Here is a 109,061-nt window from a genome sequence, read left to right as displayed (position 1 = left end):
CCACAGAGAGTTATGAAAGAAAAATGAAATTGTAATATGCATATAATAAAAGATGGTATGCATCATCTAAGAAAGAAAATATAAATGAAAATAATCGAAAGTTACCCATGCCACGTTGAATGCTTTGTTTGTAACACCTGCGAATTTTGTTTTAACTTTTAAATTCGAGTTAAAATCAGGTTAAATTTATACCAAATTTAAGAGTTTAAATTGAACTAGGACTCTTGTTAGGTTCGTTGTGAGCCGTAGATCTTGTAGGAGATTAGATTAAAAAAAATATAATTTTGAGAATTAATCAGTCTTTATTTTAGGTTTTCCAACTTTGATAAGGTTTAATTTAGTTTAAAATTAATCAGACTATATTTTGGATCCAAACCCGATTAGGTTGGATAGATATCATGACATTTGGATCAATTTAGGGATGGGTTTGATTGGATATAACTTAGGATATTTTGGATTCAATCTCATTGGATTGGACCCATGGGGTGGGACGCTTCAAACAACGTCATTATTATTTTGACAAGAATTTTGGTCAATCATTAGTACACCTATTAAATAAAAATCAACCTTTATGTTTCTTATTTTAAGGGCATCAAAATCGACTATTTATACATCCAAATTGGTGTTGATTTGAGCATTTTATCATCAATTGAAGTTCATGACTAATTGTAGGTAAAAAATCAATGTTCTTCAGTGTCGACTAAATTTTCTTGTCAGTCTGTATGCGAATGATTAAATCTAAGACCACTACGATGATCCATATTTTGAGGGCTATCAAATTAACTATTTAAATGTCAAATTTTGTTTAGTCTTTCAGAAGGTTTTCATGTCACTGGAGCCCAAGCCATGGTAAGAAGACCCCACTTTTCTTCTCTAGCTTAATCAATTTCAAAATTTAATAAGTTAAGACCCATAATTTATTTACTTATTTTATTAATAAAAATTTTAATAGATACTAATCTCTTATATTAGAGAAGGGATTCTTGCCCAGGCTCATCTATAAATAGAAGTCCTCATGATAGTGATGTGTATATCTTTCTCTCTTCTTCCTCACATCTCCTTCTTCCTCCAAGCCATTAAGGTAGTTCAAACCTCCATTAAAGACCTACAACCACCTTGGTGAATGTCTAATTCAGCCCATAATGAGGTGCAAGTGGAAGAAAAAGTGATGGTATCATTGCGGAAAGCACTTTTCGGTAGGGAATCTCTACTTTCATGGTGTTCGGTTTTGGGATGCATTAGCATACCCTCTTTTTGATGAAGGGCTTGGATCTTCATGTAATATATTCCTAGAACATTCATGGCTATTAGATCTACATGAAAAATATTTTTGAAAACCCAAAACGGTGTTGTGGAAGATCGATTTTGAGAAAATGATTTGGAAATTACTAGTTTCAAAACCCTAAAAAGCAAAAATCATGTGAATAGATATATTTGTATTTTATTTGATTGTTCAACATAAATAATGAATATAGAAACATATTTTTGAGTATTTTTTCATAGATCTTGATGCTATAAATATGTCTCTTGCATAGATTTTGGTTAAAAACACGCAAAAAAAATTTGAAGAAGATTTTTGTCAAAAACGTTTTAGGATTTTGATGTTTTATGATAAAGAAAGTCAATCTCATCATATATGGTAGATTAGTACATGTATAGCATGATTAAACAACATGTTTTTACATAAATAATCCATGATTCCATATTATTTTTATGTCTCTTGTGATTCTTGCATAGATGAAATCGTATTTGAGATATTCCATAAAGGTTTTGTAATTTTTAGATTATGTTTAATAATATTTTAACAAGATTAGCCTAAATATGATCAAAGATGTGTTGTATGATATTGTAAATGTGTTTAGAGCATTAAAAAATAGTAATTGTATGAGTTTCATCATATATTTTGTTCTTGCTTAATAGATCTTGCATGAATTTGTATCTTGGTTATTCTGTCCTTATTTTTTGTTCAGACCAGTCTAGAAAAAAGATATTTCTATAACAACGAGGTCAATAAATAAAAATAAAAATATTAGAGTTTTCTACACATTTAGGGCTTGAATTTAGAATCTTGTTTCGTCCTGTTTGGTTTTGTTTTGAGGCTGAAACGTCCATTGCAACATAGCACATATTTTATACCCTATCAGCAGAATTGTTTTGACCAAAGATTTTGAAATCTCTAAAACCCTAATCAAAACTGATCAAAATAAATTATAAAAATTCTAGATGAAAGGTAACATGTATAACAAGATTCTGTAAAAAAAAATTATCAAAATCTTTTTTTGTAAATCTTGAGAAATTCCTCAAACCGGATTAAATTTCTACAGTTAACATGATCCGTCTGATATTTTTTCTGAACAAGGTTTAGTCCCAATTTTTTTTTATTTGATTTCAACAAATTTTGCAATTCTGTTTCTTGGACTGTGTTTCTAAGATAATGGGGCAATCTCAATAAAATTGTGAGAGTAAAATTTGGAATCTGTGATTTTTGGTGGGTTTTTCAAAATGTGGTGAACAAGGATTTGAACTGTATAGTATGACATGCGTTGATGTCGAGTTGTATTTTATTTTGTGCAGCATGTTTATTTATGCTTAAATGGGATATTGGACGGATATTCATGTTAATTTAATGTATTTTATTATTTATTATATTGGGAATCCCTAAATAATAATAGTTAGCCTACCTTGACTGTGTAAATGCATAATTATTGTATTATTATATTGATTTTATGGTAGAGACCAATCAAAAACATGCATAGAGTGCCATGAATGTTGTTGAATTTGACCCCTTAATGTGGTTGCATGTTTGCATTGTCACTATTAACAAGTGAGTTAATTAAAAAATCAAAATAAAATTAATTTTCTTGGGGTTTATTGATAGAGTAAGCATGGTACTAACGATTTTGTGAGATATTTGGTTTAGTACGAAAGGTTTCTTTTTGTTTTCCATCCACAGAACCAATAACCGGAAGAACTATCATGATTTGTCCGTGGTGTTGTAGGTAAGACTCATGAGAAAATTCTGATATATCGGGATTGCATAAAATTGTAACTCTTTCTATAAAATTATATTCTCCCTCTAGAGTATGCAAAATTGAGGTGTCACATAGGTTAATACAATATAATTGTTTGAAAATATAAACCTAGGTCATACCTCCATCTGAAAGAGTCTGTGTTATACCCACAGACAGATATTGGCAAGTGAAACAAGATTTTGAATTACATATAGATAGAAGATGACATATATCATTTAAGCAAGAAAACAATAAGTAAAGATAAGAAGTTATTAATGCATTAAAGACTCTTAACACTAGAATGGTAAGTTCATGCATATTGTATATGTTCATGCATTTTGTAAATGTTTGTGCATGTGCATAATTTATTGTATTGATGCAAATCTCAACATGCATGAATGAATGTACTTTAAATTGACCTGTTACTTTGTTGTTCACATGATTCTATGTTAGTAGCTGCTAAGATATGTGTTACATGATTGATATATAAGGGTGTGCTTGAATGTATTATGATATTGTGCATTTATTGCAAGTATGTTATTTTCTACCAAACTTTCACGAGTTTGACCTGTTTTATGGGGTTTCAGGTAGATTATGATATACAACTGTGGAGCAGATGCGGAATGCTTAGGCAGCTCGAGAGCCACTCTTTTCCTTTCTCAGTGATAGTTTTAGAAAAATCATTATTGTTATCAAAATACTTTGATATATATATTTTAAATTATTGAAACTAAATTAAATCTTAATGTTCATATTTTAATTCAGTTATGATGATTGATTGTACTGTAACTCACCCAAAATGTTTAACCTAAAGAAAAATGTTGTTTTTGCTGTTTAAAAAAATAAAGTTTGCTTTGAAATTTTAGAGTTAAAAATTTTTAGGCGTTACATCATCTGTATTGGTAAATTATGCATAGATGAAATGTTCATGCATAAGTAATATTGATTGTTAAAATACTTATACATTGATTACTGAAAAGCATGTTATATGTCTGCCTATTTCTATGCATCTATGCTTAGTTTTTATATTCTTGTTGGGGGGGTTGTTCTAACTCTCCTACTAAAAATATTTTAGATAATGAATAGCTGAGCTGGAGCATTGCGGGAAGCTGAGGAGGCATCAAGGGACCAACCACCTTCTTTTCCTGGCACTGAATTATGGACTCATATCATTAAATGTTTTGGGAAAACAATATTGTTATTTCAAAATTTGTAATTATCATGTCTTATAGAATGGAATCATTTTGGGAAAATATTATCCACCTTAAATTCAGTATTATTATGATTGATCAATCTGTAACCCGCCTAAGATTTTGAATCAAAAGTTAAAAAGGTTTTCGCTGATAATTTATAAAAAAAAGTTTAATTTTTACATGTTTTCTGGGTTAAAATCTTGGGGTGTTATATACACACAATGGAGAAAAGTATCTGGATAAGCATCAGACCTTGTTTTCCATTGCAACCTCCTCCTCAAAGAATGCACTACTTTCAATCTCTTGGGCGAAGGAACCTCTTGTGCATTTTGTAGCCCAACCTCGCTCTCCACTTCCTGTTGACCCTTCACAACTGCCTCAAGTTTTGGGTCATCACTATCCTCAACTTCTTGCTGACCCTCTACAACCTCCTCAAGTTTCGGGCCCTCACTCCACTTCATTTCCTGCTGACCCTCCACAACTGCCTCAAGTTTCAGGCTCTCATTCTCCTCCACTTTCGGGCCCTTGCTCTCCTCTACTCTCCTACCACCCTTGCATCCTCCTCTTGCTTATCATCATCTTCTATCTTACCGTTGCCACTATAGGTTGTTGCGTCTCCTACTTAATGTAGGTGAGGATTAAGGTTAGCAACAACTTTAGGATAGGGATGGCAGTGAACTGGGGAAAAACGGGGCCCCGCCTCGCCCCGTTTGGATCAGGGATAAAGGGCATGAAACAGGGATGGAGGCGGGGATGAAGGTTAAAATCCATTCCTGTGCGAGGATGGAGGCGGGGATGGACTTACGCTTTCCCCCACCCCGCCCCATCCCCGTCCCAATCCCTGCCCCACCCCATCCCCAATCCTTCTAAAGGATGACAATAGACCGAGGGAAAACGGGGCCCCGGCCTGCCTCGCCCCCGTTTGGACCGAGGATGGAGGCAAGGGTGGAGGTTAAAATTCATCCCCGTGCGGGGATGGAGGTTTGAGTTTTGAGTCGGGGCGGGGGTGGAGACCTTGTCCCCCTCCCCAACCCTGATCCATTGCCATCCCTACTTTAGGATGAACCAATGACCAAACTTTTTTACAGATTGGACCCTATCTTTATCCTTTGATGCTTTCGGGATGGGAGATAATATTTTGACCGCAATCTCGTTAGCCTTTTTTGCAACTGCTAATTGCTATTTTTTTAGAAGTGCTAGCAACTGCTGGGTTGAGCAAAGATTTCTATGCTTCAGCTTGGTGTGGTTGCATTTTTTATGCAATATATCTGACACCCAGATATAAGGCCACAAAGCAACTCTCTCTCTACCCAGACGACAAACTTATCATATGTTTCTTAATAGAAACTATGACCTACTGCGAACAAATCATCACATACTTCAGCCTATGTGTTTAAAGTACTTTTACTTTTTTGGGGATGCTTATTGTAGGTTGTGTTTTTTTTCTTTTCTTGGGTGCCATATTGCAATACTCAAAAGAAGAAATTTCTACAGTAACAAAAATAAAGAATAGTCAGATTACTTTGCATAGGCAGAATAAGAGTATTCACAGGCAGTAATGTGATGACTTTAGTGATTCATTTCCATCACCAAGCATCCATACATATTAGATCAAACAACAAACAATTATAAGCCTAAACAACAAGCTTAAGTAGTAAAAAGGAATGCATTTAGACCAAAAATAGATCTCCAACAAAAAAATGATTCATTGAAAAATGACCTTACTGAAAAATCTAGAATGATTGGCTGAAACAGTCGCCAATGTGTGAGTCACCGAAAAGAGTTGTCGGTAATAGCCGCCGAAAATAGTTGCTAAAAAATTTGTTGAAGAGGAAGAGCTTTGGGAACCACTGGTTGAGGACCACAAGAAACCCTAGGTTAGGCGAAAATAGCGTTTGAGGACCACCGGTTGGGGACTACACGAAACCCTAGGTTATGCAAAAATAGGGTTTGGGGACCATCGGTTTGCACAAAAACAGGGTTAAGAAACGAAGTGACTTCATTAAATGCTTGCAAAATTCTAACGATGAAAAGAAATTTTGCATCAACTCAAGCGAAACTTTGCAATTTTCGCAAACATTCAGCGACTTTCGCAAACCTTCCAAGAATTTCGCAAGGTAAAACGGAATCTCGCATCTCTTAAAGTTGACATTGTGTGAAATTTTGTGAATTCCGTAACTTTTCATGATTTTTACATCAAAAGTTGAGTTTTACAACTATCACATGTGAAAATCTTGACAAATTTTGCATGTAAAGGGAGCAGCGAATGTCGCAGGTGTAGTGTATGAAATTCATGATTTTTACATAAATATCATATGAAATTCATTTTTAGTGATATTTAATGGGATCAGGAGAGCGTCAAGACGTAATGCACGAAACTCAAAAGATCTGCATGTACTAAGGGTAAAACTATCTTTAAAAAGTAGGGAACCTGCGACAATTGCTCATTTGCTGAATTTTAAATAACTTCATAAAAGAAAAAGAAGAAGAAACAATTGGATCTAGAGCATATTTTTTGCTAAGCAAACCACGAAAACTTGTTACAGGAGTTGACTGAGAGTGTAAGTAAAATCCACCCCCGTAGATTTATAAAATTTGAATGCACAACTGAACTTTATTAAAAAGATTACTTATCTTAGAAAGAGAAAAACTCGCGACATGATTGTGATTTTTGTTCCTTAACCTATGTCAAGAAGAGCAGTTATAGCTTCTTCTTTTTTTTAATTTGAGGAATATAAAAAGCTAAATCATCCTATATATTGCAATAGCACTATACACCTAAAAACATTCTAAGTACTTGACAAACCATAAAAAAAATGCAGAAACAGATTGTCATTTTTGGATTTCTCAAAAGCAAATCTGTTTGACAAGACCAGCCTCATTTCAGCTTTAATAGGTGTTATGGAGACTGGGTAATGCTTATACTTGAACCAGAGACATGAAAGTCTCTTAGTCAGCCAGCATGGTGAATCACAGAATAAAAAGACTTATTGAAGTGGGTTCAAGTGTAGCCTTCAAGCTAAAAATATACAGCCTTTCTGAACTCTTTAGACGACCAATTAAGCCTAGTCAAACGAGGTATTGGAGATACCTACATGTGTATTAGAGCAGATCAGGTCATATTGAATATAGCCTATTCAGAGTTTGTAATCAATCTCTAAAACGCATCACTTGAGTGAGATGTGCATGGGCCTTACTCTCACAGTTCCAAAGTGAGATGTGTGGTGAAGATTGAATATAACCACTGGTCCATTATATACAATATGACGTGATCTGCTGTCCCTGCATATTCATTGGAATGGTATTTGAGAAAAAGCCTATCCTGTTCATAGTCAGATGTATTTCCTGTACAGCCACACTTGAAGGCGATGGTGCAGGCGTTGACAGAACTAAAATGGTATTATAGGTAGGCACTGAAGAAATAGAATAACACAGACTACAATTCTACAATAACTCGCGTGCTGCACAATTCAAACACAGACTAAAAGGCTGTTCCTGGATTCAACAATGGGGCTTGAGGTAGGGTCACCCAATTTACAAATCAAGCACCAACAAGAGAAAGAACTATTAAATTTTCTTGTCACCAACCAAGTCCCTCCCACAATCCACCTTTGTAGAGAAATGATCGTTAACTTGGACAACCTAAGGTTTTCCCTGATAATGCGCTCGTCAAAAACAAGTTCAAAATATCTCAACCTTTCAGAACAGGTCAAGTCAAATAGCAAACGTAATCAAGCAAAAGTGGAAGTTTTTATAGCACTTTCATGTGCATGTATCCAATATCAATCAGTAAAGAAAAGATCATTAGACCCTCTGAGGCACATTAACGGACATGTTCACCAGGCCTAACATGTATTAATGATCCAAATTGCACGGTTGGGAAAGAATGAGCAGGAAATAACACATGCTCAGGCAAACATATGGCTACCAATGCACATAAACAAAGATGCACACGTTCACATGTCACTTTGAGAAGATCTCATTTTCCTGATTCTGCTTGGTGTACACAATTTTAATTTGAAAAGGAGCAGATGAAGATATAAAACACGTCTTTTTGGTTGTGCAGATGGGAATTGTACTCAAAGGCCACTTGCTTTCAGACTTGAGAGCTAGTTTCTACTCTGTCCAAAATAATTACATCATAATGAGTAGGAGAGATGACAAACAGATTATTGCATGTATTGCCACTGGACTGTGCACGTAAACAATGTATAAATTACCTCTATTGGAGCTTCTCATTCTCGGAAGGATAACAAAGTTTTTCAAAATGACTCTAGAGTTCATCATGTGACTGCTCTAATGGAAGTTCCTCCCCTCTTGGCTGTGGACTCAAACCATCATTTGTTCTCGGTGGTGCAATCTCTAAATTTGTTGATTCATGACCTGAACCCTTCATCATAGCGGATGAAAGTTTCCTCTGTAACTTCAACAGTCCAATGCGCTTCGTGAAAATGTAGAACACAACAGAGGCGAAGAATAGAAAACCAACAACCAATATTATCCTGTTCAGAAAAGCTTATCAAGTGAGCACCTCTAGAACTGTTACAGGAGGTGTTTAAAGACCTGATACATGAGAAAAAGGCCAGATTGAATCTTAGACAATTCAGTCCGAGTCTCACATTTATGAACGGTGTCCCATCATAAACATAGATGCAATAACCTGAAGTCCTGGTTCAGACATGTGATTTTTAAACTTTACAGCATGAAGCTCATTGAAACTGTTTCAGCTTACCTGTCAATGATATCTTGACGGTACATCATGGAAAGGAGGTTTCGAGTTCGCATCAGCAAGGATCGATGACCCTTATACTCAGTTTCTGCCTTCCTCAATACACTGGTTGAATTTTCTAGAGGAGAAAAAAAAACTGATAAAATAAACACCATATTACCCTTTCACTATTTCTAGAAATTGTTTACATATGCATCTATGTACTTGTGAATGCACCTATGTATGTACTATTGTCTCCCTGAATGTTGTTATCCAGCAAATTTACAGATGTAAATCATACATTTTGTGTCTTACAATATACTTAAATATGCTTTCATCATAGACAAAAAATGTTAGCAGAAAGCTTTTCTCCCTTTTACAAAAGAATGGACAAAAGGCTTTTGATATAGAAACATTTAGTTTTCATTCTCTTTCTGTCTTTTGGTGCCTTTTAGCAGGTGCATGTCTGTGCATTTGCAAATGCCTGTTCATGGTTGCTGTATGTGCATGTGCACACAGGCATGCATGTGGTTGGAGGGAGGGGAGGGGGTGTTTGTGGTATTGAAAGGGGACAACTTTCTTAGAAACACTGCATGACATGGTAATCTCAATGTTACACGGTTTTACAAAGGTTTCCAACAGTAACATCATCTTTTGCCTTCCATTTTCTTAAAATTTTGATAACAAAGCTGGAGATTAAGGTCATATGAATAAGTAAAGAAGATATCCCAGCCAGGTGTCTTATCTTTCCAATATATCTCATCTTGCTAAATTGATGTTAGAAACAGATCACTTGCTGTTGCACTAACTAGATATACCAACCTGACAGGTCAATAAAAATATAACAAAACTTTTTCAGAAGGCCCAGATCAAGTGAAAAAATATTTACAATTGATAGTGTGATGGAATGAGATTTTTCAGGTTTTAACACAGACCAAAATGAGAGAAAGTTACATTTTCAGCAATAAATATAACCTACCAGATGTCATTAGTGTGTTTGCATTTCTCTCCACCTCCTGTTAACAATAAAAAAGTTGACTTGTGATAGGAACACCACAGAGACCACAAAGACAAAATTATGAAGCCACAAAGTACATCAATGATAAACTAAATGACCTGAACCATCAGTTGCCGGGTGCGGCGAAGACTTTCAGTTATGCTTTCTGCAGCAGCGGTCATTCCAGCCTTTGTCCTGGCAAATAACATAAATTACCAGGGCCTTCATAAACAAAAACCAAAAAACTCACATATCCATGATATTTAATCATGTTCCACCACAGCAGACAGTAAAACATGAAATGTATAAACAATATGAACCCATCAATTTGTCCATATGATCCTATGCACCAGGTATGTAGGAGGTCAATCTAACAATAAGTTTCAGGCCATGGCTAGAAAACAGTCATTTCTTCTAAGCCTGGCAAGATAATTTCCCTTCTTCCAACATGTTTGTCTTTCTATGGTCAAAAGCTGGCATATGGTACCCCTAAACACAAATAGATGGGTGCCGGTTGCTGACGATGGAAGCTCAGGATGGAGCCGTAAAATGCGGAAGTCTCGCATATGGTTCCCTGAGAAGGGAGTTCAAGTGGAGCCTTCAGAACATCAACCTTGCAGGGCCTCCTACTCCTTTCCATTTTACTTAAACGTCCAGAAGCTGGGTATTCAATAGAGGTATTAAACTTAATTTTGAGCAAAAAAATAGTCTTCTTTACTAAACTTGCCTGGTCAAAACTGATGAGCCAGCACTATCATTGCTGATGATGTCTACTCATGGATTTTTAACCAAGCCGATGATGAAGAAACACTTGGAGAGCATCTTTAGTACGTGATATACTCAATTATGCATGCATAAGCACATATACATATGCATAATACACACACAAGCACATTGCACTTGGGTCCTTGGATTCCTAGCTATCCATATGCCACAATTATGTGAACTGCAACCCATGATTGATGAACTTGATAACCATTCTTTACAGAGTTAAAAGCATAGTCACAAATATCAGTCTCAGCTATATCTCGGCAAGGCGTTTTTTCACTATAATATAGGTTCAATAGATAAAATCTAAGGGAAAAACTCGGTGCTTAAAATATTTTAAAAATATAAAAATAATAGAAATGAGCTATGTCACACATATACTCCATTTTCACTCCTGTTCAGTATCCCCTTCTGTACAAGTCATATTGGAAACTTCCTAAAAATGGATGTATCCCCTATCCGCAGCCGTATCCATGTGACATAGGAAATGAATAAGAAAAATGACATGTTTAGATAATAAAATACACATATAGTTAAAGAAATAAGAAAAATGTAGTTAAGATATAGCAATGTTGTAAAAAGCGTTGAGGCGTAGCGAGGCGCTCCACCAAAAACCGAAGTGAGGCGTAAAGCGTAAGCCTCAGTATTCTTTTTTAAACTTAAAAAATATTTAAAAAATACATCTAAAAATACAAATAAATAGAAGAGATGCTTTATTGATGAAGCAACAACCAATAAGTTTCCAGATTATTTCCAAACTGACTTGTGTTCTATCAGACATTAAAATTCAAAGACATAACATAAGCATCATAAGTTGGACTGCAATTTCTAGAAGCCAAGACAGAAAAAAGCTTCAAAGATATAATATAAGAATCACAAGCTGGGTAAAAATTGTTTTCCTCAGAAGAAAATCAGTAATTATAGCATACAGAAAATAATCTTAACTTAATACATGTTCACTAACTTAATACATGTTTAAAGAATAGCATACAGAAAAAATCCATATTCACTAAGTTACAGGATTGAAAATCTTAACCTAATACATGTCTATGGTCCCAGTTTATGAAAATCTTAAAAACACTAAACCAAATCCAGTTTATTGATGGCCCTATTGACAATACAATTCAGTTTCTGTGTTATAATATCACAAACAGGCACAATTTAAAGGCACCATCAGATCCAGATTTAAATTGAAAAAAGGTGAAAAGTGAAAAAAGTCAATAGAACATTCGTGAATAGGAGCAGGACACACAATCTTTACAAAAATCAACACATACACAGTCAATTACATGTACATACATAATCACATGCACAGTCAATTAATTGCAAAGAGGAAAAAAAAGAACAGAAGAAGAAGAAGAAGAAGAAGAAAAGAAAAAGAGGAGGGAAGAAAAAGAAGAAAAAGAGGAAGAAAGGAGGAAAGAAGAAGAAGAAGCGAAAGCAGAGGAAGGGAAGAAAAAAAGAAGGGAAGAAGAAGAAGAAAAAGAGAAAGGAAGAAGAACAGAGGAAGAGGAAGAGGAAGAGGAAGAAGAAGAAGAAAAAGAAAAAAAAAGGGAGGAGGAAAGAAGAAGTGGCATCAGAGAAAGGGAAGAAAAAAAAAGAGGAGGGAAGAAAAAAGGACAAAGGAAGAAGCGGAAGCAGAGGACGGGAAGAAAAGGGAGGGAAGAAGAAGAAGAGGAAGGAAAGAAAATGTTAGAAAGTATGCAGAAATGAATTACAAGAATGCATAATGCATTCATAAGGTCCAACATTGGACAAACACAACCCCATAATGGGGAATAACACAATGGTCCACTAAGGGACACCACAAGAAGCCTACGAAGATGCATAAGTTACATAAACTTTATTGCATGAGGGCCTAAAAGGCCATACCTTACATGGGGGAATACCCCTCTATTTATACACAAAGGAGTGAGAGAAAGAGTGAAAAAAGAGTGTGAGAGAGAGAACATTGGGAGGCCCAAAAGGGGACTCGTTGGGCCCCCAACGGTCACATTTGTGACCGTTGGGGGTCCAACGACTCCTTTGGTTGGGACCCCCAATGCAATGCATTAAATGCATTTTACAATAAATGAAAAATAAAAAGGAAAAAGAAAATGTAAAATAAAATACATGTAAAAGATGTAAAAAAAGACTAAAATGCCCCTAATGGGCAGAATTACAAAAATACCCTTTATCGGGTATGATGAGAAAAATACATATATATGTATATATATACATATATATGTATATATGATTACATATATTTTAACAGAAAAAAGAAGAGAAGAGAAGAGAAGAAGAAGAGACGAAGAAGAAGAGGGAGAGAAAGTACATACCCGGTGGTGGCTGCCTCTGGTGGTAGCTTCCGCCAGTGGTGAGGAAGGTGGGGGTTGGGGAGAAAAAGGGAGGATAAACGAAAGGGGGAGGGGTGCCCTAACATCGGGCTTCCCTCCCCCATTTTCTTTTTATTTTTTTTTTTTATTGAGCCTCACCTTGAGGTGTGCCTCGCTATGAGGCGTGTGCCTCAAGGCGTACGAGGGGCATGCCTCATACATATTTGCGCCTTAGCCTTGCACTTCAAGGCAAAAAAACCCTTGCCTTGAAGCAAGGCATGCTTTTTGCGCTTTGAAGAGCGTTTTTCACAACACTGAGATATAGAAAAGAAGTAAAAAGGTAACTCATAATATCGTGATATTATCGCGATATATATAAATTTCTGAGATTTTCAAAATATTGTGATATTTTACCTTTAATATTGTTTTATGAATTTACAGCTACATTATCACTAGGGGTGTCAATGGGTTGAGTTTGGTTTGGACACAGGTGGAACCAGACTTGGACTTGATTTTCGAGTATGGTATCCGGTCCAGACTCGAGTATAATCGGGTCCACTATAAGAGAAATCATAACCGAACTTGATAAGAACTACATGAACCAAACCCGATAAACTAATATTTTTTATCATTTTTATATTGAAAAATTGCGGATCTTAATCGAAACTCGGGTAGGGCCCGAGTCTGGTATAAAATTTCACAAACTATACTCGGACCCATGTATTAATCGGACCTTCGGGTCTGGACCCAGGTCTTAATCGGGTTTTCTTATTTATCACGATACCCGGACCCTATAGGGTTTGGTCCAGCTCAGGTCCGAGTAAACCCTTCGTTGACAACCTTAATTATCACCATATTTTCAAAATATTGCGTATATTTGTGACTATGGTTAAAAGGGATGCATTTTAAGTTGTGTCGATGCACCAAGAGAACTGCAGTACAAGAAACTCTAAGGCCCAGTTTGGATGACAGAGGGTAAAACCTAGGTTTTAGAAACACAAGTTTACCTTATCACTAGGCTTTTGGCAAAGCCAGTTTGCCAAATAGCCAGTTTTCTCTCTGTTTAGATTTGCCAAAAAGTCAAAAAGGTAAAAAAGAAAAGAGGGATTGGCAATTTATAATTAATAAACTACTTTATTTTAGTAGTTGTAGATTTTTTTAAAATATTTTTTCAGTTTAAACCTTACAAATAGGGAGGCTTATGCCTCATTTATATTTTTGGAAAAACCTTATTAAGACTCATGCCTTTGAAAACATTGATAACAATACATATACAGCAAATTAGTAGAAGAGAGTCACTATGTGAAAAGTTGCATTTTCACAAAGGAGCTGAGGCTTCTTTAGGATGTTGAAGGTTTCAATATTTCATGCTTCTTTTATTAGATCCACTGCTACTAAGATTAAAAAAAAAATCTGATTTACTAGGGAATTACCAAACATAAGTTGCCACTTTTTCTTAAAAGATGACATGCAGGGTCAATTATTTCCTCAAAGAATTACAAGTTTATAACCTTTTCGGAGATAACCAGCAGTCACACTATAATCTACACTTATCAAAAAAGAAATAATTGTCTCATAATTTTAAAGTTCAAAATTACAACTCTAAATGAGTAGCAGGACATTTTACATCAACATTATAGATACATATTTTCTTTTAATACAAACTTAAGGCTACCAATTTGATGAGGACCTCTATTAGACCCCTGACTTTTCAATTTACAAAAATGAAGAGATGTCATCTTTTGGGGAAAATTATTATGGTGTTTGTCTTAAAGTTTTGTACAGTGTGGTAGTTGAAGTGAACCCTTTTATTCAATACAGTTTCAAAATTCACTACCAGGGGTGAAATCCTTTCTAAACCAGTGAAAACAATACTTGGAGCATTACAGCTATCAGGACAGTTAGAATCACTTTTTCAGTAATGAGAATCCTCAAAAAGGGAAAAAAATACATCAAAAGTTCTCAGCAAGAACAAACGAGTAGATTAACTGGTAGCAAAAAGCAACAGAAAGCATTTCATGTGATGGAGTCTATATTACTTAGTAGAAAGTATTTCACATGATGCACAAGGCATGATAATCAATATCAATGCGTTACTAAAGAAAATTTCTCATTGAAAAGACTACGCATGATGCGTACTGCAAATTGCGTCTGTGAATGGTAGATTCCTCTCCACCTCCCAATAAAAGTTCTCTCTGTAGCCAAAAGATGACCCTTCAGCAGAATGAAAATAGAATAAAACTGTAAAAAGCACCGCAAGACTAGAAGTTACTAAGTTATCAAGTTCCAAGTATAACCATGCATTTTCTGTTGTTTTTTAAAGACTAGGAATCAAGCATGAATTCAAATTGCAACGAAATGATATTTTCCATCACTGATACAATACTTGTAACTAAGGATTATGGTGTGCTTGTTGTTGGCAAAAAAAAAAAACATCCTACTTAATGAGGCTTCCTAGAAAATCTAGGAAATAAGAAATTTAAGGTACTGAGAGCCCCACTATTTCCCAAGAAATCCATCTATTGCTTTTGTAGGTGGTAATGCTGTGTACTGCTGAAAAGCCTATATCCGTTCAGCTTTTGAGAAATTAATGGAACTCTGACAACATTCCCAATATTTTCAATTTCCATCCAAACAATTAAAATGTTTTCATTCAAAAGAATTCCCACATCGGGTATCCAAATGCATCCTAAATTACACATTAAACATATTAGAAGAAAAATAGGTTAGAAAATGATGCCAACCAAGAAAACATTTAGTATTTCCTTCGAAAAACAAAAAGAAAACCTACTAGTTATGAGCTTGAAACTTTAAGGCCCTGTCTGGATGAGCCTGAAAGCCAGGTTAAAAACATGATTTTCAACATTAACCAGGTTTTGAACAAAAAACTGGGATGGGGGCATGGTTTGGATGACGTGCAAAACCTCACCAAAACCTGGTTCTACAAATCTGCTGAAAGTGGATTTTTTCACTAAGGCCCTGTTTGGATGACAGGGCAAAACCTGGTTATGAGAAATCCAGTTTTTGCCCCAGAACCTGGTCAGGTTAACCTGTTTGGGTGACCAAAACCTGAAATTCAGTTTTTTTGGTCCTTAAAAATGTAAAAAACAAAAAATCAAAAAAATAATACTGGCCAGCCACCGGCTGGGAAATGACCGGGATGGTGCCTCCCATGCTAGGAGGCACCGTCCCGGCCGGTGGCTGGCCAGAAAATGGTCAGAATGTTAAAAATAAAAATAAAAAAAATAAAAAATAAAAGTCCAGCAATTTTCCAGCATTCCATCGGCCTGGAAATGGCCGGATGGTGTCCCCTTCAATGAGTGACACCATCCAGCCATTTTCCAGCCGCGGGATGTCTTAAAACGAAAAAAAGGAAAAAAAACTCACTGGCCATTTTCCGGCTGGTGGCTAGCCATAAAATGGCCGGACAGCCATGGATTTAGAAAAAGAAAAAGAAAAATTTCTAGCCGTTTTCCAGCCACCTGATGGCCGAAAAATGGCCGGGACGGTACCGTCCAACTAGTTTCCGACCACCGCATGGCCAGACCATGGTTGCTTGTGTCAAAGAGCAAGGGGAGGGTGGTGGGTGACGGTGGAGAGAGGACAGCCACCCCCCCTCCCCCCACCCCTGATAAACTCAGTTGGGTAAATGAAAAAATGGGGGTGGGGGTTTTTGCACAAGCTGAGTTTTCTTTGAAAACCTAGCTTGTTTTTGTGGCATCCTAACTGTCCAGACTCCAAACTGTTTGAAAACCTGGTTAACGCTCGTCATTCAAACGGTACCCAAGTTGATCCCTCCTCTCCCCACCCCCACTCCCTTCGACCACCACTGGACCCTTTCACCACTGAAGAAGTCCAGACACAGCCTGACACAGGCCGAAAATGGCTGAACTGGTATCATCCATACTAGACAAAAAACGGCCACAATTCTTTATCTTATTTCTTATTTTTCTGGTACATCCGACCATTTTCTAGCCAGTGGTAGCCAGAAATTTATCTATTTGTTTTATTTGTTTTTTCCATCCATTTTTTAATCAATGGGTGGCTCAAAAATGGCACCTTTTTTTTTTTAGTTTTTGGCTACCAAAAACTTTGTTTCTAGGATTTTGGTCATCTAAACAAGGACAAATCCATGGTTAATAAAAACCCAGGTTTTGCCCTAGCCATTCAAATGGGCCCTGATTTTTAGCATGAATGTTTCAATCAGTAGGAAGAAGAAGAAATGACAGAAATGAGAAGGAAAGAGAGTTGTTCTTCTCACCTCTTCTTGAGCAGCTTTTCGCAAGTTGGCCTTAGCTTCCAAATTTGCATTCCTTAAGCTCAAATGCAAACTGAAAACAATATAAATATAAGATGTATTTATCTTCTAAATAAACATATGTGTGTGTGCGCGAACACAAGCATGTGCATGTGTGTGCATGTATTGTGCGTGCATGTGTGCATACACATGCGCACATGTGAAGAGCACCATAACAAGTAAAATAAGACAATCACTAAGAGTTTATGCATTTTCTAGGTAATTCTTTTAAAGAAAAGAATAAAATGATAAGAAGAGACCTATTGTACTGATCCTTCCAAGTCTTTAACATGATTTTTGCTGAATGTGTTTGTTCTTCAGTTGGAAGTTGCTCAGCAAGAAGATCAAGCCTAAACTGCATAGATCTTAGGAGTGCCAACCCATCTTGAACTGCAGCATTCAAGCGTGGAAGAGTATTCACATTCTCTATTCCTGGTTTTCCATATTCCTCTATTTCTCTCACATGTTTAAGAGCCTCATTCAATGTGTCATTCCACTCTTTCGTTAACTTTTCAACTGCCTCAGTGACCTCGACCACCTTTTCATCCACCATATTTAGTGGCAATCTATTGCAACCAAGCCATCGATTTTAGTGACCATGATACTAAAATCAACAAACTAAAGTATTAAAAATCAAATATACTGGAGCAACAAAAGCATGAGAACAATGCAGTGATCACAAAATAGAAGTAAAACAAATTATGGCTGCTGAACAGGGATGCTGAACAAAGCATAGTTGCCAGAACGAGAAGCAGTCAATCCATATTTTTGGAGGATTCGGGAAGCGGGAAGTGAATAGGAAGCAGTAAGGGGAATCGTTCAGGAAGCGGTATAAGAAATTATGAGAAATAATGATAAAATGATTGATGTAAGAAGACAACTTTTAAAGAATGAAGTTCTTTGAAGAAAAAAGAAGCATGTCAAAATGAATAATTAAGAAATGGCGTCCACAATTGACAATTATATCATCTTATTAGAAATACTACCTAATATCATTTAATAGGATAAGTAAATAACACATACAATCAATAAAAATGCAAAACCTTTAAAAACTACAAGTTCATAAGTTTATTTTGGAGTTTGGATACAAAACATTGATATAATACAAAAATTGTGCAACAACTGATGTGTAATTCATCACACATTATAATTCTAAGAAACTTCAACTAAGCCTAACAATATAATCAACTGTTATATGATAGATTTAAACAAAATCTACAAGAGTGGACAGCCTAACAATATAATCAACTGTTATATGATAGATTTAAACAAAATCCACAAGAGTGGACAATGATATATACACATATATATATTTATATTTATATATATATATATATGTGTGTGTGTGTATGTGTGTGCATGAGTGTCTTAACAAAACAAACATCCAACAACATATAGCTAATTATGTATTGCTAATGATCTCATATTAATATAGGTATGAATATAGTAATTGTAATATAATAAAGCTGCATATAAGAGAGTTGTGCAAAAAGTAATACAAATTAGGCTGATAAGCTATATAATTTCAGCAATTTGAAGTTTTGTACAAATGTAGCTATATTATGAAACAACGAACAAACAGCTGCAATTAAGAGAGAGAACAACAGTCCAACATGCATATAGAAAAACATATCAAACTAGATATGAAAAGGATTTTTTTTGCACTCAAAACAATAAGATTAAGTCAAAAGTCATGTGCATTTATATTCTATATACTATGTAAATTTGTGCATTTATTTGAGACGAACAATAGAAAAAGAGGGGCCTATGGCTGAACTAGACAAAATCACAATACAAATAGTCCGAAACTAGAATTCCTATATACGAGGAATTGCATTCCTCAAATTGGGAATTATAATTCCAATGAAAAAAACTCAGCCATGAAAATCATGATTCCCATGGGTGGGAATCGGGATTCCCATGCATAGGAAGCATGATTCCGCACCGCTTCCGGTTCCCACTTCCTGGGAATGGCGATTTTCACCTTATAGTATTGCTTCCGGTAACTATGGAACAAAGCAGCTAAAAAATTTCAAGATTGGTAATGGCAGGACGTTTTTGGGATATATCGGGATCCGAGTTAGTCCTTGTCAGATATTATGTTGCCAAACTAACAGAGATTCATTCCAAATAGGGGAGCTATGAATGATTAGTGTGGATCCTCCGGGCAAGTCGGTAGCTATGTCACACGGACTCTTCTAAAAGGGCACCACACCCGCGTCGCACCCGCACCCAGGCGGGTGTGACACTTGGACACAGCTTCCTTTATGTTAGGTGAAGTCAACCACACTGAGGTCCATTTTTATCCCAAAGTAGATTCCGTTAACCCTAATCAAGTCCATTTTTAAGATAGTTCAACACTACCCACCTAGATTTCTTATTAATGTATCCCCATCACAACCCAACATATTTTTTCCAATAGTACCTGGAACACCCCAAAATGCTAGTTGTCTACAGGAATTTGGGAGTTCATCTTTTGTGGTAGAAATCTGGTTTTTCAATCTCTGAACTTTATTTTGGAAGGAATGCATGAAAATGCACACATTATTCAATAAAATTGCTTGAGAAATATGAGACGAGTCTTATATCAATGAATTATCAACCAGAAATAGCATCTAATCGTTCGATGAGCATCAACGATGATCGAAACCCTAAAAATCCAAAACAGCAAGTATTTTTCTTCAATAAGAACATTGTAGACTAGATTAGATGGATATAAATGCAGCAAAACCCTAGGAACGCAAACAGATGGTAAGACAATCAAAACTTTGAGAACCAATAGCAGAACAGATGAAATTAAACTGAAACCCCAAAAACATTCTTAACGGAACAGAATTAAAGGTCATGATTTCTCTGAAACTGTCAAGATGCAGAAAAAGGATGGGAAAGATGGGGAGCATACCAGGGATGGAACGATAGGAATACAACCGAAATCCGAGAGGGAAGCGCAATGTCGATGACGATTGGAGCCCGAGTGCTGGAGCAGAAGAGCGTCGATGGCGATCGAACTCAAAAACAGTCGTAGATCACGATGCCATCCGAGGCTGAGAATCTCACCTGAGAAGATCCACTGAGTGAGGTAAAGAGGACGCCGAGCAGTTGACCCAAGCCAGAAAATTGGCCCTTTCTTATTCAAAAGACTTGACCCATGAAAGAAGGATTCATCCTTGATTCCCCATAAGAAGGGGGTTGGCTCTCTACCTGCTCAAAGCAAGGTGGTTACATTTTCAATTATTTGAGCACTGAAAGTGGCAATCTGGTGGATTCAGAGAATTAGGAAATGAAATTGATTATCCAAACTCCTAGAAATGGCACAATCTGGAAGATTTGAAGCAAGAGACCATGCCTTCGTTAATAAGCGACAATTACATGTATTCTGAATGCTCTTTAGCGGAAAAAGCTATGACTGATAAATATTCAGTTGAACGTTGAATCTTTTATATATATATATATATATATATATATATATATATATATATATATCATAGTCACAAATACTGGTATCGGTTATATCTTTGCGAGACTATTTCTCACGATATTACAGGTTTAGTGACAAATCTTGAAAAAATCTTGGGGCTAAAAAAAAATAAAAATAACAAAAATAAGTAAGAAAATATCATGTTTAGATAATAAAATACATATATAATAAAAGAAATAAAGAAAAAACACATTTAACATATAGAAAATAAATAAACACAATATCAATAATTGATAATATGGCAACATTATCACTAGAATATCCAGATATTCTCATGATAATATCCCAATATTCTCGTGATAATATCACAATATTATCAAATTTTGGTGATATTTTCAAAATATCATGATATTTTACCTATAATATTGTGACATTTTTAAAATATCGCTGATATTTGTGACTATGATACATATAGATACGTGTGTGTATTGTAAGTTTCTGTTCACTCATGGGAGTAGCTAACCGGCCGGGAGGGTAAGCATATGAATAGTCATCACACAAACATGGGCTTAGGTTCTCAATTGGGGAACTGGAGCACCTTATAACATATCTTCATAGACCAAGAACTGCAAGAATCATGTAGAGGAGGAATTGAGGAAAAATTGAACATAGAATCTGTAACTTGAAACAAAGGTAGAATTCATGAAATTCAAAAGATAAGTCTGGGAAAGCTTTTATATATATGATAGTTTTGTAATGTCAAAATCTTGACAACGAGATTAGAAACATTTTGGATGTACAAATATACAAAAATATAAATGTGAGTACTACATTTTTAAAATGCTAATTGAAATCTCCACTTTAATTTCTTATGTTTTGTCATCCTCTATCTTTTGTGATTTATGGTGTGTTCATATCAAACAATTTCAAAGGAAAACTTGAAATTGAGGTAAGAAAATAGACTTATATACACGTACACACACACACGTGTGTGCCCATAGAACAGGCCTCGGGCTGATCAACAAGACCAGCCCCATGTCGCATCAATGAGCTGACTAGCCTGGTCAAATATAGACCCAGGATGGTCAGCCTGATCTGGCCTGTGACCTGGCGTTTCTAAAAGGTGGGCAGATAGTGCTGCAGGTACATACATAAGCCATTAGCTGTCATTTATCATGTTAAGTAGCCATTCTGCTAAGGATGCCTGATGATATATTTCTTGTTTTTTTAACTCAAGAGCTGCTTAAAAAAAAATCTTATTTTTCTTCTACTTATGTTGTATTGTTCTTTCTACATATTGTGGCTTAGTTTCTTATGAATGAAATGCTGAAAGCCAATTGTTTGCCATTTGTAGCTAGCACGTTTGACAGGCTTCTTGGCAGCCAGGATTTTGTTTTGCTAGATGAATTTGATGACAATTCTATCTTAATGATTCTAGCTGCTGTGCAACATGATAGTTTGTAGCCTTCGACTGTCTTTCAGTGTATTGGATTGATAAATAGTCAAACACAACCATCACTGGTTCACCTACATGTCTCCTAGGGGTGGCAAAACCTGACACGACCCGCCAACCCGACTCTTAGGCGGGTTCGGGTTTGGCTTAAACTAACCCGTTTAATAAACGGGTCGACCCGCCTAACCCATTTATTAAACGGGTCAGGTTCGTGTTAGGGGTATGCCAACCCGGCTGACCTGTTTAATAAACGGGTTAGGCAGGCGGGTCAACATGTTTACCCGAACCCGACCCACCATCCTGACCCGTCAACCCGTTTACCCGACCCAACCCGTTTATTAAACGGGTTAACCGGGTCGTGTCGGGTTACCCATTTAATAAATGGGCCGGGTTCGTGTTTGCCACAGCCGACCCGTTTAATAAACGGGTCGGGTTCGTGTTGAGGTATGCTGACCCGCCGACCCGACCCGATTGACACCCCTAATGTCTCCACCATAACTACCAGTGGTTCAGATTTGAATCCCATATAAGACATTGATGAACCACAAACTGTTGTATCATTCTTGGATGGTAATCAAGGACCACCTTTGCCATCTCACCAATGCTGATCATATGCTTTCAACATGCGCTATACCTTGTCAGCCAAATGACACGTATGAATGCATGTTTTTTTTTTCTGTGGAGATTTCCCGTTCATAGAAAAGAAAAAAAAGTAAGATTCAGGGAGGGTTTGGCATCATATGCAGAAATGTAGTTTTGTATAAATTGAAAATCATAAGATTGATTTCATTGCTTTCAATCATAGTCACAGATATCGACGATATTTTCAAAATATCATAATATTATCGCTGTAAATCCAGCAAACGATAATATAGGTAAAATTTCATGATATTTTGATAATATCGCGATATTATCATAATAATATCAATTAGTTTTACTGTTTTTATTTATTTTTTGTATTTTAAATATGTTTTCTTCTTTCTTTTATATTTTTTAATTCTTTTATTATTTATGTATTTTTTATCTAAACATTTCTTACTTATTTTTGTTATTTTTATACTTTTTTAAGCCCAGAGATTTTCCCGAGATTTATCACCAAACCTATAATATCGCGAGAAATAGCCTCACTGAGATATAGTCGATACCGATATTTGTGAGTATGCTTTTCAATTGGTAGATCCTTTTCTTTGCATTGAGTTGGTAGATCCTTTGGCCTTGTGTTATTCTGAGAGTGGCTCATTAGCTTCTATATTTTTGTCTACTACTGTAATATGATGTCAGTTCTCCCTTTGCAAGATTCTTGTTTCATGTATTATTATGTGTTTTTGATAGAACTTTTTTGAGCTGTCATGTTTTAGTTATTGGTGTTGGAAGCATGTTAATCCTTTAATCCTCCCCCTATATACATGTTAGCTCCATGTGTGAATGAGGGCGTGTAATCTGGTTTTTACGTGTGAATTAGGAATGGGCTTGGTAACTATATCATAATACATGTATATGTAAGTGACGTAATTTTGAATTTAGCTCTGTACTATAAATTTTTTTCTCTATCACAGTTTAATGTTGTGCATTTTTTACATTGAAATGAAAAATATATAGGTAGATGGCAAGATGGTGAGACAGCTGTTTGTGTTTGGGTACTTGGGAGAACAGTAAGTTGATATTTCTAATACTTTCTATGACATTTAGAGTATGTTTGGTTGCAGCTCATGTGATTTGGAATCACATGAGATGGGAAATCAAATGTGATTTGAAGTCATAATTTCAAATCACATATTCCACTGTGTGATTTGGAACCACATGAGATTCACTTCAAATGTGATTTCAAATCACATTCTGTTTCTTATTTGCAAACGTTTCTATCTGTTTGCCATTGCTTTTGGCATTGCCATTACTTTTGCAGTTTTATACATGTAATTATATCATCTTATAGGTTAAGGTTCAGTTCCTTAAGGCTCTTGCAAGTGTAATACTTTGGTGCTTGTGATAAGGTGAATGTTTTATCTTCATTGTGTTTTTATAACTTCACTTATCATTTAGAACTTTATCCACCAATAGTACATTTTGCATGTGTTATGGCTGTTTCCTTTCACAGATTTTGTCTATTTCTTGTTTTCTTTTTTTCTTTTGTGCTTCATGTGATTCACAACTTCTTGGTGCATACCCTTTTGCTTATACTTCTACAGTTCTACCATGATGAGAACCATCCAGAATTTCGTATGAGTTATTGTTAGATTGACATTTTAAGCAAGTTTTTTTATTTTTGTGTTCTATTTTTATTCCTCTATTGAACCTTCGGCTGGTAATTTAGGGTTTTTTGGAGCACATTTTGCTGATTCGATGTTTGAGCAAATCTTTTGTGCTAGGTAACTTATGTTGTTTCAAACTATTATAGGTTATGATTGCTAATATTGGAGATGCAAAAGCAGTCTTAGCTCGCTCCTCTGTTGGGGATGAATCACAAAATGGACAGGCTGGAACAATTAAACTACCTTTTAAAAGCAATTGTTATTACAAGAGAGCATAAAGCCATTTATCCACAAGAACGTGCCCGGATTCAGAAAGTAAGACCTAGACTTGCCATTTCTTTTGTGGTTTGGTTGATGCACCTCTATGAGCTTCAAGATTCTTTGTAGAGGCAAAATAAACTACAGATGTAAATCACATGAAGCTGCATAAATAGCAGAAATTTCTATAGATACACCAATTGGATGTTTGGAGATATATCTATATATGAAGAAGCTGCATTATTGGATTGGCTGCCTCACGAGGAAACATTGAGTAGCTGTCTCTTGCTTTCTTGGAAATAAGTTTTAACAGAGAACATCTTCAACCTGCCTCCTTATATGGTTTCTTTGTTACGATCTATAACATACAGAGTGTTTGGTGGATGCTTTTCTTTATGGGCTGGAAAATATTTGTTTATTTAGCTTCTTGCTATAATATAGGTAGCTATGACAACAATGAATGGACTGCCCAATATTTATTTTGTTGAACAACTCTGTATGTTTGTAAAAAAAAAGGTTGCCTTATGGCAGCAAGCAAAAATTTGATAAATGCTACTTGAGTGTTTGTTTTGTTTTAGTTTCTTAAGATTTCTCTTGTTATTGATTGTGTGTTTTTTTTTACAGGCTGGTGGTTCTATGGGTTCCAATGGCCGATTGCAAGGCCCTCTTGAGATCTCTAGAGCATTTGGAGATCGTCAGTTCAAAAAGGTTCCTAGCAAATGATCAAGCTTCAAGTACTCGTTCTATCAGTGCCTTATTTCATTATTGGCATGACAAATATTATATCCTTTTTGATAGAGTATCTTTTTTTTTTGTAAACAGAGATAGATTATTGTCATAGCCCAGTATAGATTTTGTGTTTTGATGTTAAATGCATTATGCATCTTCCCATGCCTTCCTGGTAACGACTTGAAGTTGGTTTCAACAAGACAAAGTTGCATTGCTTCTGGAGGCTCAGTTTGGTTTTTGGGATGTACAAGTTGGTGTTAGTTGGTTTGTGATCTGGAAAATAGATACCAGCTGTAGCTTTAAACAGTTTTCCTTGTTTTCCAAATTAACTCTTAGGCCTTGTTTGGAAACTAGTAGCTGGGATGGGAAGTGGCAGCTATCAATTCCATGCTTTAGCGTAAATACAATGCAGCTTCCCATCCCAAATGCATCAACTCCCATCTCAGCTACCAGATTCCAAACAGCCACCAGGTGGTAGTTTGACCAACTTTTTGCCAAATGCATTTACTCCTACCCTAGTAACTAGATTCCAAACAAACCCTTAATCTTTCAAGTCCTGTGTGATTAGACTTGGATATTAGGTACATCAGGTTGAATTGCTTACTTCTGGGGTGCAGCCCCTATATCTTCATACTATGGACGATGATTAAAGTCATTACAATGACTTGGATCATGTATGACCGTATATTTGGAGTTTTACATAATTTTATGACTTTTTAATCTGCTTATCAGATATTGTTAGATTTACATCATATTTTCACTGGTAACAACAAATAAGAAAAGCCTTTTGGAAGTTAAACTTGCCAACTCTACCATGAAGATGTAATGCATCAGCAATCAAGTGATGTGAAGAAAACTGAAGCATAGTTGGAAGAATAATAACTAGCACAACTGTACAGACTTGCCAAACTAAACATAAATTGATGGATGGTTTGATGTTAAAAGATGTTGCTATTTTAAAGTTCTGGAGAAATGAAAGGCAAAAAAGGCCTATAACCTACATGCCTTTAATATGCCCTGAATATATATGATGAAAACTTTATATAAGTACATTGTTTGCCTTAATGATTTTAATGGCTGTGAATGACAGTGATCCTTGAATATGAAGTCAGGTCAGAAAGTTACTGTATTTTTGTGCTGTCACCTGTAAAGTCTATTTTTTTCATTAGTCATCCACATTTTCTGTAGATTCCCTCACTTACCCTAGTTTTGCTCACATGGCAGAACTATGATGTTTGCATTGGCGTAGTGGGAGGGGGCCTTGGCTGCTAGTCAGGCGGTCAGAGTTCCATTCTCATGGGGGTCTGCCCTTTGCATATAAGAAAGTGCAAGGGCCTTATGCCCCTTGCTCCTTGCTGAAGCAAGGCGATTCCCTGGGGGCAAGGGGTGACACGGGTTTACACTGTTGGGAGCGCGACCGTAAGCACAGCATGCATAGCCAGCATGACTAGGTCTCTGATCCGTAAGCGCGGCGTGCATAGCCAGCGTGACTAGGTCTCTGATCCCGGGTATGGTTTCCTCAATCCTCATGGAACACAGGTCATATAACTAAATGGCTATATAGTTTAATCATGGAGAATTACTAAAAAGTTCTATCCTTTGCCACTTGATGGCGTGAAATAGATAATTCTTAGGAATATTCTTTGCTCATTTGCTTTTTCCCTTACCTTTTGTAGCTTTGGTGCCTTTCCTATGGAATGGGAGTTATTAGTGAGTGATTGTGATTAGGTCAAGTATTCTTTTCAATTTGTTAACTTTATTGTCAAGTGAGAAAAACTTTGAAGCTAGATAGCACTATTGCTTTTAGAGGCTCTAGCCTTTTCATGATCTCTCTCTTTTTCTCTCTATGCCTACCAAAGAGGCTAGGCCTGTAAGACAGGTAAAACCGTGAGGCACTACAGATGCACCTATAAAACCTCAACTGTCACCTTTTAAAATAGTGATTCAAATTCTAGTTGGATCTCTATGGGTGCGTTAAATCCTTAGGATATCAGATCTGAAGATCTGCACCCTGTGGCTCTCTAGTCCTACACTAAAATTTGAATCTCAAATCCACATTTTAGAGGGATCTGAGTTTTGGCATTTGATTATCTTTCATATTATCATGGGCTTATATTGTATGGGTTCTTAAATCTGGGTCCAAGTAGGAATGTGAATGGGCCAGACATGGTTTAGATCTACGAATCATTGAGTCTGACCTAATTGGATCTAGCATAATCAGATCTGTGTTCGGATTTAGAGTGTGATGGAGATCAGTTAAAACTGAATCTGTATCACTTTTTAAAATCCATCCTTAGGATCAGTTAAAACTGAATCCTTATGTCACTATTTTAAAATCCTATATTTACATGTATTTGGGCTTGTATAGTAATCATATTTGGGTTTTCCTTGGTCTCGCATTTGGATGCAAAACTCATTGAGTCAATCCAATTTTGGTTATTGAATCTGACTAAGGATTCAGATTTGGTTAGATATCCCACCTGAAGCTGAACCGTTTACATCCTAGATGCAAGGTAACGTTACTGAACCACTACAAGAAAAATGCTACTTAGCGACGGAAATTTGTGACGGATTTTTTTCGTCGCCAATTTGCGACGGATTAGCAAGCGAAAACTATTTGTCGCTAACGTTTGAAATATTTGCAAAATTAGCGACGGAAATGTCTCTGTCGCTAAAGCCGTTGCTAATTAGCGAGGAATTAGCGACAATATTTTTTCGTCGCCAAAAACACTATAAAAAATGCTAATTAGCGACGGAATTTGCGAGAGAATTTTTCCGTCCCTAATCCGTCGCTAATTAGCGACGGAAAAATTCCCTCGCTAATTTCGTCGCTAATTTTCGTCCCACTTGAGGCGCGAAATTTCCCTCCCTTCGTTCAAAAATTTTCTGCCCTTTGTCCCCCCCCCCCTCCGTTCAATTTAAACCATCCCCGCTTGAGGCGCTTCTGAGGATGCCAAAAGCTCTGTTGACGACGCGCACAAAGAGTCGATCCCCACGAGAAGTCGCAGATGGAGCTGAGACGTCAAGGGGGCGACGAAGAGGAGGCTGCTGTTGGGGAGCCACTGCAGCCTGCCAGAGTCGAAGAGGTGGCTGTTGTTGGGGAGCCACTGGAGCCTGCCGGAGTCGCGAAGATCCGCGCGGAGTCACGAAGAGCCTGCCGGAGTTGCGAAGATCCTGCCAGAGTCGCGAAGATGCCGTACTCGTTGCTCCTCCCCCTGCAGCTCGCGAAGATCCACGCGAAGTCGCAGCTAAAGCTGAGTGCCCCCGCCGTGAAGCTCTTCGGCTGGTTCTCGTGGCAGACCTGGAACTTGAAGAGAGGAGCTCCCCCCGGAACGCGCCCCTGCCGTGAAGCTCTTCGGCTGGTTCTCGTGGTAGACCTGGAACTTGAAGAGGAGCTCCCCCCAGTTCCGCATGGAGTCGCAGTCTGCCGAAACGCGCCGGTTCTGTGCAAAAAAAATTGCTCCTTGCCGGAGAACGCGTCGGCAACGAGCAAATTTTTTTTATTTTTTTATTTAAATTTAACGACGGATTAGCGACAGATATTATCCATCGCTAATTTAAAATAGCGAAGGACTCGCGATGGATCATATCCGTCACAAATTAGCGGCGGATAAGTTCTGGCACTACTTAGCGTCGAAAAATTCATGATGAAAGTTTTCAGTCGCTAATTCGATGTTAATCCATCACTAAATAGTTTAGCGACGAATTTAGGTCGTCGCTAATCCACACGTTTCTTGTAGTGAACCCGATGGGGTCCGACTTTGGTGATAAAGAAGGAGGTTCAGTTATAATCCGAAGTGTACCCAAAAGATCCAGTTAGTATATTGAGTTGGGTATGGCTTGTGAATTTTCAGATTAGACCTTGGTGCAACCTGAGTTCGAATTAAGATATGCAATTTTCAATATAGAAAACATAAGAAATATTACTTTACTCGGTATTAATGAGATCTGGTTCATGTAATCCTTTGTAACACCCCGATCTGTGACCTTAAGAGTCTGAGTTCGGTTGATATTACTTCTCAGAGGAAAAGCATAAAGAGTTCACATAGAGAAAACATTGCTAATTTTTTTTTCATTCTTTTTTTCAATAATTTACTTTCTTTCACAATGTTTATCATTTATAACATAAGAAATAACAAATACATAAATGTTCAATGACAAAAAAAATAAAAACTACCAAATGCTCTGCCGAAGAGGTAGCCGATCATGTCCTGCTTGTTTTAGTGTACCTGAAATCTACACTTGTAATTATACAAGAGGGTGAGTCTACAACCCAGTAAAAAGTAATTATAAGCAAATAAACATTTTAACTTACAACCGTAGAGGGCTCTAAGCCCCTAGTCTGAGTTTAGCTTCCGAGACACCACACAAGTTTGTATGTTTTAATTATCCCCTCATTAACTCTCTTAAATACTCTGTCACACCAAACTAACCCGAAGTATCGGTCATAAACATCTATGAGTGTAACAACCTGCGTAGAATAGCCCAATTCTATATGTTGGTCAGACAATGAATCATACACTTCTAGTGATCTCCGGACCACGAGGCACTTCAGTGAAACAAAAAGAAGACTCCACCGATAGCTAGCCATGAGGTCATGCTTAATCTCAATCTCGGTATGATTTATGCTATATCCTAACCATGCTAATTATCAACTATCCATAGTTATTTAGAGTCCCAAACACTATGTAAGTATAACCCTAAGTCATAAGCTAAGTTCAACACATTAAACCACATTCTCAAACTCATATTTCACTCATTCTCTCATGAGTGATATCATGAAATGATCACATTGGATCTCACTCTTTAATCTCAAGATGTTATTAGGGTTCACACTTATTTCATACTAAGCACGCAACAATGTAGGGTCTCTATATCGTTGAATCATCGGTAGCTCACTCTCCATGGTGGTTGTACTTTAGCCGTGAACTAGGTAGTCCTTATCATAGGTCACTACTTCCGAGATTTAAGGAGTTATGCATGCTAATCTCCATATATCCATTTACATAACATGAATAGAATAAAGAAGATTCAAGTCTAAACACAATCTCATCATAATGCATGTTATTAACAATTTATCACACAGATATGCTATCACAAAATAATCTCTTTCTAATATGTATGACATACCATAACAAACATGTATATGCAATCATCTCATAATATCATGCATGATCATTTTATACACATCATGATCACACTCAAAAGCTATCATGCTAATTCACAACATTACAATAACATGCAATCCAAAAAGGCTTATTCATATATAAAATTACTTATAATATCTCTTACCTTGAATATGAATCTTATGTTCGGGTTATAATCGAGTCTCAAGCAACTCTAATAGTAGGATCTAATCATTACACAAGTGTATTCGTATTAATACACATCACCTCTTATATTTTAACAAAAATTATAAAAATACTCCTCCCAAATTAACTAGTGAGACTTTAATTTTTGTGCTCTTAATTTGACCAAAATCAAAGGACACAGATTTTCCTCTACGATACGAGTCCAATGCACAAAACCTCACTCGATTCTGAGTTCAGAGTGTAAAGTTATGCTTATTTTACCAAAATAAATATTGGGTACATAATGGTACTTCGATCATTTCGATAATTATTTCCAAAATTCAAAATTAAAAATTAAATCACAACTCAATCTAGATCTATTTCTGATTTGGATCCAAAATTGTCTAACTGGATTTAGACCCATTACTGGTCTGGATCTAGAACTGTCAAACTGGATCCTGACCTAGTTCTGATCCGGATTCATAATTGATCCATTAAGTTAGATCTAAATTCAGTTCTAATATGGATCCAGTACTGATCTGAACCAGATCCAGTTCTGTTCTGAATCCAATACTGATCTGAACCAGATCTAGTTCTATGCTTGATCCAAAATAGTCAATCTAGATTTAGACCCAAATCTCTCTGAATCCAGTTCTATTTGGATCAGTCCAGGTTAACTGGTTCTAGAAATGGTCTGATCTAGATCAGGCTAGATCCAAATCGAGACCCAGTCGAACCTAAACTGTGAACCAGACTGGTTCGATCCGAACCAGTTTGGTTTGTCATGATTTAGTTTAAGTCGGTTCGGTTTTGAACTGATTAGAGTTGAATCGGTTCGGTTTGAACCAATTTGACCTATTTTTTTTACTCGCCTGGTTCAGTCCGGGTGCGACCTAGACGGACCCAGTCTTGTCTGGGTCACACCCAGGTCGACCCAGTCTGCCCCCCTTTTTTTAAACCCATCTGGTTTGGTTTGGGTGCGACCGAGACTGACCCACTTATATAAAAAAAAAAGGAAAGGGGGCCGACAACCACATCCACCCCTCCCCTTTCTCTTTGTTGCAAAAGGGTCGACCGCGGGAGCCGACCCTCTCTTTCTCCCTCTCTATTGCAGAGGGGCTGACCGACCTTCTCTCTCTTTGCATCTTATGAGGGTTTTCTCTCTCTCTTTCTTTTTTTTTTTGTTTCTTTGCAGCTCGTCGGCAGCCATTACTGGTGGCCCTTAATCAACTGAAAAAACAAGAGAAAGGAGGAGGTGATTACCTGCGTTGTCGACTACCGAAGATCTGGTAAGCGCTTCTCTTTGCTACTCATTTTTTTTCCTCCTACGTCCATCTCCCTCTGCCACTCACTTGGTGGACGGTGGAGGGGATGCACCATGAGCGATATTTATAGCCCTCACGAGGTGGGGTGAGGATAACCTGCCTCCTCCGCCTGTCAATCGTGCGGGGTGAGGTTTATCCTTATCCCTCCGATATGTTATTGGGGACGTCTTTCTCATTTTCTTTTCTTGTCTTTGTTTTTTTGAACTTTATCCCCTTCGACGTTTTCGTCAGAGGGTTTTTTACATCCTTGTAGGAGTTGAGTATGATTTTTCTTATGGTGTGTTTGATTGGACCTCGGTCTGGACTCACCTGGGTCTGACCATGTACAACCCGTTGACTCCCCTAATCCAAGGTATTAAACACTCCATATGAGAATAAATCCAGTGAAATGGGTAAACTTTGTTGTGTTATGCATAAAAGCAAAATTAATAAGTGGACTTAGGGTTGACTCTGATCCACTGTAATATGCTGAATGGGTTTCACATCTGAATCTGACAAGGCTCAACCGCATGTGACCCTGAAACAATGCGGATTTTGATATGAACTTTCCACATCCAACATTATGATTCGGATATGGATCTTGAGCATGACCCACTTGCACGTCTAGCGCGTTGGACGCCGTCCATCATGCATGAAGGTGGTTGGCACTCAAACCCTAAAAAAACTGTGTTCGGTTACTTATAACGAGTACGCATTACGCATGCATGTACATATCTACCCAACTCCATGCATCAAGATCGAGTATTCAGGAGGAGGAGGGTACTTGCAAATGGGTGGAGAGTAGGGATGGCAGTGGACCGGGGGAAAATGGGGCCCCGCCCCGTCTCGCCTCGTATGGACCAGGGATGAAGGACATGAAACGGGGATGAAGGTCAAAATTCATCCCCGTGCCGGGATGGACTTATACTTTCCCCCGCCCTGCCCTGCCCCACCCCGCCTCATCCCTGTTAATAAAATTACTAAAATATTTAAACTATATTACACAACATTTAAAAGAAGATAGCAATGATCGTTTTGAGTATGCTCCGGTTCCCAACCCTAACCTCTCTCAATTCCTATTATATGTATACATGAACGGAGGTGCTCCTGACTGATTGCTAGGGTTTTCCTCTTTTTTTTTTTGTCCATCACATTAGGGTTTTCTCTGTTCTTCTTTTCATTTAGGGTTTTTTCTGGGGTGCAACATTTGGGTCTCCTTCTTTATGTTTGCGCTGCAGGATGGGGATAATTTGTTTGAGACGGGGCGGGGTGGAGGTCCAAAGTCCCCCGCCACGGGGATGGAGGTTAACTTTTTGAGACGGGGCGGGGGTGGAGACCTTGTCCTCCGCCCCCACCCCGATCCACTGCCATCTCTCTCTCTCTCTCTCTCTCTCTCTCTAGAGAGAGAGAGAGAGAGAGAGAGAGGATGGTGTGACAGAAGCAGCATTTAGGAAAGAGATGAGTTTTTTACTCGATTCTCCTTTCCTTGCCAGGCGCTGCGTGTGGGTTTTCCCAGTCACCAAGATGGCGGTGGACAATATTAGTGTGTGTGTTAAATTTTTTTTGAAGGGCAAGCTGGGGTTAGGCGGGACCCCTACGAGAGCAACAACTGCCCCATGTGGCAGAGGGATTCGATCCTGGGCCTTCAGCTTGACACAGGACCCCCTTTACCACACGGGATACCCAAATAAGTAGCGGTATAACCAGTAATCATGCTGCATATTCTTGATCACACTGTGAGAGACTCTGATGGCGTAAAACCCGGGCACACCCCTCGACTCTAGGGAGCCACGTGCTTCAGCTTAGCACCGGCGGGAATCGAACCGTGACTGCCTGTCTGACAACCGAAGCTGGTTCCAACTAGGCTAACACCCTCGGGTCATATTCTTGATCACTGCTTGAAAACATGTAAGGTCATGCTCCATAAGGGTGAAGGAATGCTTGGAGAGACGAGACGGTGAAGATGATGGATTACCTCCCTCACATCAGTGCTGGCCGTCCATCTAACATCGGGAATCCCATCGCAGCCGCCTGACATGGAATGCCCCTCAGTCTCTTTTGTTCATGCTGCTGCTGCACCATCTGTACAGTCTCAACGCTTTGTGGTCGTTCATCAAAGAGTGGTCACCTGTTCTGCATTGGTAAGCATTATTATTGTACAGTTTCAAGTGTCTTTTGAAGTTTATTTTGCTAGAAGAACGGATCAGGTCATACGGAATATGACGGACCTTGTCATATGTCCATCCCGTTTGTCTACTAATAGTATAATGCCATTAGTGGGTTTTGGGTTTGGAAAATTTCAAGGGTAAAGTGGTACATGTGGCCATCATGTGCCATATGACATAATGGCCAGGCCTAATCTTTGAAGGGCATTTTTATTGGCCAATTTTCTTAACTAACTGCAATTGCCACATGTTTGGCTATCTATTTTTTTAAGTACTTTTATCTGTTATCGTTGGCTTCATTTTTGCTTATTATTCACTTGCATGACTTTTTGGAATTGGGCCAACCTTTAGCTAGGGGTGGCAATCGGGTCGGGTTGGTGGGTTGGCATGTCAGCATACCCCAACCCGAACCCGACCCGTTTATTAAACGGGTCGGCTGTGGCAAACACAAACCCGACCCGTTTAATAAACGGGTAACCCGACCCGCCAACCCATTTAATAAATGGGTTGGGTCGGGTAAACGGGTTCTCAGGTTCGCGGGTCAGGTTGGCGGGTCGGGTTGGCAGGTTGGCGGGTTGGCGGGTTGACCCACCCGCTTAACCCGTTTATTAAACGGGTCAGGCGGGTTGGCATACGTACCCCTAACACGAACCCGACCCGTTTAATAAACGGGTTAGGCGGGTTGACCCGTTTATTAAACGGGTTCATTTTTTCCAAACCCGAACCCGCCTAAGAGGCGGGTTGGCGGGTCGGGTTGGTGGGTCGTGTCAGGTTTTGCCACCCCTACCTTTAGCTTCCGCGTGTGACATGCGGACCCTGTGGTCTGGATTGTGGGGTCCCATCGTTGTTGTTGTACTGGGTTTCACCTGATGCTAAGCTTAACCACAGAAAGCCAGACCCAGCTGCAACCGGGTCAAGGTGGGTCTCCTTGGAGTGGCCTCGAGTTGGTTTCTGCTTTCTGCATTTCTGGAGCAGGTCAAAATTCATATGGATATTGATCACTATAAAACTCCAGACAAGGGTGAAACTAGGTTTGGTTTGAGCTGGTCTGGGTATAGACCCAAGTTTCCAAATAATGTACATATAAATATTGGTCTGAATCTTAACTAAATCCAATGCAGTGGTTTTAAAACAATACATTTTTTTTCATGAGGAACGGGAAAACCACCCACAAAATCAGAGACCTAGTCGCTCTGGCTATGCTTGCCATACTTACGGTCGCCGGTCCTGACAGTAAAAACCAGTGGCACACCCATTGCCCACAAGAAATCTTCATCTTGCTTTGGCATAAGCAAAGATGTCCCTGGGAATGGAACCCTGACCACCGCCTAGCAGACAAGGCCCCTTTCACTATGCCAAGCCCCTTGGGGCTCTAAAACAATTGATTTTGATCGTTTAATGTATAATACTATATTTATTATTACAATGCATTATTAGAAAGTATTAAAAATTATAAAAAAAATATCTGAGTAATTCGTATTCATGGACCTGTATGTGGTTTTGGGTCCATGAGGCTTGACCCAGTCAGCTAAAGTCCAATGAGGCTAGGTCGGCTCAACGATAGAGTCCGGCATTATACAAGACTGTTGTGTTCTAATTTGCCTGATCCAGTCCAACCCAATGTCCACTTTGAGAGAGAGAGAGAGAGAGAGAGAGAGAGAGAGAGAGAGAGAGAGAGAGAGAGATCCCATAATTTGGTCATGTTGAAGCTAATCTGACACATTATTTTTTATATGGATAATTGAATCTGAATATATCTTGGATTGCACTCAGATTTTATGGTCAGACTTTTCTCAGGTTCAAACTCAAATTCTGCTAGATACTTCCAGTCTGATCCACACACAATATAGATTCTTCAATTTTTTTCATTTTATTCAATCTCTCAACTCACATATTTATACTAGTTTATGTATTAAATGTGAATATTTTAAATATAACAAATATAAAAACTAATCTTAAATAATCACGATTGACCCATGATTTTTTAATAAAAATTCTGAATAAATTCAGCATTTTTATATAAAAATAGTATACGAACTCGAAATGCGAAACAAATAGATTTTAATAAACCAATTATACTTAGGATGTATGCATCCTAGCAAATATATGTTCAAATAGTCAGGGAGCCATAACTTCTTCCTTAAGTAAAATTAGGAGATTTGTGCGAGCCAACTTTTTTAGTTTTGTCGATACGAAGAGAATGACGTACTCAGATTTTTTTGAAAAAAAATCAATCACAGAAACTCCAAAAATTCGCAGGACCCACAAAATTGTTGGCGAGCTCTACGTAAAAATATCTAAAAAAATATCTTATGGGACCCACAAAATATCCCATAAAAATATCCAAGTGGGCCCCACACAAAATGAACAACTTGACTTTATTTTTAAAGCAAGGGGTAAAATGATAAAAAGAATAAGCCTTATCCTTAAGCAGCCTATAAATAGAACCCCCCTTCTCCTTTTAAAAATTTGACCCCCCTTCTCTCTCTCAAACCTTCCCTACCTGACCTAGCTTGATCCTGCTTAACCTAGCTTGAGCTTAATTGGGTCTAGTCAAGCTTGATCAAGTCAACCACTTTTTGTCCTAGCCTAGGTTTGACATACCTAACCTAGACCTAGCCTACTTGAGCTAAGTCTGAACCCACCTGACCCAGTTGACTTGGACCGAACCCAGTTTGGTCTAAACTATTTGGTATTAGCAGCTTGACTCGCTCTTTCTTTTTCTCAACTAGGTCGAACCCATCTGACCTAGTTTAGCCTTTCTAAAGAAGGTTCAAAACCAGTTTAGTCGAAACTAGGTTTGAAGCAGGCTAAGCACAATCAAAACCAGTTTTCACCAGTCTGAGAGTAAGTTTGCTTGCCGATCTCTCTCTATCAAGTATTTGTTAATTGCTGTGGTGTGATATATGCCATATATATTCCTAAAAATAGTATCTGACCCTAGTCATTGGTTCACACCCTCTAGGAGTCATCAGTGTTTACGCGCATATTTTTATGACTATCATTGAATATTTAAGTTGAATACGTAATATATACATTCTTAAAAATAATATCTAACCCTAGTTCTTGGTTTACACCCTCTAGGATACTTCGATGTTCACGTGCGTACCCTTAAGACTATCATTGGATATTGGTTCCTATATATATATATATATATATCTGCTTACGCATTTAAAATTGTCATCGCATGAAATGATACCAAGGCTCTTGCTTTCTACATACTACATATATATGTATTTGGTTAAGCATTTAAGATTGTCGTTATATCGAACGATGTCAAGGCTCCTACTTTCTGTAATTAACTTATGCATTTAAGATTGTCATCGCGTCAAACAATTTTAAAGATTGTCAGTCGATTTATCAATATGCTTCACAATATGAAGACTGCAGCAATAAAAGTAGCTAGTGGGATAGATGATCCACTGCAGTGGAAGGGCCATGACCCTTCTACTATCAGGTCAAATTATTAGGATACAATGTGTGATAAATGGGCGTGCCATGAATTTCAAAATCGTTCAGCAAAAGTTGCACAAAACTGAACGAAGTTGCCCGATGCCCATCTACACACAGGTGGTTTTAGGACTTTTGGGATCCACTAGAAGAAAATGGCAACTCATCAATATATATATATATAGTGTCAAATTTATAAGTATTTCTGTATACTTTCTAATTAATTTTTTTATCATTTAACCTTGTAGAAAGCCAAAAAAAGAGGCCCTGACTCTTAAAAGGATGTGTTTGTTGAAATACATAAATGTAAGAGCACAGAAGAGTTTGTATCAAAGAAGGTGAGAGTGACAATGATATATATTTATTGTATTAATAAACATTGTAATATACAAGTTACCATGAATTACATTATCATAAACATTGTAATTTGTAATTATTAATTCATACTATAATCGATGAACCCAAAAAAATAGCAGATGGTAGAGTGATATGACGATGACTCAACTCAGCATTCGTCCTTTGATCATACAGCATGGGTGACTGCAATCGATGAAGCAAAAAAAGGTCGTGTGTTTGAGTTTGGGAGTAATATGAACACCACATCAGTCGTTGCCTCCTGCAGCCAGGGCTCTCAGAGTTGTTCCGCCAGCATCAACTCCCAGCGTCCGATTGATCCTGTTATTTCTTGGTATGGTGTTTGTCAGCTTCTTCAGAACACAATGCATGACTTTTTACATGAAGTCATTCTCAACCTTTTCCATAATGAGTTGTGCAATTTTTTTTGCGACAAGAGAACTTCATCTGCCTTCAACATGAACTTCGGTGCTCGTCAGGTACGTATAACATTTATTCAATACATATCTAAAGTTTCATGTTATTAGATTTCAATACGTATATGCATGATTAAATACATATATGCATGATTGAATCACTATGAAATTTTATTGATAGCATTAAAACACATGTATGCATGATTGAATCACTCTATTTTTTTTACACCCTTAGAACACATATATGCATGATTGAATCACTATGAATTTTTTTGACAGTCTTAGAACACATATATAAATGATTGAATTAGTATAAAATTTTGTTGACAACCTTAGAACACATATATGCATGATTGAATCACTATGAAATTTTTTGTCTGTCTTATAACACATATATGCATGATTGAATCACTATGAAAGTTTTTTGACAACCTTAGAACACATATAAGCATGATTTCATCACTATGAAACTTTTTTGACAACCTTAGAACACATATATGCATGATTAAATCACTACAAATTTTTTTTTGACAACATTAGAACATATATATATACGCATGCTTGAATCACTATGAATTTTTTTTATAACCTTAGAACACATATATGCATGATTGAATCACTATGAATTTTTTTTGACAACCTTAGACCACATATATGTATGATTGAATCACTTTAAATCTTATTTGTCAACCTTAGAAAACAAATATGCATGATTGAATCACTATAAATTCTTTTGGCACTTTTAGAACACATATATGCATGATTGAATCACTATACAATTTTTGTGACAGCCTTAGAACACATATATGCATGATTGAATCACTATGATTTTTTTTTTACAACCTTATAAAACATATATGCATGATTGAATCACTATAAAAATTTTTTGACAACCTTAGACCACATATATGTATGATTGAATCACTATAAATTTTATTTGACAACCTTAGAACAAATATATATGCATGATTGAATCACTATACAATTTTTATGACAACCTTACAACACATATATGCATGATTGAATCACTATGGATTTTATTTGACAACCTTAGAACACATATATGCATGATTGAATCACTATGATTTTTTTTTGACAACCTTAGAACACATATATGCATGATTAAATCACTGTAAATTTTGTTGACACCTTTTGAACACATATATGTATGATTGAATCACTATAAAATTTTTTTACAGCATTAGAACATATATATATGCATGATTGAATCACTATAAATTTTTTTGACACCTTTAGAATACATATATGCATGATTGAATCACTATAAATTTTTTTGACACCTTTAGAACACATATATGCATGATTGAATCACTATGCAATTTTTATGACAGCCTTAGAACACATATATGCATGACTGAATCACTATGAATTTTATTTGACAACCTTAGAACACATATATGCATGATTGAATCACTATAAAATATTTTTGACAACCTTAGAACACATATATGCATGATTGAATCAATATAAAATTTTTTGACACCTTTTGAACACATATATGCATGATTGAATCACTAAAAAAATTTTATGACACCCTTAGAACATATATATGCATTATTGAATCACTATGATTTTTTTTGACAATCTTAGAACACAAATATGCATTATTGAATCACTCTCTAATTTTTTGGATAACCTTACAACACATATGCATGATCGAATCACTATGAACTTTTATTGACAGCCTTAAAACACATATATGCATGATTGAATCACTATGAAATTTATTTGGCAGCCCTAAAAAATATATATGCATGCTTGAATCACTATGACATTTTTTTGACAACCTTAGAACACATATCTGCATGATTGAATCACTATGAAATTTTTTTGTCAGCCTTAGAACAAATATATAAATGATTGAATCGGTATGAAATTTTTTTTACAGCCTTAGAACACATATATGCATGATTGAATCACTATAATTTTTTTGACAACCTTAGAACACATATATGCTTGATTGAATCAGTATAAAAAAAATTTGACTGACTTATAACACATATATGTATGATTAAATCACTATGAAAGTTTTTGACAACCTTAGAACACATATAAGCATGATTTCATCACTATGAAATTTTTTTGACAATTTCTGAATTTTGTTAATGTCTTTCACTTTATTGCTAGTCTATGTGTCATTCAACCATATTACTTTGATTGCCTTAGATTAGCTGCATTGCATTTAATTTATTTCATTAAAATTTGTTTATCAATACTAACATTTCGGTTCTCTTGTAGGATGTTGGAGATGATGAGCGTAGAGGAGCTGATGCAAACATGGATGGATGGGCAGATTGAGACAATGAAGAGGATGATACTCTGAATCTTGGCGAGGATTAGCTTCATATATTGAATTTGTTTCACGTACTTATTTTTTCAAAGGAAACTCTTTGTATATGTTCACTTGTAACTAATTAGAACTTGGTAAGGATTATACTGGGTTGTTAAATTTGTTTCACTTATAACTCGTGTTAAATTTGTTTCACCTACTTTGTATATATATATTTTTATGTGTACTTTATTTTTTATACACAGGTTATATAAATTGTATAATGAGAATTTTTTTCTCGATATTTATATTTTAAACAAAATTATTTTATTTTTTTATTTTATGATGGATATTATCCATCGCTAATATTCAGCGATGGATTTTACAAAGAAATTCAGTCGCAAAATGGCGACGGTATTTGGCGATAAATAATATCCATCACCAATTTAGTGACGGGTGAGGGATAAATATTTATCTGTCTAAAAAACTGAATCAGCTGATGTTTTGCGATGAAATGTAATCCATCGCTAATCCGTTACTAAATTGGTGATGTATATTAGAGACAGATACATATTCGTCATTAAATTTTAGCAACAGATATGTATCTGTCATAAAACCAAATCAGTGCTTATTTAGCGATGAATTAATGACGGATCATAACATTCACTAATCCATCATGAATTAGCGACGAAAGTAGTAACATATCAGTTTTGTCGCTAATTAGCGACCAAGAAATTGCGATGAACGCTATCCATCGCTAAGTCGTCGCCAATTCATCGCTAAACAATTTTGTAATGGATTTGCGATCAATTAACGTCGAATAGCGTATGTCGCTAATCCGCAGAATTCTTGTAGTGGTATTTGCGTGACTAAGCTAAGCTTGAGGAGCACTCGCTTGGATTTGTGGGATACAAATATGCCAAGTCTTGTAGACTTAAGCTCGATGTTCTAATTAAGACTCTGAAAAGGTTCACGTGATATATGCTAAGTTTTAAAGACTTGAGCAAAATGTTTAAATCATGACCTGAAGAGGCTTTTGCGATATATGTTAAGTCATGGAGACTTGAATATCGTTATTGTGAACTATGACCCTAAGTGGTCTGTGTTTTTTTTTAGTTTATACTTGAGTTGATTTGAATACTTTCTTACCAGACTAGCAATGGTTCTGACACCGCTTAATAGAGAATATAGGTATTGAACCTGCGATGCGATATGCAGAGCAAGGCGCCATCGAGTTTCAGGGTTTCTTCAGACAGTGTTGCATCGCTTTCTTTATAAAACTAGTACTACTTTTTCAAGCAGTGATGTTTGTAATAAATAACTTGTTTTGATAAATGAAACATTTTGGTTGTCAATGAGTGTTTGGCCACATACCTGTGACTTGCCCGGTGTTTTCTAAAACTGACGACTTATTATTGTCCATTTTCGTTGCTAAAGACGTTTTCTAAGTTTTGCTGCAAAGAAAAAAAATATATCAATAAATTTTTGACCAAGTAATATTTTAAAAATCTAGGGCGTTACGCTCACGATCATAGACCTAGCCACTCTGGCTTTGCTTGCTGCACTTATGATCATTGTTCTAACAACATAAAATTCTATGGGCTTACGCTTTGCCCCTAGAGAGTCGCCACACTTTGGCTTGCCCAAGGGGTGATGTCCATGGCATTTGAACCTAGACTGTCTCCCTAGCCTAGGCCCCATCCTACTACGCCAAACCCCTTTGGAGCGATAAATCACTTCCATGTCATAGATTAGAGCATATTTTTTCTTTTTCTCCCATCGCGCCTATACTATGCTTTAACTTCAAAAGTGATTTGGTTTGGTGTTAGCACAAATTTATATCAGACAATTTCTACACCAATTCATCTCAAGCATCGACAGGCCATGTGAATTCCATTCCCTTATACCATAGCATTATTGTTAGGTACGCATTATTGTTTCCAAATCCAATTTGTCAAAGCTAGTAAAAAACACTGCCAATGGAACTGACTTTATGGGATAGAGCCAAGGCATCAATTAGCCATACCCTTGATTCAATATGATCAGTTGCTAATACAATGATTCTTTCTTTTATGACATGCGTTTAGTCATTCGTCAGTCTTGACCATTCTTTTGGAGACCAATGAACAGACAAGTGCAGCTATCTCATTAGCAAGTTGGTGACTCCCTTTAGATTGACTGACTTATATACTTACCAAGTGGAATATTGTCTGCAGACAATTTATTCAATATCTCATGAATAATTATTGAACCCCAATATTCACATAATCATTTGCCAATTGGTAAAATTAAAAATGAGCTCTAGATGCTTACTTTGACATTAGTTGCTTTCTGGGCATTCTTTTGGAGACAAATGAACTGGCAAGTGCAGTCATGTCATTAGCAAGTGGGAACTGTGGTGAATATCTCATGAGCAATAATAAAACCCAATATTTACATAATCATATGCCAAATTATAGGATTAAGAATAAACACTAGGTTTTCCTTCTCTATCATACCAGACATAACAACTACTAATAAAAGGTGTTCCTTGGTAGGTGAGAGACATCAAGAAGCAACAAGCACGGTTGAACTTCCCAAGTGGTATATTTTTCTGTACTTTTTTTATGATGAGGAACCCTCGCTGAAGCGAGGAAAACCCCGGGTGGGGCAAGGGGCGAGGAGGCCTCAATTTTTAAATTTTTTTTTATATTGCCCCTTTTATATTTTAGTTATATATTTTGTTTTATTATAAAAAAATTTGCCCCCCCCCTTTAAGCAAAATATAACAATTTATATTGCTGCCCTTTATATTTTATTTTATTATAAATTTTTTTTGGCCCCCTTTAAGCAAAATTTTAAAATTTATATCGTCCCCCTTTATATTTTATTTTATTATAAATTTTTTTTTGCCCCCCTTTAAGCAAAATCCTGGATCCGCCACTGGGTGGGGCCCTGTGACCTCCCTGCCTTACGTGGGTGACCTCTAAAAAGTACACCCCCCCCCCCCCCCCCAAAAAAAAAAAAAAAAGTGTGACTTTTGTCTTCTGGACAAAAGTTAACAGGCAGACTTTGTCTGATGGATCAAACACGCCCTTAAAGACATGCAGGGAATGGCCAGAAGTAAGTTCTTATTGCAATGCAAAAATAAAGAAGGAAGACATTTATCTATTAAAGTCCAAACTTAATGTGGTAAACACTCAAGTACAACTAATGGGAACTCTCCCTGCCTTTTCCCTAATATAAAAAGCATGTGGTTTGAATCCATGGGGCCCCCTTTAGGATGCCAAAATTGTTGGCACTTGACTATCACATTCAACTTAGTGGGAACCCTTCCTTTGATATAAATTCTCAATCAAATAATGGAACAAAGAAAAGCTTGGAGGGACATCACAATCTAAAAGATTAATATAAAAGAATTTTAAAATGTCTTTATGCTGAAATGAGGCAATGGGCATGTGGAATGAGCTCAAACTAACAACAGGCAAAAAATAAGATATGTGAATGCATAATTAGTCATATGAAATATCATATCTAGATGTGCTCCGCATCTTTTGGTGGCTTGGTGCTTTGCGTACAAGTTTAATTAAAAAACCCACTTGATGGGTTCACATGATCATAATTGTAGGGTTTGCCTACTAGGCAGTTTTAAGACATTGATAATGATAATAATAATAATAATAATAATAATAATAATAATAATAATAATAATATTAAACCAGAGTTTTTGGATGTACAAGAATTGTCGGACCGAGAGGTGCTGCACAGTTGGTCAGATCTAGTATGGATCAGACATGGATGAGAGTTGGAGTCGGCAGCTCTCGTAGGGTTACCTCATCTGAGAACCCTGGGGAGAAGGATCAAGTTGGCCGTCGCAAAAGGAAGGAAAATCCATGGACCGACTCCATCATCTCCACCCAACTACAAGATCACTCCATCACAAATTTATCCTATCCTGTTTCAGTTATCTTTCTCCCCATCGTTTTAGCATTGTGGCAGGAGACACACACCCCGATTATCAAACTCTGTGGTTTAGTTAGTAATCATGCTGAAGTTGGCGAACCTGGTCACAATTCATATGATATCAAGCTGGGAAACTATGAAAAGTTGTTTAACTTTAGCCTTTGTTTAGTTGGGCATTATGAAAAATTACAAATTAGCATACTTAAACCATGGTTAGCGGTACATGAAACAACAATTTGTTAGTGATTGAACACATGCACTTGAAAAACCCAGTATCTGGCAACCTTGGTTATGACTTAATATCCTCTCCCTTGATTTTGGTTGTCATTGTTTCTAATTCAACCTTAAATATGTATTAATCTCTAGATCATGGTTGTCCCCTTCCTGCCAATTGCCAACCACTGGTTGAACTTAAACACAGAAAGAATAGAGATCAAGCTTGAGAGGAGGAGAAAAACTGGGAATAGTGAGACATTAAAGGGCATATATGACATTTTTGCTATATATTTAATGTAAAATACTATCTTATCTTTCTTGACTAGTCCAAGGGGAAATCCCCAACATGGACTGCACATTGGCATGCTTCCTGTTGGTAGAACCCTTGATGTCCCCTCTGCTAGATGAGGAGTTTACCAAATTTTGACCTTGCATCAAGAGATGCCCTCCATGGGTTTGGCACTGTGGTCGTTTCATGCCGTGGAAAACCATGGTGACCGCGCTACCGTGGTCATCTTTTTTATTAACCGCAATCATTAAGTGCTCTTTAATAAATTCTCAGAGAGAGAGAGAGAGAGAGAGAGAGAGAGAGAGAGAGCACTTGTTTATTGAAAGATGCACAAATCCTATTTTGGGCCATAATCTGACTCAACTTTGGTTCAAAGATCCATCCACAAAGTTGAATATTAATGTATTGACAATTACTAATAGTAACAATAGAAAAATAGAAAAAGTGTACCTTTTACCAGCCAAGGCTCACCAATCCATGTTAATTGCAAAGAAAGAAAAAAAACCAAGTTAGATAAGATTACTTTAACTTAGAACTTATGTCAAAATAGAATTGAGTTCAAGATTTTGTCCACCTTAGGTTTAAAAGAAAACCAAATAGAGCAAACGCTGGTTTTGCCTCTTAGTTACATGGTACCATGCTACCATGTTGATTTCAGTGCTGCTCCCTAGAATAAGACCTTTTTATTTACAGATTATGGAGACTTCAATCTCCCTTAAAAAAAACAGTCTTATTTAATGCCAATCTCAACCACACTTTTCTTTTTTAAAAGGTAATCTCTCGTTTGGTAATAATTTTTGTTTAAAATAAAGATTAAACATATTTGTATACATTTTAGATATAAAACATTCCAACTTAAGACATTGAACCTGTCTCTAGAATCTCCATTTATTGCAGAAACAGTAGAAAACGTTCATAAAAAACTTCAGATATATTGAAATTTGGGACTTTATAGGAAGAGAGAAACATCCAAACTCGGCCAAATTCACTGTTTGATTTACTGGCATGCCAATCAACATAAGTTACTGTCTTTTTGTAATTCTAAATAAACGTGCATGCTATAACGAGAATAATTTCCACGCGATAATGACTCAGCACAGCTGCCATAAACTCATGATGATGAAAATATCATTAAAAAAATTTAGCCTTTCAAAAAAAAAAAATCATTAAAAATGTGATAGCAAAAACTACCAAGTTTAATGTTTGTTAAGAGTAAATTAGAGCATATATATGGCATACTATAGCATTAAAAATAAGGTTATAAGGTCGACACTCAACTAGTTAAGGCAATGCTTGAAACTTGGAAGCCTTGCATTAAGATGAAAACACCATTTTCATGTATTGCCAAAAATATGATTTGGCCAAAAAGTAGCGTTTGATTGAGTTGCCAAAAGCATCCTCTTTTGAGTGATGTTGAAACGTGGTGTGCAAAGCAGGTTATATGTGTTGGGTATCACCACTACTTTCAAATGGTGTGTTGCTGAAATAACGTTTTGCCAAAGTGTGATGTTGAGAGATGGAGCTGCCAAAATCATCCTCTAGTGAAAGGTGTTGAAATGTGGTGCTGAGCCTACCAACACAAGTCCCAACTCAACTCATTGTATCAGCAATGCCACTGCTCCCATTAACCAGCAAGAGAGTATGAGAGCATAGCTGTGGATCTGAATGGTCATAATTCTCGAGTTCAAATTTTTTACAAGGACTTGACATGCTGTATGCCCTCTTGAAAAAGGGTAACGTTTTGGGACATAGGTGCTACATGGTTGTTCTCAACATAAATAAGATATAGTCACAATCACAAATCTCATTCTCACGAGAATCTCATAGAGCACAAAATGTTGCAATTTTTTTGCTTTTTCTTGATTATATATATATATATATATATATATATATATGTGTGTGTGTGTGTGTGTGTGTGTGTGTGTGTGTGTGTGTGTAGAATGAAATATAAAACAATCAAGGATACCAAAAAACTTTTTTTGTGTGATGATAAAACAGGTGATATTTTGAAAACGTCGCAGTTTTTAGGTATTATGTCAACCTTTGGAATATCATAAAAAAATAGTGATATTTGTAAAACTATTGGCGATATTTGTAACAATGATCATGAACAGTTCATGCCAAAGTGTTGGTTTGAGTCCTGCAACAAGCATAACTCCCTTGTATTCATTTGCCTCCACTGCCAATGATAAGTCGGAGGAGACAATAATAAAATTAATGTTTCTCTTCTAACGCATACATGTGACAAGGACACACACACACACACACACACACACACACACATACACACACACACACACACATGAATAACCTAATCAGGGGACGGAATGCGACGATCCCATGGTCAAATTGATGCTAGAAATGCTTTGCCAAGTGATTTTACCTAGTTTGAACTACAACGGCCGTTTCACTTTATTTCATTCAAGGGGTACTACATTATTAATGTCACTTTTCTTCTAGCGTTGTTATTGTTTTAGTTGCATTTTTTTCAAAATTAAAAACAAAAGCAATAAAAGGGATTAGCATGGAGGGTCTAGGAATTCCATCTAAGGGACATCTTCGTCATTTAGAAATTTGATCGTCCTTTTGTCTGATCTTCATGTTTAAGGGGCCAACACTGCCACCGATGAGAACATGTGAAATGGATTCTTCAATAATGTCTCCCTTCTTCTATGATTATGAGACAAAGGACTAAAAAAATAATTTGAGAAAAGCTAACTAATAATTAATACATTTGTCTAATCAATGCCACCCTTCTTCATGTGCTCATTATGCAAACTGCATTTGTTTTTTTCACATAAAGGCTGCTAATCCCATTCTATTTAAGGCCACAATCCTCTCCTCCTTGGGATACAAAAGAAAAATGGCAAAGGAACTACTTGGCAAGAGTTATTTGTTGCCTGAAAGGGTGAAACTTCATGGGGCAATGCTCATCCTTCAGTTTGGGTATGCTGGGTTTCATATAGTATCAAGAGCTGCACTTGATATGGGTGTTAGCAAAGTGGTCTTCCCAATCTATAGGAACACAATTGCACTCTTTTTGTTGGCTCCTTTTGCTTTTATTCTAGAGAAGTAAGTTATATATTATGTTAGATCTACTTCATTTTTCTGATTCTACGAGTTTCATTACTTATATTCTATGATATTTGTGAACAAAACTTTTTATGCAGGGACAGTAGACCACCAATTACATTTTCATTGTTATTTCAGTGTTTCCTTCTTGCCTTGTGTGGGTGAGCAAAAAATGATTTCATAATTGAAGTTCTTGGTGTTCTCTTTTGGTTTTTTAAGTGAGTTAGCTCGATTCTTATGCAGGATTACTGCCAATCAAGGATTCTACTTGCTAGGACTGTACTATGCATCACCTAGTTTTGCATCTGCTATTCAAAATTCAGTACCTGCAATTACTTTTGTATTGGCTGCAGCGCTGAGGTAACTCTTTTTTAGGCAATACTCAATTTATTGATTTTCATTGCTAATAAATGTTTTGAATATTTATTAATTTGTTTGTTTGCTTTTTGGGTATGTGAATCAAATAGACTAGAAAGAGTTCATATATTGAGGAGAGATGGGGTGGCCAAGGTGGTGGGGACTGTTGCATGTGTAGGAGGGGCAACCCTAATAACCCTATACAAGGGACCTCCTCTATTGCACTACATTCCTCAAGATCCCACAAGTAACTCCATGGATGCTGGCGTGTTTGCAACACAAAATACTGGAAACTGGACTTTGGGTTGTATTTATCTCCTTGGCAATTGCCTTGCTTGGTCTGCTTGGATTGTGCTTCAGGTGAGTTCATCATCATAGTCATGAATTACTGGTAATTTAAAAAATACTGCAATTTTATCACAATATTTTCAAAAGCTGATATTATGCCCAAAAAACACAATGTTTTCAAAATGTTGCCCACCGCAACAGTTAATCACCTTTACTTTTATAGCAATATTTAACATGATATATAAAAACAACTTTCGCAGAGTTCTTTTCAAATTATTCTGATGTTATTTATATTTTTAAAATTTTGTATATTTTATGTTTTTGCATAACAGATTTTTGTGAGTAAAATTAATTTTTGGAAAATATTGCAAGTTTTTCCTCTGCAATATTTTCCCAATGAGATTTGTGATTATGAACATCATCATCAACCATCTACAAGAAACTGAAATTGTTACTTGACAGGCACCTGTCCTTAGAAAGTACCCTGCAAGGCTGACTATCACTTCCTTCACCTGCTTCTTTGGGGTAATCCAATTCTTGATTATAGCAAGCTTTGTAGAGAGAGATGTGGAGCACTGGAAGATACACTCTGGAGGGGAACTCTTCACCATTCTCTATGCCGTAACTGAACAAACTCTTATGACCTACCCTTATTCTCCTTTTAGTTAACCTGTGTTTTTTATAGAGTACCTGCATATATATTACAGGGATTTGTGGCCTCTGGGATTGGATTTTCCATTCAAACATGGTGCATTGACAAGGGAGGACCAGTTTTTGTGGCTGTTTATCAACCTGTACAGACAGTTGCTGTGGCCATCATGGCAACCATCATCCTTGGTGACCAACTGTACTCTGGAGGGTAGGTGATAAGCTTTAAAAATAAATTGTGGGGCCCAGGGTATCACTAGGCCTATGGTCTGGCTGAGCCCTGGGTGCCAATCAATCATGGTGACAAATATCAGCGATATTTTTTAAAAATATCATGAAAAGAAAGTGATGTTTTAGTCGTCATTTTAAACAGCCAAAATATTGCAATATCTTCAAAACATCAACATATTACTATCATGTTTTTATCGAAATATATTACGTTTTTATCTTGCCTGTATCTTGGGGAGACGTACATGCTATTTTATATTTCTACATAATTTTACTCATTGTTCCCCTTTACATGTTTTTGTTCGTGATTTTTATTTATTTATCTTTGCTAATATTTTGCTGATAAAAACATGAAAAAGAAAAAAAAAACAATTTTAATGAGAGCTCAGCTGCCGTTGTTTTCCCATTTTAAACGTTAATTTCGTCACCATGCAATCAACACAATAGAATTGGGATTTGTCTTTAGCAACTATATCTAGAGTTTGTATGGATATCAGTTGGTCCAAATAAACTAAAAGCCCCACATTCTATGGACATTGTTCCAAATCAACTAAAAGTCTTGAGCTGTTCATTAAGGAGTTAGTCCAGGTGAGCATGGGGGACTTGGATATAGTCGTTCCAAGCCCCATCTTGTACTAAATTGTGAGCTGGCTTGGTCCACCCTAAACCAAGTTGGCCACTTCAAGCAGCATGTTTGCAAATCGGTTCCACTTATCCCCTATCTTCATACCCTCCTTGGGATTTCATTGATTCAAATTGTTTTGGTCAAATTGGATTCCACACATGTGATCTACATCACTCATTTAATGAAAATCGACATTTAAATCGCTGAAATCCGACTTGCTTGCAAGATTTTTTGGAGATTAAAAAATCAGCAGTTGACAAAACACAAAATTCTGTGCTTTTAAAAAAATCATATTTTTTTGTTGAAAAAAAAATACAATCCAAGGGTCGATTCCTACTAAATCGATTATATTGAATCCTTCTATAGGGTCAGAGTTGTTCAAAAAAACTTGTATCATAAGATGTAAGAGGGATACGAAGATAGGGGATGACATTGGGGATGAGTGGAACCGAACTTGCATGTTTGAGTCTATCAAAACTCTTAAGACCAATGTTTCGTGTTGGGTTTCAAGAGTGTCCTTACTCAATCCCTGCCAAACAAGAATTAATGTGATGTTTTCTTTTGAGAAACAAGTTTTTTTTTCGTCATAAACAAATATGTGATGTTTCTTTTCAATTTTGGTTGATAGAATTGTTGGGGCTCTTCTGATTGTGGTGGGCTTATACTCTGTCCTGTGGGGAAAGAACAAGGAGAAGAAGGTTGAACTTAACCAAGAGAAAGCCAATGCTTATAGGCAGCCTCTGCTAGCTGAAGACAAATCACAATTGAACCCATGTGAACTCCCATGAGAGGGCCGTTACCACATCCACATAAACTATTTGGGAATATTGTTTCTATATTGAAAGAAATATGGATATCTACTGAATTGGGATTCTTCCTGCTGGTTTGAGCGGCTGGTGTAACGGATCTCTCTCTCTCTATATATATATATTATATTTTTATCAACTTTAGCTTTTTGAAAGTTGATAGGGTAATTGCATGTTTTGTTGGTTTTGTGGGTTGACATAACGAGTCAATGTCTTCATTAATGAGAATGGCATTAATTGGCAGAATGCTTTATAATTATGGCAAACAAAACAAATCTTGTTAAGCCAATAAATGCACTTGGATAATATCTGGGCCCATGTCGGTCCAGTAACATTCCTTAAGAATCTTTGACTGTTATGTTTGGAATGGTTGGCTCTTCACCACTAAGGATGGCAGTGGACCGGGGCGGGACAGGGTCTCCACCCCCACCCCGTTTCAAAATCCGAACCTTCATCCCCGGCTCCATCCCCGCACGAGGATGGATTTCAACCTCCACCCCCGCCTCTGTCCCTGTTTCATGTCCTCCATCCCCGGTCAAAAAGGGGCAAGGTGGGGCCCCGTTTTCCCTTAGTCTATAGTCATCCCTTAAAGGATTGGGGACGGGGCGGGGCTAGGCGGGGAAAAGCCTAAGTCCATCCCCGCCTCCATACCCGCACAGGGATAGATTTTAACCTTCATCCCCGCCTCCATCCCTGGTCCAAACGGGGCGAGGCGTAGCGGAGCCCCGCCCCTGATCCACTGCCATCCCTATTCACCACATGGTGAGTTCTTTGGAAGGAGAAATAATAGGATCTTCAAAGGAGAGTCGACTACTCTCCCTCTCTTGCATAGTATCCACTCAGACATGTTCTTCTTAGAGGGAAGGAAATGGGCCCCAACATTGTGAATGGTTGCCGCCTATCTTTGTATCATGTCCTTCACTCCTCGACTCTCTAAAGATCAATGCCTTTATGACCTAATTTCACAGTTGCAGATGTCTATGTAAGTCTTGTTCTGCTGAGGATTAATGGAACATATTTTATCCCTCAAAAGAAAAGGAAAAAATCTTTTACTGTGCCTAACATGCACGTATTCAAATACAATGCATAGGGGCTTCCACCACCACTCTCTGAAAGAGAACATGTTTGTCCAATGTAATCTTGTAGTCTCTTGATTAGTCGGCTTGAATTGTAAGATGCAAGTTGGAGTTCCGTTTACTGAGACGGTCAAGTTTGGATGGTTTGCAAAAAGTTGCCATCGCACCTTATGTTTAAACGTGGACATTCATGATTTTATTATATGCATTGCATTTTATTTCTTGATGCTCATGACGATAAATATAATGCATTTTGTGTATCTTGATTTGGGTTTTAACATGAAAAAAATTATGGTTCAATATACTCTTTAAAATGTGAAGGCGTTATTTTTATAGTTAATCATGAAATTTGAAAATGCATGAAGTTGCATGCATGAAAGCAAATAAAGTGATAGATACAATATCAATTAGTTGTAGCATCGATAACGTTGACAATAGAGAATCAAATGATGATGTATACCCTGTCAGATGAAGATGACTCAAAAATGCTAAAAGATGACGATGATGATATAGGACAATTAATGGTGCAGGCAAATGATGCACAAATAACAAATAAAAAGTCGAATCCTTGGTATGTTTTACAAGCTATACGAGCATTTATTGGATAGTAGAATTGTTTTCTATTTTTATACTAATAAGACAGTGGTTGAAAATCAATGAAGCAGATGCATCTCAGTTGATTGATGAGTTGCATAACAAAAAACTTAATGATTTGAATTATTTTCAATGGCTAACAATAAGTTCAAATGATGAGGATATTGTTGTTGAGCGAATGTTTAATGATTTAAAGAATTGTCGTGAGTTTTTGAAAGATCATGTGATTAAGAATAACTATAAATTAAAATTCATGAGGAGCGATAGTAATAGAGTGTTTGTTGTATGCATGAGAAATAACCTGCAAACTATGGGTGATTGTCATTGAAAGATTCATTGCACAAAGGTGAGCAAAGCAATATTTTTTTAAGTTAAGAAGTATGAAATAGAGCATATATGTGGTAGATCATTGGTCAACCTTCAAGTAAAAAAAGTGTTTGCCACATGAATTGTAGGTATTACTCGCAAACGCCTACACGATAACACGAAGATAACTCCAAGGGAAATCATTAATGACATCAATTACGAAAAATGTGTAAAAATTAGTTATAAACAAGCATGGTGTAGACGTGAACACACAAAGGAAGATCTATATAATTCATGTGAAGTCTCCATCAACAAGCTTCTTGCAAATTTAGATCATTTGACGAAGAGAAACCCAAGAATGATAGGGTTTATTAAGATTGGTAGGAAATATCGATTTAAGCACATGTTCTTATTCTTTTGTACATGCATCGATATCTTTCGAAAATGATGCCCTCCAGTTCTTATGATAGATGATATATTTTTAAAAGAAAAATATATGATTTTATTATTGTCAACTTATAGTATTAATACTTATGGTGAGATATTTTTTATAGCATTTGTAGTTGTAAATAAGGAGTCAAAGGATTCATGGGCGTAGTTTTTGAAACATTTAAAACACAAATTCATACACTTCTATGAGTTTAGAGAGAGAACAAAATTGACTATTAACTCAGATAGACACCAAGGGTTTTTTATGTCATCCCTCACACCTTTCTTGGATGTCATGTTGAATATCCAATGAAACACTTGATATAAAACTTTCTAAGAAATTTGGTTTATCACTCAGTACACTTTGGTGGAGTGCAACTCGAGCAGCCACAAAATAACAATGCAACTATTTTCTTGAAATTTTTTTGGAGCAAAATACATCCACATATGATTATAATGCTAATAACGTGAAACCCGAGTTTTGAACTATATCTCACTTTTCAAAAAAAAGTTATGGGTGTTTGACATCTAATATAATAGAGTCTTTCAATTTTTGGATTTTCCCCATACGTGACAACCGCCTAGTGCATTTTATAGAGAGGTTGCATCTCATGTTGATGACACAGTTTGAAAAAAGAAAGTATATGGTTGAAAATGTCTACCAACATTGTTGTGTTAGAGGTAAAAGAAAATATAAAAGCACAGAAGAGAAATATACAACAACTACATGTGGTTGTCGTACATTCACATAAGCAATTGCTCATTATTTAACATTGCGTGCATCCAAGTAAACATTACCATTAAATAACATCGGTTATACATCATCATCGTACAAAATATCTATCCATATTTGTTGGTTGTCTACGTTTAAAGAATTACAATACCAAAGGCATAATAACTCTTTCACATATTTGATTTTACAAGAAATCAAAGCCACACATTTCTTAAAGCTAGTGTTTATGGAGACCACTACAAATATTCAATTAGTATGATTAGTGTTACGGTAGTGTACTTTAACCCTTTTAGAGACCATTATTAATTGCTTACATCAACCACATGATATATCATTCATCTAATAAAAATAGTGTGTGACAAAAAAGTCATCCATATACCCTTCATTGATTTAATTAACAATAAAAACCCTAACCCCTATTGAATGCTTGCGCACAATGGATATATGCAAAAATTTTAAACTTTTTCTTCACTAAAAGATTTATCTACAATCCATATTTTTTATGGGACTAGTATTTTATTAATGACCAAAAGACAATGACAAAGATTATTAAAATAAAAGAAGAAAAGCTAGTTAACCTCCAAATCCTAAGCGTATAAGATCATCATCAGGTTTCTTAAGCCATGGTTGAAAGGTTACATACAACTATATTTACAAGTTCTTTTAGGTAACTTTTGACATAAAAAATGTCTCATTGAATTGGATTGCAGCCTAGACTCAAAATTTACCAAGCAAAGAAGACTAACACTCTTATGGCATTTCTACTCATCCCAAAAATTCATGTTCTGAAATTGTCAGGACTCAAAAACTTGTTATTTCATAATAAAATCACCATTTTTCCCTTGTTTTGTGGATTCCCACTAAATACACCTAGATTAGTTCCCAAAAGTAGTCAAAGCTATACAATTATCATATTTCTAGTAAAAACTTTAGTTTTCTCTTATATTTTAAACATAGACTAAAATAACACAATGTTAGAGTAAATTGAACCAAATTTTTTTTATCATGAAAGCCAAATCAAGATTCATAAAATGTATTAGATTTATGATCAAAAGTGAAATAAAGTAACATTAGAAAATAAAATTCAATGCATAAGATAAACAGGCATGCCTAAAAGTCTAAAAATGTGTAGAAAAAGTGAATGTCAAAAATATATGCTTATGCAAAAAGAGAATGCTAAAATAATATAAATAGGTAAAATATGAAGCAATTTTTAGAGTTGTACATTTATCTATTCATTTCACAAAAAAAATCTAATGCCAAAATAATTGATTTGTGCCAATGTTTAGTTAAAATAACTTATTCATGCTAAAAATTTCAAAAAATAGTTGCTTCAGCCATTAAAGATGTGTTTACTGGAATATCTCACCACTGATGATGTCCAGGATGCTCAAAAAGTCGCCAATGAAGTGCTGATGAAAATAGTATCCAGAAAAATGCCAAAAAAATTTGTCGGAGAAACACAATGTAGCAAAAGGGGTTATTGACTACAAACAAAGTCCAAAAAAAAAACCCATAAAATGTGAACCATCACTTTTTAAATATCGAAGCATTCATTTAATACTAGTCCAAACATTCTCAAAAAATGGGGAGATTCACATTTAAGTCCTCAAAAAATTTGCAAATGTTTAAAAAGTTCGCAAATGAGGCACAAGATCCATATATACAAATATTTGTAAATGTAAGCAGGTAGTTGCAAACCTCCTCGATGGGTAATTACTTAAAAGAGGTTCACAAGCTATATTCTCAAAGTTCGTACTATATTTGCGAATGCCGTACTATATTTGCGAATGCCGCACTATATTTATGGAGGTCTCATCAGAGTGTGAAAGTCGGGGACATCCACAACTGGTATTTACGAATGTAAGCATATATTTATGAACCTCCTTGAGGAGTATTTACTAAATGGAGGTTTGCAGGTTATATTTATAAAGTTTATACAATATTTGTGATGGTCATACTATATTTACGGTGGTCTCATCAGAGTGCGAAAGTCAAAGACATTCGTGTAACACCCCAAAATCTTATAAAATTTTTTTAAAGAATTTTTGTTTTAAATTTGATTTATTTAATTGCAAACACAACGTAATAGAAGATTTGAAACTGATTCAAAATTTGAACAAGTTATAATTACACATCAACACACACATAACTGGATTTAAAGAACTTAATTAAAGAAATTAATTTAAACTAGTACTCAATTAAATTCAGAGTTTACAAGTCTTAATAAAAATCCAACATAATTTAAAAATATTCAAAATCAAATTGAATCCCCCAAAAAAGTGAACAATGATAATCCATCTGATATTGTCGAACAACCCGTCATCACACCATCTCATACATTATCTGAAAAATGTTAAAGTAGGGAGAATTAATCCACAACCCTAGTAGGATACACCAAATAACATAAACATAAATACAATCTAAACATAATTGATAAGCATTGGTACATCTTTAGACAATCAACTAAAACATGCAACACAACATAACAATATAAGTCCAATGCATATATTCACAATCAAACATGCTTACAGTAAATATTCATGACAATGATCCTACTATGCATAATTTTAAAAGTAAACAAACAATTCATAATCAACCCTATCATGCACAGACTGCAGTAATGCCAGTGATTCAATACGTAATGTTTTATTTCTCTTTTCTCACCCTAAAGGGTACATACTTAAGGTTGCTAACTCCAATTCAACCAATCCAATGGGGTATCTGTTATTTTATGTAATTTATTAGCCCCATTAATTAGAAGAATCTGCCAACTATCGAGGAGTTTCTCACTGGAGTGGTCCGTGACCGAGAGAATCTCCTAGTGGTCCATATAAAATTGATTACTACTATATAGAGATTCAGAACATATCACTTAGGCCACATGACAGTTCAACCCCCTACGACTGATGACTAGGGACTAATGGAGACACCTAGCTCTCTAAAGCAACAAATGGTCGACCAGTCGAGTATACCACCACCCTCTCCAAGGTGGTCCTGGGTTTGAATGGATCACTAGGAGTTATTTAAATTTAGTCTCATAAATTAATTTCAAGTGTTCTTAGCATAGGGGCGCACTAGTCCAAGCTCCACTCAGAGAGATTTCATAACACAGGTTCATTTTTAACCCATTCAAACTGCTCGCAGTACAAACCCCATCTTTAAGTAACTTTGAGCACAACCTCATTGAGACAATTATATGATTATGTGCATGTCCTTTTAAGTATTTTCTTTCCTTGGTGATCAACAAGAACTCGTGGGTCTCATCGAACCCAGGCTCACTCATGAGCAATATTTATGCTAATACCATATAATCATTGTCATCATGCATACAACAATTTACATTCCCACATGCTTACATAAATGCTATATGTATAATTTCATTTATGACTATGCTCAATTATCAAAATTACATGCGCATTCCATTTTATCTTGAGATCATGTCTCATGAGACATGATGCATATTTTCATATATGACATACGAGTTCCTAACATACATGATTCAGCATAAAGCACATTCAGTTAACATACATAAAGTATCATAAACCATGTTTTAACCATAACTTGTCATGCTTAGCAATGTAGAAAAATGATTAGGCATTACACATGTAATTTAAGAAAATTTGAATCATTGTTTACCTAATTTTGAAAAAATTATAAAAAATCACAGAGAATAGTTTTAACCCTCAAAATTTAACCGGAGTTGCCCTAACATGTTAGAAACAAACCATCAAAATTTTAGCCCCAAACTCATTCTTCATAAATTCATGAAAATTTTGTAACAGAGCTCTATAAAAAAAATTACAGGACAGATTTTGTAACCTACAAAATTTTTTCTCAACTTAAAAAATTTCCTGGGTTTTACTGTGAACTCTTTTGGCAAAACCCTTTTGCAAAGCCTTCTACTATAACTTAGCTTCCATCAAAATTTTAGCCCCAAACTCATTCTTCATAAATCCATGAAAATTCTGTAACAGACCTCTATAAAAAAATTATAGGACAGATTATGTAACCTACAAAAAAATTTCTCAACTTAAAAAATTTCCTGGGTTTTACTGTGAATTCTTTTGGCAAAACCCTTTTGCAAAGCCTTCTACTATCATTTAGCTTCCACCAGATTTTTTATAGTTTATTTTGAGTCCCTTTGGATAGATGTTTAGATTCAAAACAACAGTCCTGCAGATAGGACATAAAAATTATGTTCTATTCTAATGCATGTTTTGGCTCAAAACTGACTCAAACTAGACAAAACAAGATTCTAAAATCAAGCCCCAAATGTATATATTATTTTAGTATTTTATTTAAATTTTTCTGATTCATATTCTAGGAGATACCATTTTTTTTTTCAAAACTAGTCGGGTTAAAAATGGGAACAACATAACAGTCATCTCAAAAACTTATAATGCCTCCACTAAACAAGATCAAGGATGATATCGAAACGTGATCAACCATAAATACAAATGTTATAAACATATTTACAGTCGCATACAATGACTATTTAGGCTTTGTTATGCTATACAACATTAAAATAACAATATCCATTGTTCCTAAATCATATTTCATTCATGTATTTACACAAAAATATACACTTATTCATTAATCACATGGAATCAATCGAAGCAAATACATCATAGATTTATAGATTCATTATCATACTAATTATCATTATTAACATAAAACAAATTAACTAGCATACTCATGTAAATTAAATCAAAATATAAAACATGAAACCTCAAACCTCAAACTGATTTTGCCTAATTTTCTCTACAAAACAATTTTACATGATTGAACATAGATCTAGGCATATATAAATTCCAGAATTTAGAACTCATGCTTGAATCATTTTAATTTAATAATAAAGCATTAAATGTGCTGAAATTAATCAAGATGTACCAAAAGAAATAGAACAAGCCTCCCCAAACCGATTTTTGTTTAGAGACTTAAAAATATACTTTTGTAAACTAGTTTTTTCCAAAAAACCCATGGTGACATGGATTCAGCAAAAATGGTTTAAAAAAAATCCTCTTTTTAAAGATGTTTTAAGCTCTGATCTACATTGGCTCAGATCTGACAATCAATCATACACATAACTTATGTGTTTGGATCAACCCACGTCTACGCGATTAATGCACCTACCTCATAAGTAGTTCTGAACTGGTGAAACCCTTCGTCTCCCATCTTTGAATTCAAAAGTAACACCTATAACCTTAGTTGCAACTCTAGTGACTTCTCTCAACCAAGGAAGAAGGAGAAAAGAAGAAAGAGAAAAAAGGACGAGAGAGAGATGAATAAAATAAGGAGATATGGGATTGGAAATAAGAAGAGAGGCAAGAGAGGAAAGAGGGTGGAACGACCCCCCTGTTTCCTCTTTCTTGAGTTTTCAAGACCCTCTTCCAAATTCTCCTTTCCAAAATATTGTTTTTTCTTCTTCTTTGACTTTCTTGCTTTCCTTCTTTCTATTTTTTTTTCTTATAAAATTTTAAAGAATTAAGTTTTGGAAAGAAATATCCAAGCAAGGGGGTGTGGGCTCACCTAGGGGGGCATTCCACCCTCTTGGATTTACCTTACTTAATTTATTAATTTATATTTTATTTTATTTATTAATTACCCCTTATTTTCAATTTAGATTTTTGATCAAATTTTAAACCTTGGCTTTCATACCAAATCCAAATCCAAATCCAAAACCAAATGAATTTTCAAACTCAAAATGGATCAAACTCCACGTACTAAATTTAGATCCAAATTCAAATTCAAATTCTATTTAAATTTCAATTTAAATGAAATTAACTTTGAATTAAATTTGAATTTCACTTTAACTTTTAGTTAAAATTTTAACTCACTTGAGATTAATTTTTTAGTTAATAAACATAGTCAATTTTAATCCCAATGCACATTTGAATACATAAAAATCCATAAATAAGGCGTAAAAAGTATCTTTACTTATTAAATAATTGCCAAAAAAAATTGGGTATTACAATCTACAACTGATATTTATTAATGTCGGTAGACGTATGTGGATCTCTTCAAGGAGTATTTACTTAAAAGAGGTTCACATGTTATATTCGTGAAGTTCGTATTATATTTATGAAGGTCATATTATATTTGTAGATATTCACAGAGCCTCCATTTTATTAAAGGGTTGTGAACTTCCTATAATGTACCTATATATCATGCGAACTTGATCTGGTTCGCATGTGCGAAGGGAAAAAATGTTCTAAAAAAAGTCAAGAATAAACAATTTTGGATATGGAGAGGATTTTGTCAAATTGCTAGGTATTTTAGGAAGTGTCATTTTGCAAGGACAATACTATCATTTTTTTAATTAAGTTTATGTGCTAACAAAGTCTTCTTAGAGGGGCTAGGCTGGTTATTCAACTTTTTATTCATCTTGGGTGCATGTGTTTTCGGGTGGTACCTATGTGTTAGTGTTTTTCTCTTTGGAGTGTGTGAGTGTGTAGGTAGTTTTGGATGCAGAAGATGGGCAATAAGTAGAGTTAGGGTTGACGGGCTCAAGATAGGTCAATATATGAAATCTGGGCCAATTTTCTTAGGGGAGGTCTATATTTGTTGGAACGGTGGGTCTTAATGCATTATGAATCTGGGTTTTCTTAGGGATTGGTCGACTACCATGGGTTTTATCTCATGTTGGGTGCATCAGCTCATGTGTAGTGGCTACTTCTTTGATTATTGCTGTGTTTTTTATTTTTACATACTTATGTCCATGTTGTTTCACAAGGCATATATATATATATATATATATATATATATATATATATATATATATATATATATATATATATATATATATATATATATATTGTATGTGTGTGTGATGTATCCATGTGTGATTCATATAATATATCAATCACACATGGAAAGTGCATGTTACATAAATCAATATTTTGAACAAATACATGAGACTACATATATTTGTTTAAGACATTTAAGTATATTAAAAATATATATTTCACTAGATCTAATTTTAAATGATCTAACAAAAGAGATGATTATAATCAACAACTATTTAATCAAATTACTGAATAATCATCAACATGGTTGCTAATTAAAATCATAAATAAGATCAAACTTAGGTGATCAAATATATTAAAATACAAGCCATCTAATTTCGATGCAAAATTGGACATGAAGGAGGAATAATTTGCTCTTAAGAAACATAGATAGAATTTAGAGGACTAAATAAGTTTTTTAATACATTAAAAATGGTGTAATTTTGATATATGGTTGTAAAGTAATGACCTATGCAATATGACTATGTTAGGTGCAATATGATTTTGGGCCATAATCTGACCCAACTTTGGTTCAAAGATCCATCCACAAATTTGAATTTGTAATATACTGACAATTATTAATAGTATCAAATAAAAAATAGAAAAGTGTACCTTTTACCAGCCATAGCTCACCAATCCATGTTAATTGCAAAGAAAGAAAAAAAGAAGTAAAGTTAGATAAACTTGCTTTAACTTGAACTACTATCAAAATAGAATAGAGCTCAAGCTTTTATAACCATCGTAGGTTTAAAAGCAAACCAAATAGAGCAAACTTGGTTTTGCCTCTTAGCTACTTGGTACTATGCTATCCATGTTGATTCCAATGCTGGCCCCTTAGAATACCAGTAACGCCCCAAAATTTCGACTTGTGATTTCGAAAACCTTATCGAAAAACCTTTCAAAGATTTAAAGTTTAATATTTAAAAACAACAGCAGAAGACATTTAGAAAGGAACACAAGTCAACAATCCTGGGTACGTTAGCTGAAAAACCATCATTCACATGTACAACATCTTAAAGGAATTTAAGAAATAAGACAATCGATTAAAATCTGCAGTTTATTACAAAATGAGCATTTTATTCCAAAGTTCAATAAATCTAAGAAAAACTCCAAAAAAATCCCAGAGCTAAGCCGTCAGCAGAAAGAAGATGAATCTTGATCCATGTTGCACCACGCCATCGGCCGCCAGTGAAGTCCTACTCTTCACCTGCCCATGAAATGGGTCAGTTTCATAACAAACCAGTAGGTGCACGAACAGATAAGTATAATGAAAATAAAACAAGACATTCATGAGATAAGCAGTTATGATATTTAAGCAATTAAAGAGTTGTAGTCTATTCTAATAAATGTAATAAGTGCAAAGAGTGGTTAGTTGAAGCAGTGTAAGTCTCAGTCATCTACATTTTTTCATAAAATTATTATTTAAGTTCTAATATTAACTGGCCTGTGGGTACGCACAGACGCAAAACGTAGAAACAGCCGAGACCGATCCGAGAGTTTATTATGTCAGGTGTTTTCATTAATCCGGATGGCTGACTGAGTCCGCTCCTAAGGGGACGGTCAGTGACCAAGAGAGTAAATCCCCAAAGGCATTCGTGGCCCATGGATGCATCCAACTTCTGCAGAACCCGTGGGGTGGTTGTTAACAACCTGTCCATCGGAGTCTTTGTACCATCCATCATCTCCCTTGATGAACCGTGAAGATCAGATGGGTACGACGGGGGTTTCTTAACCGCCGCCCCATCCTACATGCTCTGGTCCATTAGACCCACTCGAGCATCTTGCCTGTGACGGCGAATGGTCACCTTTTTATTTGATCTCAGCATTTTTTCTAATTTCACTCATCGAGGTTGCCACAACCTCATCATCCCACCATCGTAACCCACATGGGACGTACTTGTCCAAAAGTACGATCGTACCTTCCTAGAGGTACAACTACGATGAGAGGGCAACATAATGGTTTATGATTCTTTTGTTTCCTACATGACTTGTTTTGCTTTTCTGAGCAATTTGGCTTGTGGAGGCCAATATTATCAACTTCAGTAAAGTATAGATTTCACACTTCAATACCCTCCATGATCTTACATAAAATTTATACTATACCTGCCTTAAGGTGAAGTTATAATAGCAATTGCAGTGGTTTTGAGTCTCTTCACAAAGTCTATCTTAAGTATGCAGTTTCAAAAGAATAAGCATGCATAATAGACAATTATGAGTTAAGCACTCGTACACGTAAAGAGGCATGACAAGTAAACTACTTGATTCTTTCTAGAATGAGTCTACCCAGAGAATTTACATTATGAAATTTCAAAAGAATCACAAAGAGTAAAACATGGATCAACAAATACTTCTTCAGAGTCGCAAATATGCAAAATAATTATTCTATCTCAGAAGTCTTATTTTATTTTGTTCATACACACTATTCGTGTGACTTTCCCCTACCTCGGGATGTCGTGCAACTGTGTGCTTCTACGCGTGTAGATGATACGAGGCTCGGGCCGCGGAGCCAGAGCGGGGGTCCGATGCGAGGTCTGCAACAGTGCTATGTTAATAATAATGCGGAGCAAAAGAAAGACAAACCTGCCTATAGAAAAAAGAGAGGCAGCAGAGGTGTGCCCCTGCTGGCCGAAAACAGACGAGCAGCGGGAGAACAAGCCCCTGCCTCCGACAATAGCGGGGCGACAGGGGATGAGCCCCAGCCAAAACATAGCGTGGCGGCAGGGGGCCAACCCCTGCCGACAGCCACCAAGTGGCAGGGGCTGAGCCTCTGCCAACAACATGAAATGGCAAGGGCTAAGCCCCTGCCTACCGCACACACTGGCAGGGGGCCAACCCCTGCCAAAAGCACAGGTCAGCAGAGGCCAACCCCTGCCGACAGCAAGAAGATGGCAGGGGGCCAACCCCTGCCAAAAGCACACAGTGGCAGAAGCTGAGCCCCTGCCGATAGCAAGAAGATGGCAGGGGCCAGCCCCTGCCAAAAGCACAGGTCGGCAGGGGCCAACCCCTGCCGACAGCAAGAAGATGGCAGGGGGGCCAGCCCCTGCCAAAGCGCAGGTCGGCAGGGGCCAACCCCTGCCGACAGCAAGAAGATGGCAGGGGCCAGCCCCTGCCACACGCCCAGGTCGGCAGGGGCCAACCCCTGCCGAGAGCAAAAAGATGGCAGGGGGCCAGCCCCTGCCAAAGCACAGGTCGGCAGGGGCCAACCCCTGCCGACAGCAAAAAGATGGTAGGGGGCCAGCCCCTGCCAAAGCACAGGTCGGCAGGGGCCAATCCCCTGCCGACAGCAAGAAGGTGGCAGCAAAGGAAAACAAAAAAAGGGGGGGGGGGGGGGGGGTCGCAGGGGCCTCAGGTCCCCTGCCGGCACTCCGGCGATCCCCAGCGGGAGAAGGGGACGACAGGGGCTGCGTAAGCCACCTATCGGGGCCCCGATGGCACAGGGAGGCAGTGGGAGGCCTGCGGCAGCGGCTGTGAGCCTGACGGCCTCCCGGCGAGGTGACAGGGAGGGGGGTGAGGAAGAGAAGAGGGAGGAGCAGAGAAGAACGGCGTACCTGGGGGGGGGGGTGGTTTCCGGCGTCGGCGGCGGGCGCAGCAGGGAAGGAGACCGGCGCGGGGGAGGAAGCTCGAGAGGGGAGGTGTGCCTCCCCTCGCCCTCCAGCAATGCTCATAAAGAGCTCGGGGGGGTGATGAAAGGGGAAACCTCGGTGGGTTTCCCCAATCAACCCGAAAACGAAGGGAAAGAAGAGGGGGGGTGCGGCGCTCGGGACCCTGCGTCGGGTTACTTAAAACCCTAAAATAAAAAGGGGCCCGGGTCCAAACAGATTTTTTTTTTTAAATGGGATTTTACAATACCACTTTTTATTTACAGACTATGGAGACTTCAATCTCGCTTAAAAAAAGTAGTCTTATTTAATTCCAATCTCAACCACACATTCCTTTTTGAAAAGGTAATCTCTCATTTGGTAATAATTTTTATTTAAAATAAAGATTAAAAATACTTGTATATATTTTAGATGTACCAAAAATAAAATTTAACAAACAAAATTTACAAGTATATTTTAAAAACAAGTTTTGTAAAACTTTAGTAAATGATGACTTTGACTCAATAGATACATATTTACTAGTATATTAACTGGAATTACATTGAAGATGTAATAGAGGTCTAATCTTTCAATAATGAATTCACACTAGTCATCGTAATGAGCAATAAAAAAGTTTTGGTCACCCAATACATATACATATTGTACTAATAAAGGACACATTGATTGTTTAAGATCAAAATTCATGTAGCTAATCCTATCTCGAAGGCTACTAGGGAGTGCAATTATTAGCCATTGCCTTTCTATAGAGCTACCTCACCCTTGTATATAGTAAAATGCTTAATTATCACATTGAAACAATGACAGATCTGTTGCAAGCATGTTTGTTGCATGCTTTGTGGTCTTTACTAGGCCCTTAGATGAGTTTTGTACTAAGACTATGAGTTGGCTTGTCTATCGAAGGTTTCATCTTGTTGTAAAAAAGAAATGAGATACACTCCAACTCACTTATTTTTATACCTCTAACCTGATATGTGAGAACAAATTGCAATTCATCTAAAATTCTAAGGTTAGGGTTTTCTTATTGCAATATATATATCAATTTTCAGAAGAACTCATCTTGCAATGAAAATTGATAAACATCAAGATAAAATCTTGTATAAGTTATAATTACATGCAATGCCAAAGTAATAGTTAATGAACATAATTAAAGTCATATTATTCTAAATTCATGGATTTCATAAAAAATAATGCAAGGCCATATAAAAGAACAACACAAGTTACACAACGTATACAAGAAATGTAGCATGGAGAAAGTTCTATCCCTAACCTTGTTATTCCACTTCTATAATGGCCTTCAAGGGGAGTTTTATTGTTCTAGTATGCTCTTTGTTCTATAATTTGAATTTGCTGATGAATTTTTGTCATAGAGGGGGAAATCTTCATTATTATAGTTCTATACCTACTTCAACTCTTAGCTGTATGCTATAACTATGCTATTTAATGTTTTTTATTGGCTTATAGTCACATGTTGGTAATGTCTGCAAGGAGTGGATGCCAAATTGAGGGGTTTCTTGCAACAAGGGGAATCAATCTTTCTTGTTCTTTTGTCTGTTAACCATTTCCTACCTTGGCTAGGTACTTTGTCTGTTTTCCACTTTGGTTACTCTCATCCTTTGAAGGGAGTGATACATCGTCACCTCCTCTTTTGATTATGTACTAATCTACATTAAAAGAATTTTGTTTTGTTTTAAAAAATATTATTCATTTATTTGTAAATTGGGTGTTTTCTTTGTATTTTTCATTTTCATTGGGGATGTGCTTGTGTGCTATAGAGAAGAAAAAATGTTTTTTTTTTTTACAAAAAAGATGTGGTATTTTGTGGTGTTCACAAATTATATTTTGTGGATCATGAATTTTTAAAATCTAAAAATAAAGGTTTTTTTTTTACAAAAAAGTTTTGTTTTAGAAAATAGATCTAAGACCCAAATCCGACCTTGTGAAGATTATGAGAACTATTCTTGAAGATCTCACACATTTCCTCTTTTGTTAAGCAGAGATCATTCGGATCAGAAACTTTTGATCACCGTTGTTGGGGCAGCGTTGTTGCAAAAAGACAAACCTCAAGTGCTAATCCTAAAAAAAGTGAGTTTGGTAGTAAGAACCATTAAAACTTGGGAAAAACATGAAATGCACAAAAATATATTGATGTTAGGACAATCTAAACTTAATAAACTGTATAAAATAATAAAATAATAAAATAATAATTGGAAATACAATTAAACTCAACTCGGGCTTGGGTAGCCCTTTCTTCATTCGACGAGTGCGAGAGCACGAGCGATACTTCGGCTTGATGTATGCTCGATATGGGGTGTGAGTTAGGGTGATTTGGACCTTAGGCTAGGCTAGGCTGGGTGTGCTAAATTTTTTACAGAATATGAACACAAACACTAATTGATTCTAGTTCCTTGAAATAGGGAGAAGACCCTATATTTATAGTTTTTTAGAGGATTCATATACGTTTTTTGTGTATCAAGGATCTAAATGGAAATCTATGATTTTAATTCAAAGGGATTTGGATAAAAGGCTAGAATCCAATCTATAGAATGTTGATTAGTATAATTTCATATTTTTGTAAATGGATTTAAGAGGGCTTTAATAACTTATTTTGGGTTTTGGAAGGTGAATTGGCCGAGTTAAGGCGAGATGATCCCAAGGGCATGAGTTTTGAAATAGGAAGGATACACTGATAACAAATGTGTTAACGACAAATGTTTTGACGACAAAGCATGGGGATTGACAGATATAGGAGACAATAGTGAGAAGTGACTGATCTTGATGATAAATGAATGTGTCGTTAAGAGATGTTGATGTCACGACCCTAAAAATGACCGATGCTTATGACAATTTAAAGAGCTTGATGATAATTCAAAGTGTGATAATGATAATTCTTGAGAAAAGAAGTGTAGTTAACACTTGAAAACTCATTTTGGCCATAACTTTTGATTTCAATATCAGCTTGACCTAATTTTTATTTTGTTGGAATGATGAGAGCATCTTTTACTTTTCTTTTGGTCAGAAACCTTAAAGAAGTGATTTTGAAAGTCAAAAACTAGATTAAAGTTGATGTTAATAAAGAATTTTGAAGATTTTGACATGAAAAACACCTCAGTTCAAAATGAGGTGTATACACATGTTACTTAAGATGGTGACTACAAACATAAAGAAACATAAAATGTATAGTGGAGCATGAAATTTTGTTTAGTGTTGACATAAATAGAATAGAAAGTGAAACAATTGAAATTTGCTTGTTAAGTGACCAACACAATCAGTATTCTACATTTTTTTTTGACAGAAAAAACTGGGGTTTGGCAGACCTCTACCAGTTATACAACCATGTATCATTGGGATTCAAACTTGCAACGTCCCAACACAAGGGTGAATTGCACTAACTGCACGGCGCCGTTGGTGCAATCATTATTCTACATTTGATTTACTACCAAAATAAATGAATTAGTAAGATCGTTTGTGTACGTCTAAACTCTAGGCAAAGAGAAATAATGCACCAACTATAAAAATTTATATTAATTTTTAAATTGCAATATCTTTTGAGGCCTTATATCTTTATAATTAAAACATGTCCATGAATCTACAAGTTAAGACACTAAATAAATGTTGAACAACATTCACTTGATAGTCATTTAAATCAATGCCTGATTTTGCAGGAACAAAAGTGGAGCCTATCTTTAAACACTTTATGATGACAATAATGGTTAAGATAAAAGATAAAACTATCCTTAAACACACTTATCACGTAAGATAATATTATTTATATTATATAGCAGCTTGAGATACCTTAAATGGTTTTTGAGACCTACCACTAGCAATCTACGCAATCAGTTTCCCAAATGAGCTTTGACCAATAACAACATTTTGCATTTGATTTAACAAATAAACAACACTTTGCACTAGGGCTGTCAATCTTTGGGATTGTCTTAGGTGCCCGATCCAGCCCGAACCCGAATCTTTGGGTGTGGACATAAGAAACAATGTTAATGAGGATATTATTTGGGCCTACATGAACCCTATTAGAAACATGTTTGATCGGGTTCGGTCAATGATTCTTGCTAGATATCAAACCGGACTTAGCTGACTTGAGTGTGTTCTTAAATAATTGTATGTCAAAATTATATTCTAAATACCTTCTAGGTTTGAGATCCCATTTTCTTAACTCGCCATAGTTTGAACTTAAACCTGAATCCAAGCCATTGTTATTGTGGGAGGAGGGTGGTTGTTTGGTTTGGGTGCACCTTCATGGGTCCGATACCTGATCCATTCGCAGCTCTATTTTAAGCCATAAATCTCAAAATCAACGGTCCGGATGATCTATCTTGTGACACACTCAACATTCAAGCACATCAAACGAAATGTTGAGGGTTTTAACTCCAAAATTTCAAAATCCCGGTATTGTCATTAAAAAATGCTACAGTGCCATTTCAGTAATTTTGCTATTTGCGAAACCCTAATGTTCCGTTGCAAACCCTGGGTCAGTTCACACGCTTCCCTCCACACGAGCGAATCAAAATCTCTCTCTCTCTCTCTTTAAATTCCCTGTGCGTCATATTCCCTGGCTCTCTTCTCTCCCTTCCTTCGGCATAAACAATGGCGTCCCTCTCTCTCTCCCTCTCCCAATTCACCATTTTCCTCTGGTAGTTACGATTCCGTCGTTTGGGTATCAATTGGCGAACTCGGATTCCCCAGAGTAAACTCGGACATGTTGCAGGATGACTCCGCTGGTCGCCAGGGCGAGCCCCGTCCGGCGCCCAATGGCATCCCGTCGATAGGCCGGCCATCGAATTCCGACTCGGCGGCAGCGGCTGCAACGACCGGTCCCGATCGCAGGCTCCGGCTCAGCCCGAACAATGATCACAAGCCCGAGAGCTACGACGATCTCCTGCTCGACTACAAGGCGTCCATCTTCAGCTCCCTGGAGCGGCACCTCCCTTCGAGCATGCTCGGTGCCTCCCGGGATGCCAAGGTTCAGTTCATGAGCGAAATCCTGGCGAGATACCTCCCAGACGGAGAGCGATTGAGGGTGAGCACGAATTCCCCGGATTTAGGTTTCTTGTAATCTTCTCTGCATTTTAGTCTCGGTTAAATTTCTTCTTTACTGTGATGGTGTCTCTATGTCTTTGAAATTCTGATTTTTTTCCTTTTTTTTCTTTGTTTGTAAGGATCAATGATTGAATTTTGGTCTACTTGGTTTGGCGGTTCATAAACTCAACATAAGCTTGTGCTTTGATCACTTTATTGACATTTTGTGCTTTTCGGGTAGATAGAGGTGGAACTAAGAGTGATTTGGGTACTTTTTGGTTGGTGATTGAGTGCAACGAGGGAATAGTTTGGAGATAATTGGTGATTGATTGCACAATCGGCTGAATATCTGGGAAATGATCAGAATTTGTTGCATAAATCATTTGTTTGTTCAGGAGTTTTCACAGTTTACTTTGTAGATAATTTCTTATTGATGAGCTAATTCTTTAAGTGTTGGCTCTGTCCATTGTGGATTAGGTTGTATTTGGAAGTTTTGGATGTACTGTGAGGGTATGAAATATTTACTCTTGAATGTATCTGCTGGTTTGTAGGTGAAAGACATTGGTATTGATTGGTTGATTTTTATGAACCATTTCAGTTGTGTGGTTGGTACTTGACTCAGAAGAATAAGTGATATTTTTCTTGTTTAGTTTTGTTCTTTTGTCTTCTTAATGTGCAAGCAATAACTCATTTGTTGCGCATCTAGTTCAAAATTCAATTTGGAGCTAGATTGATATGATCTTGCAGTTTGTTTCTATTTATGCTTGTATCTTATTATTTCTTTGTCTTTCATGATGAGTCTGCTGAATTCGTTTAGTCTGTTTTAAGTTAAAACCTTTTTCTTACTACAGAGAATGGAACTGCTTTATGTAACAGAATTTGAATAGTCACTACTTTGTGCAATAGAATTAATGTTTAAAGTAATTGAGAGAGGACTACCTAGGTCAAATATTTGTCAGCATCTAGGGCTGGGAAAGGAACTGAGCTTCTTGTGGCTCTGCTTATGTAAGTGCTCATTTCAGTGCTTATGTAATACAACATTTGGGCTCATAAGATAGGCTCAGCAATCTGAGTATAAGCAAGAATTTTTTGTAATGCCAAGTGTGAGCAGAGCGTACTTATCTCAGTTCAACTTCTTTATTATTATTAAGGAACACAGAGACACACATAAAAGGAACCATATGCATCACCTATCATGTCAGAGTATCCTACTGGTGTAAAAATTAAAAAAACAATGTAATTTTTAGTTTTTTGCTTGAACTTTATGTTTGTAGTTGGAATCGTCTGGTATTACTTGATATAGTCAATCCTTCATGACGCTGGCTAGAATATTTGATATACCCTCAATGTTAAAAGAATTGACATATAAAAGGGACAATTAAAACCATAAGGATGGATAGAAATAACCTCTTCTAGCAGCATCACCCCAAGCGTGGTCCTAGTGTTTAACACTTATCCTTTTCACCAAGGTGCAAGTGAGAAAGTCAAGTATTTTGCCAACCAGAGTCCTGTCAATGTGGCCTTGCCAAAAAAGAAAAGTTGAAAATTCTATTTAGGCCCAACTTTTTTATCCTAATTCCAAAAAGGGCTTCACTTTCTGAAATTCCTGAAATGGGCCATAGGTTTCCTGGAAACTGTCAAATAGGGCCTCTGGTTATCATCTTGAAAAACATGATTCTTTTTTGGTTTCCTGTATTGTCCTTTGAAATTGAAAAATACACACTCATCCTCATAAGAAAGAAAGGATAAATATTCTAAACATTTGATTATGAAGGCTATTATTATACTTTGACTTATGATTTAACCTGAGTTAATGTGCAATAATAAAGGCAGGCCACTTTTTGGAAGCTCTAGGAAAACTGATGCCCATATCAGGAAAATCAGAAAAGTGAGGCCCATTTTTGGAATTAGGGCCAAAAGGTTGTCCCCCCCCCCCCCAAATCTTTTACTTGGTTTCCCCCTGTTTATTTCCTGCAAAATCATACCTTGATCTCTGGTTCAAACCACTGTCACCGATATCGGCGATATTTTTAAAACATCGCGAGAAATACCGATATTTTAAGGTAGCCGATATTAAATGTAATATCTTGCGGTATTTTCAAAATTTTTGAAAACTCTTATTTTTTAAAAAATTTGTATTTCCTATTTATTTGTTCCTTTTATATTTTAAAACCTTTAAAACATGTTTCTTTATATTTTTGGAAGAAAAATAATGCAAAACTTATTATTTTATTAGTTTTTTTGTTGTTATTTATATTTTTTTTCAAATTTTTAAACTCCAAAGATATTCCTGAGATATTCCCTAGATTTATCAACTTTTGAAAATCTCTCCGAGAAATACCCTCACTGAGAAATTACCTTTAACGATACAGGTGACTATGGTTCAAACAAATGGTTATCATTTATTTTGTTGTTTATCTTCATTATAGTGGTGTTAAGGTTGTTCATTGTTACAGGTTTCATTATAAACTGTTAATTGCTCTTGATTGCTTAAACACTGTTGATCATGCAAGTTGCAATGGCTTTTCTCAATAAGTTCATTCATTGTCCAGGTGCAGAAACATAGAGAATACAGGCAGAAAATCATGGCCAATTATCAGGTTTGTATTTTAGCAAGTGTTTTAGCTTCACACTGTTTTTATTTGTAATTCATTAATTTGAAGAGAAGAAGCTGATATGGCAATAGTTATAATTAATCCATTATAACCATAGTTACATAAACTTATTGATGTGCCATGTGTTTACATAAGTGGAAATCTAGTTCATTTTGGCAAGATGCTGCCTGATTGGTATCTCTGGCTCCATCTCCTCTCCTAAAGTTGGTCACATCTGTCATCTTGTTTGAACAGGCCTATGCATGCAGTCCCAATCATGGGGCTGAAAACTGATGAAACATAAAATTGTATAGATATTAATATTTGAAGCGATGATCAAAATATGGGACTCATAGATTCATGTTTATTTACTGTTGAAATTGTTTGGCATTTTTTGTGAATGCAAAATTTTTATGGTTTTGCCTTTTTATAAGACACAAGATATCTTTTTCCAAATTTGGTGAATTCTTTAAAACTGCTTTTTTTACTTGTGTCCAGATCGTATAAGTGTGCCTTGTTCCATATAAATGTGGAACAATAAGTTGGCAGTTGTTCGAATTTCCTGTTCAATTTGGTTAGCTTCTGGTAATTAACTTAAAAGATTAGAAAAACACTTTAGGTGCAGGGTTTTTCTGCATTCATTTTTGTGTGGCTCTTGTATTGCAGATTGGTCACTAATTGCACTGTTTTCTTTGTGATGTTACTTTTAAAGCTGTTACCCTTCTTTTATCAGTTTTTTTTGTGAATGAATGCTTTTGGAAGCATGGAAAATCTGAGGCCTGACCAGCGAGGTCTTTCATGCAATTATTCTGGGATTTAAGGGTTTTGAGTGATTGACAATTAGGCTTCCAATTACCACATGTAGAATATCACTCAAGCTTTTCACTCCTTATACTATGCAATCACCTGTTCTGTACGAGTATATTTTTGCTACCTTAACTAAACACATTGCTTTGCACTAAATTTTCGTCATTGGTTGAGTCAGAAAAGTTGGTCTCTTCTGCCAATTCTGTGTCCAGCATGGCATGATCCTTTGTCAAGTGAACCCATTGCTAATGTCTTTGACATTGTACTCTCTCTCTAACTAACTAACTAACTGGAAATTGGTGTTTTCAGGCAGTTTACACATCTAACTTGTTTCCATGTTTCAGCCTTTACATAAAGCATTGTACAATATGCAGCCCACAGCATTCTTTGTACCATCATTCATTAGCGCAATCAGTGAGAATACTGAGGGGAGTTTGAGAAGTATCATACGTGAACCCTCCCCAGGAATCTATACATTTTCAATGCTTCAGCCAAGTTTTTGTGAAATGTTGCTTGCTGAGGTACCAATTGATCTTGTCGATTTGACATGGCCTTCACTTATTGTACTTGTGATATTGTCTTCTGAAGTGACAGTAATTTAAATGTTCCAGGTGGAGAATTTTGAAAAATGGGTTCACAAATCCAGATATAAAATAATGAGGCCAAATACAATGAACAAGTATGGAGCTGTGCTTGATGATTTTGGCATGGAATCCATGCTTAATAAGCTTATGTATGACTTTGTCTGTCCAATGTCTAGAGGTAACAAATTGATGCGGAAAAGCTATATTTTGAGGTTTTGAAATGTTATAGCTCTGTATCATGATGAGTATTGTGAGACTTGCTGTTAGAGAGAAGCTTTTATGTGCTTTAGTTTCATAGAACTAATTGAAAACAATAAAAACCTGAAAAGCTAGATCTAGTTAAATTATATTAGCACAACAACTATGTTACATAGACCCGGCTGTTTGGCAGTCATACCCTTGTCGACACGTCTCGACACAGGTGCTGGTACTGGACGCAGCATGGGTACGTGCTGGTCTGGGTCAGGTTGGGTCCAACCCTAACCCAACCCAACTTTTTATTTTGGTTTCTCGAGCAAAAGACAGGGAGGAAGAAGAAAAAGGAATAATAATAATAATAATAATAATAAGAAGAAGAAGAAGAAGAAGAAGAAGAAGAAAAAAGAAAAAAGGAAGAGGAGGAAGAAGAAGAAAAAGAAAGAGAAGGAAGAAGAAAAAAAGAAAAAGGAGGAAGAAATAGAGAGAGAGAGGGCATACCGTTCTCGCCCATGTCTTCTTCTTCTTGTTCTCTCTCTCAATTCGTCTCTCTCCCCTCTCTCGATTTTCCCCTCTCAATGACAAGAGAGAGAGAGAGTACCTCCTCATCTTTTTCTTCTTCTTCCTGCAACAATCCGAGAGAGAGAGAGAGAGAGAGAGAGAGAGAGAGAGAGAGAGAGAGAGAGAGAGAGAGAGAGAGAGAGAGAGAGAGGATCCTTCCGCCTTTTATAAGATGTCTTATATATGGATCCTAATATAGTGGATCCATATATAATCTAGACCCATACCCAAACTCTCTCTCTCTCTATATATATATATAATTGTGTCCTCGTATCCACATTTTTGGAAATTACTGTGTCGTACCCTCCATACCCGTACCCATGTGGCATAGCATGACAATAACATATAGAAAAAATAAAAATAGTAAATTGAACTTGTGTTTTTCTTTTAAGAGATAACAAAATATATGAATATTGAGAATGGAGAAAGTGGAGAAACATATAAAAATTCTCAGTGAATGCACAAGTTAGAAGATCTTCTATTTTTATCCGATATCTTTGTTAGAAAATATGAGGAATAAGAGGAAAGAGGTTAGGGTTAGAGGAGAGACAACAAAGAAGAGAGAGAGAAGTTTCTCTATTGATATCGTGAGTGAGGAACAACTCACACATAGAGGGTCGACCCCCCTTTAGTACAACAAAAAGGTAAAAAGAGTAAAATGATTACTATGCCCCCTTCTTTATAGGGTATGTACATACTAACTAATACGAGGCTACTTTACATAATACTATGCTACACCATATTACATAGACTTTCAATACTCTCCTTCAAACTTGGAAGGATGTAAAGGAATCATTTCAGGTTTAGAAAGGAAAGAACTGAAATGCAAAGGAGAAAGACTTTTTGTAAACACATTTGCAATTGATTCTTTGAGTTGAGATGCTCTAAAGCTATAATTCCATCTTCATAAGCTCTTCTTGTATAATGGCAATCTATTTAAGTGTGCTTAGTGCACTCATGAAACTCTGAATTCTTTGCAATATGAATAGCAGTCTAAGTCACACAGACTCGGCTATAAGGTCGACGCACCTGCGTCGACACTGGTGTGGACACAAGTGCAGCTTCGGACACGGGGTGGACACGGTCAACCAAGTGTCGGACTTGATCAACGCATCGGGGTCGAGTCCGTACACATTTTAGACTCGGTCAACTTTGATCAAGTCTATTTTTGTCCATTTTAAAGGCAAAAGACATATAAAAACTAAAAAAAAATCTCTCTCTCTCTCTCTCTCTCTATATATATATATATATAGCCGTGTCCCCTAATGGGCACAACTTTGATCGAGTCTTATTATTGTTATATATATATATATATATATATATATAGCAGTGTCCCCGTGTCCAAAATGTTTGAAATTGCTCTGCACCCATGTCGCACCCGTACCCGCACCTATGTGACATAGATAGCACTCATATTGTCACAATATAGTTGGGTTTTCTTTTCACATAGAATTCCCAATTCCCTTAATAGCCATCAAATCCAAATAACCTCAGCCACAACTTGAGCCATCGCTGTGTATTTTGCTTTTGCAGTAGACAAGGCCACCCTTTACTGTTTCTTGCTCTTCCATGAGATCAAGGAGCTTTCAAGAAAAACACAAAATCCTGTAGTGGAAAGACGATCCCTGGTAGATCCTCCAAAATTAGCATCACAGGAGGCTCTCAACTCTTTGCTCGACGAAGGCAAGAAAAACATACCATAGTGCATAGAAACTCTGACATACCTGATGATTCTAATTACTACTGCCAAGTGAATTGATCAGGGAGCACTCATAAATTGACTGCTTGTGTTATATCTGGTCTAGATATAGTCAAATATATAAGGCTCCCAACTAATTGCCTGTATACCACAAGATCCTCTAGCTCAACACCATCAACAACTCTCATCTTCAAATTTGCCTCCATAGAGAAATTTATTTGTTTCAAGTCATCTGCCAATCTTGCTTTCACAACCAATTCGGTATCATACTTATGTTGGGACAAGTACAATCCCCTTGAAAAGTTGGCTATCTAAAGTCCAAGAAAGTACTTCAAATACTCTAAATCTTTCATCTTGAACATTTTGGCCAGTTTCTTCGTCTTCTTTATGTCATTTCTAGTGAGAACCTTGTCATCTACATAAAGAAGCAATATATATTTTCCAAGAGCAGAGGAAGATACAAACAAGGCAAGATCGTAATGGCTATGCTCAAAACCAAGTGACCTCACTGCTGATCTAAACTTCTCAAACCAAGCCCGAGGTGCTTGTTTGAGACCATATAGGGCTCTGCGAAGTCTACACACTGCCTTCTGGATCTGAGTATTCTTGTGGTAATTCCATATACACTTCTTCTTGTAAGTCTCCATTCAGGAATGCATTCTCGACATCTAACTACCAAAGGTCCCACTGCTGTATAGCTGCCACTGCTAGAAGAGTACGAATAGTGGTCATATGAGCAAAAGTTTTTGCGAAGTCAATTTCAAACTGTTGACTGGACCCCTTAGCCATCAACCTCGCTTTATAACTCTTCACTGACCCATCTGCCTTTGTCTTTACCTTGTACACTCGTTTTCTGTCGGTAATATTTTTCTTGGAAGGAGATTTTACTAGTTTTCATGCTTGTATTCTTTCTAGTGCATTCATTTCATCAACCATGACTCTTTACCACTCCTCATTTCCTACAACTTTCGCATAGGACTCACCCTCAACATATGACCGAATTAAGTCTAGGAAATCATAATGATGAGGTACAAAAGACTCATAGGACACAGAACGAAACGAAAGTACAGAAGGTCTAGAACTTTTACGCACCTGACCAGAAAATGAGGAAGAAGAAGATGGTAACTCTAAGTTTTGTTGTTGTTGTATGGGATCTGCTGTCGAAGGAATGAGATCAAGATTGACTTATTTACTTCCCTGCTCTTGTACTTGATCTAAAAACATAATTTCAATCACACCTTCATGTCTCCTTGAGTAGGTCTGACCAAACCTATCTCCTCTAGCTAGAATTTTCTCTCCTTGACTCTCTATTATTTCTCCCACCTTCCCTTTCTTTAAAGGGAACAAAAAAGGACAAGTCACTCTCATTTTCTATCTTTTCTCCATACTGGTTAAAGTATACCATATTCTTCTAAAAAACATGTCTGGATACCCACACTTTCTTTCCAACCATATCATAGCACTTGTATCCTTTCTGACCCTTAGAAAAACCAAGGAAGAAACATTTTACAACTTTGTATCTATTAACTAAAGAGATAAAACATACACAACCAAACACGCGTGAGAAAGTGACGTGAGAGGAGAGAGAGGCTCTGATGACTGTAGAAGAAAACCCAATTAGGGTCTGCGACTTTCACTTCTCATTAAGTATGCATAGGTATAAATTTTAGGGTACGAAAATACCCATTACATAGTATACTAAAATTACATGCCATTAATGAGCATGTGTTTTAATAAACAAGACGAATTGGGTTTGGATCCTGAGATCCAGACCCGGTCATGACTGACGTCTTTTCACCCTCTCTCAAGTTGTACATGGTTTTGAACCATAAACAACTTGCCTTTTAACATCCAAAATCTGTCCTTGATAAGTCCTTTTGTAAACAAGTCAGCAACTTGATCAGCAGTCCGAATATATTCTGGTTCAATTTCTTTTTCTTTGACCTTCTGTTTGACAAAATGTTGATCAATTTCAATATGCTTGGCATGACTGTGGTAGATGAGATTGAATGACATATTGATAACACTTTGATTGTTACACAAGAGCACGCTTTTAGAAATCGATTCTCCTACTTTAGTCAATAGGTGTCTGATCCATGTTACTTCAACTGTAGCCGCTGCGATTGATCTATATTCAGCTTCTGTGCTCGACCTGGCTATGACCTTTTGTTTCCTACTGCTCTAGGAGACAAAATTTAGGCCAATAAAAACCAGTGTTTTAAAACTCGCCGAGTCAACTCGTTGACTCGGCTCGGCTCGCCCCTCCAGCCGGCAAGGCAAACTCAGTTTGCCAAAACTCGGGCTTGACTCGGCCTGACTCGGCTTGACTCGGCCTGACTCGGGCGAGTTTTGGGATGTTTGAAATTTGTTTTTTGAGTTTCAAATTACAGTTTCGAAATATATAAGTACATATATTTTAACAAGGGTTACCCCCATATTTTGTATAAAAAAAATAAAAATCATTTAAAGATAAAAAAACATTTAAATCCATAGAATAAAATCACCATGTTGTTCGAACTACTGTTCACCCTGTGTTATCAACTTATTCTAGCAAAATATTTTAAAGAAATGATTCTCACTATATATGGCGGGTCAACTGTGCCTATGGGAAGTCACATTTAGGTTTCATCATCCATTTGTTATGTGAACAAGCATTGTACATATTCAAATATTAGTAGTCTTTTTATAGTTGTGCCATTAATATATTTCCTGCATAGTTTTATGCATGAGAAAATTGCTTATTTATGTTGATATTGGGCATTCTGTAAACTTTCAATATGCACATATATCCTTGTTTTATATTTATGGATTTGTTAGAGAGGGAATTAAAACTTTTAAAACAAGCTAGCATATATGATTGGCCATTTTAGGAACCTTAGGTAGTAGCAGACTGAACTCATGGTGACCAAATCCTCTAATTTAAGTCATGAATTAGTCAAAGTGCTTGTATAGATATCAAATTCAATTATTCAAGCAAACCTCTATAGCTCTTTTGTTTTTATATTCTTACAGACATTTGGAGACTATGTTTACTCAAAAACATGGTTTTAGACAAATTATATATTGTTTTTCTTTTAAAATCAAAAGTTAACAAAACCCGGTCCGAGTCACCGAGTTGACCCGCCGAGTCACGAGTCAATAAAGAACGAGTCGAGTTCTGAGTCACGAGTTTTAAAACCTTGATAAAAATATAGTATCCTGAGACTGACCTATGCTCATCTGGATTTCCTGCCCAATCTGCATCTGTGTAAGTAAAAAGTTTATGCATGTTATGGCCATGCATACTCTTTCTGTATAAAAGACCATCTCTAATAGTTCCTTTCAAATATTGAAGAATGCGTTTAACAACTTCCATATGCCTAAGATGCGGTTCATGCATGAACTGAGATACCTGATTGACATAATAGACAATGTCAGGCCGAGTGAAGGTAAGATACTGAAGCATTCCTACTATCCTCCGATATCCTGTAGGGTCCCCATGCAAATCTCTATCTTGGGAACTGAGTTTCTGATGTACTACACTGGGTGTGCTTAGAGGCTTGCAATTAGCCATACCTGCCTTGCTAAGAACATCAACGGTATATTTATGTTGCCATGCCTTCAGGAGTTCTGTCAACTTCTACTCCAAGAAAGTATCGCAGTTTACCAAGATCCTTCATCTTGAATTTATGATTTAGAAGTTCTTTAACCTGTTCAATATGTTCATTAGAGTTACCTGTAATGATAATGTCATCAACATATATCAATAGCAGGGTAACTATATCTTTGTATTTGAACATAAAAAGAAAATGGTCAAGAAGAGATCGAATAAAGCCATATTTTTCTATTTTAAGCGAAAAACTATCAAACCAAGATCGAGATGCTTGCTTCAGGCCATATATAGCTCTCTTTAACCTGCACACGTATTATTTAGAGTTCCCTTCTGCATACCCAGTGGGTTGCTCCATGTATACTTACTCCTTCAGTGTTCCATGTAAAAACACATTTTTCACATCCAGTTGACTGAGAGTCCACTGGTTCTCAACAACCAATGATAGTATGATGCGGATAGTGCCCATTTTAACGACTGAATTGAAAGTCTCATCATAGTCTTGTCCTTGCTCTTGTGTGAAACCTTTGACAACCAGTCTAGCCTTGTATCACTCGATAGTACCATCTGACTTATACATTATCTTATACACCCACTTTGATCCAACCACATTTCGATCGTATGGTCTGAGAACAATATCCCAAGTGCCACATTCATGAAGAGCCTCCATTTCTTCGTTCATAGCTTCAATTCATCTCTTAGAATTTATTGCTTGATAAAATATTGTGGGTTGATCTTTCTTGCCCAAAGAAGCTAAGAAGAGTTGAAAATCCATCGTAAAATTCTCATAACTAACCCACCTATCAATTGGATGTCGAGATCAGGAAGACCTTCTATGAACAGGTGATTACATGAAAACAGAAGGAACATTCTGCTCCTTATTAGAGCAGAGGGGTATCTCCTTCTCATGTCGAGAGTAAACAATGCCTTAATACCTTTTTGGGGCCGATAGTGACTCAGAAATCACACTTTTCTGAGTTCTTTGCTCAATAGTAGATACATTTTTCTCATTTCTTTGATGACATTCAGAGGAACAACCATCATTAATACTAGAAAAGAGATCTGAGTTCAACCAAGGGTGATAAACCTCAACTTCAGGAGGAGTGATATGACCAAAATTTGATTTGTCAAACACAACATTTCTGAATATTTTGATGCGCTTGCTTACGGGATCATAGCACCTGTAGCCTTTGTAATCATCAACGTACAGCGTACCCAACGAATTTGCACTTTAAGGCCTTATCTTGAAACTTATGCCGCATTGACCTGTCAACATGAACATAACATACACACCTGAATACACGCAAATCATGATAATTTGACTGTTCCATATAGTTTCTGAAAGAGTGATATGCCTTTAAGGATTTCATAAGGCATACGATTTATCTAATAAATGCTCAGTTGAATTGCATCTGCCCAAAACACTTTAGGTACTTCTCCACCAAACAGAAGAGCTCTAACTGTTTTCAAGATATGCCTGTTCTTTCTTTCAGCTACATCATTTTGCTTAGGAGTGTAAGGATAGGACTTTCAGTGAACCACACCTCTTTCTTATAGAAACCTTTCAAACACATAACTAATCTATTCACCACCAGAGTCAGTACGCAGAGTTTTAATCTTAGTTATAAATTGATTCTCTACCATGACACAAAAGCTTTTAAAGATTTCAAAAAAATTACTTTTATTTTTCATGTAAACCTTGTAGAATCATCTATGAAAGTCACAAAAGAGGATTATTCTCTTTTGGACATAACATGAGAAGGTCCCCATACATTTGAATGTACCAAATCAAAAGGACTTTTTGACTCTCTATCACCAGACTTGAATGGCCAAGAATGACTCTTGGCCAATCGACAACTCATACAATCTTTCACATGATTTAATACAACTAGCTTGGATTTTTTAAAACTTCTCGAGGACACTAAACTTTGCAATCCGAAAATATGCCCCTGTCTCTAGTACCACAAACCAGACTCATCCAAAACTGAAGCTCCATATCTGATTCTATCTTCCTTATGCTCCCTCATATCAATCAAATCTAGGTAGTACAAATCTCCTTTCTTATGACCAATCCCAATCTTCTTCCCTGACAACCGATCTTGCAGAACACAATTATCAAAGGAGAAGATTGTTAGAAAATGTCTTGGAATACATTAGGTTCAATAATGAACCCATACACATGCACATGAAGTGCGAATATACCCACTAAAGGGAACAACACAAGCACATAATGTGCTAACACATAAACCCACAAAAAGGGAAAATGACTTAAAGTCATAAGTTGAATATTATTGAAGAAAGAAAGAGAATGGTGAAAACCCCATTACAATGGAGCAAGAGCTCCTCTAAGTGATGGAAAATACAAAGGGGAGAGCCCCTATTTATACACTCTCAAAGGGACCACCTTGGGGGCTCCCAAAGGAGACGTTGGAGAGCCCCCAACGGTCATATTTGTGACCGTTGGGGGCTCCCAACGTCTCTATTGGGAGACCCCCAATATGGTACGAAAATAAAAAATAAAAAACAAAAATAAAAGGAATATTACAATGCATATTCCAATTGGAATATACGTAAAATGACAAATTACAAGAATACCCTTGAGGGTATTTTAGGAAGAGAAAATATATATATTTATATATATATATGTATATAAATAGAGATACGTATACATATATATATATGTATACGTATCTTTATATATATATATATATAAATATATATGTACATTTACGAGTACACATATTTTAACACCCCCCCTCAAACTTTGCGGGGGAACAAACCGAAAGTTTGTAAAAAACAAAGAAAGTCTTGAGAAGGAGTCCAATTCTTCAAAAAGTCTTCATGGTATCTTCAACATATGCTTTCACATGTAAGTCTTCAAAATGTCTTTATTGGCATCCATTCCCATAGTACCTCCATTGATCGAATCCATGATGTATCTAGGGTACCACATCTTAGCGATCCTGTAGAGAAAAACAAACCAAGAGAAGGCTCAAAGTATACAAGAAAAATAAATATTCTAACCCAAGATTCAAGAATGAATGTTATTTGAGTAGAGAACCTTACACATTTAGGAAAAACTCACTCAAATGACTAAAAAATCTCATTTTGCATATCAAATACAAAACGTGGTAAAAAAACCGTAAGCACTTAATATATATATAGATTAAATGCCAAAAAATAAAATTGATTTTAAAATATGCATATCAAAGATATGATTCACTTGTATCTAAAAGAAAGCAAAATATGGATGAAATTTCATAAATTTTAACAATAGTTCATCCACTACAAGCAACTACCTCATTAGTCCTCCAAAACCCATAAATCAAGTGTATAAGCTACTAGATCAAGAATATAATGCCATTAAAGGCCAAAGACACACACAAAGGTGTGCAAAAGAACCTCTTGTCTACATATAATAATACTTGAAATGAGTGCATCAACGACAAGAACAAGAGAGTACACGCCAACATGGACTAAAAACATCTCTTATCTACGTAAAAATACACTCAAGACCAAGTATGTTCAGCTACTAGAACAAGAGTATCAAGCCAACCATGGGCTAAAACACAATATATCTCTTGTCTACATAAGATGACACTTGAAATGAGTGAAAGAAGTCAACCATGGGCATACATCTCAGCGACTAGAACAAGGACACAAATGCCAACATAGGCTAAAATCACATACCATGGTGTGAATCAACGTGCCTTGTCTACATATAATAACACTCAAGACAAGTGTGGTCAGCTACTAGACCAAGAGAACAAAAAGCCAACAAAGAGCTACCAACACACAAATGTGTAATAAGATTCTTGTCTACATATGATGACACTTAGATAATGGTTATAAAAGGAGAAGACTTTTGAGGCAATAAAACTTGTAATGACGAACATATAAATAAAACCTTGAGTTAATAAAACAATATTCCTTTTAAAAAGAATACCCATAACAATAACATTTTGGAATAAATGTGTGAATATACACACACCAAGAATACTTGGAACACTTGTGCACAAAAGCACAAAACATGAAATCACAAATGTGCAAATGCACTCATAAGATTCATAAATAATAAAAGGTTGGGCAATAATCCAAAAAACTTTGATTTTAATATACCTTAAAACATTTAAGGTTTCATATATTCATCACATTTACATATAAATGAGAGCATCCACTAGATCAATGGCCAAAAGAGGAAAAACGAGTGACACACTCATAATTAGAGATCATATAACAAATCATTTTAGAGTCCCCAAGGTGCCCATAACTCACCTCAACAACCATCTTTAATATGGCAAGTGAACAATCTAAAATGACATAAGGTGCCCATAACTCACCTCAACAATCATCTCTAATATAACAAAAAGGCCATAAAAGGATTGATGTATCATATAACAACTTGTGATGGATAAAGTAAGTGCCATAAGAGGCAAAAGATATCTTTTCAACAAACATAATGACATAAAGAAATCATCTTGGGATAATCAAGAGAAGATAATCAAGCTTTTAACAAAGAAATCACAAGAACCGTAATGGTTCGCAAAGAGAGCTTTAACACAATATCCAAGGAAAAGATATTAAAAAAATACTTGAAAATTTATAGAATTGGGATTAAATCCCATACAACAAGTTTTAATATTCTTTGATTGTGATGAGATATGCGGAAACGTACAAAGTGCCATAAGCACTTACAATGTTTTATAATGATTCGACAAAAAAATCAATATCTAAATTCATTACACTTTCACCAAAAGAAATGTGCACAAAAGCTCCACAATGTAAAAATGTCTACGAAGAGACAATACACATATAAGCATAAATACTTTATAAAAGAAGTGTACGAAGACACTCTCACAATACTTGAACAAAATACGCAAAAAGCGTAAAAGTGGCAAACATGCAATAATGCATGTATTTCATAAAAAGGAACAAATGCTTGAGACTCTCAAGCTTTGATTATGCAATTATATGCTTGATAAATGCAATTTAAGACAAAGAGGACCATATTATGGCCAATGTAGGCATCCTTAGAGATACAATCAAGAGGTTTTGAAACCTTATGTGAAAAATACAAGCAAACATGTTTATAAAGTTGCATCATTAGAAGGAAAATAAAAAATTAATGAAATCCTTTATACCAAAGGATGCAATAGATACACTATGCACTCTATATAGTGTGAGAAGATTTTTAAAAGATCTTTCCTAATGAACACAATGGTTCATACAACATATTTATCACAAACAATTTTTCAAAAATTCTTTAAATAAACAAAAACCATTGAGAGACTTTTAGGAGTTCATAAATATTTATCATTAACAAGAGCTACTTAGGGTTCATAAAAAAAGTAAACAACAAAGATTTAGATGTGAGAAATTCTCATACAAGTATTATATCAAAGTATATTTTTTTTTTCACAAAAAATGCACTAAAAACCATACACACGAGTTTTTAAGCAAAGATCATTAATTTAGCAAGAAATCATATATAAAAAGTTAACTTATAGGTTAATCACGAAATTCTTATGGAAAAATCATAAATCTCACATAATTGAAAACAATTTTGCAAAACATAAATTACTATTATATGTGATGAGGAATCGATAAATATATAAACAAGAATTATATATAATAAACAAGTTTACCAAATTTAAAAGGAGATATTTTAAAAATATACGAACACGCGAAAAGGAAATGATTCAACTATCAAAAACACTAAATGTGCAAGAAAAATAGTTTCATAATGCATAATATGTTAAGAAAAGAGATACATACCGAAAACGTCTAAAAAAAGAGAAGAACAATGAATACTTCACCATTTCTTGAGCACCACGCTTTCCATTGTACTAAGAGACAACCCCATCGTGACCTTGCTCTGATACCATGTTAGAAAATGTCTTGGAATACATTAGGTTCAATAATGAACCCATACACATGCACATGAATTTCGAATATACCCACTAAAGGGAACAACACAAGCACATAATGTGCTAACACATAAACCCCAAAAAAGGGAAAATGACTTAAGGTCATAAGTTGAATATTATTGAAGAAAGAAAGAGAAGGGTGAAAACCCCATTACAATGGAGCAAGAGCTCCTCTAAGTGATGGAAAATACAAAGGGGAGAGCCCCTATTTATACACTCTCAAAGGGACCACCTTGGGGGCTCCCAAAGGAGACGTTGGAGAGCCCCCAACGGTCATATTTGTGACCGTTGGGGGCTCCCAACGTCTCTATTGGGAGACCCCCAATATGGTACGAAAATAAAAAATAAAAAACAAAAATAAAAGGAATATTACAATGCATATTCCAATTGGAATATGCGTAAAATGATAAATTACAAGAATACCCTTGAGGGTATTTTAGGAAGAGAAAATATATATATTTATATATATATAAATAGAGATACGTATACATATATATATGTATACGTATCTTTATATATATATATATATAAATATATATGTACATTTACGAGTACACATATTTTAACAAAGATAACATTATAGTTAAGTTTGGTAATTTGACCAACAAAGATAAAATTCATAGCAAGGATGAAACATGATAAATTTGAGAAAGATTAAATTTACTATTTGGGTAAAAGTCACAAGTAACTGAACCTACTTTGGAGACAAACAAAGAACCATCAGCAGTGCGAAAAATGCCACTGCAAGGACGACAGTTAGCTAAGACAAACTTATGAGGTGTTATATGACATGAAACCCTAGAGTCTATTAGCTAAGCAGATGAAGGACCTGAGATACTTAAGAAAGCAGTACCAAAGGAGCAGGCAGGAGTGGTACTGAATCTCTTGTTGAACCTACTCTAGTTTCTGAAACTGCCCACTACCCAACAGTTTCTCACCAATCAATGCAAAACCACGTGACTGCACATCCTTTGGTATTACACCCTCACTCTCGGTAGCAACTACATATGCACCTCCTTTTTTTTTTCTTGAGAACTGGGCAGTAATTCTTCATATGATCAAAACCCTTACAATAATGATCAGTGTTATAAAAAATTCGCCTTGAGGCGCGGCCCTTTGTGCCTCAAGGCGCAAATTTTTTTTATAAGACTTATGAGACATAATCAAAAAGATTTTTGTAGGTTAATCTCATATATTTTCCAGTTATTTTAGTTATGTAATAAGTTTCTTAGTATATTACTATATTTTAACTTTTCTTGGTTAATCTCGTATATTTTTCAGTTATTTCAGTCATATAATTAGTTTCTTAATATATTTTAACTTTTGTTGGTTAATTTCATATATTTTTCAGTTATGTAATCAGTTTTTTAGTTACTTTTATATGTTAATCTCATATTTTTTAGAATAATCTCATATATTTTAACTTTTGTAGGTTAATCTCATATATTTTTCAGTTATTTCAGTTATGTAATCAGTTTCTTAGTATATTTTAACTTTTGTTGGTTAATCTCATATATTTTTCAGTTATGTAATCAGTTTTTAGTTACTTTTATATGTTAATCTCATATTTTTTAGAATAATCTCATATATTTTAACTTTTGTAGGTTAATCTCATATATTTTCTAGTTATTTCAGTTATGTAATCAGTTTCTTAGTATATTTTAACTTTTGTTGGTTAATCTCATATATTTTCCTGTTATATAAATGGTTTCTTAGTATATTTTTAACTTTTGTTGGTTAGTTTCATATATTTTTTAGTTATGTAATCAGTTTTTTAGTTACTTTTATATGTTAATCTCATATTTTTTAGAATAATCTCATATATTTTAACTTTTGTAGGGTAATCTCATACATTTTTCAGTTATTTCAGTTATGTAATCAGTTTTTTAGTATATTTTAACTTTTGTTGGTTAATCTCATATATTTTCCAGTTATGTAATCAGTTTTTTAGTTACTTTTATATGTTAATCTCATATTTTTTAGAATAATCTCATATATTTTAACTTTTGTTGGTTAATCTCATATATTTTCCAGTTATGCAAACGGTTTCTTAGTATATTTTTTCTTTTATTGGTTAATCTCATATTTTTTAGAATAATCTCATATATTTTAACTTTTGTAGGTTAATCTCATATATTTTCCAGTTATTTCAATTATATAATAAGTTTCTTAGTATATTTTGACTTTTTTTGGTTAATCTCATATATTTTCCAATTATATAATCAGTTTTTAGTTACTTTTATATGTTAATCTCATATTTTTTAATACTTATTTGAGATTTTCTATTTCTTATTGGTTGTTATTTCATCAATAAAGCATTTCTTTATTTATTTGTATTTTTAGATAATTTTTTATAATTTTTTAAAAGTTTTCAAAAATAAATTTGAGGCTTACGCTTTACGCCTCGCCTCGGTTTTTGGTAGAGCGCCTCGCTACGCCTCAACACTTTTCACAACACTGATAATGACATTAAACAGAGTTAAGGTCACCTCTTCCTCCAAGTCTCATCTCCCCTCGTCCTCTAGTCCTACCACCTCCTCTTCCTCCCACTCTGTCACCCATTTGTCTGGATACGACCATGACATTATCCCCAGTTGAGAAAGATTTAAGAGACTTTATCTTAGTCTCCTTTGCAATTAATTGAGCAATAAATGGTAAGTGAGAACGATGCAAGATCACAATCCTCGTCCCATCAAATTCTAGCCTAAGGGCCACGAGAAACTCAATGACTCTGTCTGTCTCCTTTTGTTGATCAAGAAGCCCCAACCAAGTTTGACGTGAAGTGCAAGACACACATTTTATACACTTCTCGCATTTCTTTTGTCCCTTCATTAGTGCAAGAGCATCCTAGATTCTCTGCATCTCTGAATGAAATTCTTCGTTTGACTTATTTCTTCGGCACATACTTCTCAACTCTTGAGTGAGTTGATAACTTCTCGCCCAATTCTCTTGCCTATAGACTTGTCCAAGATATGTCCAAGTTTCTTTTGCTTCATGAAATTTGAAAATATCCATGGCAATCCTCGGTTCCATAGATCCAAGAATCTAAGCTTTGACTTGTGCATTGTTTATGACCCATTATTCAATAGATTTATCAAAACCCTCATCGGAACCTTTAGGTTTTGTTTTTGAACCATTAAGATAGCCTAACAATCCTTTTCCAACCACTATTGCTTCTAAAAAATCAGCCCAATATGACTAGTTTGTCCCATTTAACTTTACTGGGATGATTTGAATCCCTTCCTTCTCCATGATACCTTCCACAATAAATATTTACCAAAAGTAGAGAGTATAAAGGTTATCAAAAATTCAACAAGAGGTAGTTCAAATGTCAAATGGAAGGCACAGCACGTATGCTTTTTATACACTAAAGATGCTGAATCAACACATCCAGCCGACACACAGCAAATAGGGACCCTGAAATCCCCAAATATGGCTTACTACAAGCTATAAACACCTCAAAACTAGCTCAAATCTCCTCCAAAACCCCAAAATAGCTTACACAATCAGTTTCTCCAACCTTTTATAGCAAAAAGGACCTGAGTAGAACCAATTTGAGCCTCCAAAAACTCAAAACTGAAACAATTTCAATGTTTTTCCCAAAATTTCACTGAACTTTTCAAGAAACTCAGAAAATCTTGAAAAAATCACCAAAAATCCAAAAAACTCCAAATCCAATGAAATTTGATTTGTAAATCTTTTAAAATCAAGCCCTAGCAAGTTGTAGGATCAAACTGACCAAAACTGGTCTGAAAAGTCTAGTCGTTCCTCTCTAGGGTGACGTGATGACAGGTTGAACCAGATTCCTCTCCTTCTTCCAGCTTCAAATCTTCCTCTCCTCTACACTCTGTAGCTCTGATACCATGTTAGAAAATGTGAGGAATAAGAGGAAAGCGGTTAGGGTTAGAGGAGAGACAGCAAAGAAAAGAGAACAAGTTTCTCTATTGATATCGTGAGTGAGAAACAACTGACACTTAGAGAGTCGACCCCCTTTAGTACAACAAAAAGGTAAAAAGTGTAAAATGTCTAGTATAGCCCCTTCTTTATGGGGTGTGCACATACTAACTAATACAAGGCTACTTTACATAATACTGTGCTACACCATATTACATAGACTTTCAATAATCTTCAAGTTCAACAATATACCATTGTCTAATTTTCAGTTTCTTGCATGCCAAATAATGGTTCAGTTGGTTTCTTAATGCAGTTTTTTTCCCAGAAGTTGGTGGATCATCTTTAGATTCACATCATGGTTTTGTTGTTGAATATGGAGAAGGCAAGGATGTTGCACTGGGTATGCTTCTTTCTTGCTCTGCTGCATTTACAAGTGATATAACTTACTGGATTGAGAATGTCATCTGTGATTCATCCCAGGATTATATGGCATTTAAATGTGTGATAGGCACATGGTTGTGTGATAGTAAGTTTCTTATTATTCTGTCTATATGGGTATCTCAATTGCTAGGAGCAACAAGGAACCTATTGTAAAATCTCAATCATCAAGAAACTATGCTAGTAAATCTATGCCAGCAATACATATTTTTGGGTGAAATGTTCAGTATTTATAGGGTTATTTTAGAACCGGTTGGCTTGAGATAGATGTCTAGTGGTTGATGATAGTCTTCTATTGCAAGTCATTTGCTTCTAATAGTTTTGCTATATGCAATCACAATCACAATCATAACTGTGCCTGATATTTTGTAATTATTATACTATTACAGTAAGGATTTTATAAATTTGTAGCAAAAAAATTTCATCATGATATTATAAGAAATTCTAACTTTTTAAAAATGACATATTATAAGTAATTTTTACTAATCCCTTCTTTTGTATTCTTGAGCTTTTCTACCTCTATACTATTGCAAAGCCCTCAGGCTTTCAAAATTTCCTTTTGGGTTGAAGTAACAAGACTTTCCCAGCAAAATCAATCACAAACACACGTGTGTGTGCACACACACAGTAGTCACACATATCCTTGAGAATATCTTGGTTTAGGATTGACTTTTTGATAGCTTAATCACAGGTTAACACAATTCACTAGCCTTTCCAATGTTATCTACAATTGATATACAAAACCTGGTATGCTGTTCGGATGACACTTTTCTTTCTATAAAATTGGTCTTCGCTCTTCAACATTGTTTTGAGGAGCTTGGATGTGATTCAAGACTCCAAAGAAAAAATTGTTTTGATCCTTGATGTGTTCTATAATTTAACATGAACTTACGCATTACTTTGTCAAGTCATTCAGATTCTTTGGTTTTGAGGTTAAAAGTTTCATTGCTATTGTTCTAGGATTCCATGTGGATGACTCAGAAGTGACCTTGAACATTTGCTTGGGCAAACAATTTTCTGGTGGAGAACTATTTTTTAGAGGTGTACGGTGTGATAAACATGTAAATTCTGACACTCTTCCTGAGGTATGTCAGTGCTTGACGCTGGTTACATTTCATTTATAGCTCTGAGTATGCAGTTGCCCATTTCTTCTGTTTAGTGCATATTTGGCTTTCTGCAGGCATGGTTGCTTGTTTTAGCTTTCAGCTGTTACTGTATAAACTGAATGCTGCTTGGTGATCCAAAGCATGTGTCAGTTACATCTGCAGTTGCAGGAACTGTATTAATGCATCAAAGGCCAGGACCTTGGTTTGGTTGTTTGTCTTCTGGTTGTAACATGATAAGTAGGGATGTGAACAGGTCAGATTCGGTTCAGATGTAGGCATTACTGTATCTGACATAATCTCTCTGGGGTAATTGAATTCTAAGTTGGATTTGGATATTTAAATGAAAGAAGCCATTAAGAAATCTGGATCTAATAAGCTATGCACAGTATCAGATATGCATATTATACATATTTGGATGCCATTCAGATTGAGGTTCTGATTCAGACTCGGATTTGAATTTGGATAGAAACTCTACAGTGAATCCCACATTTGATTATCAATCCGATATACCTTACAAAGTCCAATAATGGATTCAGATTTGGTCGGATATCTGACTGCTAATGATAACAAATGTCTCACATACAGACTGCAGAGATGATATGTAAGAGACATCCAATTTGGTTGTTTCTTGTTGGAATGAATTAAATGCAATCCTGGGCTGTGGAGCATCAATCTAATCGGTCTCCAGAATGCCTACAACTCCACTAATCCCCAAAGTCGCTCATGTATATCATAACAAGCAAGAAGAGAAAATGACGGGAAAAAATGAAAAAGAAAACAAGTAAAATAAGGGTATCTGTGCTTCCTCCTCTGTTGTCAAAATTTCTATTGTAAGCAGCCCTAGGGGAGGGCCATATGGTGGAGTAATTCATGTTATCAAATTCCCTGCATTTTTTTGTGGCAACCTGTTGAGGATGGTGTCTCTATAAGCTTGACCTGTCTAAACTTTTGAACAATGCTGACCACCTGCTATTTTTTATGATTGTATTGATGTAGATTTTATCACCCTATTATTGTGTGTTTGCTATTCATTTCGCAATCTCCATGTTTCTTCAGAAGTATATGAGAACTTCAGAACATGAAAAGTCATGTTTTACCTCTCTCTCTCTCTCTCTCTCTCTCTCTCTCTCTCTTTCTCTCTCTCTCTCTCTCTCACACACACACACACATGCACTTATTCAGGTAAAAACTCTAGTTTTGGTAGGGACTAGAACTAGGTTTTGGCCCAAGAATCAGATCTGGTTAATCAGATAAAACCTCTATTTTTTAAATAACTTTACAAGTAAAATGCAGGATCTTAATCATCACTCAGGTCTGTCTAGGGTGTTGTTTATAACTTTCAAACCAAACCTGGGTCCATCTACTACTTGAACCATATGGATCTGACCTGATCAGCTAATTGGGCCTGCCTCAATAGGTCATGACCCTAATACTATTGGGTCAGTATTGAGTATGGTCAGGTAAGGTATAACCCATTTACAGCCCTATTGTAGTGATACGTTGTTCCACTATTCATAATAAAGTGCTTAATGATCATAATTTTTTTTAATGCTGGATGTCCTTTGAACTTCACTAATCACTGGTCTTACTAACTTGTCAGTGGTAGAGCTATTTCATATCACATATGTTCCATGAACCTATTGGTAGCAAATTTTGAATAACTTTAGTTTATAATGTGCTTTATTTTATTGCATAGATGTTGCTGTGACTCATTTAGTTTTCTTATAGGTTGTTAAAACTAGTTTTCCCTGTATGATCAGCAAAAATCAAACCACTGAAGATAATTAACCAGTTTTAATTCAAGTTTGTTTCTGATTCATGTTGAAAGACTTCAAATACAGTTGTCATTCCTTTTGGAAATAGCAGTTTGGTACATTCTGATTGCTATCCAGTTTGGAGAAACCAGTTTACCACTTATGACCTGCATGTTACAGCACCCATATATAATGACCAAGGAGAGCTAGCATAAGAGATGAAAATGGCTTCAATTACTTCTCAGATTAACAAGACTAACATTGAAAAGTCTGTGCATATAATGTTCTATGGTCTTTTAACACTCTTTTGTTGTTTCCAACAAATTCTCTCGCCTAGGTGCGATATTCATCATCAACTTGAATTTCATTATTAGAATAAATTGGTTCAATGTAAGTGTGTCTTTGAGCAGCCTCTCCTATTTATGGGTGCATATTTCTTCTTTCTAGGAAATTTTTGATTATTCGCATGTCCCTGGACAAGCCATACTTCACCGTGGTCGGCATCGGCATGGTGCAAGATCTACAACATCTGGTAATCGAATCAATCTGCTCTTATGGTGCAGAAGGTATGTCCTTGATTTCCTTGTTTCATTAGCTTCAAGTGAAACCATGTAGCATGATTTTTAAATTTTAGGAAATTACTCCTTGCCTATTAGGAGCTCAATGCTTGAGCCACTTCTGATGAGTTCAAAGGCCACCATACACGTTTTTCAGATGAGAACCTGTTTGCAACATAATTTCATTTCAGTCCTATGTAGTGTATATGCATAATTTATGAAAGATCAAGTCATTATACATGTTTTATTTTTTTAATATATATAACTATTCATGGCAAAAAAGGGGAGATGTTCAAGGTCAACATCGAAGAGAAACTATATATTCAATTGCAGATGAGATTAAAAATTCCCTTTCAAGAAAAGAGTACACAGTCTACTAGAGTGGATGCAAGCTCTATGGAACTTTATCATGCATCTCAGTAAGATTTTGATTTGAGAAAGGGTTGTTTCCGAATAACTAGGTTGAAAGTTATTTGTAAGATACTGAGATGATGGAAGCACTGCACAAAGTGCAGCAATGGACTTTACAGGTGTAGTATGTATAAGGGCTGGAGTCGTGTATTTTTTCTAACTGTACCAACTACTATACCATTTATTGGCAAAATAATTATTTTTGATATGAATATAATCTAAATAGTGAGCAAAATAATTCTATATCCCTTGGCACAAGGTTTTCAATAACTTAGTGCATGATTTGTTTGTAATTGTGACTGGTCTTTCTTACAAAAATTAACACCCAGGATAAATGTATCTTCTTATCATTTTTTACCATCTAAATCTTTGAACTAATACCGACAAACACACACACACACATACTTATCTTCTATGTAACACAGACTCTTCTAAAAAGTCAACGAACCCGTGTTGCACCCGCATCCATGCGGGTGCGACAATTGGACATGGATTCTGCAGTGTCAAGTGCAGTCAACCGCACTGGGGTCCATTTCTGTCAAAAACTGGGCTCAATTAACCCTAACCTAGTCCAGTTTTATCTATAGGATATACTTAAATATGTACTTTATATATACATATATATACGCACCCCCGCACCCAAGTTTTTTGAAACTGCCATGTTGCACCCTTCACATCACGCGGGTGCGACAATTGGACATGGAGTCTGCAGTGTCAAGTGCAGTCAACCGCACCGGGGTCTATTTCTATCAAAAACTGGGCTCAATTAACCCTAACCTAGTCCAGTTTTATCTATAGTATATACTTAAATATGTATTTTATATATACATATATATACACACACCCGCACCCAAGTTTTTTGAAACTGCCATGTCGCACCCTTCACATCCACACTCACACTTGTGTGACAGCTTGTTTTTTATGTTAGTTTTTATTAAATGTTGTAAATGTGTACCAGTAGGCACTTTCATGGTTGATGCAGCATCACTCTTTTCTAGTCAAATAGAGTAAAAAATATCAATCACTTTCATGATCAGTAGTAAGCCATCAAATCACTTGCAAGGTCATTTGTGATCTACTGGAGTGAGCTTCCACAACCGTCAATTTTGTCTTTGGTGCATGTACGTGCTAGAAAAAAATTCATTGTCCTGGAACAAGCACATCCGACTATAAAGGTTGAATAATAGTTAAAATCTTGCCAAGCTTTCCATTTTCTTTCATGTTAATCTTCAAGTTGGTGATCCCTTTGCTATTTTAGTTTTTCCTTATTAAATAATCCAGTTTCATGTCTAGAATATTAAAGAAGAGCAAAAACAATGTCCCAACTCATTAAAATCCATTAGTACCTTTGCAGTTGGCATGTTTCATCTACTTTGTTGCCATTGCCTTGTGTAAAGATGCAACTCCGTCAAGATTGATAGATGTATTGGAAAGGCTTCCTTCGCTCTAATATTTCAATGTGGATGTTGTACTAAACGACCATTATTTAATCCTGTCCTTGCAGTTCGGTTTTCAGAGAGCTGGTAAAGTATCAAAAAGATTTTTCTAGCTGGTGTGGGGAGTGTTTGCACGAGAAGAAAGAAAGACAACAAAAGATAGTTGCTGCAACAAAACTGGTAAGTTTTTTCGCACAGTATCCCTATATTACACCTGATTGTGAAATAAAGCTTTCTTTATGAACTTTGACTTGTGCAGGAGTTTCTTAGAGGGGAAGGAGAATCAATGATTTGAGTTAGGAAACTCCTTGAGGCACCTGTGTCATAAACTGATTGGAAGCGGCTGTGTAGGTGGTACTTTGTGTACATGTGATGATTGCATGTTGTCACTGACCACAAGAATTTTTGTGGTGCTGCCCTTGAGCTAATACGTAAAATTTGAAAGGCACGCCTGTTCACCTGAACTTGAGCACCACATTCCATCGCAAGAGGCTATGACCTAGTAGGACAATCTTCAAGCAGTGCTCTTGGCATATATCGACTATTCAATCTTAGGGAGTTTGGGGTGGTTTCTGCTTGGTCTACCCATTTTGTGAATAGTTTCTGCTTCTGGTTCATTAATATCTTGTATCTGAAATATAAAGCTGTCTCCTGTGTTTGTAAATATATCGCTTACGGAAGTCATGAAGCACAGCTGCATGTCTTAAACTGGTGGTATGCCGATCTAAGTAATTTAACCTCTGTTAGTGTAAAGTTAAAATGATTCCAGTAGTCTACAGGCATCCTGCCAACATCTCACTGGAAAACACTGGATGTGCCCAGTACAGTGTATTGCATGTTTATTCTGCTCCCTTGTTTCCTTTATTCCATCGTCTCTCTCTCTCTCTCTCTCTCTCTCCGTGACGCAGAGGAACTCAATGGGATATCATTGTTATATCAGAATATTAGCCTACTTAGTAGTGCATGGATCTGCATGTGGATGTATGCTTATGTATGTGCATCTGAGAGAAAGAGCTGAAAATTTCATCTGAAAATTGTATGATCTCTGCAAGGATTAGGATGGCTTTAGAGTGGAGGAGGTTGTGAAAGGCTTCAAGACCATGGTGCAAGAGATTCAGGATAAGATACCCTCAGACTGTTTTTTCTGATATGGCTGTAGTTCGAGCTTCAATATGCAAAGCCAATTTAGAACTCTTTAAAGTTAACCAAAAGTTGGGGACTTGTTCTTGTATTTTCTTCACAATGCTGCCATTGAGGCAGAATGGTTGTAATACTTGGTGACAGCTCCCATTTTCATTGAAAATGGACGAGCATTAAGAGGGTGCGGCTCTATTAGATTCTCCCACTTCAACCTTCTGAATTTAAGATTAATCAAATGCCCTCAATGCAAGCTTGAGCAGGAACTTATTTTATCAACTCAAGAAAAACTAGAGCTGTCTTATCATGAGCTTATCCGAAGCTTAGCTAGTTCATTTTGAATATTTTTTTTTGGAGGGACAAAGATTGAACTTTGAGGCCCATTAAGAAAAGGAAAAAAGGATAATATGATATAAATAAACCAATGTTAAAGCTTCGCGACCCCCCGTAACAACAAGCCGGGTGCGGCGTCAAAAGTGGCACAAATCGGCTGATTCAGATTGAATCAACTAACGACGATTCAAAAGGGCCCAATTCAATTCATTTTTTTTATATTTTTAAAGGCGTTAATTGGATGTAACGGCTGGTGTAATTCAAGAACAATGGACTCAATTAAATTTAAGTAGAAATTAAAACTACCTTAAAAATGTTGAACTGCAAGCAACAAAAAAAGAAAGGTTGAGCCATTAAAGAAGGCATGGTTGATTGGGTGTGAGGACGGTGAGAACCACTTAAGTAAAATTAAATAGAATTTAAATCTACCTAAAAAATGGCAACTGGGTGCAAGGGGCGGTGCTAAACCTGTTATCAAGAAAGGAATTTAATTAGTCATTATTAAAAGATAAGGCAGATGAGAGTCGGCTGACTTGGCCAAGTCTCAAAATAAATATTCGCTGATTCAGTCGAGTCTTGACTGACTCGGCCGAGTCAAAGCATGATCTTGTCCGAGTTTTGTCTCAAAGTCTCACCAAGATTTTAACTCGGTTACTGGTCGATATGCGACCATAAGATCGACCTTTTATTAACATCAAACTTTAGTTACATCTTGTAGACTTTCTTGTCAAATCAACCAAAATTGGTAGTTTTTGTAAGTTTTATTAGTTTGTGTTTTGTGTCGACCTTAGAAACTTGAAGTAATTTCTCATTGATTTACTTCTTTTTAATCTTAGTTTAAGAATCTTGATAATCACAAGATAATTTTTAAGAAAATGGGCTAACATCACTTGATATGGGGAGTTGATTTTAAAGAAATCAATAACCAACATTTGATATTATTAACTTACTATATGTACGATTCTAATTAAATTATTTTGCCTCATTAATTAGGTGTTAACTTTAAGCACAAAGAAAGAGTTTATAAGACCATAAAAAAAATGAATGTTCAAATTAGAGAGTCCACAAAATTTTCCTATAAGTTATCATTAATTATTAGTTTGCTTTAGCCTATAAAGAGCTCAAAATAATGTCTCATTAATTACTTGAGTAGATTATTTATATGTTTTTTTAATCCAGTAAAGACTTTATTTGGTAGGAGGCGGAGTTAGTAAGAATGTGACATTAAGAAAAATAAAGTGAAATGTAATATGGAGAATCCACAAACAATCCTCATTAGTAAAGAATTGTGTATCCCTTATTATTAATTTACATTTAGATGTTGTTTTGTTTTTTTAGCAACTGGATACAATTAATATTGTAATGTTTTGTAAATTTGGGTATTATAGTTTTAATTTTTTTTAATAAAATTTTGATATGCATAATTAGGTTTGTACTTTTACTCTCTTTTTTTTTAACTTAAGTATTTTCTAAAAAAAATTATCATTAACTTTTTTTGTCAAGTACAGAGAATCACCAAATTTTAAGAAATATTATCCTCCTTTTCTTCCCTCTTTCTCTTTGAAATAAAAATACTTGTTGGCCTTTTTAAAAAAACTTATAAAACAACATTTTCTCCTTTTTTTGTTCAAACATGTCATGGTATTATCTTATTACAAATAAATAAAAATGACACCATTTTTATGCCAGGAATGAAAAGTTTACTATTGTAAAATGTACAATTATTCCATGTTGATGACATCCAAACTTGCTCTTGGGATATATTCAAGTTATTTGTTTAGATTGCTAATTAATAGATAGTTCATGAGGACACAACTCAACTTTGATGCATTAAGAAAAGAAGGAAGTTTACAATGTAAAATCAAGCCGCAAGCAACTTTTTTTTTCTCAAATGATCTTTTTTGGCATCCTTTATTGTGAACATTTTTTGTATGCAAATGCCTTGCCAATTTTCTAAAAATAAAGAAAATCTTGATTAATTGAGGGATAACATTTCTAAACGGTTTTATGAAATTTCATGCATGAATACAAAAAATAAGAAAATTTAGATAGGTCTGTGAATTGTAAAAAAAATTATGCTAAATTCTATAAGCATTTTTCAAATATTAATGCTAGGTAGATATAAAATTATATTCTAATTATCTATTATGGATCGACCTGGACCCTGTTCTTTTTGTTTGGATTAATCGGATTCATTTCTTCTTGTTTGGACCCGTGTGTATCTGAGTTAGGTATTTTGTTGGGTTTTGGACTTGTTGCTTTGGTTTGGTTTGTTTGACATTAGATCTATCTTGGATCAATTCATCTTTGCTTTGATTTGGATCTATTTGTACTGAATTGAATCCATACTAGACCCAATCTACCTCAAAACTATATGTTGGGGACTTAGCCTAAAAATGGAGCATCTTGGATATTTTGCGACAATTTTCTCCTCTAAGATCACCTTTCTCTTGTGTAACTTTATCACTTTTCGATGGTACAATCATCGATATTAAGGATCTCTCTTTGATTGAACCCACCACCTCTAATCATTGGGAATGTATTCCTCCCTTAGATAGTGGCTTTCAACTATTTTCGAGCTTCGTGAACGTATCAACGAGGGCGCAAGCCCTTCACAATTTTCGTAAAATTCAATAGGGTATTGATCCCAAGACCGAAGCCCTAATTGCTACAAAATCATCCTGGACCATGTTCTTTTTGTTTTGATCGATCTGATCTATTTCTTCTCCTTTGGACCCGTGTGTATCTAGGATGGGTATTTGGTTGGGTTTTGGACTTGTTGCTTTGGTTTGGTTTATTTGAGATCATATTCATCTTGAACCAATTTGTATTTGCTTTGGTTTGAATCTATTTATATCGGATTGGACTTACATTAGACTTGATCCACCTCATGACTATACATTGGGGATTTAGCCAAAATACATAGCATCTTGGACATTTTTGGCGAAATTTCCTCCTTCAAGATCACTTTTTCATTCTATGTAACTTTTCTGTTTTTAGATGGTATAATCATCGTGATTGAGGATCTCCCTTTGGTTGAGACGACCGCCTCCAATTTTAAAAAATGTGTTCCTCCCTTCAACCATGGCTTTCATGATTTCTCGAGTTTCATGAATGCATCGAGGGACCAATCCCTTCATGGTTTATGCAAAATCCAATAGGGCACCGATCCCAAGATCAATGCCCTATCATTGGTATCAAAGCCACATCTTGATCACATGTCTGTGATGTCTCATTGTTCAAGGAGCGAGTGGAAAGAACCCATAGAAGAGCACATGGGTTATGTGGAGACTTATGTGTCGAATCTAGAACAAAGATTCAATGTGTTGGATCAAAAGTTTGACACAATCATGATGATGATTAGGATACAGTTCGAGGTGAACATGGAACCTGCTTTGGACGGACCACAGCCACCATTTATCCTGACATCACCATCATCAGTGTATCTTGCACCACCATTTATCCTACCCAGTGATACCATCGTCGACTGGACCAACAATGCTACTAGCATATGGCCTATGGCCAAAGATGGCACCCAACACCTGTTAGGAAAGTTTTAAAATTGATGATTTCTTTCCATCAAAAAGTTTAGTCCCATATCTAAGAGAAATCAGTTTTTCTAGTGGTTTAAATACATACTTTGTTCTCTATTCTATACTTTGGTAAGCCTTGTGTCCATGGGTGGCTTGTGGACGTTGCTGCGCATCGTGCAGCAACGGACGCGCCGTTCGCGCGCATGCGGGCGCGCGCGCGCGCGCGTGCGTGCGCAAGGGTGCTTGAGGCGCAATGTGGCGTTTTGATGGCGCACTTTGCACTTCGCTTTTGATTTTTCAGTTTTGAGATATCTGGCCGTTTGAAAAGTTTTAATATCATTTATATTGAGTTTAAGGCGCTTTGTGACTGTTGGACGGTTTTGGAGGCCTTTGATTAACAGTCAAAGGTGGGTGACCGTTCAGGTATCTTTTTGTCCTATTTTCAAACCGTCAGATTTATGGCCTTTAATCTCATTTATCGCAAAACGTTTTGGCCTCTCTAAAAGTCTATAAATTCTTCTATTTTCGGCTTTTGAAGATCATTAGAATCTCTGACTCTCCAGTTTTCTCCTTTCTTTCTTCTCGGTTTGGCTTGCAGAGTTCATGTGTGGTAGAGGTCATCTGTTCTTGCGAAGCAGTGACTCTCTTGAGGTTCAAGCCTAGTTATATCCTGGGAACTCAGTCGTAACAAAACCCTTTTTCGCATCTTCAGAATTTCCGGAGTGGGGCGATTGAAGTTCTAAAGATAGTGATCTTAAGAACGTGCCTCTAAGCTTGAAATCTCTTTTCAGAAATCCAATTTTCACCAGGTTGGAATAACAATTTTAGAACTTCAATCATGGCCTCTGGTTCGACATCCAACTCCATCAATCTGCTTAGCCGTGACCTTGAAAAACTCAATCGATTTGATGGGTCAAACTTCAAGCGGTGGCAATCAAAGGTATCTTTCTTGTTGTCCGAGCTGCATATCGACTATGTCCTCAAAAAGCCTTGTCCCACTGTCGTTGCTGGAGAAGTTGAGACAGAAGAACAAAAGAAAGAGCAAGAGAAGTGGCATACTGACAACTACAGATGCAAAGGGCATATCCTGAACACTTTAGCCGATTCACTCTTTGACCTGTATTCACCATTGGAGTCGGCTGGAGAGTTGTGGAATGCTCTCGAGATCAAGTACAATGCAGAAGATGCTGGTAACAAAAGGTTTATCGTAGATCAGTATGTTAATTTTTCTATTATTGATGATAAGCCGATACTTGCTCAAATTCATGAGATGCAAATACTGGCCTATAAGATCAAAGGAGAAGGTATGTATCTTGATGATGACTTCCAAGTTGCTGTCATCATTGGGAAGCTGTCGGATTCCTGGAAAGAATATAGGAATCACCTAAAACATAAAAATGAGAAAATCACTTTAGATGGCCTTCTTAAGGACATCCGAATTGAGGAAGAGACTCGTCTTCGTGACAAAAAGAATTCGAGTCCTAAAGAAGGTTATCCTAAAGTGAATTTTGTTAGTAACAAGGGTGGCAAAATCATGAAAACCCAGAAAATCAAAAAAGAATTTTGTGAAAGGGAAAAAGCCAACTGATAAAAAGAAAATTAGTTGCTATGTTTGTGGCAAGTTTGACCATTTTGCTAGAGAATGCAAAGAACGGAAGATGACTGGTCCTAAGCCAAATGAGTCAGAAGAAAGGCTTGTTGCTGTAATCTCTGAAACCTTTATGGTGGCTGCAAATAAGGACTGGTACCTGGATACTGGAAGCACTGTTCATGTGGCAAACGACAGGAACTTGTTCAAGTCGTATGAAGTAGTGGGGGAGGGATGCAATTTCTTTATGGTAAACTCTTCCTCAACTAAAGTGCTGGGAAAAGGGAGTGTGGAAATTAAGTTCACCTCCGGGAAAGTCCTAACACTTGAAAATGTCCACTATGCTCCAGAAGTTCGAAAAAATTTAATCTCTGCAGATCTACTGTCACGAAATGGCTTTAAGATTGTTATTGAGTCTGGGATTGTAACTGTGACCAAAGGAAAAATCTTTGTAGGAAAAGGGTTTGCCACTGGTGGTATGTTCAAGATGAGCATAAATGAAGCTACTACTTCTGTTTATATGGTTGACTCCTATTTTCTTTGGCATTCAAGATTAGGACATATATATTCTCGTTGCATTCATAATATGAATAACTTTGGTCTTCTTCCTTGTCATGTTAGAATAGAACATAAACATAAGTGTGAGACATGCATTCAAACTAAGTTAACTAGACTCCCGTTTCCTAGTGTAGAAAAGAATTATAAATTGCTTGAATTAGTGTATTCTGATGTGTGTACGATGGATAATGTTTTAAGTCGTGGTGGCAATAGGTACTTCATTACCTTTATAGATGATTACTCAAAATTTTGTTATGTTTATTTGATGAAACATAAATCTGAAGCATTTTCCAAATTTCTTCTTTATCTTGCTGAAGTACAAAATAAGTTTAAAACAAATATTGTACATTTAAGAACAGATAGAGGAGGTGAATACTTAGGAGAAGAATTTGATAAATTCTGTGGAGATAATGACATTATCCATCAAACTTCAGCACCTAGAACTCCTGAACAAAATGGAGTAGCAGAAAGGAAAAACAGAACACTTGTAGAAATGATGAATGCTATGCTTCTTAATACAGGTTTGCATTCCAACTTATGGGGAGAGGCTATACTTTCTGCTTGTTATATTCTTAATCGAGTTCCTTATTTCAAATATGATAAATCACCTAATGAATTGTGTTTTGGTAAGAAACCTAATCTTAGTTATTTTCGTGTTTGGGGTTGTTTAGCATATGTTAAAATTCCAGAAAATAAAAGGAAGAAGGTTGGACCTAAAGCATTTAAATGTGCATTTGTTGGGTATGCTGAACATAGTAAAGCATATAGATTTTTGGATATTGTTAATGATGTTATTGTAGAATCTAGAGATGCATCTTTCATAGAACATAAAAATGCATTTGATTCTCTTCTTGATGGCAGCCGGATTATAGTAGATGAACTTCCTGTAAATGACATGATTGAATATTCTAATGAATGTGTTGATGAACCAGAAACTGAAGTTAGACTCAGTAAAGGCATTAGAAAACCAACTAATTTTGGTTCTGACTTTTATATATTTCTAATTGAGAATGATCCTGTGTCTTTTCAAGAGGCTATGTCTTCTCAAGATGCTGCCTTTTGGAGAGAAGCTATTAATGATGAAATAGAATCAATTATGTCGAATAATGTTTGGAAATTGGTGGATTTACCTGTTGGTTGCAAAACTATTGGCTGCAAATAGATTTTCAAAAAGAAATTAAAAGCTGATGGTACTATCGATAAATTTAAAGCACATTTGGTTGCAAAAGGCTTTAAACAAAAAGAAGGTATTGATTATTTTGATACTTTTGCTCCTGTAACCATAATATCTACTATTAGAATTCTGATTGCTATGGCTGCCATATATAAGCTTCAAATCCATCAAATGGACGTGAAAACGACCCTTTTGAATGGAGAATTAGATGAAGAGATATATATGGAGCAACCTGAAGGTTTTGTAGTGCTAGGGCAAGAGCACAAAGTTTGCAAACTTGAGAAATCCTTATATGGATTAAAGCAAGCCCCTAAGCAATGGCATGAAAAATTTGATAGTTCTCTGGTGCATAATGGTTTTAAAATTCATGATGCGGACAAATGTGTCTACAGTAAAGTAGATAGTAGCTCAATTATTATTATTTGTTTATATGTTGATGATATGCTTATTTTGAGTAACAATAGTGAATGCATAAATCAAACCAAAAGATTTTTATCTTCCTTGTATTGTTGTGAATGCATAAATCAAACCAAAAGATTTTTATCTTCCTTGTATTGTATGAAAGATCTGGGTGTTGCAGATGTTATTTTAGGAATCAAAATTATAAGAAATAAAAATGGCATTGTATTATGTCAATCACATTATATTGAGCAAATTCTTACAAAGTATGGATATCTTAATAGTTCACCAGCATTCACCCCATATGATCCAAATATGAAATTGACTCCTAATGATGGTGCTAGTGTTCAACAATTAAAATATGCCAGTGTTGTAGGTAGCCTTATGTATGCAATGAACTGCACAAGGCCTGACATTGCCTATGCAATGAGTAAAGTGTGTAGATACACTAATAATCCTGGTCATCAACACTGGAATGCAGTGAACAGGATTATTAGATATCTAAAGCATACTTTAGACTATGAAATTCACTATACCGAGTTTCCTGCTGTTATTGAAGGGTATAGTGATGCTAGTTGGAATACTGACTTTGAAGATTCCAAGTCTACGAGTGGTTGGGTTTTTACCCTTTGAGGAGGAGCAGTTGCATAGGGGTCTAAGAAACAGACCTGTATAACTCATTCTACAATGGAATCTGAGTTTATTGCTTTGGCATCTGCTTGTAGAGAAGCTGAATGACTTAAGAATATGCTAGTGGATATTCCACTAGGTGAGAAGCCTATACCTGCTATTTCAATGTTTTGTGATAGCCAATCAGCTATATGTAAAGCAGGTAATATGAAATACAATGGGAAGTCTAGACATATTAGTCTAAGACACAGTTTTATAAGACAAATGATTAATGACAATATTATTTCATTGAAATATGTGAAGTCATGTCAAAATTTGGCAGACCCATTTACGAAAGGCCTTTCGAGAGATGTCATCAATAAAACATCGAGGGGAATGGGAATTAAGCCAATTAAGTCATCACCTAAGGATACCCAACCTAGAGCGCTGGAGATCCCACATGCATAGGTTCAATGAGAAACGAATTGGTGAAGGACAAATATTGAGCATATTTATGTAAGCCCATTACTGATATGAGCTCATGAGCTGTAACTAATATGAGGGTTGAGCTAATAACTCTTAATGAGTTGTAGGCCTTAAGGCTAAGGTGTGTGTTACAGTACACCTAGACAAACTCACCTATATGAGTGTAGAAATGTGAGCCGTTTCTTATGAGAATTGGCAATTCTCTAGAGCACTCATGAATCCAGGAAAACACAAGGCTCTAAATGTGCCAACATGAAATCCACACAATCGAACTTTTGGAAATTTATGTATGATTGAAAACTCCGTTAACAATATAAGGAGCTAAGTTCAAGGTAAGTCCACTTAGCACCTTGGTTAATTTAGGTTTTCTTTCAAATAGTGGGGGTTCAAGTCATGCAGACACTCTCACTGATGCATAAGTTTCTATGCAAGCCAAATATATTTTAAAACTAGTGGGGGATTGTTAGGAAAGTTTTAAAATTGATGATTTCTTTCCACCAAAAAATTTAGTCCCATATCTAAGAGAAATCAGTTTTTCTAGTGGTTTAAATACAGACTTTGTTCTCTATTCTATACTTTGGTAAGCCTTGTGTCCATGGGTGGCTTGCGGACGTTGTTGCGCATCGTGCAGCAACGGACGCGCCGTTCGCGCGCACGCACGCGCACGCGCACGTGCATGCGCAAGGGCGCTTGAGGCGCATTGTGGCGTTTTGATGGCGCACTTTGCACTTCTCACGCTCGCAGCGGTGCAAGGTGCATATGAGGCACAGATATCCGTTTTGATTTTTCAGTTTTGAGATATCTGGCCGTTTGAAAAGTTTTAATATCATTTATATTGAGTTTAAGGCGCTTTGTGACTGTTGGACGGTTTTGGAGGCCTTTGATTAACAATCAAAGGTGGGTGACCGTTCAGGTATCTTTTCGTCCTATTTTTAAACCGTCAGATTTATGTCCTTTAATCTCATTTATCGCAAAACGTTTTGGCCTCTCTAAAAGTCTATAAATTCTTCTATTTTCGGCTTTTGAAGATCATCAGAATCTCTGACTCTCCAGTTTTCTCCTTTCTTTCTTCTCGGTTTGGCTTGCAGAGTTCATGTGTGGTAGAGGTCATCTGTTCTTGCGAAGCAGTGACTCTCTTGAGGTTCAAGCCTAGTTGTATCCTGGGAACTCAGTCGTAACAAAACCCTTTTTCGCATCTTCGGAATTTCCGGAGTGGGGCGATTGAAGTTCTAAAGATAGCGATCTTAAGAACGTGCCTCTAGGCTTGAAATCTCTTTTCAGAAATCCAATTTTCACCAGGTTGGAATAACAACACCACCTTCAGTGTCAGCCCCTGCTCTCCCACCCACCACAGGTTTAGCCTCCACCGCAGCAAGTGCCCTCCCTGCCACCGTCAATGGTGCTATTGTGCCCTGTGCAACCAACCAAGGGAAAGAGGAAAAGGAAGGTCGTTCCCCCTCCCCCTTTTAATTCCTTTCTTTTTTTGGTGGACTAGGGGTCGACTGTCGATACAAGCTTGTCCAACCTATGCTCGTTGGACAGATCCATCTAATCGACCCCTCCCTAACATGCTGGAGGGGCAGCCTCTGGCTTGGGGTTGCAGGCAGTGGGATTGCTTCCCACTGCCTTTCCTCTCCTTATGTGGGAGACAAAATTGATCGATCAAGGGCTTAGTGTTGGCTTAATTTTGATCAATGCCCTTCCACAAATCGAACCTAGCCGAATGGTGCCCTCTACTCGTTGGGGTCAACCCCAAGGGCCCAAGTGGAAAGGCGATGAGGATAATCCCAACTGCCTTTTCTTCTCTCTCTTCTTTCCCTTCCCAATCAGGCGGGAAACCATCCCATTGTGGGAGAGGGAACCCAAAGGCCCAGTTTGCACCCATCTGGTACCAGTTTAGTCTCATTTTTTATCAGAGACTGGTTCTAACCTGGTTCTCAGGTTCATAATCAATTGCCATTGGTTTTGGATCTAAATCCACCTCATCCTTATTTAAGTTTTGTCGAGTTTGGTATGAATTCTTTCTTGGATCAAATCTAAATCTATATATTTGGTCCTACTTCTAAATGCCCAACCCAAATCCAAAATTCATCTTTTCTATTTGGTCGAGATCCTACTCTAACACCCATAAAAACTTAGACCCAATTATAGACTATTTGGACCTAGGTTCAGTAGAGTGAGAGATGATGGAGCATGATGAGCTTCTGCGGATCCTTGAACAATATATGATCACAACCCAAAACCACATAAAGAAGACCCATGATAGGTGCAAAAGATTGAAGGAATTTGAGGTAGGTGATTTGGTTATACTTAAGCTCCCTCCTTTAAACATACGACAGTTTGCCATGCTCGACAATATAAGCTCGCCCACAGTTCTATGGGCTATACTCAGTGTTGGAGCATATCAACCAAGTAGTGTACTAACTCGACATGCTAGAGTGGTCATCGATACAGAGGTGCGCTTGTCAATGGGCGCTTACTTAATGCTTGATTTTGTTAAGCACTCCTATCAGCCTTTATGCTCGACTAAGGAGTATATTATTGCGGCAATCAAGGTTGTTAAATGCGATGAGGCGAAGCAAGGCGTTGAGCCTGCGCTTCGCCTCTGAGGCGTACGCCTCAGGTACTGAGGCGTACGCCTCAGGTACTGAGGCGTACGCCTCTCACAACTGGAATGGAAGTGAAGCGGTGGGAGGGGAGGCGGTAAGAGAAGGACCACCCGCCCAGCTGGTACGGAAGCGAGGGATATGCCGGTCGTCCGGTGGTTGGAGAAGACTGAGCAGCAACTGCAGCACAACAACTTCGGTGGTCACAACTGGTCAGAGGTTGATGAGGGGCGCATCACAGCAACGCCTCAGTACCTTGAGCGTGCGCCTCGCCTTTGAGGCGTAGCTTCAGGTACTGAGGCGTACGCCTCTAACAACACTGGTGGCAATCATATTTGTTTCAATAGATATGCGCTTCACCTGCTTTCATAATGGCGGAAAACAGTGGACCAACTATCTCGATCTCTGTAACAAAGGTCAGCGTATGATTTCTTCTTGGAGATAGATTCACATCCACCCAGTCTTTCACATCTTAAGGTTGAAGTCATATAATAGGACACCTCCATTATAGATACCAAGCCTTCCTGACTTGGAGGTCACCACTCAACCACAACCACTACGCGCACTTGGGAGGAGTTAACGCATATGAGTAGACACACGACTCGTGATGGAGGTACTGATCCAGTGGACCAAGAGTGCAATGGATAAGGTGGCCATAAAGACAAATTGCTACAGCGTTACCCAGACTTCACACCTTAAGGACAAGGTGGTTTTTCAAGGGTAAAAATTTGTTAAGGATTGACCTTGATCATGTTCTTTTTTGTTTAAATTTATCATATCCATTTCTTCTCATTTGAACTAGTGTGTATCTGGGTCAAGTATTTGGTTGGGGTTTGGACTTGTTGCTTAGCTTTGGCATGTTTGAGATCAGATTCATCTAGGATCACTCTACATTTGCTTTAGTTTGAATCTATTTGTACTTGATCATATCCACGTTAAACCTGATTTGCCCCAAGACTATATACTGAGGTAGTCCCAAAGTGAAGCGTCTTGGACGTTTTTGAAATTTTTTCTCCTTTATCATTATTGTATGATCATTGCCATCCACAAATTCTGTTGTCTGCAGAGTTTGTTGTTTTCAAAGCATTGTCCATCAACTTTGTCGTTCAATGGCTTTACAATTTATAAGGTTTGTCATCTAGTGGATGCTTGATTTGATTTTATGATAGATTTAATTTTGTTTTGTCTTAGTTTTTTATTTGAATATAGGTTTTTGCATTAGATGCATGCATAAGTATTAGGTTTGAGTTTTCTCACATTTATAGAAACACTTGTTAGGGAATATTTATGTCACTTAGAAATTAGAAAAATATCACTCCTAGTAAGTTAGGGTTTTGATTGAGACCATGTTTGATTTATTGTGTGCTCTTTGTATTTTTATCTCCCCTTCTTT

General features: G+C 36.3%; 3 protein-coding genes across 4 annotated transcripts; 2 read left to right on the top strand and 1 right to left on the bottom strand.

Annotated features, from left to right (window-relative positions):
- Positions 1–8,260: 8,260 nt before the first annotated feature.
- LOC149815741 (uncharacterized) lies at positions 8,261–17,842 on the bottom strand. Its single transcript, XM_089990623.1, has 8 exons — positions 17,550–17,842; positions 17,254–17,323; positions 15,132–15,187; positions 10,029–10,104; positions 9,892–9,928; positions 8,937–9,051; positions 8,425–8,706; positions 8,261–8,325 (listed from the first exon to the last, which is right to left on the bottom strand). Exons 1-7 carry the CDS (start codon positions 17,840–17,842, stop codon positions 8,478–8,480), a joined length of 876 nt encoding a protein of 291 aa, XP_089846749.1. The 3' UTR covers positions 8,261–8,325; positions 8,425–8,477.
- Positions 17,843–23,771: 5,929 nt separating this feature from the next.
- LOC149815740 (auxin-induced protein 5NG4-like) lies at positions 23,772–51,292 on the top strand. The gene is made up of 11 exons (XM_089990622.1): positions 23,772–23,812; positions 24,064–24,073; positions 24,556–24,606; positions 25,292–25,375; positions 47,917–48,185; positions 48,284–48,346; positions 48,429–48,545; positions 48,653–48,902; positions 49,293–49,451; positions 49,538–49,689; positions 50,960–51,292. The coding sequence occupies exons 1-11, from the start codon at positions 23,772–23,774 to the stop codon at positions 51,117–51,119; spliced, it is 1,356 nt and encodes a 451-aa protein (XP_089846748.1). The 3' UTR covers positions 51,120–51,292.
- Positions 51,293–69,265: 17,973 nt separating this feature from the next.
- Positions 69,266–95,999, top strand: LOC149815739 (2-oxoglutarate and iron-dependent oxygenase domain-containing protein CP2-like). Of its 2 annotated transcripts, XM_089988343.1 has the most exons (9): positions 69,266–69,694; positions 72,246–72,293; positions 73,439–73,615; positions 73,706–73,856; positions 89,857–89,943; positions 90,942–91,066; positions 93,289–93,407; positions 95,314–95,425; positions 95,505–95,999. In XM_089988343.1, the coding sequence occupies exons 1-9, from the start codon at positions 69,374–69,376 to the stop codon at positions 95,538–95,540; spliced, it is 1,176 nt and encodes a 391-aa protein (XP_089844469.1). In that variant the 5' UTR covers positions 69,266–69,373; the 3' UTR covers positions 95,541–95,999. The 2 variants fall into 2 exon arrangements, with proteins under 2 accessions (XP_089844469.1, XP_089844468.1); XM_089988342.1 differs by having other exon boundaries at positions 95,314–95,999.
- Positions 96,000–109,061: the final 13,062 nt, after the last annotated feature.

The sequence above is a fragment of the Nuphar pumila genome, chromosome 15 (genome assembly GCF_984573655.1).
Source record: "Nuphar pumila chromosome 15, dmNupPumi1.hap1.1, whole genome shotgun sequence".
Taxonomy (NCBI): Eukaryota; Viridiplantae; Streptophyta; class Magnoliopsida; order Nymphaeales; family Nymphaeaceae; genus Nuphar; species Nuphar pumila.
Note: the sequence above shows the minus strand (reverse complement) of the source record. Positions and strands in the feature narration are given on the sequence as shown.

Bases quoted from the DNA above. Each gene is read 5' to 3' on its own strand.
- LOC149815741 (XM_089990623.1), bottom strand. From the start codon at position 17,842: ATGGTGGATGAAAAGGTGGTCGAGGTCACTGAGGCAGTTGAAAAGTTA. The intron at 17,324-17,549 runs GTCTCTTCTTAT...TATTGTTTTCAG, and splicing joins TGGAAGGATCAGTACAATAG to TTTGCATTTGAGCTTAAGGA. The intron at 10,105-15,131 runs GTACGCATCATG...GTTATTTGCCAG, and splicing joins ATTCACAGACGCAATTTGCA to GACAAAGGCTGGAATGACCG.
- LOC149815740 (XM_089990622.1), top strand. From the start codon at position 23,772: ATGGTGAGACAGCTGTTTGTGTTTGGGTACTTGGGAGAACA. The intron at 48,347-48,428 runs GTGAGCAAAAAA...ATTCTTATGCAG, and splicing joins TTCCTTCTTGCCTTGTGTGG to GATTACTGCCAATCAAGGAT. The intron at 49,452-49,537 runs GTAACTGAACAA...TATATATTACAG, and splicing joins TCTTCACCATTCTCTATGCC to GGATTTGTGGCCTCTGGGAT.
- LOC149815739 (XM_089988342.1), top strand. From the start codon at position 69,374: ATGTTGCAGGATGACTCCGCTGGTCGCCAGGGCGAGCCCCGTCCGGCG. The intron at 89,944-90,941 runs GTATGCTTCTTT...CTATTGTTCTAG, and splicing joins AGGCAAGGATGTTGCACTGG to GATTCCATGTGGATGACTCA. The intron at 91,067-93,288 runs GTATGTCAGTGC...TCTTCTTTCTAG, and splicing joins ATTCTGACACTCTTCCTGAG to GAAATTTTTGATTATTCGCA.